Here is a 144179-nt window from a genome sequence, read left to right on the forward strand (position 1 = left end):
TTAAAGAGAGAGTGAGAGAGGAGAGAGAGAATTTTTAATATTTATTTTTTAGTTCTCGGCGGACACAACATCATTGTTGGTATGTGGTGCTGAGGATTGAACCTGGGCCGCACGCATGGCAGGCGAGCGCGCTACTGCTTGAGCCACATCCCCAGCCCCTCAAACCTATCTTATGTTGGTCATGAGTTTGAACCCTGAGTCAACACCAGCATTCTGTAAAAAGGAATTCAGGACATAAAAAGGAATTCACATTTAAGTTTCATCAGCTTTGCCAGTAGAGACTAAAAGGTTAATTAGGGCTAATTAATCAACCCTATATACCCATAGATAGGCATGTTAAAATTTAATTTCTTCCTTGATGCATTTTATAAAATATAAGTGTGACCTATTACAGGGAAATTAAATCATCAAAAGTGATGAAGCCATCGAGTTTCATTAAATCCTCCCAGGAGATTTGTGGGGTAGAACACCTGAGGCTGTCTCTGCAGCTCAACCAGTGACCTCTGGAAATGGTTACCAAACCCGTGTCCTCCCCATTCTCCATCCCCACCTGCAGGAGCCTTCTCAGCCAGGACTAGAGCTGGCTGTGCTCTGCTGCTCCAGAGCATGCAGGACTTTTCCCTGCCCACTGCAGGCTCTGTCAGGATCCAGCGAGTTGCAACCACTTTGGGATTCACAACCAAGGAAGCCTCATAGAGAGACGGTTGATTACAATGAGAAGGGCTGAAAAGCCAACAGGGAATGGTGAGGAAAATCAGAGAGCAGCGACACAGGAAACAGCTGCCACCCAAGTGCTAGAGCATGGATCTGGAGTGTCCCCCAGAGACCCATGTGTTAAATATTTTGTCCCCAGGGTGATGCTACTGAAACACGGAAGAGCCTTTGAGAGAGGGGCCTAGCTCATTGCAGGCATGCTCTTAAGGGGACCGTGAGACCTCAGCACCTCTCTCTTTCAGGTGAGTGGCTCTGTTCCCCCATGCATTTCAGCCATGATGGGCTGCATGCATCGCTACAGGCCCAAAGCCACAGGGCCAACCGATCCAAGACTGAAACCTCTAAAATGGTGAGTCAAAATGAACCTTTTCTTTTACAAGTCGATTGTTTCGTTTCTTGTTGCAGTAATGGAAAGCTGACTAGCACTCCCAGTTGACAGCATAGAGGATGCATTACTGAACCCCAAGGGCCAGGCTCATATTGAATCTGTTCCAGACTAACAGAGAGTGACATAGCATCACTCGAGGTCCAGGTCTACACCAAAGGTACAAGTAGCCCAGGCAGCCAATCCATTCTAAATTACCTGTGAAGAAATAGCAAAGAACCGTGTTTGATTTGTAGAACTTTTCTTCATAGGTCATTCTATGGTGGGGGGGTGGGGGCATGTACTAGGGATTGAACTCAGGAGCACTTGACCACTGAGCCACATCCCCAGCCCTATTTTTTGTATTTTATTTAGAGACAGGGTCTCACTTGAGTTGCTTAGTACCTAACTTTTGCTGAACCCAGGGGCTGGCTTTGAACTCATGATCCTCCTGCCTCAGCCTCCCAAGCCGCTGGGATTACAGGCGTGTGCCATGGCGCCCAGCTTCATAGGTCATTTTTTAGTAATTGTTCTATAAAAGGCACTATTTTAAAGAACCATACTTTTCTTAATGTCTATGAAGAAAGTGATTAACTATCACACTGTATGCTAATTACAGTAAACTATTATCCCACATAATTTATGCCAAGACATTTTGAATATGCATAAATTGACTAGGGTAGGATATCCTGCTTAATAACTCCATTAACTTGCACATATTGTGTGTGTGCTAATTATTTGTTGAATGAACTAACCATCAAAGGAAGATTAATGTTCAGATTGATATTATTGTGATTTTTATTGTATTTTAATTCTTTGAAAATTGATAATCTACTATGATACATATAATGAACTGTTAATGAGAAACAAACATCTTAATATGATCTTCTTTAAATGACTGAGAAGGCATCCGAAGATTCTGTACAGCCCCTGGGTAAATACCATGAACACCAATTATCATGTTAAAGAGAAGCCCGATTGGCAAAATGCCAGATGAGAGAATTCAGCTGAGCCTGAAGTAGCTAGAAAAATAGTCAACTGCTTTGAAAGAACCACCTGTAATAACACTTTTCATTAGGTGTTTAATCATACAATGTATTTTATTAAGAAATTAATAAGCATCCTAGGGAATAACAAGACAAGATGAGCCCCTTGCCTTAGAGCACCTTATAATCTAATGGCAAAAATGAGGTAATCACACAGTCAAGCCCTTATTGGGAATCGTAGGTGTGAATTCTAATGTTCAGTGAGGTCTGAGGTTCACCAGGCCAGAGCACGTGAGAAGGGAAATTTGAAAGCAAATGCCAATCAACAGCAGGGAGCAAGCTCCATCACTTACAGGATGTCTGGAGATGGAGATGACCTCATCAAGATGGTGCTTGATGTGTGGAAAGGACACAAGCCAGAAAACCAGTTAGGGATTATTGAAAAGTCTAAGCAAATGCTCCAAAGAGGACAGTTACTTCAAGTATACAAACGAAGGGAGTGTGCTAGAAATATTAAAATGAAAACAATTCCTAGAATTTCATGCCTGTGTATCTCAAGGGTTGATTGGGAAAATCAGGAGAAAAGAAGTTCCTTGGAAGGAAAAGATTGGCTCTTCCCCTTCAGGCAAACCTGGTTGAAGGCTGAATAAAACATCCCAGAAGAGACACCCAGCAAGAATGCACCAAACATCTTGACAGTGTTTGCAAAGTAGTTTTATGATGATATCGTCATTGTGTTACCTGTATCCAGAACTAAAACACTCACTCATCACTCATATTCCAAACTATTTTGAATAAAAATAGAAATTCTTTGGTTAACATATTCTTAAAGGTTTTTAAACATAGCTGTACAAGTCATTTTTTTGTGCATCAAACAGGTACAATTTTCCACTTTAACAGAATCATGATGTGGATGACAATATCATCCAGACTTTCATGATTACGTTGAAGAAAACTGGATACGGCATTCATCCCGTGAGCAGAGATGAAGAGTGATGATCCTCTTGGCACACCGTGTGGATTTGTGCTTTCCTGGCAAGAGCTGGAACCAATTGAAACAAGAGAGACTGAACTTTAAAACTGCATGGCTATTGGGCTGGTAAGAACCCTGCACTTCACTTATAAGAACAGCATTTCATTGACTCCTTTTTTTTTTAATCCCTTTAGAGGTGATAGAAGTGAATTCAGCATGAGAGAGCCAGATAAGATCTTCCACCTGAACGATGCTTTGACATTTACAAACTACTTTCTCGTATGACATTAATACACTCAGTTTCACAATAACCCTGGGAAGTGGGTGTCATTAACCACTTGCAGATGGATGCATCAAGCACTGAACAGAAGTGACAAATAATAAAATCCCAGTCTCCTAGATCTTAGAAAGGACAGGTCTATGGTATACACAAGTGTTTGTTCTAGAATTGTGCTATTTTTCAGACTTGGAGCTGCCCAAATCAGCCTTGCTTTTTATGGTCTTCATTCAATGTGAATGTTTTTTTTTTGATGTTGTTTGTTTGTTTTTGCTACCAGGTATTGAACCCAGGGGTACTTAACCACTGAGCTATTTCCCTAGCCCTTACAATCTTTTATTGGAGACAGGGTCTCACTAAGTTGCTTAGGGCCTCACTCAGTTACTGAGGCTGGCTTTAAATTTGCAATCTCCTGCCTCAGCCTCCTGAGCTGCTGGAATTACGGGCATGTGCCCCCACACTCAGTTCAATGTGGAAAAAAGTTCCAATGAATTTGAAGCTCTGATAAAGTGTGTATTTCATAATACACACTTTATCCGTTAGTAAATATACACAACATCTTATGTCGTTATAATATCTGTCATGTTGAATTCTGTTTTTATCTCATATTGAACACACATCACCAGACGTTAGATCTTAAAGAACATTTGTAACATAAGGCTACAAACACAAGTACTCTTCTAACATGATAAAATAAGAAGAAAAATGCAGATAATTTTGTCCTGGCTTTTCTTTTTTAAGGTTTTAAGATTCAAGTTATGGGCTGGGGATGTGGCTCAAGCGGTAGCGTGCTCGCCTGGCATGCATGCGGCCCGGGTTCGATCCTCAGCACCACATACAAACAAAGATGTTGTGACTGCCGAAAACTAAAAAATAAATATTAAAAATTCTCTCTCCCTCTCTCTTTAAAAAAAAAGATTCAAGTTACTTTTAACTTTAAAACTATAGTCATTTAGACTCCAAAGACTATTAATTTTTGTAAAAGTATAATCACCTGGTCCTAAAAGTTCTGTTTCAAAGATAACTATGCCTTTAAGGTGAGAATTTTCTGTTAGAACACTGTGTCATAGAGTTTTGATTGTGATAGCCTGGAATTGGCGCCTGTTTGCCATCCTGTGGCACCTGCTTCATTCTGGCCCTTTTTACCATTTCAACAAAAACAGACTAGTAATTCTTTTCTCTGTGTCTTATTATCCTCATTAGAACAAATTACATCCCTTACTCAACCACAGAGGGCCCTGAGCCCCTTTCTCCTCAAAGTGTGGTCCTTAGAACAACCAAATCATGGGCACCCTTGGAACACTGTGAGAAATGCAAGACCTCAGGCCACACCAGGCCTGCAGAAACGGAACGGGCCTTTTGCCAAGATCACCGGGTGATGCATCTATACATTAAAGTTGGAGAAGGCGGATTGAGATTATAGGGTTCCCAGCTTTAACTTCCCACTGTAATTGCCTGGGAGCTGGATTCCGCCCCAGAGAAACTGATTTAATTGGCCTGAAGATTTTTTTTTTTTAACTCCCAGGTGATTCGAACGTGTAACCAAAATTAAACCCACTGGTCTTGATTAACTCTCTCTTTATAGACAAGAACAATGCCCGTGGGTTAGATGATTTGTTCCAGGTTACAAAGCAAAAGTTTGCATGAATAAGAAATTGGAAGGTCTCTGTCTGATATGGGACTGGCTCCGCTATATAAAAGCCCATCCCTCCCAAAGTCCCAGGCCTCTGTTCCCACGTGGGGGAGAGGGCCTCATTCTTGCTTCCATTTCCATCAACCTGCTAGTCTTAGGTGTGTTCTGCCTTTCCGGACACACCGCATGCCTCTTACAGTTTTCAGTGATGCTTGCTTTCCTCCGCGAGCCCCACCCTCATAAACCCTGAAACTATCCTCAGCCTTTTCAGCCTCTTTGGAAGGGTCTTTAACAACACTGTGAACTGACTCATCACCTCCAGTGGCATCGCTCCTTCCACACCATCCTCCTGGTGCCAACTGAACATACTTGACCTCTCAGCTTCCCAAGTTTTCAATTCCTGCTTCTGGTTCAATGCCCTGTGCTTTGATCCTCCTCACCTGGCATCCACTGAATCTGCTCTTGACCACATTTCTATACAGCCCGGGGCTTCTCAAAGAGTAGGCCATTGGAATCACAAGGGAGAGCCCCTTGCCTGCCCCCACACAATGCTGCCCTCTCCCCAGGAGCACTTAGGGGGGGGTCAGGTCATCTGCCTGTTGACACACACCCTAGGGCACGGAGATCCAGAGGCGTAGCTCCACTCAGAGACCCCCCCAGACCTTTCACCCATTTTCTGCTTTCCCTCATCTCCCTCCTTCCCTGAGTAAACCACTGTGCCCTGCTTGTCCCCCGCACTGCTGGGCTCTACAGCTCACCGTGAGGACATGAGTAATCCCCACTGTGCTTGTTTTGGTGGATTAGTGGGTCCATTTCAGACAGACAAATAGGGACATTTTAGAATGCTACCAATTTGGAATAAAGTCTGACTCATTATTGATCTTGTCTTTTTTTTTGGTATCAGGGATTGAACCCAGGGGCACTTAACCACTCAGCCACATCCCCAATCCTTTTTTTTTTTTTTTTTTTTTTTTTTGAGACAGGGTCCCGAGTTGTTTAGAGCCTTGCTAAGTTGCCGAAGCTGGCCTTGAACCTGTGATCTTCCTTCCTCAGCCTCCCAAGGTGCTGGGATTACAGGCGTGAGCCACTGCACCCAGCTCATCTTGTCTTTTACTGGTAGAACATTTTCACCTGACCCACCTATCATTCTCTAATTATATCTCTCTTTTGCTTCTCTCCAGTTTACCACTACTGGCCCCTGGGTGAAAAACAACAACAACAAAAAAAACTTTTTAAATTTAAAGGGGGAAAGGAGTTATAAAACCTTAAGTCTTAAATAAAACATCAAAACACTATAGAATTGCCATCTAATAACTTAGAAATAAGTTAACCAACGCTTTGATTCACATAGAGAAAGCAAACCAATCAAATAGCTTAGGCAACATTTATGCTTAAGGCCGTAATTAGACAACAGCTACAATACTGAAAGAAAATGGAATGTTCCAAACTAATCAAGTGAGATTTTTTTTTAAAAAAGATCAGCCTATTCTAACAATTAAAGGGCAATGTTTCAGTTGAAAATAATTTAAACAAAATAAAGTCATTTAATATTAGTTTATGGAAATATATGGAAATCATACTAAAATCAGAAACTCTACAAAGGTTTTTTAATCACATGAAAATTAGTCAATGAGACTTAAATTATTTACCAACTAAATAACAATATACAAATTTTAATGTTTTGTCGGTTATTAAGTTGTATCGAAAGAGCCTATGCTACAACATACTGATGTAAAAACATCTTCTGCCAAATAATCTTCAGGATTCTACCAAGCCAACATTTGTAATATATGAATCAAAAAATAATAATTTAGTAATATTAAGTGAATGTGAGGATTGGTTTTTCTCTTTTAGTGTTACCAAGGGATTCTTTTATCCAAATTCACAAATAAAATAACTAAAGAGCTTCAGAGTGAATCATTTTGACTGTAATAGTCCTTGGTTTTACAAAATTGAACTCTAAAAATCCAATTCATAAGAAATCTCATGCACCTTAGCAGTAGTGGAATTAGTCTAGAAAAATACATCTCGGGCAGGTGCATTGTCTATTGAAAACTTGCTATGTTCCCACTGAGCTGAAACTGACCTGTTTTCCCCATTTCAAAGATGAGGACACTGAGGTTCTACAGGGTGGAATTATCCAAGAGCACACAACTGCAAGGTCATTTTGAACCTGGGTCTTGCTCACTATTTTCCTATGTCTTTCCATCTCAATTGATATGTAAGTTGACTTTTTTTTTTTCATCTCTTAACATCTTGGTCAAAAAAAAAGGGGTGGGGAGGCTTTAATATTATTAGTCGTCAAGTCTTTTTGGTAGACAGAAATCATGTCCTGAAATGGAATTTTGCCACATTTTAGTGCCTTACCATAGTCCTCAGGGGCATTTCCACCCTTCACTCCCAGCTTTCTTGTGGTTTTTCTGGACCTCTTTCTCCTTATGATTTCAAACAATTGCATTTGCCACAAACTCATGAAAATAACATTCCAGGAAATATCTTGAAAACAACAAAAGACTCCAGCAATACTTAGTGTTTATAAAAATGGAGAAATGCAATGGGTGTAAGGAAAAAAAAGCTGCTTGTTCTAGGAAATTATAAGTATTTGGATATGACATGAAATGTTCTCTGTAAGATGACCTCCCTATCTGTATTTATGAACAGAGAACTTAGCTACCTAGTTAAGAGACAGTGTGAATAACGAAGACAGAAAGTTACAATCCTCTCAGTGATAACAGGAGATAACTTAGGATAGCTGAGTTACTACCTAGAAAAGCAAGCTATCAAAGGTCATTGTGTGAAAGATTATTGGTTCTTCCCAATACACAGGATTGAAATGTATGGCATCTAACACATGTCAATTTCCTGTTGACTGCTGGTCCTTATTAATTCAGTCTTTGAATAAAGATAATGGCAGTAAGCTAATTTTTTTATTCATTTATTCTATCATTCATTTCTACATTTCCAGTTAATCATTTTTTTGTTTTTTGTTTTTGTTTTTGTTTGGTAGTAGGGATTGACCCTAGAGGTGCTTTACCAGTGAGCCACATCCCCAGCCCTTTTTATTTTTTATTTTGAGACAGGGTCTTACTAAGTTGCTGAGGCTGGCTGCCAACTTTCAGTCCTTCTGCCTCAGCCTCCCCAATCACGGAGATTACAGGTATGCATCACCATACCCAGCCAATCAAAATTTTTGAACAATATTATGTATAGGACACTGCATTGAACATGGAAAAAAATAAAACAAAGATGACTTGACCTCTGAGACCCTCATGTCGAGGATGATCAAAATCATCCAAATGAACATTTTCTTTCCCAGGTAGAATTGCCAGCAGCATTGCATAATATGAAATAATAAATGGGGATGCTATAGAACAATGAACTTACTCTATTAATTCAGAAAAGGACAATTTGAAGAAAAGACTGAATTTTTTGTATATGTAAATTACAAAGCAGTTTAACTCTCCCTAAGAATTCTTCTAATTTGTTAAATATTTTGGAAATATTAATTCTATTTAAAAGTCTTGTGCTATTATTTAATACCATAGCCATTAGCCTCATATGGCCATTGAGTTTACTATGTATCTGGTCCAAATTGAGCACACAACTATGCCCTGTGTGTTAAACACACAGATTTCTAAGATTCAGTACAAAAACAGTAAGTAAAATATCTCAATAATTTTAAACTAACTATATATTGAGATTCTAATATTTTGGATATATTGGTGAAAATTGAATCAGTAAAATACATAAGATTAATTTTTAATTTGATAAATATGTGGTTTATTATATCTCTGCTGGACAGCACTGCTCTACATAATATAAAGAAAAGCCTCCAAGGTTTTAGGCATTCTAATAATTATCCATGGAAGACAAAAATAAAATGATCTGAAACCCTGTTCTCCAAATCAGAGCAAAATGAAGTGCGGGTATGTGCAAAGGGCCCATGTGGGATCTAGGGAATATGCAGTAAATACAGAGTAGTTGCAAATAGCTGCAAGCCCTCAGGGACCCATGAGTTTTCCACTCATTGTTGACTATAGAGTTGGCCCCACAACACAGGAGAGTGGTAGGGACTCCAAGAGAATATATATGGCTCATGTATGGAAAACCTAGAACCTATAAGAATAGAGAATCAAAGAAAAGGTCAGGAGTGCAAAGAATGCAGGGCTCTGAGAATCCAGTGAAAATGTGAGCATGGGACTCAGGGTACAGCTCTGTGATAGAGTACCTGCCTGGTGTGCAAGAGGCCCTGGATTCCATCCTCAGCACTGTATTCAAAGAAAAGAAAAGAAAAAGAAATGAACATGCATCACCTCACCATGATTTAGACATGTCTCCAGGAATTCCTGTGTTGAAGACTTAATCCCCAGTGTCATATATTAATCGTATCGGGAGGTAATCAGAGTTAGATGAGGTCAGGAGGGTAGGGCTCCCATGATGGGGGAGCAGCTTTATAAGAAGAGAGACCTATGCTAGCTAGCATGCTCGCTCTGACCCACCATGTGATGCCCTCTGTCATGTTGAGATGCAAGAAAGGGCCCTCGGCACAACCGGGCACCTAGATACTGGACTTTCCAGCTTCCAGTGCCATTCGCCAAAGAAACTTCCATGCTTTATCAATTACCCAGACTATGGGATTCAGTTATAGCAACAGAAGACAATTAAGACAATCCCATTGGACCAGAAAGACTCTCCTCCCAGACCCTCCTGGAAGCACCAAGCCTAATCTGAGAGGGGCCCTCGCTCCTTTGACCTAGCCAGAGCGCCAGTTCTGAAGGTCAGCCAGGACTCTAACATGATGCTCGAGTTACAGTTGAGTTGAATGGTTTTGAGATTCATTCCTCTTGGGTACTCTGGCTTCTCTATTTTACCCCTTTCAGCTTTTCCTTTATTTCACTCTCTCTGTGTCTGAAATTCTCTTTCAGCTCAACCACATGGGCTCCCTGGGACACCTTCCCTGCCTCCGCCATCGGCCATCATTGGTAAGTCACATTCTCCTGCAGTCACAACATTTCTTCATTGTTCCAGTCGCATCTTAAGTGGCTTAGTTCAACTCAAAAAAATTTTAATTAAAAAATAAATAGCTAGTAATCAGACACATGATTACAAAAAAAGATAAAGTTGCAGGCAGATTTATTGCAATACTTCATCAAAGGGCAGAGCTACTTCTCTGTACACTCAAGAAAATGAATGTGAATGTTGTAGCAAGGAAATTGTTTTAAACAACATTCATTATTTAACATGAGAAAGAAACTAGCCTAACAAATAGAATGGTCAAATAACTTGTGATATAGTCATATAGTAGAAATCTCTACAACTATTAAAATCATACATTTGAAGACCAATGATAAAAGTTACACAATAAAAATTAAGAAAGGTACATAACTATATGTGATATGATCTGACTATATAACATAAAATACATAGGAAAGGTTAATAGTGGCTAGCTCTGGGTTGTGACATTATAGGTAATTTTTATTTTTCTTTACATATAGTCTCTGTATTTAATTTTTTTTACAACTAACATATATTACTTTTACAATCTGAAAAATATATACATAAAATAAACTATTGATTCTCTAGTGTCCGATTTTAATAAAGTGTCCAATTTTATAAAGAATTCCCACCAAAAGCTTATCTTTCATGGAAAAATTATACCACCTCTCAAGATGATATATAATACAGTACAGTATTTTATTATACACTATGACCCTGTGTCAGCAAGGTTAGTTATGCCTGTTATGACTGCTTTATGTCACCTGATACAATATTGACTATCTATAAAACAACTCCGGTGTAAGAAAGAGACATGCCCGTCTAAAAATCAACAAGACTTATTTAAAGGGTGTTAAAGAAGAAGACCTAATTAGTCCTTTCTCCAGGAATCAGTAGCATGTTTCAGTAGAAAAGTTCAAAGCAAAATTAGTTCAAAGCTACTTCCACAGATGCAAAACCAAAAAAATCCAGTGTTATCAGACCTGATTGCTTTTGAACATATTAAGAAATTTTAAATGTATTAAGAATTTTTTTTTTCAAAACATTCACAGCACATTCTGAAGAACAGAAAGTGGAGTCAGTCTTCACAGAATGAGTTACGGTTTCATCCTTATTCTCTCAAGAAAAATCATTTCGCTCATTCCAAGGTCTGCTCAAAAACAAAAGGATGTAAAATCAATTAATCATGTTGCTCACAATAAGCATGTTTTTGTCCACCTAGAGCCACTGCAGGAGATTGTAGCAATTTCACAATTGCTTTCTGCTTCCCCAAGAACCCAGCATCTCATGATTCATCTTTATGTTTTTGCAAACATTTATCAAAAGTCTCCTAGGTGTGGGCCCTCAACAAGGCACCAGTGAAACTAAACCCTTAAGGACCAGGGGCTCAGAGAGTGCCTCTAAAAATTCACATGAAATATAAATTTCCATAATCTGATAAATATATCATTAATCAAATACATAAATTGGTATTAGCAGCATTGGATAAAACACTATTTTTAAAGGGAATAATAGGGCCCCTTTGTCATCTCTCCAGTATGTATTCTGCTACCTTCTTTATAGGAAACTTGGTGAGTTAGAGGCTTGGCCATTAGGTATTATCATGGTAGTTGGAGAGACCTGGGACTTAACTTTTTTAATCTAATGCTTACAGTTGTCCCTTCAAGAAAACCATAAAATTTAAAATGGGCACAGATAAAAATATTCCTAATCTTGTCATTCAAATTTCTGTACAAAGGTTTCTCTGCTGTGATTCCCATTTTTCATGCTTCCCATGCAGTGTTAAAGAAATCATGGTGCCTAACAGTCTCTTAATTGCCCCAAAAAAAAGAACAAATTCAGACACTCTTTTCCTTATTCATTATTTTAGTCACCTATGCCCATTTTAGAACCTCTATCGTATGCCACAGAAACGTTTCCTAAAAGCCAAATGGATGAAATTTCACAACACTGAGAGGTAAAAACGGTTAACAGTTCATGTGTGTGCATAATTATTTCAAGACAAATGAACAGGAAAAGCCTAGCTCAGACTACTTGTAACTTCTTCTGCCTTTCTTAGAGTAGTAAAAAATAAGGGAAAGAGAAATAATAAAAGCAAAAAGCAAAAAAGCGATGAAAGCCAGTAAAGACTTCCGTGTGTGAAAAAAACTGCATTCAGTACACATGGTGTATTCTTCCGGGCAGAACCTTTCCAGCGCTTCGGGACCCAGGAAACCATTGTTGTCGATAATCTTCCTGTAATGCTTCATGGATGGTTTGGGCTCAAACTGATTGGCGGCATATCGATAGAGGCCAAACTTCGGAGCCGAGCGATCGTTAAATGAATAAGCAAAGTATCCACAAAGATTGATACCATCCAACACGTAGGCTGGAAAAACACAAGGACAGGAGGAATCATTGAAATATTTTGCCCACAGGACCTCCCTTTGACATAGCATTGGTCCACCAGGGAAAAGAGCACTTAATAAAACTTTGGAATCCATTAGATTTAATTAGAAAAATCTTTTTATAAGGAGACAAATAGGTAAATATCAAGACAAATACTGAACTACACGGAACAGTGGTTTGATGTAACTAAACCTACTATGATGCATTTGGCTTAAATTTTACACTCATCAGCACTTCAGATGTCTGTGGGACCATGTGTGATTGAAGATGAGAAAGTCTATCCCCTAGTAGAGCTAGGGGTTTCTGTCTGGTCTTCCACTTTTCCCTAAACTCTTACTCCTAGAAGAAAATACTATTTCTTGGATTGTTTCAGTGTAACCAGGTCCTTTGTTGTGAGTGGCAGTGTGTGTTTCTGTTGGAGAGTTTCTTTTCTTTTAAAGAGAGAGAGGAGATAATTTTTTATATATATTTATTGTTTAGTTTTCGGTGGACACAACATCTTTATTTTAAGTGGTGCTAAGGATCGAACCCAGAGCCCCCGCGCATGCCAGGAGAGCGCGCTCCCGCTCACATCCCCAGCCCTGTTGGAGAGTTTCTATCAGCTACCCTTTGGCGGCCTTTCTGTTTCAGGGGCTCCTTACCTTTCAGAGCTTCATTTACATAATTCTGTATGTAATACATCCTCAACTTGTCTTGTTCGGCCTGGGGATCATCATCAATGCCATTGGCCATTATATACATGGGGAGATCTCCGTACTTGAACTTCAGCCAGTTCAGCACTTTGCGCAAGCCCCAGGGCACCACGGCCACCTGGCTGGGGGAGTTGAGCCAGGTGATGTCCGTCATTTCTTGCACCTCAAGGTAATCGTTGTATTTTAGGGGATCTTCTTTCTCCCAGTCTACAAGTATAGTGGTGTAATGGCTTAAAGCCAGAAAGTCAAAGGAACCCTGGATCAGCTTCTTCTCCTCTTCGGTGAAATAAGGTAGAAGAAAATTGTTCCTTTGGTTCAGCCATTCCCTCATCACGCGTGGGTAATCTCCAGAGCCGAAAATGGGTTCGGCCAGCCAGCCAATGTCAAATTCCAAAACTCTCTCGGCCACTTCTTTGTCCTTTGGGGACAGAGGGCACGCGGGTTCTATCCAATCCGCCTGCAAGGCTATGGAGATTTTGCCCTTTTGAGCAGGTCTGAACTTTTCATCATACACGTGCCAAGCCAACGCGTGGGCCTTCAGAAGGTGATGCCCCGCCCGGTAGGTCATATTGCGCGTGTCGGGCTCATTCATCGTGATCCAAAACTGGACGTGGTGACCGAGCTCTTGAAAGCACAGTCTGGCATACTCTGCAAAAGCCAGGGTGGTGCGCGGGTTCTCCCAGGCGCCCTGCTTGGCCAGCGGACGCGGCAGGCCTTGGTGGGGGGCCGCGGGGTGCCACAGGGACACCACTGGCGTGATGTTGGCGCGGACCAGTTCACTGACCACGCAGCGATAGAAGTGCAGGACCGTGTGGTTCACGTGGGACTGGTTGCCCAGAGGGAGGATCAGGGCCCAGTCCAGGGAGAAGTGAAAATGCGAAACGTGCATTTCCTGGAGTAAGGCGATCTGGGGCCGGATGGCAGCAAAATCTACGCAGTAGGATTTCCTCTTCTTGGCCATCACTCCGTCCACTTTAATAAGCCTCTTACTGTGATGGACGTCCCACAGGTAGACATTCGGGTCAGTAAACTGAGAGAGAGTGGTGTCCACCTACAAAAAAAATAGAGTAAAGGTTTGCTTCACCTGGAAAATCCTGAAAGGTCCATGCAAGTATTTCAACAAAATTAGCAAGTAAGATGAGCAAAATTAAACTCCTTTCTAGCTGGGAATTTAAACCACTTTTTGTAAATTGTAGTTTCTTGAGGAAGAAAAGATTCCACTTTTTTTAAAAAATATTTTTTAGTTGTCAATGGAACCTTATTTTATTTATTTATTTGCAGTGCTGAGAACCGAACCCAGTGCCTCACACATGCTAGGCAAGCGCTCTGCCACTGAGCCACAACCCCAGCAAAGATTCCACTCTAAAAAAAAAAAAAAAAAGTACTTTACATTACTCACAGTTCTTGCTAAACTTTACACTTAAGATTAGTGTTTTTTAAAAACTATCTGATTTTGGTCACTTCAGTTAACAAAAACAAATAATTTTTGCAGGCAGGCAGTCTGTAGTTGTGCAAGAAGGGTATTGTTGGATGTTTTAGTGTAAGAAATCACTAATGGCATGAGGTATTCAAATTTAAAAATAAATAGGCAAAATGTAAAAGCTTAAAAGCTGCATGAGTTAAAGCTAGAAAATGAAATCGTATTTATAATTAAATTGTGCTTCTTAAAATTATGTCCTACATTTAGGTTTGCCCTGGGGTGCTAAATAAGCATAACTGTTGTCTTTCCTGGAGTTTAGGGTCAGTGATAGAATTTAACAAATTCAATCTATTGGTATAAAGCCCGAGAGAGAATGTGGAAATAAGGAACAATAATGTTATCCACCCAGAGAGGGATTTCTTTTAAATGAAGTTTTTCTTTAGTTTTCTAAAATATTTTTTTTCTGTATTAATATTAATTATAGGGTTCTCAAACATATGACATATAAGCTTCCAAAATAGAAACAGGTGCTTAGGAAAAGTGGACAAATTGTGAAAGCAAAAAAATCATGAAATCCTCCCTCCACAGCTTACACAAAAACTGAAAAGTCCATCTGAGAGACCTGCAACCTAAGCCAGTTTCTCCTCTGAAATAATCCTTTTAGAACAGGTGTCTTGGCCTGACCCTGCCATAAAAGCAAAGATCAGATAAACCCTGGTTTTGAAGCTCTAGCAGAGGTGTTGTGAATTTTACAGTCCTGTCATAAACGCACAATTCGTTGCTGGTTCTCTGGAGGGGTGAGTGCTGTGTTTGTAAGGGAAAGTAATAAAAAGCAGGGTGTCAGAGGAAATTGATTTTCTGGAGAATTGTCCCTTGTGGATCACCCACGCATGCACTTCCCCTAGTGCTGTGGGAATGCTGTAAGAAGTCATTTTCCACATCCGTATACCCACAAATTGTGTTTCCTTAGCTTCACAAGAGAAAATATTTGCATGCTATTTTGAAGAAAAAGTGTTCAGAACTTGAAGGAATTTTTTGCATTATTTTTATAGAGCTTTGAGATGACTAAATTCATAACTTTTCTGCCAGAATCATCCAAAGCAACAACTTTGATTCACTCCATCTGAAAACAAACATGAAAGACCAAGATATGATTATTTGGCATGGGTGGGGGGTTGGGATCATATTTTTTTAAATATGCAGCATTTAGAAATGAGTGTTTAGGTAAAATTTCATCTAACTGCTGTTAATTTGTTGACTTTGTTTTTGCTTAAAAATGAAATAGTAAAATTAGACCTTTGAGAAGGAATTGGTATAAAGTATGTATCTAGTATGTTATGGAAGAAACTTTCTCCTAACAGGGACTGAAGTCAAAGAAGCTCCATGTCTTCAGTATGTAGCACATTCTTTATTTCTGTTACCTAGGAGCATTTGTGGTTATGGGAAAACAAGCCTGCCAGCTAGAAGTTGGGTCCAAGTGAAATGACAATGCCTATGAATGAGCCAACATCAGACTTCAGACAGGTCACGGTCAATGGGATATTATTTTTCAACTTATTAGAGTGAAACACAAGCCCCAAATATTAAGTGTTTGAAACACCAGCCAGGAAGGGAAAGATGAATTTGGATGGTTTAGACATCAACTTCTCAGGACATCAACGTGTTAAGTTAGAACACTGCTTGTCAATGAAAATGCTCTCACACCTTGGAACAGATGGGTCAGAGGACCTCCTTTTACTATGCCAATCAGGCATTGGCCTGGAGTTGCTAATATGAGGCCAAGCCCAAACTGCAAACCAGAAAGAAGAAAACGCAGCTGCAGCCTGTTCCCACAGAGAGCTTCCAGGGAGTTGGCATCCACCATGGCTTTGAGAGTCAATTATGGGTTTGGGGCCTGATAAGCTAAAAGTGCATCCTCAAAGAGGTTGAGACTAGTGAGTGGCTCACCCAGGATTAACCCATTTTGTCCCATCATCCTAGGTGTAGAACATCTATATAACTTATATTATGTAATATATAATACTTATAATAAATATTAATATCATATACATATATAAAATATGTCATATATATGGGCTCCATATATATGACATATTTTTTTTTGGTACCAGGGATTGAACCTAGGGGGGGCTTAACTATTGAGCCACATCCCCAGCCCATATGGTATTTTATTTAGAAATAGGGTCTCCCTAAATTGTTGATGCTGGTTTGAACTTGCAATCCTCCTGCCTCAGCCTCCCAAGCTGCTGGGATTACAGGCATGCGCCATGGCACCCAGCGGTTTCCAACCTATTTCAACCTATTTTAATGTACCTGTGTTGATTTCTTTGAAATATTCACAGAATTGAAAACTTGGGACTTAGTAAGATTAAGATTCTATTAAAAAGGAACTTCTCTCCCCATTTTCCTATTTGCTGCCATACTTTTTTGCTTCTGATCAGAGTTTCTCTTCTCTCTCAAGGAAATAAGATGCAGGCTTTGCATGGAAATTGGGAAGGAGTAAAATGGTTTTCAACAGCCTCCACTTCCCTACGTTCCCACCGCCTGCACAGAGATGCTGGCTATGAGACTTCTCCACACACAAAGGACCAAATTGGGAGTTACCTGCCAGACTTGGGCTGCTATCAGAAATCAGGGAGGACATGAGCCCTTCAGTGACAGTGCTCAATGCCTTCAGAGAGTGAGTGAGAAGTCAAGATACAGAATAAAGACCAAGCACCATCTAATTCACCCCATCCCCAATAAAGGGCAGGAGGAAGGAGGGACTGAAGGACCTATCTTCTTCCCTTTCTCTGTCCCTGTCCCTCCTCTTTCCTTATCAGCCCCAACTCTGCCACCTCAGAGACTGCTTAAGCTCCATTTTGTGTCCCACATGGAGAGAGAAAGAAGGTTCCAAATAGCTCTGGACTGGGGAAGAAGGGAGACAAGCAAGAAGGAAAGCCCACACTGAGCAAATTGAAGCTAAGAAGCCTTCTTCCTATTGCACTCAGACATCCTTACCATCACCATGACAGGGACCTGGGATAATCAACTTATGGAGAGGAAACATTTCCTTTTGGCTCACAGTTTTGGTGGTTATAGTCCTTGATTGATTGACAGCTTTGCTTTTGGGTCTATGGTGAGACAGGACATCGTGGTGGGGAGCATGTGGTAAAGCCAACTGCTTATCTCATGGTCAGGATACAAAAAAGAGAAAGAGGAAAGGGCTGGAGACCTACTATTCTCCTCCAGGGCACATCCCCAATTACCTAAAGGCCTCCTACCAGGCCCCACCTCTTAAACATTTCCCCACCCCCCAGCAGTGCCAAGTTGGAAACCAAGCCTTTAACCCATGGGCCTTTGGGGACATTCCAAATCCACACTAAAGCACCAAACCAACATTCCTTAGTAAATGTGAAGAAAGGAATTGAGTCTGAGACCACGTCTGAACCATACTACATGTTCTGAAAAAAAAAAATGTAAGAAAAATCTAAACCAACAAAAACATATGAAGGCTAGTGTTGATTTATTTACTTAAAAATATTTCAATTTAATATTTACAAAGAAACAACAATGCATTGCAACCAGAACACCTTTCCTCAGATCCAAGCATTCTTCCAAATACTTCTTTTGAAGCTATAGCAGCTACAAAGTGACTAGAAGAATCCAACATGCTAAATCTCACTGCTTAACAATAGAGACTGAACTGTGTCTCTGTCTTGATCAGTTTTCATTCTCAGGCTATGTGGCAGTACTCCACCATCCCACCCTGCTCACTTACCCTCAAGTTCTGTTCACTCCTTTACCTTGTTTGTGTACCCATCTCTTAATTTCAATAGTCTCCTTTACTCCTTTGAAAGCAGGGTGGTGATTTTACTCATTTCAGTGACTAAACTGACAATCCCCCCTAATCAAGTGACCCCATCACCACACAAGGATCTGAACACACTGAATGAAGTATTCAATCAAACCCAAGAAAATAAGTCCCTTTTAAATTAGGGAAATTAAAAAAGAACATTGAGGATTAACTAACTGCAAAGTAGATATTCAATAAATATTGATTGATCATTTCAAAGCATTTCCATATCATTTCAGTGACTGTATCTAAAAAGGGCATTTCTATCATTGAGTCATTGGAGAAGGGTTTGCATTCATGAGGGGTTTCTGCAGGTCTGGGGGTGAGGGTGGTCCATGTTTATGCCTCAGGAGAGCTGTACCCTCATTCTCGGCTGGTCCACTGAGATCTCAGAGACTCTGGAGTTCCATGTCATATCTTATTTATGAAAAAGCTCAACTGTTTTAAAAAGGATTAGAACCCCATAATACTAAAAGACAGTGTTTTTTTTTATTGTCTTATCAAATCTTAAATACTCAGGTGTTTAAATTCTTTTCCTTTGGATCTAATTTAAATCATACGATGAAGATTGGAAGATCTTTGGGGAGAAGAGTGCAGCATTCCAAATGGTGATCTCCAGGTGCTCACTGGGAACTGTTTGGCTCCAAGAGCGGAGAGTGCACCATGTCAAGAGCCTGAGAAGGAAGCACTACTTACTAGTGACAGGGCTTGGTGAGACTGCTGATTGGTTTTGTCAGCTGACTTACTTGAACGTAGTTGTCAACAACTCCCCAAGCAAAGTCACAGGGAAATGTCCCTTCTAGGGGTTGATTTTCAGGTAAAGGAGGGAAGCCATTTTTCTCTATCAGCTTTTGGTAGAACAAGGCTGAAGACTTCGGCAACAGCTTCTTATCCTGGCTCAGAAAGTCGACATAGAAGAGTCCACGTCTGATGCTGTAGCCTCTGTGCCACTCGAAACCATCCATGAGGGACCACGCCGTGTACCCGATGACATTGACCCCATCCAGCCTGATGGCTGCAAAAGGCAGAGAGGACAAGAGCAGCATGACCCTTCCCTGGGCACTCACCTCATGGCTCGAGAGAATCTGAGGGTTTCACTATTTAAGGAAACGCCAAGTAGAATGCTCCCAGTTTGGCAAACCAATGATTTTTTTTTCTTATTGACAAAAGGTTCTCATTGATTCTAGATAACTCTACAAATAAATGGCTTCACAAATAGGCTTATCGCCAATGTGTTTTTATTTGGATTTCTGAGACAGGATAGTTTCTTACTCCCAGTGGGTGCACTACAGGGCTAATATCTGTTTTCTGCCTAAGCACCTAGCACTGAACCTCAGATCATAAATGAAAAAGATCTTTAAAATCATGAACTACTACTTTTTCCAGATAATATGTATACACCCCTTTTTTTAAAAAAAAAAAGTGTTTAATCAGTCAAAGTAATAAAAACTCAAGAACACGCACAGAGAGCTACATGTCCTAAGATTTCTATTATACTTAAAGTCTTAATCAATAACTGCAAATCAAGTAATTTCAAACATTAACCCAGTTTCTCCCTTATGAGAGAAGATAAAAATTAAGTTCTTCAAGGCCTCAAACAAAAAAGGCACCACCTAAATGCATTTCCACTATTGCCAAAATGAATTCCTACATTATGATTAAAAACAGAACACAGCATATGGCAGATAATCTTAAGGATTGTTTCCCCCATGGATTTTGACAAGAGATGAATATTTTTACCCCAAATCTTACCTTTTAAGGTTTCCATGATGAACTTTTTGAGGTAATACATGTATTTGGCGTCATCTCTCTTGGTGGTCCCTGAGACAAACCAGCCATTTTCCACAATAAATATTTGAGGGTGGTTATATTCAAGGTCAATCCAAGAAAGGAGTTGCCTCAGGTTGGGAGATTCTAATTGGTGGAACTTCATGTGCGGGTCCAATAGTTGAAAACTCAAGGTTGGTCCAAAGGAAAGAGCAAAAAAGTCAGCGGTTCCCTTGACGAACCTTTTCTCAGATTCAGTAAAACCAGGCAGAAGAGATGAAAGGTTATTCTTCATGCTCTCAGGATAGTCACCATCAATAAATATGGGTTTGGCAAACCAGCCTAGTACGAAGTCAAGGGATTTTTGACATTCTTTGATGTTATGGTCTGTCATTCTTCGAGGATTGATCCAGTGAGAGCTGAGGGCGATGGACACTTGGCCTCCCTGAGTTGGACGGAAAGAAGTGTTGTAGAGATGCCAGATTTTGGCATGAGCCTGTGAAGAGAAAAATCATGGTGAATTTCTCTGATGGTGAGAGATGCAGGACATAGTCATTTCCCCAATTCTAGTTGTATCTGTTTCTCATCAAGCCTATCCTAATGACTAACCCCACACTAGAAAAATTAGCTGGAACCAGGTCTGGGGTTGTGGCTCAGTGGTAGAGCGCTTGCCTAGCAGGTGTGAGGCACTGGGTTCGATTCTCAGCACCATGTAAAAATAAATAAATAAGGGGATTATATCCATCCACAACCCAAAAATATTTTTTTAAAAAATTAGCTGGAACCAATAAATTATTTCAGAGGTAGCTCACCCCACCATGAGCTGCTACCATGATTAAAGTTGTTTCCATTGTTTTTCAGCAGCCAGTGGAAATTTATTATGAAATTTATTATGAATTTATTAGAGTAAGTTGGTAGTTATTATTCATATTTTGAAAAGCTAATGAAATAAGAATTTGTTATACTGTCTTACTACTTACTTGACTTTGGATTATGGGCTTTTTAATTAATGGGTTCCATGAAAAGAACCAATGTCGCATCTGTGATCACACTAGGAATTTCTAAATAGGATTATATACTTTATCCTAAGAGACTGGGAGTTTCCAAACTGACTCAAGTTGTTGGAGTCAATTTAATATTTCTTACTCATCTCCCATAGCTAAATTCCAATGTGTGTCCTCAGAATCTTTGTTCTTCCCTACGAATGAGCATAATATATTAAAAGACAATCCAGATTCTAATCTTGGCCCACCCTCCACGACTCTGGGACAGTGCTGGCTTCCCGCAGATCCAGGCTACAAGGTATAAGCCAAGAGGAAAAACACAGCTAAATACAGCTGGCAGGAGATGGGCACTCTACCGTTAAGTCAGCTCTCAGTAACTGTTTCCTACCAGTGAAAGGGCTTTGCTTCCATGAAACCAACTTTATATTCCCATTAAATCTTGATGACTTCTGATATCTTTTCATTTGTTTTCTTTTATTTACAAATATTGAGACTTAAATGGTATTTTTCCCTTTCTACTTGAAGTTTCGCTTCACCTTTGGATTCCTTGACTTACTCCCACTATTTTCCTACAAATATAAATACTATTAGCCTTTTATTCCCCTAACATATATTCTTTGAAAATTCTTTTTTAATTCTCCATTTAATTCTGTATCTTCTACAACATGATCATGCCAATTTTCATTCCAATCCCTGAGCCGGAAGAAGATCTGTTGCTCAGTATGCCAAATATCCTCTTCATTTTTCTTAAATATTCTTCTCCTGGTTCATTTCAGGGCAGGAATCCAAAAATGGTCTCATCACCATTCTTAGGAGCTCAGCTAACCATTTCAATGAAATAAGATTGTTTATGTCTGATTTTTATTTTTAGTTTCTTAGTGACATCTGTTATTTCATTTCACTGAGTGTATTATTTCCATATAACAGCTATCTATAAGCTAAGAAAGAAACAGAGGATAAAATGTGAATGGAAGCAATAGTGACTTTTGTCTGTTAGCTCTATGATTTCACCTGCCCTTCTTTATTTTCCTTGCCACCCCCAAAATATCCCTCCCTTCTCTGTTGATAGGAAACCATGATGTCACTTGATAGGTAAATAGAAAAGCAGGAGAATAGTCAAACTGGTACTCAGGAATCCACCCTTTGGGACCTAGGACCAAGGGACATTCCTAATTTGGCCCAATTTGAGGCCTATGAACTGTCATGTCCTAAATTCTAACAGGCAGTCATCTTCAGAGCAAGCACTGAATAGGTAGGAACTTCACAGTCTGGCTCAGTTGTACAGGTAGCTGGAATCATGCAACAGAATTGTTCATGATAACGGACCACACTTCTAACCTGGAAGACTTTGACATGGATCAGAGGAAATGTGGATGAAATGATAAATGACCTGGGCCACTGACAAAGGCGCAGGTGATCGCCGGTGTCAGTTAAAGTTCCTGCTCCATCAAGTTTTAGTTATGTGCCTTTGACCACATTATTTAACCTGGACAGGGAAGCCCAGCTTTCCGTGCCTCTCATTGAATGTTTCAAGCGCTAAATTAGATAATTTATGTAAAAGCTCCCGACACAGAGATTCTATAGTAGAGTCTCCATGAATGTTTATTTCATGAACATTGTTGGAAAAGGAAACCCCACCTGCTCTGCAATCCAGACTATAACAGTGATATGATGCAGTGATAAAATGTGGAGTTTAGATCACAACTCCTTTATCTGTTACCAATGTGAACCTCTGTTGCTTATCCTATCTCAGAGGTAGCTTACTGCACTGCCCGGAGAGCTGCTTCCATGATTGAAGTTGTCTCCATTGTTTTTTCATCAACCAGTGGAAATGCAAATACCATCTATTTTCCCATAAGGATTATGAGGATTCATTGATCTGATGCAAGTCAAAGTGCCTATTAAGGGGCTGGGGATGTGGCTCAAGCAGTAGCGCGCTCGCCTGGCATGCGTGCGGCCTGGGTTCGATCCTCAGCACCACGTACAAACAAAGATGTTGTATCTGCCAATAAATATTAAAAAAAAATTCTCTCTCTCTCTCTCTCTCTCTCTCTCTCTCTCTCTCTCTCTCTCTCCCCTCTCTTAAAAAAAAAGTGCCTATTAAGTAGTTGATTATTTTAGAGGATACATTTACAGCATAGAAAACATCTTAGGTACTATTTGGCTTAACTCTACTCCAAATCTCTATTGCATCTGTTATTTGTCTGTTCTCTAGAGCGGCCCAGCTAGGTGGTCCTCCTGTGCCTGGCATCTTCTCCAGGAAATCCCAACCCCATCTGACCTGCCACACTGAACTGCACATCCAAGTCTCCAACATGCTGTGCTCCCATCATTTAATGAGGGTAATGATGCATCCTTCTCCAGACTGAGCTTCCTGAGGAATCCCTCATGGCCTCCCTGGCCCTCAGAGGCCCGAGTCTGTTAAACAGAATTAACTCTGCTCCATCACCTCCTCATGAGGTTGTTCATTCCATCTGCAGATGGTAGGTTTGAGAAAATCAGATGCAGTACTGAGGCAGAATATAGGAAAAGTCATCACTAAGGGTCTTGCAACAATCAAGGATGATTCACAGGAAAAAGGTCATGCACCATCTTCCATTGCTTTCTAATTTTTCCAGGTATGTTCATTTTATAAGCCTGTCACCTTAAGATTGAGACTCAATAAACCTAGTGACGAGGACTCAGAGAAATAATTAACTCTATGGGCAAGAAATAATGCTCATCTACAACCTATTTCTAAATAGCAAAACATTGAAAACAATTGAAGTGTCCAATATTCAAATATGTTTACAACCATATAAACATATAGGAATGTTTTAATAATGATGGTATAACTGAAAAAAATAAGTCATTCTTTTAAAACATTACAAATCTTTCAAAAGAATATCTATAAACAGGTAACAATGTTTCGTAAAATCATAACTGAGCCAAAAACAAATTATAAAATAGTAAGTAACGTGCAATTTTTTTTATTAAAGAAAAATATGTACATAAAGATCTGGAAGGATTTACAACTTCTTAAAAGAAGTTTTGTAGCAAGATTGTGGGTGGTATAATTCTCTTCACTTTTTCTTTTCCGACCATAAATATGTATTGCTTTAGAGATTTGAAAAAATTAAAATTCAAAAAGGAAAATGTTTCATAGCAATTGGATGGCAGGCTCTCCTGGTATAACTAACCCCTACCAACCTGTTCTCTACATTTCCCTATAGTTTCTGCCTCAAATCCCAAATCCCAAGCACAATGAGCCCTGCTTGAGGTTCTGAGATCCCCTAGGTGCCCACATTTTGATAAGTAAAGCCCCCTAAAGTATTTTTTTTTAGCTATTCCAGGTCCTTTGACTCAACCTCCACTTCAAAACTCTGCCCCCCATCACCACTTCCATAAAGCCTCCCTGACATCTTCCCTTTCCCCAATCTTGCTGAGCTACAGATCCTTTCTATCTGTTTCCACAGCTAAACTCAATCCAAGACGTTAACCATATTTTATTGCATTTATTTAAGTATCTGGATTGCGGGTGCTTCAAATGCTTTTTATCTCTCTCTCCTTAGATTCCAGTAAAGTATCTGCAATAGACTCAGTAATAAATAGATATGGAGGAAGGAAGGCTGGCAGGAAGATCAAACAGTCTGAGACAGATGCAAATGATTTTCTGGACCAACACAGGGAAACACTCTCATAAGATACCCTGGTTCTGGGAGGGGAGGGGAGGGGGGGATAGTAGAGGATAGGAAAGATGGCAGAATACAACAATCACTAGTATGGCAATATGTAAAAACGTGGATGTGTAACCGATGTGATTCTGCAATCTGTATACGGGGTAAAAATGGGAGTTCATAACCCACTTGAATCAAATGTATGAAATATGATATGTCAAGAGCTTTGTAATGTTTTGAACAACCAATAAAAAATAATATTAGACTGTAAAAAAATATTCTCATTAAAGTGTTTTTCTTGTTTTCTAAAAAAAAAAAAAGATACCCTGGTTCTATTTTATTTCTAAGACCTTGGAAGACAGAGAATTTTTATGCACATAAAATTTAAAAAAATAATAATTAGAAGGAATTTGACAAAGTAGTCTCTAAGAGTGATACTATATTTTCTTACCACGTACAAATGATCCAACTGGGGATGAAAATCATTCTGGCATGTGATTCCTCACTTCCTTCTTAGCCTCAGTTTAGACTTAAAATATAAGATCTAAAAAATGTAGGAAAAAATGGATCTGGTATTCCTTCCTACCAATCGGTTAGTATTCCCGAATTTTGGAAGTCAAGGATAATACTCCAAATTTTATAGCACAGACAGACATTTCCTCTTGGGATAAACTATAAGCTCCTTATCATTTACCTATGTGTATCCTTCACAGTGTCCAACACAAAATATGGTGATGAAAGGTACCTTAAGTGGTGAGACTTGTGTCTACTCCAGCCTCCTGGTTATGTTCTAGACATGGGCAAGGGAGATACAGGCCACCAAAAGGTTACAGTCTCACTGAGCTAAGAAGGCAGAAGTCGGAGGCAAGGACTGCTAAAGCAGGTCAACCTCTTGAAGAGAAGGAAGTGCCGCTAGCTTCTTGTTCCCTGGCTGACTTCTGGTTTCTTGAGGCTCCATGCCTGCATCTGCACAGAGCAGAATTCTGTGGTACTTAGCAAAGAGAAACTGTCACGTCTTGGATCTGAACACCAAAGGCTGTGCCAGGCTGGGAAACATGATCATCCAGAGTAGCCACAGTAGAGAAGTTCATCCCAGCACTTCAGACATTCAATGGAAGAGTCACACCACAGGAATAAGGAACCAGCAGAAGTAGACCAGCCCTGACGAAGATTAAACCTAAGCCAGGCAGGACCAAGAAAATCCTCTGGCAATTTCAACCACTTAGAAGAATAAAACATACCATTTAAAAGCAGACAACACTAGCTAGATCCCCTATAATGTGTCATTCATAGCGTGCTAGACATATGGAAAATCAAGACAATGAAACTCTTAATTAAGAAAAAAGATTCAAAATAAACAGAAGTCAATATGTCCCAGATTTTGAAATCAGCAGAGGATTTTAAAATGACTATTATAAATATGTCTGAGGATTTTGAGGAAAAGATATAATAAGCAAATGGGGAATAACAGAAGCGAAACAAAAACTGAAAAAAAAAATTTAAATCTAGAATTGAAAAATAAAACAAAGTGAAAATTTCTTGAATGGAATTAATATTAATTCTAAATGGACTAGATGATAATGATAAATAATGTAATCCCTAAAACCCCACCAAAATATAGTAAAAGGAATACCTAAAAAGTCAATAGAATGAGAAAAATAATTACTAAAAATATAGAATTCATTTACAATGATAGAAGGGGTAAATGGAAAACAAGCAGAAAGAAGGTAAACATAAACCCACTCCTATCAATAAATTCCCAAAGAAATATGGACTAAAGCTCCAAGTACAGGAAAAATACTGTCAAGTACATTTTTGAAAGAGCTCCAACATTATCTGTGTGCAATAAATAAATATAAGGTGTCAGTTTGAAAGAAATAGAATGAAAAAAGATAGTGCAAAGGATAAGCATTAAAAAGCTGGTGGCTCAAATTATATTGTTATATTGTATGCATGTACTAATATGTAACAAGTCCCACCACTGGAAAACTATGTGGCACAAGTTTTAAAAATGTGGAGAAATGGAAAAAAAAAAAAAAAGCTGAACGCTATAGTAGCTATAGAAGAAAATAGACTTCAAGACAAGCACTGATACCAAAGACAGAGACATAAAAAGAAGGTTGATTCATCAAGAAGACAAAATTCTAAATGTAATGATATCTGAACTTTAAAATATATAAAGCAGACACAGAATTTTTAAAAAACCCAATAGAAAAATGGACAATTATCTTTAGAGGTTTTAATTCCACTCTCAGTAATTGATTAAAGAAAACGCAAAAAAAAAAAAAATACATTAACCATGTAGATGTTGTCTAAACACTACTATCAATCAACTTGACAATATCAACACTACATTAAACAATATCTTCAAGTGTTTGTGAAATATTCATGAATATAAATAATACGTTGAACCATAAAATAAATTCCAAGAAATATCAATACAATAGAATCTTACAGAGACTGTGCTGTGATCAGAATGGAATTAAATTAGAATTTAGTAACACATCTAGAAAATCCACCAAATATTTGGAAATTAAACACACATTTATAAATAATCTATGTGTCAAGGAAGAAATAAAAGGGGTATTAGAAAACATTTTTAACTTAATAATAATTAAAATATTAAATCCAAATGTATGAGATGTAGTGAAAATAAAACTTGAAGGAAAAGATGATAGCTTTAAATGGTAATATTAGAAGAGAGACCTACAAACCGACAACTTAAAATTTCATCTTGAGAAGTTAGAAAATAGAAAAGGAAATTAAAACTAAAACAAATGAAAGGATGGAAATAATGAAGATAAAAGCTAAAATCAATGAAATAGAAAATAAACAATAGAAAAAATTAACAGAGGCAAAAATAGTCTCTGAGTATAGTGATAAACTAACACATTCCTATTAACACTTAAGTAAAAAAAAAATCTAGAAACTATAAGTAAAAGTAGAAACGGGATAGGTCATTGTTGCAAATACTCAGATACTAACAGGGGAACAAAGAAAATATTACAAAGCACTTTATGTCAAAAATTTGACAACTTAAACAGAATTCACAAATTCCTTGAAAAAAATAATAGAATCAACAAAATCCTATTTTCCATGGAGCATTTAGTAATCTAAAATTCATAAATCAAATTGAAAGATCGACAAAATTGACAAACCTTTAGCTAGACCAAGGGAAAAAAAAGAGAAAACTCAAATTAATGAAACCAGAAATGAAAGTGGGAACATTACTACTGAGACTACTGACACTTTTCTGTGTCCATTTCTGTAACAAAAAGCATTATATGGGAATGCTAGCAATAATTGGATGCCAACAACCAGATAACTTAGACGAAATGAGCAAATTCCTGTCAGTACACAAATTACCGAATGTGGCTCAAGAAAACAGAATATCTGAATGGATGTATAATGAAAGGTTGAATTCAGTAATCAAGAATCTCTCAACTTAGGAAAGCCCAGGACCAGTGGTTTTTTATAGTGAAGAGGTAATTAAGAAAACAATTTCATTTATAATAATCAAAACAGAATGAAATACTTAGGAATACATTTAGCCACCCCATGATTCTATTTACATTGCAGTGGAGGTCTCAGCCAGTGCAGTAAGCAAACTGAAGAAATAAAATGCATGTTTCTTGGAAAGAAAGAAAACAAAACCTCTGCTGTTCATAGAAAACATGATTGTCCTTGTAGACATCTGAAGTGGTCTAAGAAAGAAAATGATTACAACTAACAAGTAAATTTCCTAAGTGGGACAGAATGCAAGATCAATGTACAAAAATCAATTGTATTTCTACATGAGCAGCAAACAATTGTAAAACAGAATTTAAATACAAAACTATGTACAACAGCTCCAAACCATAAAATAATTGGGAATAATTTAACAAAAGATGTGCAAGACTGTTACAATGATATCTACAAAATATTTCTAACAGAAATTAAAGAAAAACTGAAAGAAAGAGACACCATTTTCACAAATTCAAAAACTCAATATTAAATTTTGGGTCCAAATATAAAAGCTAGTGCTATAAAGCTTGAAAAGCAAAACACAAGATAATAGCCTCTGATCTTGGGATAGGAAAAACTTAAAACAGAAAACTTTAACAAAAAATCAACAAATTGAACATCATCAAAATTAAAATATGTTCAAAAGTTTTCAGAATGAAAAGGCAAATCAATTAATGGGGGTAAATAGGAGATATACATATATATAGCATGTGTGATATGTATATTATATATATTAAAATAATTCTATACAAAATAAAAATAATTATCCTATCAATCAGTAGGAAAAACAAAATACTCCCTTCCCCACCCTGAACAAAAGATCTGAACAGACACTTCACATGAGAATCTTCACCCATGCCCATAAGCACATAGAGAGTGCTCAACATCAACAGAGAAATAAAAATTAAAACTACAATGAGCAACCACCCTCACTAAGAGGCGTGCGATTAGAAAGACTGAGGACCAATTCTAGCAAGGACGCAAAGCAACTGGAATTTGTGAACTCATGTGATGGGCTGCAGTCAAAACACAGATGCACACAAAATAGTATATAAAATTACCTTCAGCCTATGTGTATAAGATGTATGTGGAACGTAAATGAATCTCATTTTTAGACTTGGATCCCACCTTCAAGACATCTCATTATGTGTATGCAAATATTCCAAAATTCAAAATCAGAAATTCTTCGGGTCTGGAGCATTTTGAATAAAAGATGTGTATGGAATGCCCTTGGAATTGTGACGGACACATAATAAGTAGCATACCAATGTTTATTATTCACGTGTGGTGATGATATAATTTGATTTATGAATTTTAGATTACTGAATGCTCCGTGGAGAATAGGATCCAGGAGGGCAAGAGTGGAGAGAGAGCTGGGCGGCTATGACAGTGGTCCAGGAAAAAGATGACAGTGGTTTGGACCAACAATCCAAGTAAAAGATGATGTTGGTAAAGGAGGTAGCAAGAAGTGGCCAAATTTAAGCTCCTACTGAAGGCAAAATCAATAGTCCTTGCTGATGATTTGTATGTATTTACATGTGTACTGGGGAGAGGGCCATTAAAGACAACAAAGAAAGCCAAAAATAAAAGGTTGGGGAAGCAAAGGGGTCAAGTTCAGTATAGGTCATGGGTTTTCCATCTCAGAGAAGCTACTTGGAAGACCACTGGGCCTATGAATCTGTAGTTGGAAAATACATTGTTAGTATTAATGATCTTTTGAATATATTTCAGGAGTAATACCAATGGGGATACTTTTTGTTACCATTCCTTAGATTTTTTTAAAAAAAATGAAATGGAATGATTCTTAAAAGATTAATTTAATCCTATAAATAATCTTAATTAAATTGACTGAGACCAACAGTGAAAGAAATGAAATGCAGCCCACAAACAGAAAACGGTTCCAACAGCTCATGGGTGTCTACTCCTTCCTGGCGCCCTCCAGATGTTACTTCAGGTCTCAATCACAGGTTGGGGCTCAGCGGTAGAGCACTCGCCTAGCATGTGCAAGGCGCTGGGTTGGATCCTTAGCACCACACAAAAGTAAATAAATAAAATAAGGGTATTGTGTCCAACTACAACTAAAAAAAAAAAAAATTTAAAAAAATATTTCAGAGCTTCTTTCCTTTTGGGACATTCATTTACCTTGACTTCAACAACAGTATCAGGATGCCCTGTCTGAGGACTTTCTTCAAAGTCCCTGCTTTATCGCATGCTGTTACACAAGCATGCCAACGGGCCTAATGTTGGTGTTTGTAGAGCAAATTACTCCTCTTGTTTCTATCAGCATGGTTCCATGGATCATAAACTGCAGCTGCTTGAGAGAGCATTTCAAATGGCCTTCTACAAAACAATCGTCTAGTAGAATGCATAAATGATTCCTCCAAAATAGCCATCTACAGCTTTTATCACAAAAATAGCCAGGAGTCTCTTTGAATTCCTTATAAGTTGCTCAGACCATAACCTGAGCCCAGGACCTCACATCTGCCTTCCCTGGCACTCTGGTACATGGGTATATGTGACTAGGCAGCAGCTGGGATTGCTTGCTTTTACTTTGGACTTCTTAGCAAATCTAATGAGTGAAATTTCTAACTCTGGGCACCAAGCCCTACAACCTCCCACAAATTACTAGGAAAAATCAGTACAGTGTCCTGTAAATGTATAGCTCATCACCTTCCGACCCAATTCTTCTACTATAGTTAGGCTAATTTCTTATTATGCCTCACCTACGGCTGTACCTACCTTGAACGACCCCCTGACAACCCTAAAGCAACCGTCTGCCTTTCCTCTATAATCAATATCCCTCTTCACCTTCTGTTTCAGACTTGCCTCATCTAGGAAGACGCCCCTAATTAACTCCACTCTTAATTTCTGTTTTCCCCAGCTATTCGCTGAAAAATGCTCATTCTTTCTAAATTGGGTTCAATTCTCATCTCTACTGTGAAGTTTTGTTTGGCTCTACAGATTCATATACATATTTCTTTACCAATGCACTCTACACACATGCATTTGGAATAGATACCATATGTCATTATAGTTCCCCATAAGTTAGTGGCTCTTCAGTAAGATTATATGCATGCTCTCCAGCAATAGTGGAGTTGAATAGAAAAACATGAACTCCCAACAACTGGGGATTATTCATGTATTTATTCTTTCTCTCAAATATTTATTGAGTAGCTATTAAGCACCAGCCATTAATTCCTAGAACATTTGAAACAAGCTAAAGGAACAACAACAACAAAAAAAGGACAAATAGTAAGAACTCATTGAAATAACCCAGGAATAAGGGATCAACTGGAACAAACTAATTTTTAGCAACAAAGTATTATCATTTACTTTAATAAATTATATTTAGCTGTAGATAAGCCATGTTCAGTATTAACTAATTTATGGAATCATTTTACAGATATCAAATAAAAATACATAGAACAGGAATTTAAAAATATTTTTAATTGTAGTTGAACACAATACCTTTATTTTATTTTTTTTAATTCTTATGTGGTGCTGAGGATGGAACCCAGTTTCTCACATGTGCTAGATAAGTGTTCCACCACTGAGTCACAATCTCAGCCCTAGGACAGGATTTTTAAGGATTTGTACTAATGGGATAACAATTGTCCCTACGTGGCTCTCAGCACCTACTGAGTAGGATATGGGCAACTTTTTACATCCTTCTGTTTCTCTGACTCTCTGACTTTTATATCATAAACGTGTATTGCTTATCTAATAAGAAAAAATAAACAAGAAAAGAAACCAAATGTTCAAGTTTAGATTAGAGACTTTTCCTCTGCAAACTGTTGACTACACAGTTTTTCTAAACTGATGGTGTCTGCTCTACTTGTTTAACTGTGTTTCCCCTTTTCATAGATTGGATGGCAGGGATTGTTCCAACTAATTCAATTCCTCACCACTCAGCAATTATTTATTGATTTATAAATATCCTATTACTCTCCCTTTCAGTTGTTCCAGAATCAAAATGTTAAAGCAACACTTTAACCTTATAATTTTTTTTAAAAAAAAGAATAGTTAGAAATGCTTTAAAAATTCTTGGAATACCAAAATTATTAACACTGGGAAGTCTAGTAATTGGGATTCATTTTCAAACAAATGGTCTAGCTGATTATTCTCCACTGCAAATGTTTTTTACCAAGTTGCATTTCATCAAATCATCTGGAACTCTCCAAAACAACTTTAAATTTCAGATAATGAAGCCAAACAATTGCCCTTTCTTTCCTAGCCTGTGCCACCTCTGGGGCAGATGGGTTGGGAGCAAAGAATCTTTATAATATCCCCCATCGTGGGATTTGTCTCATGCTTAGGGGAGAGCAATGGGGCATTTAGGAATGGAAATTATGATTAAAGGCATGGATATAAGAATTTAACCAATGTGTTGGGAAAATAATAATGCCAGCCTAATTAGAGGAAAGGATTAATAGTTTGTGGCTTTTGGAAACTGAGTTTACAATAGAGAGTAGGGAACTGGAACAAGACAAAATGTGAGCATGAAGTTATTTGGACTTGATGTAATAGGTCACAAGGGAAGAGCAAAAGTTTCTGAGACAAGTGATGATCTATGGTTTATGCTCGAAATCATCCATGCAGAATGGATTCAAATGTGAACAGCTGGATGCTGAAAGGTAGAACGACTGTGCCAAAATCTAGATATTTCCAAGGTCCTGAACAGAGGTGACGACTACTGGAAAGTAAAAAGGGAAAATCTGAGAAACATTTGGAAGCAGAGAATGGAAAGAGCAGAATGCAATAGTTACAGCATCACTCACGCCCATGAATAAGCATCACTTCTGAGCTGGGTTAGGCTTTATCGAGCATTTCTTCTTGTCTCCTGTGGCTGATCCAGGAGGCTGTTGGCTGGGACAAATAGGACAGCGTGACTGTGCTCCACATGTCTCATCTCCCAGTGGATCAACCCAGGCTTTTTCTCCCAGCAATTGCCAAAGATCATCTCCCAGCTTTGCAACAGCTAACACTCCATTGGCTAAAACAAGTCATGTGACTAAGGCCAGTGTCAAAGGTGGAGCTGAATGTTTGCCAGTGTGGAGAACACTGCAAGGTTACTTAGTAAAGGGCAGGAATACAATGAAGAGATGACTAACCCGAGGCTTGAATTTAATCAGCCTACTGTAGATGGTGAGACTAAATTGAGGCAATAAAAAAGAAACTGTGGAAGATGACAGCTTAGGTATGATTCAAAGCTAAACTAATACATGAGTTAGCCTGAAAAGTGAAGTTTCTGTCACTCTCTGGCTGGATCTACAGGCTCAAAAATCTTTGTTGACTTTTAAAGGTGACTAATTTGATAGATGGTTTAGCTCCCATGCCAAGGAATTTAATCATTTATTCAACAAGCATTATTCAACCCTTACTATATGTCAGACACATAGTGCTGGGAATACAGAAATGAACAACAATCCCAGGTTTAGCTGTGTGCCATTAGTTACAGCATTCTAACACCAATAGAAAAACTGACTTCCAGTGTTCCTCAATACACATCCAAAAGATGTGTGCTCTCAATATTCAGATACTTCCACCTAGCCCCCAGAACATGGTTATGTTCCATACTGTAACATTTTTATTTCCAATCTTTGTTAAGATCTGCAAGGTGAAATCTGCTACATATGACTGCTAAAACCGCTTATTATTCTGTCCTCAAAGAAATAACTTTGGGATTAGATCTCTAGAAATCACAAGACATTATGGCATATGCTAGTTTTGAGAAATGGACAGTAAGATGGATATTAGATTTTTTAAACTGTGGTAAAATATCCCCAATGTAAAATTTATCCCTTTAACCCATTTTTAAAGTCTGTAATTCAAAAACTGGTTTATTAAGCATCTACTATGTACTACTCTCATATTAGGTTCTAGAGACCCACTGAACATGAATAAAGTATGTTATCTATTCTCCAGAAATGTTTACTGTGATTCCTTGGCTTCACAGAAAAGCTGTGAAAATAATAATAATAATAATAATTAAAAATCCACTTGTTTCTCTTCTCCTACTTCAAGTTGAAGGACTCTAGCCAGACCAACAACGTAGCTTCCCTGAGATTTTTCTGCTAGAAAAAAAGGCCAGCAGCTCTCCTGCATCTGGAGAGGAGGTAAATCCAGAGTGCTGACATGGAAAAAGACCCTCTGTGGTGGGGTGCAAGAAGCCCAACTAACCCAGGCACAAATGTGTGGGTGTGCTTGTGTGTGTTTGGGGCAAAGTCCTTAATGAAGCCCAGCTCCTAAAGCCTAGGTTTCCTGGGGCTCTTTCTGAATTCCATATCCTTCTTATAAAGTCACTTTTCTTCCTGGGACTAGAATGAGTTTGAGTTGGTCAAATGCAAATGCAGGGTTTCTTAATACACTTATCCCCAACCTTGAGCTTCTACAGGCATCTCAGGGAAAGCTGTGCTCTAACAACCAGGCATGATAAAGGCCAAGGTCTAGTTCTTCAAATCATGTTGTGATTTTGGAGTTTTGTTATTTAAGATATTTTGTCTGGGTTTTTTTTTCAAAGTAGATTACATAAAAGGCCTTATTCATTTGTTTTTAAATAAAAGCTTCCTTCAAAGGAAATAAAAATAATTTCATAACTCATATTAGGAAACTACACTAATAAATCTGAGCTTAGGTTTTTGCCTCATTAATTTATATGTACAGAACTAATCAACATCAGTGAAATCATTCTATTTAATACTAAGTCATGCTGCTACAAAAATCCTTCCAAATCACTGACGTTAGGTTGTTAAAATATCCCAGCTTGTGGCCATAATCCATCTAGCCCACTAATAACAATATTATTATTTGAGACATAAGGCGTTCCAGTTCCTGGGTTCCTGTCTCTGTTTTTCTAATAACAGAACAGTGAAGGAAGCGGTAGGGAGGCACAAGGCTAGATGAGGAAAAGAGACAAGAAGATAAAGAACTGAGATAAGTGATGTATTTACAAGTCAGCAAAAGCATCCTGGAGTTCATCTTTCAAATCAGATCTTTCTGGTAAACATCTATTACTATAATCGCCCACGTAATTCTATAATACCCTCATGAAACAGCTACTCTCCAATTTCAACAAAACTGGTTCAAGTGTTTTCCTTCCATAATAGTCACCTTTCCCTTCAAATGCTCTCCCTCTGCCTCCTCACCTAATTCTCTTGCTTTGAATTATCAACAGCAGATGTCAACCCACTCTCCCCGAGACTTTACGATGATCATTTATCAGTGCGCAGGATCATTTAGAGTGCTTTGCTTTTGGAATAACTCAATTCCCCTGGCAGCAGAGATCACTTTTAACCCAAGGGGAAAAAAAATGACATGTGAATGCATTTCTACATCAACGGGTGGAGAATGCAACGTGCTCTCTGGATTAGTGGTCAATAAAAAGTAATCTGCCTGCCCTTCCCCTGACACACACTTCCATTTCCCATTTGCTTATTTGTGGTAGCAGAATATTCAGGGTCTTACATCAAAGTTTTTCGTTCTACAGGTGGTGCAGTCAATCCATGGGTAGCCTCAATAATTTTGAAAACTGAAATAGAAGACATCAGAAAGTATCAGAAGGCATGGCTTCTAAATAAGGTAAGTATTGTTTCGTGAACCTTTAGTTTCAATTATGTTTCAAGATGTCATTTACCAGCCGGGCTCAGTGGCACACACCTGTAAACCCAGGGGCTCAGGAGGCTGACGCAGGAGGATCATGAGTTCAAAGCTAGCCTCAGCAATGGTGAGGCACTAAGCAACTCAATGAGAAGGTGTCTCTAAATAAAATACAAAATAGGGCTGAGGATGTGGCTCAGTGGTTGGATGCCCCTGAGTTCAATCCCCAGTACCCACCCCATCCCACCCCACCCCTGGAAAAAAAATATGTCATTTACCCTTCTGACTGTGGATCAAGGTCACTGTCCTATATGCCTAGGTATATTTCCATTCCAGAAGGATTTATGAAGCACATACTATGGGCTGGGCACATTTTAGTGCTTTGAGATACAACATGACAAATCAGATCAAAAACCTCTGCCCCTATGGAGCTTCCATTTTAGCAAGACTGAAAGCCAACAGGCATTATAATGTAATTTGTAAAGAATGCTAGGAGGCAACAGGTGGTTTTTCTTAAAAAAAAAAAAATAGAGAGAGAGAATGAGATAAAAGTGGGCCATAGGGAGGAGGTGCAATTTTATTTTTTCCCAGTGACACTCACCAGAGTCTTTATTTTTCCCTTTCATTAAATACACTGTGGTTTTAATCTTTTCAAAAATCCATGTAGATTCCTATTGGGCAAGCATCCTTATCATCGCTCTTTTCCATAAGCAAATTGTACAAAGGTGCACTCCCTTCTGCAGCCCCAGAGAATCAGTATCAGGGACTGGGATTGACCAGGCAGACCTGCTCCGAGGCCTCAGCTCTGACACCAATAATCCTTCTGCCCCATTTCCAAAAAAAAAAAGCTAGGCTTTGACCAGATCCGTTTGTAAGTGTTCCTCCAGAGGTGTTAATGAACACTAGATAAACCTCTTGGCCCTACAGTTATTTAACCCAAAGAATTCGCTTCTGTCTGGGGATTTCATAAGCAATCTCACATTACCTTTTCGGTAGTCACTATTCTGCCAGATGGGTTTTGATTGTTTTTGTTTTTTTATAAAACATTTCTTTTATTGGTACTTCCATTCAGAAGCTTAAAAAAAAATCAAAGTGGAGAAAATCTGCTTCATACATTTCATGGGCCAGACCTGTACTGTGGAGCCTTTGTGTCTCCCAGAGGCAGGGTTGCCTGTTTTGAGAAAGTGGCTTGGGAGCATAGACTTGAGGATTCTGTGCCAGGTGAAGTGGGAGAACATTCTAGCAGAAAGAAGTCAAAAAAATAAAGACCCCAAGGCACAACAGCAAGACCCTTGGTGTGGCTGGAAGGATAATCGAGGAACTACATTGATAACAGCTGCTTGATCCATCTTCCCCTCTGACAAAAGGGAGATATCAAAATTGCAGGGCTTAGACATAAAAGGAAAAAGGAGAAGGTTTTTAATCAAATTGTAAATGACACGGTGTTTCCCTCCTGCTCTGTGCCTTTTCTTTCTCACAGAGTAGCAGTAAACACAGGAGACAGCCGCATTGTCTATACTGTGACTCCTCATAAGGCAGCCCTTGGTTTCTTTCCTTTTTTAAACATGAGAATTGGGAAGGAAAAGGAAAAGGGATCAGAGTGGACATGCATTTTTGTGTCAGGATTGCTATTTGAGTTATCATGGAATCATTGTTTTGTTCAGCAAATATTTATTCAATGGTTATTATTATGCAGCACATCGTGGGGGCCCAGAGCCCAGGTACACAAGACAATTATGGAGCAAGATTGAAAACGATGGTGCCATAAGATGGATTTTTAGGAACTGCGACGGTGATTCGATTCAGAGGAAGGAAAGACTCCTTGCTGAGTCTTTGGCCAATTCTTCCTGTGGGAAGTAGTTTCTAAACCATATAATAAAAGATCCCATTTCCTGGGCATTCCAGATGACCTCTCCCACTGACAACACCATGTTAATGAAGCCAACAAAGGTGCTGTGGTCAACAGCCAGCATCAAGTGCCGATCAGTGGCTGACGGGTCCTGGATGCCCAATGTGGTAGAAGCTTCAGATGACTGCAGACCACAGGAAAACTGCCCAGCTGAGCCCTTCCACAATCCTGACCCACAACTGAAAGCTACATAAAATGGTTATTTAAAACCCCTCATCCTGAGGGTACTATATAGCAGTTAGGAACTGAAACAGGTGTATCTTGGTCAGTGGATTTTTAAAAACGGGTCATGGTGAGCCTCTCAGATGTTAGTGAAGGTTAGGGACAAGTCAGGATTCACATTCTCCTCCATTTCAGGTGCTGATGTGCACAAGGAGGGTGTAGATATTGGGGAGTGCACCCCTTAAGAAGCTGGTGCTGGACTGGGGCAGTACGGAGTCCTGGACTGAACCCTGGGACTAGTGGCTCAGAAAACCTGGGTTCTGTCCCAGCTCTACCACTTGGCAGCCCTAACAGAGCTATATTCTCTGAGCCTCTCAATAAACTTACCTGCCCTATAAAAACACACAAAAACACTTCAGATCCTCTAAAGCTTATTCAGTGGTATTTTTAATTACTTTTAATTAAGTTCATTCATGCAGCTTAAAATCAAGTAATACCAAAGGCTTATCACGAGAAACAGTGAACCTCTTCCCTACCTCCCAGACCCCCACTCCTGCTCCCAACAGTCACATTTAGCTGTTTCTTCTAGTAATCACCATCACGATCCTAAATACTATGATTATTCTGAAATTTAATAATTCATCAGGAAGATGAGGTGCTACATCTCTGCCATTCCCTTTGAAAATCAGGAAATTTTACCTAAGATCTTGAATTTCTAGCTTCTTTTGAAAGCTCAGAGAATCTAGCAGGACCACATCTGATAATGGTCTGCTGTGGTGACTAGTTGGGACCCAGGTTCATCAAAGGCCAGTTTTTCCTACCCCTGGCCAATTTCACTAAAGCAGAAGACCTATTTGCCCTGCTCAGCATCATTATCCTAGGTAGCAGCCCTCCTGAAAGATCATGAATTGGTCAACATGAGCTTCCTCAGTAGAACTGTATCTGTATGAAATAAAATCCATGATTATAAGTCACGTACAATATGTTAGTTGCATAATAGGTACAACAATTGATAATATTTGATCAATAATTGATAACATTTATATGAAAGATGAAAATCTCAGTTTTAAAGGGAAGGAAATATAGTTTGCAGAAACAATAGTCCCATGAATAAAGTATCATGTAATGTTTAATAAAACTACCTAAGTATGAAAGAAGAGAAGATAACTAGGAGACAATATAGACTCGTAGACTCAGTCTACCAAACTAGCCTCAAATAATTTTTACAGTATTCTATAGCTTATCTGGAACACAATAATCATATCTCTGTGAGGAATTATTTTCAAAACCAATAAAGCCTCCCAGTGAAATTCTTCGAGCCCAAAAGAAGAAAATGGAGCATACGTAAGATAGTACTGGTGCTATCTGAAAAACTGTATTTTAAGAGTATTCACTGGTTAAACAAAAATTTGTTGTTGCTTTCTAAGTGCCAAACACTGACACATAGTGAAACACTGATTAATGAGACAGATCCACTTCAAAGAAAGTAACTAACAATATGCGTTTACTCATAATCCTATTTCTTTATAACTTTTTATAATCAAAGAGACAGGGACAGAGCCAGGTACAATGGCGCATGCCTGAAATCCCAGTGACTTGAGAGGCTGAAACAGAAGAATTTCAAGTTCAAAGCCAGCCACAGCAACTCAGTGAGGCCCTGAGCAATTTGATAAGGCCTTATCCCTAAATAAAATACAAAAAATAGAAGAAGAAGAAAAGGGCTGTGGATGTATCTCAGTGGTTAAGCACCCCTGGGTTCTATTCCCAGTACCAAATAGAGAGAGAGAGAGAGAGAGAGAGAGAGAGAAACTCAGAAGGCATTACTCTGAAAATATGGAAATTCTCCAAAGCTGGACTCAAAAAGATCTCTATAGTCTGGAATGCTATAAATGTGTTATAACTAGCAAAAATAATTTTTAAAGTGATGCTAAAATGCCTATTTTTTATTTTATGAAAGCAACACATATTAGTGTTTTAAAAGGTTGAATACAACTTACAAGAATAATCATAGTTCTCTGTCCTCCCTTCTCATCTCTCTCCAGTTACCCTCCCTATGGGTAAAATCATTTGTGATTCAAGACCTTTACTATGGAATTTACACACCTAATAACTCCCATACTGAAATAACTCCATTGACTTCCTGTTACAGCACAGGAGGATTTAGCTCTCTTGTGCAGCCACGTTAGCTATACAACAGTTTTTAGTTTAACTAACATTCAGTGCTGACATTATTCTGCCAATGTGATTATTATTCACAGATGGGTGTAATAATACAGCAACAAATACTCTATTTTCTTAATGTTCTTCCTTAATGATAATAGTTCCATTGCTTTTTCATTTGCTTGGTTTTCTTTGTCTGCAGATCATTCTTCCCACAATTTCCAGTAGACTCTCTGCACAGACTGCAGAGAGGTCACATCAGCCTCAATAGTTTTCCTGGAGGCCACATTCTGGAATCTTCTCCTCTGCACTAGTCGCTGTTACGTGTATTGCTCTGCCAACCTCCTGGGTCCATACTTCATCGTTCCTGAGTTAGACCTCTGTTTTGTTTTTTCCTATGTACTCTTTCTTCTTGTCTTCATAGCTCATGTGGGAGTTATTCTCCCATGGCTTCCTGAGCATGGATTCGTGGAAAATTTTTTTTTCTTACGAGACTTTGAATATCTGGAAATTTCCTTATTCTACAGTCATAAATGGTTGATGTTTTGGACAACTATTAAGTTCTAGATGGAAATAATTTTCATTCCCTTCTGTACGACATTCCTCACTGTTCTTCACAATAGCCATAAAAATAGCTATAATAATGGCTATTAGGAGCACAGTCCACTGATGGCACCAGGTGCTACCCCTTTGGAACCCTACCACAGTTGGTCCTGAGGCCGTGTTTCTCATAGGCTGTTCCCATATGAGAACATGGCAGGGATACTAATGGAGACCCACTGCGGCAAGATGTGGACTCCTCCTGTGGACAGTGTTGGCTCAAGGACTCCTCACTGACCTGGCCAGATCTTTCTTAGACCTGTGCTACCACCTGAGATCCTCCTACCCAGTCCTCCCTCCGTCCTGCCCTTCTCCTTCACAGAGGCCAGATACACAGAATTCTAAAGGCTCCCTTACCTTCTCTGGCTCCTTCCCTTTTATCATTTATAGTTGGTTCCCCAGTAAATTTCTTGCACATCTAATCCTGTCTTGACATTTACTTCTTAGAAGACCCAAACTAATACAACTGGGCTTTGAGAACCAACTCACTCATTTCCTAGAAGACAAAGAGTATGCCATTCTGTTGAGAGCCACAGCCAAAGGGGCCCCAGCAAACTTCCAGCTGCCAGCAAGCTTCAGACTGCCCCAGCAACATCTAGCTGATTGGCTCCTCTGCGGTGATGTTCATTGGGCTGTTTCCCTGCCCTTCAGACTGCCAGCTGATGATTGGCTCACAGCTGCCCCAGCAACATCTAGCTGATTGGCTCCTCCACGGAGCTGCTCATTGGGTGACTTCTTTGGCTCTGCCCACGCAACCCAGCCAATCGGCCTCAAGAGGAGGAGGATTGTGGGAGGTTGAGAGGCTGGTGTGGGGGAGAGAGGCTTGTGGAAGCCGGTGGTGGCAGTTGGGCTCTGAGGGTTTTTCCCTGGAGCTGTTTTGTTTGGCGTTTGTAGTTCTAAAAATAAAGTTAGTTTCTTTTTGACAAGTGGCTCCTGATTTGTGCCAAGCCAGACTTCGGCATTTGGTGGCTCGCACGGGGAGCAACTGAGGGTAAGTAAACTGCTCGCCCCTGAGGGCAGGGCGAGAGGATGGGGAGCCATTCTAAGATTCCTCTTTTGTTTTGCTTCATTTTTGTTTTAACTTGCCTGTCCCTGGAGATGAGTGAGAGGGAAGAAAAACCACTCACATCTGAGGAAAAACTATTTGCGTTTGAGGAACAGATAGGGAGAAAGGACGGATGCATATGTCAGGAGGATAGAAAGGCTGTTATAATGATTTTGTGTGGTTCCCTTTTTATTGGATTCTGTCTCGGTTTTGTTTGGCGTCATCTTGTTGGGTTGTATTATAGTAGAAATACGGGATCAGCAATTAGTAAAAAACAAACCGAAAGAGTGTTAAGTAAATTGTTAGAGGAAGGAAGCTTCCCAGTAAAACCAAGAGCAGTCAGGGCATACGTTGATGTAATACAAGAATATAGCCCATGGCTTTTTAAGGAGGAGTTGTTAGATATATCACAATGGAACCATCATGGTGAAGATTTAAAAAGAATAGAAAAGAACAACCCAGGGACTCTGCCAGTTGGCACATTGTCATTGTGGACGTTGGTATCTAGTTTGCTTAGTCCAAAGCCTTCAGTTCAGACAGAGGTAGAGGAAGAAGAAGACATATTGATTCAAGTAGAAGAGGAAGTCTCTCAAGTTAGTCAGACAGAGGAAAAGATTCAAGTAAAAGCTCGAGCTAGTCAGAAAGAGGAAAAGATTCAAGTAAAAGAGAAGGTCTTTCGAGATAGTGAGACAGAGGAAGGAAGTTTAGAGCAGAAAAATCTATCAGGGGAAAAGTTAAAACAGGTGACTGCTAATAAGACCCTTTTATTAGAGAGCGTAAGTGTCCAACCAACAGCACCGCCTCTACAGGAGACTGCTACTAACAGCACTCTATCACCAGAGGGCATAAGTGTCCAATCAACAGCACCACCTCCATATGCTAAGAGACTCCCAACCCCCGCAGTTGATAGTTTGGATCCTGAGACAGGATCTCAAGTATGCCCTGTATTTGAGGTAGGAGGGCAGCGAACTTACCAGGGTTTAAATTTCAAATCAGTGAAGGAGCTAAAAGAGGCTGTAACAACCTATGGTCCTCAAGCACCCTTCACTGTAAGCTTGGTCGAATCCATTACCAACTTAAGCATGACGCCAGCAGATTGGGCTAGTTTGTGTAAAGCTGTGCTAAATGGAGGACAATACCTGTTATGGAAGGTTGCCAATGAGGAATTTTGCAAGGAGACGGCTAGTCGAAATGCAGCAGCTGGTTATCCTCAGAGAAATTTAGATATGTTGTTAGGAAAGGGACCTTATGAGGATCGGCAGCAACAACTTGCATATGATCCTGGTGTATATTTACAAATTGCTGTAGATGCAGTTAGGGCATGGAAGTCTTTACAAGAACCTGGAGGTTTACAAGGTCAATTATCTAAGATAATACAAGGAGCTAATGAACCTTACGCTGAATTTGTAGATAGGCTTATTCAAACAGCTACCAGAGTTTTTGGGAATACAGAACAAGCAATGCCATTTATAAAACAACTGGCTTATGACCAAGCGAATCGTTGGTGTAGAGATATCATTAGACCATGGAAACATGAAGATTTAAACACATATATTAAATTATGTAGAGACATTAATGAACAAGGGCAAATTATGGCAGCTGCAGTAAAACAAGCTTTAGATGCCAGAGACATTAATGAACAAGGGCAAATTGTGGCAGCTGCAGTAAAACAGGCTTTAGATGCCAGAGACATTAATGAACAAGGGCAAATTGTGGCAGCTGCAGTAAAACAGGTTTTAGATGCCAGAGACATTAATGAACAAGGGCAAATTGTGGCAGCTGCAGTAAAACAGGCTTTAGATGCCAGGCCAAGAACATGCTACAATTGTCAACAAACAGGACATTTTAAAAGGAATTGCCCCATAGGAGGAGGGTTTAACAAAACTAGGTATCAAACAAGTAGAATACCGGGTATTTGCCCACGATGCCGTAGAGGGAGACATTGGGCTAATGAATGCCGTTCTCAAACCACCATAGAGGGTACTCCATTATATTGGGCTAATGAATACCGTCCTCAAACCACCATAGAGGGTACTCCATTATCAAAAAACGAACAAGGACAAGGTGTTTATCCACAATATCGTGGACAAAGGCATCGGGCTCCGTTGCCAAAAAATGGACAGGGGGCCCCAATGCTCCGGGGCCCCAAACCACAAATATACGGAGCACTGGAGGAACCCAGCAACCCCAGCAACCCCATCAGGGTAGTGCCCAGCACATCAGATCCCTCATCAGACAAACCAGAGGGAGCGCAGGGTTGGACATCTGCGCCTCCACCAAATCAGTACTAACTCCAGAGATGGGAGTTCAAATCATTCCCACAGGGGTAAAAGGACCTCTTCCCAAAGGAACAGTAGGCTTATTATTGGGACGCAGCTCTTCTACTCTAAAAGGACTTTTGATAAGTCCTGGGGTAATTGATTCCAATTATGAAGGTGAAATAAAAATTATAGCCAGTTCTCCAAAGGGTATATCAGTAATTTCACCAGGAGATAGAATAGCACAGTTACTAATAATACCAAGCCTACATGATAAATTTTCCAGTCATGTTGTAGAAAGAGGTTCCAAGGGATTAGGCTCCACAGGTGTAGATTGGGCTATGCTTTCTTTAAATTTAGATTCTCGCCCCATGCTAAAACTAAATATTCAAGGACATGAATTTAATGGGCTACTGGATACAGGTGCAGATCTTAGCATCATCTCTCGTCAAGAATGGCCAAAACATTGGCCATTACAACAAGCCACTCAATCGCTTCGAGGCCTAGGAGTGGCGACTAATCCCGATAGAAGTGCAATGCTATTAGATTGGAAGGATCCTGAAGGATGTGAAGGAACTATACAGCCATATGTATTGGATCATCTTCCCGTAAATTTATGGGGACGAGATGTCTTAGATCAATTAGGTTTGACATTAACAAATAATATCAATCAAAATGCACCCACTATTATGGCTAGACAAGGTTTTAGGAAAGGAAAAAGATTAGAAAGACAAGAACAATGTATAGCAGCACCAATACAAATAGATCAAGGAACAGACAGACATGGGTTGGATTTTCACAAAGGGCCACTGAGACAATAAAAATTACATGGAAATCAGAAAGACCAGTATGGGTTCCTCAGTGGCCCTTGACTAAAGAAAAGACACAAGTAGCCCATGATCTGGTCAAACAACAATTAGCGGAAGGACATATACAACCTTCTGTATCTCCCCATAATACTCCCATTTTTGTCATCAAAAAGAAATCTGGTAAATGGAGATTACTGCAAGATTTAAGAGCCATTAACAATGAAATGGTCATTATGGGACCTGCTCAATCGGGGATTCCTCAATTGTCTGCTTTGCCAAAAACTTGGTATGTTTTAGTTATAGATATTAAAGATTGTTTTTTTTCAATTCCAATTCATCCTGAGGATAGTCCACGTTTTGCATTTACTATCCCTGCACTAAATCATGAAGGTCCTGATCAGAGATATGAATGGAAAGTACTCCCTCAAGGGATGGCTAACAGCCCAACTATGTGTCAAATTTATGTTAACAAAGTAATCCAGCCACTTAGAAATCAAAATCCTGAACTACAAATATTTCACTATATGGATGATGTGTTATTGGCACACAAAGCTAAAAACACATTGCTAGAATGTTATGCCACACTTACAAACTTATTAAAAAATTATAATCTAGAGATAGCAATAGATAAAGTACAATTAAATTTTCCAATTAATTATTTAGGAGTTCTATTATCCTCAACCATGGTCCGTCCACCAAAAATTCAAATACGAGTAGATCAACTCAAATCACTTAATGACTTTCAAAAGTTATTAGGAGACATAAATTGGATAAGGCCTTATCTAGGTATTCCAACAGGAGAATTGGGACCTTTATTTGATATCCTAAAAGGTCCATCAGATCCAAATTCACCCCGAATGTTAACACCTGAAGCAAGAAAGGCATTAAAAATCATTGAAACATATATGGAAAATATGCATTTGGATAGAATTGATATAAGTTTGCCTTTATTATTTATTGTACTACCAACAAAAAATATTCCTACAGGAGTATTTTGGCAAGAAGGTCCATTATTATGGATACATTTATCTTATTCTCCTAACACTATTCTTACTAGGTATCCTGAGGCTGTAGGACAATTAATACTCAAAGGAATAAAAACAGCAAAGGCAGTGTTTGGAATTTCTCCCCATAAAATTATTACTCCATATACTATGAATCAAATTGATGAATTAGCTAATGAGTTAAATACTTGGGCAATAATAATGTGCAAATCTAATGTTTCATTTGATAACCACTTACCATCTAATCCTTTATTGTCTTTTTGGTCATTGCATCCTGTAATTTTTCCAAAAATGACAAGAAAAACACCTATCATGAATGCTCCAAATATATTCACTGATGGGTCAAATAATGGTACAGCAGCAATAGTTACACCTGATCAAGCTTTTACATTTTTAGTACCCAAACAATCAGCTCAAAAGGTAGAGCTTAATGCAGTATTACAAACTTTTGTGATGTTTAAAGATTCTGTATTTAATTTATTTTCTGATAGCCAGTATATAGTTAATGCTATAGTATCCCTTGAAGATGCTGGTAGAATTTCCCCTTCTTCTACTGTTTTCTCTTTGTTTTCCACTATACAAAGTTTAATCTGGGACAGAAAAGATCCATTCTTTATAGGACATATCAGGGCACATACAGGATTGCCTGGAGCCCTTAGTTTGGGCAATGATTTAGCAGATAAAACTACACGTGACATACATATTTTCTCTATACTAGAAGAAGCTATAAATTTTCATGAAAGATTCCATGTCAATGCTAATACTTTACAAAAGCGTTTTAAAATAACTAAGGAACAAGCTAGACAAATAATAAAACAATGTCAAAATTGTGTGACCTTTTTACCACAAGTTAATCTTGGAGTCAATCCTAGAGGATTGATGCCTAACCATATTTGGCAGATGGACGTCACACACTTGCCAGAATTTGGAAAATTAAAATATTTGCATGTTACAGTTGATACTTCTTCTGGATTTTTGATGGGCTCCCTTCATGCCGGCGAAAAAACTAAAGATGTTATAGCTCATTGCTTACAAAATTTTGCCACTGTGGGCATTCCAAAACAGTTAAAAACAGATAATGCCCCTGGTTATACGTCTACTTCTTTTAAACAATTTTGCTCATCATTTGGCATTACTCATATAACAGGAATCCCATACAATCCACAGGGTCAAGGCATAGTTGAAAGAGCTCATCAAACTATTAAAATGTACTTATTAAAGCAAAAAGACGGAATTGGGAAGGGGTATATATTCCCCAAAGATAAACTTAAAATAACTCTTTTTACTCTAAACTTTTTAAATTTGGATTCATCAGGACTTAGTGCTGCAGAAAGGCATATGTGTCCAAAAAATGTACATAAGCCCAAGGTACTTTGGAAAGATATTCTAACAGGACAATGGAAAGGTCCTGACCCAGTAATTGTCTGGAATCGGGGGTCTGTTTGTGTGTTTCCACAGGAAGAACAGCAGCCGATTTGGATTCCAGAGAGATTAACCAAGGTTCTGACCCAGAACAGCAGCCGATTTGGATTTCAGAGAGATTAACTAAAATCCTGACCCAGTGATTGTCTGGAGTCGGGGGTCTGTTTTTGTGTTTCCACAGGGAGAACAGCAGCTGATTTGGATTCCAGAGAGATTAACTAAAGCGATTTCTACAGACCAAAAAGAAGATGATTTAGCTCAAATCCATAATAGCTGATATCCAAAACTCCAATTTGGCTATCCTTACATCTGCGACAGAACCAGGATGCTTTTTTCAATATCTATTTTATTATTGCCCTTTCCCATATCATGAAGTTCTATTTTATTTTTTTGAGCTCATACAGACCTAGGTTAATGTTTTGCTGATCAGTTCTATTTTTTTTTTTTGACTATAGAGTTTTTAAACATTGCAATAGAGATTTTACCTGTAAAAAGTTATAAGGCCTTTACTATTATGTTATGTGTTGTATGTATTATATTATGTGTGCACACTTGTGTTTTGTGTTATATGTTTGAATGTACGTATGTCCAATGTACGTATTTCCATATATCATATATGATGAGCGCTCATGAAAAGATGGATCCAAATATTTTTTTTTTATTCACGTGATTTAAATGGTTTAATTTAAATTGGGTAAATAACTGTTAAGAATTGTTTTAATATGTAAACAAAAAAGGAGGTTAACAGATCTGTTTGTTTACTCTCACCTTTCGTTTTCATTATATTTAATAATTCTCTTCACTATAATGTAAATTGTTAAGAAAATTGTTTTCTTTTAAGAAAATTGTTTTCTTTTAGTGCCTTCTGGAATGTTACCTAATTTTTTCTTTAGTCATTATTGCCAGAATTCCTATCTTCATCCCTGTGCCGGTGAAGACAAAGATAAAACTAATCTACAGTTTCTGCAATAGCCATCACTGAACTGCTTACAGAACTTACACTGAACTGCTTACAGAACCGTCAATTGACTTGGTATATCTTCCTCCCTTCTGCTTGTCATGATCATTCAGCTAAAATTTGGGGGTCAACAGAGGTGAGGCAAAGAACCTCACCCCCCCCCCCCCCCCGCTGAGACCTCTCCACAGGTGTGGCTGTACTGGACCGGTAGTCAATGACGGGTAAGATCCAATTACAATGGTACCAACCTAAGACAGGAGGCTGACGCCCTGAGGTCAGCTCATCCGAAGACGGGTAAGGACCATATGTATTGGACAACCTAAGGCAGGCACGGTCCATAAGCCACATGCTTGTTGTTTAAACAGAGAGGGGGAGATGTTGAGAGCCACAGCCAAAGGGGCCCCAGCAAACTTCCAGCTGCCAGCAAGCTTCAGACTGCCCCAGCAACATCTAGCTGATTGGCTCCTCTGCGGTGATGTTCATTGGGCTGTTTCCCTGCCCTTCAGACTGCCAGCTGATGATTGGCTCACAGCTGCCCCAGCAACATCTAGCTGATTGGCTCCTCCACGGAGCTGCTCATTGGGTGACTTCTTTGGCTCTGCCCACGCAACCCAGCCAATCGGCCTCAAGAGGAGGAGGATTGTGGGAGGTTGAGAGGCTGGTGTGGGGGAGAGAGGCTTGTGGAAGCCGGTGGTGGCAGTTGGGCTCTGAGGGTTTTTCCCTGGAGCTGTTTTGTTTGGCGTTTGTAGTTCTAAAAATAAAGTTAGTTTCTTTTTGACAAGTGGCTCCTGATTTGTGCCAAGCCAGACTTCGGCATTTCTGAGTGACATGTAAGGGACAGAGAGTCTCCCGGCATAAACGGTGTCCCAGTTACTGATTATCTCACCCGGGGTAACCCGGGGAAGTGTTCTGGTGGAGAGGCATGTCATTACTTGGGTACGATGATTCAGGCTCCAGTGCCTAGAAGGAAAGGGGCACTGACTGCTTTTTATATTATATTGCAATCCTATGGAGAGGGAATGAGAAACTGAGGGCCATTATCAAGTAGTTAAAGGATCAATATGAGAGCAAGAATAACCCACTGGTAGCTCACAGAGAAGTCCTTATCTACTGCAATGGAGAAGTAGACAGAGGTTAGCAGCAGACTTAAGACCCAATCGAGTTGCAGCAAACCAGGGATACCTAGATGTTCAGCCACAGCAGGACTTTCATGCTGAGGCCAGAAGGCTGACCAGGAAAATCTGGGATTCTGAAACTTGAGATGTGGTCACACCTGGCTCTTCAGATTCCTTGGCATCCTTAGAGCTTACAGAAGTAGTCCATACTTCCCTGGTAAGAGATTACACTTTCCTATACTAAAGAGGTCTCGCTCCTAAAGCACAACAGGTACCGCTTCTAGGAGCTGACAGATCACTAAGATGGAATTCCAGTATAACCTACTTGGAGAGAGCCATGTCTGAACAAGGAGGAAAGAAATTATATACCCAAGTAACTTCATGATGTAGCAAGTTTTACAAGAACCAGACCACTGGGATCAAATTTTGAAGGTCCTTTATCAAGGAGCTAGAATATAAGACAGGACAAGAAATAATCCATTGACTAGGGGCACTTTTTCCAAAAGTACGTTCAAAGCTCTGACCAAGGACCCCAAGGGATGGGGTAAACTTGTTGCTAGGATGGCTCCGATATGCCCGGAGAAAGTAATGACCAATGTTGAGTAGATGGAAGTATCTGAAAATCTGGCCCTGAACACTGGTACAGGAAGGACTAAACTAAGAAATATAGATCTTCTGGAGCCCATATAGTATGTGAGCCAAATAACTCTCCAGAGGGTAGTCCCAAGTAAGGCCACACACCATTCACCAAAGCCATCAGGAACACACCTGTCAGGGACACCAGCTCTTCTAAGAAATTCAGTGGTGGTGCTCTTCTCCAGGCCAGGCTGGTGGCGGGAGAGGGAGTCAGGGCTGGGCTGGGCTGGGCATGCATAGAGATGCTAAGACCCTGAAGTAATAGAGAGCAGGTCGGGAGTCACGCTGAAGCTCTAGAAGCCAGGGAGTTGTAAAGATGCTTAATAAAGAATGGCTCAATAAAGAGTCATGACCCAGGGCCAGAGTTGTGGCTCAGTGGTAGAGCTCTTGCCTAGCATGTGTGAGGTACTGGGTTCGATCCCTGGCACCACACAAAAATAAACGAATAAAAGTGAAGGTATTGTGTCCATCTACAACTAAAAAGTAAAAATTTAAAAATTTTTAAGAAGTCATGATCCCTTGCTCATTTCCCCAGACTTGGCCAATTTTCTCATCTCATAACACTGATGAAAGAGGTGACCAGGTCCCTGGGCAAAAGAACCTTGCTTACCACAGAAATTGCCTCAGTTCTTCACATTTGATGTGAAATTTCACATCCTCTGGGTCTAAGAAATTTTTTTTTATTACTTTCGCCATTTCCTTTATTTTTATTTCAGTTACTTATTGCTGTGAAATACTGAAACCTCTTCCCCAGTTTAGTGTTTATTTTTTCTCTTCATTCTGAGGGCTAACTGGGCCTTTTGGGGTAGTTCTGCTCTGGGCTGTATAGCAGAAGTCCTTCTTGTGGTCAATTCGGTTAGGATTCAGTTAGCCTGACCAAGATGCACTTTCATTCCCCAGTGTCTCCGTCCACATCAGCTCTCCTCTTTCAGTAAGAGTGCCTGCCATAAATTTGTTTAATACGGATAAGTTTTGGCTTTGACATCCACTTTCAGGTCTGATGTCGCTGTTTGAGACCGCGTCATGCCCTGTCACCTTTGGCCTCATGAAAACTTCTCTGTATGATTGATGGTGATTTATCTTGTTTGTTCCTCACCCCACTGACCCAAATTCCAAAACATCCCCCTAACAGACCACTTAATGATCAACACTTAGAATCAGGTAAATCATGTCCTCCTTTGCATTTATTTTCTTTAAACCAGCCTAGCCACAACCCCCCAGGTAGGCCAAGGGAAGGACACCAGTGAACCTTCAGGAAAGCACGGTCCCACAGGTCCTTTCCTTTCCCCTTTCCCATCTTCCCTCTTCCTCTCCTACCCATCCACTGGTTGAGCTCCCCATCACCGGGAGATTTTTCATCGACCTTCAGTTGGTGCCCTCACCTCTCTGGGACCTGTGAATAATACATTTTTTCAGTTACATGTATTCTGATCTCACCTCCTCACTGTGTCTTGATGGACATATACACCTGACCCTAACTCCCCCCCAACTCCTCCACTCATCAGGATTCTCCTAAAGAGCGACTATCTTGGCTTACGGCCACTCTCGAGTAAATTAAAAGTAAACTATAACAATGGAAACCACAACATAGCCCAAGTATCAAAGCTGGCTTTTAAGAGGGAGTGACCCAACAGGAAAAATTCCAATGTGCACAGACTTATCCACTTTTTACTTGCCTACTATCCCCTTGGCCAAAGCAAGTCACATAGTCAAGCCCTCAGTTCACATGGGAGGCAAGTGTACAAAGGTGTGGACACTGAGCGACATTTTCAGTAGGGGACACTGGTACAACACTGCTTGCTCCCTTTTTTGTAACTCCTGTTATTTGAATTCTACACCTCTGACTGCTCCATTGATTATCTTACATTTTTCTACTATTTTCCATCTCTTTGCCTTCTTGTTCTACTCTAAGGGAGATTCATAAACTTCATTTTCCAAACTTTCTACTAAAACTTTCATTTCTGCTATAATGTATTTAATTTCAAAATATTCCTTTTTCATCCCTTGAATATTTGATATATTACCCTGTTCCCATTTTCTAGATCTTCTCTGATCTCTTCAAGAAGATTAGTGTAAGTTGGGGCTTACTGTTGTTACTGTTGTCTTTTTCCCCCCTCCCTGCCTAATCCATTTTCTCTAAGTGGCTTTCTTCCCTCCTGTTTATTTGAGTGGGTCTCAGTCTTTCATGTGAAAGGCTTTCTTCAGATGTCTGTTTATTCTTGATTGCCTACTCATGTTTAAGAGATGAGAAACAAAATCCTAATTGGGAGGTGTGAGCACATGGATGTGGTTTGTTGACTTGAGCTGTGCTGTACAGTGCACTACCTTGACCATTTATTGTGGAACTTCTAAGACTGGCATCTGTGGTCTTTCCTCATGAGCTCATCAGACTTCCTGGGAAAGGGTCTTCCAGTCATCCCTGCCTCAGAGTAGAAGCAAACTCAGCATTCTAAGAACCTGGAGAGGAAAGTTCTGGGATGAACCCAGCTCTCAGTTGCGTGTGTTTTCTGAATCTTTATCAGTGTGGTGCTCACTCATGCCCCAAGGGTGCTTGATGTTCCATAGTCCACACACCTTTCATGTGATACTCTGCAAATATTAACTCCCCGTTTCCCTCTTTGAACAAGGAGGGGCAAATGTCCAACAATGAAGACTGGTTTTATAGACCTAGAAATGTATTGTTTCTTAAACAGCTTTCAACCATTTCTCCTCATTTTAGCCAATCATTCCCTTTACCCCCAATTCCAGAAGTAACTGGATTTGCTTCTTTCAGCCCTTTGAAGGTTCTGCAATCATCAGGTTGGCTGTTGGCTTCTCCTACTGCCAATTTAGTGGTCAGCTTTCCAGGTCTGCTAAATCAACTCCATAAACATTTGTCCATCTGCCCTTCAAATTCCAAAGTACAGTTATTCTGCTTACTCCAGATCTCTGTGTGTGTGTGTGTGTGTGTGTGTGTGTGTGTGTGTGTGTGTGTCTTTCTTCAGTTGAATTTAACGAGGCTTCAACAGGGAACAAAGTTGATGGGTGAGTTAGTTCAATCTGCTGTCTTTCCTCAGAAATAGTACTTGGTGTTTCTCTGTTACATCAGTGACACGTATCACCTACAGAAAATTGAAAATCTAGATAATCAGAAAGGAAAAAATAACCTGTAATCCCACCATCCCAAAATAACCCAAATTCTCCTTTCACACTGTATGGGTGTAGGCAGAAGCAGGGCGTGCTTTCCCTCACATAGCAAATATGTGCACAGCTCCTCTCTCCAGGCCCTGTGAGGTTCTGGGTATATTGGAAAGTAAGATAAACATGGCTCCTTCCTCCCAGCTTGAGATCTCTGGGGGGAAACTAATAAACCACTTCAATAAAATGTGTGAAGTACTATTAAAGGGTAGTACAGTATTTGGGAGGAGAAGAAGGAAGAACTATAAAAGCCATACTTGGACCTGCATGCCAGGCAGAGTTCCTGGGAGACAAGATAAAAAGGACTGCAAAGTGTACGTTACTTACTTATACAGCAGAGATACGGAAAAGGCATAACACAACTGATTTGTTTTTCTCTTAACAATATACCTCATGCAACTTGTAGAAAACCAAATGTCCACCTTTCAATAATCATTTAGTTTTGCACTGGACAAGTGTAACACTGTTCTTTAAACTGATCATTTTACAACATATAGATTATTTCCAATTCTTACTAATAACCCATCACCTGTGGTAAACTTTCTCTGAATGAAATTTAATAAGACTAAAAGTTCAAAACTAAGCTACGAAAGATGACAGGAGGTGGCTGGCCTAACAGTAATGTGCACGAGAGGGGAAAGCCTGAGAGGTTTTAGCTGATGACAAACTCATCTGAGCCAGCCATGAGGTGACAGCCAAAACTGTTTAATGCAATCTTGGACAGCGTGAAAACGACTCGGTGTCTACAGCAAGCAATGTAATCACTCAAGTCGACTGTACATCTGGGGCACCTTTTTGCTCTACACAGCAAATATTAAAAGAGGCATTGGAAATTCCCAGACCTCCTTTTTCATCTTTTTGTCCTTTTCTACCAGGGCTTCCGAAGTCCTGCATCCTGTTTTGTGATTTGTCAAATTGTTTCACCTGCCCTGACTTCAGACAGGCTATTTCGTAGAACTACACTATGTGCTTCCTACTTTGTGTGTCTGACACGTCTAGCCCAGCAGAAAGGCCCACTCCCTAGTTTTATAAATAAAACTTTATTGTAACCCAGCATGTGTTCATTCATTAACATATTGCTTATGGATGTTCTCTTGGTGCAACAGACTGAGAAGCTGCAACAGACGCTACATGACCCATAAAACCTGAAACTTAGTCTTCTGCAGAAAAAGCTTGTCAGCCTCTGATCTCATCTGAACAGTTTTCCCCAACATTCTTCCTGTCCCTCAAAACTGAGGCACTTCTACATTCTATTGCAGTTATTTGATGGTTATCTCTCCCTCACTAATCTGTGACATGGTGACAGAGGTCTTACCTTAATTCCCCATTTTTTTTGGCAGCAACGTAAGTGAGATTTGCCACCCTAAAATCCCAGCCACAGTCAATACCCACTCCCCTTCTAGAGGGAGAGGCAAAGCAGCAGAATCAGAGTGAAGGCTGTTCTTCTCTCTCAGTCCACAGAGACCTGGAAATGCAAGCCCAGGCAAGAAGGATCGAAAAGGCCGCCCACATTAGGGCTTCCTCAGCAGCTGGCGTTAGGAACAGGGGAGGAAGCTGTCTCTCTCCTGCAGACCAGTGTCCTTTTAGTAAGAAATACAAATGCAGTAACTGGTGTTTGACTTAATTTCAGGGAGAAGGTACCTGACACCAGAGTGAAAGACCCTTACCACCATCCCCCCACCTCTACAAAATCTGTCAGGAAGGCCAGGGGTGGCAAATGGACACCATGAAGGAATTTGGGACACTTGAAGAGAGGAAGGGGTTGAAAGGAGAGGATCATGGGATGAGGAGTCCAAAGAGAAGAAGGGCTAAGGGAGGGAAGGAGGACCCCCCAATGGCTCTGCAAGGGCCTTGATGCAGTGGGCACTGCCTCCACCAGCCCTTCCCCCACTGGGACTTTAAAGCCGTCCCCTTAAAACAAAGAGCCTGTAACTACAGCTCAGGAGCCAGGAAGCTGTGTTCTCTCTCTGCAGGGTCCAGAGTTGGAGGCCTGCCTCCAGCACCTCGTCCTTAGTCATCTATACCCATCACCTTCCCTCATGAAGGACAGTGGCACAGAGGCAGACTCCACAGACAACCCAAGGCCCGTCCCTCTGGGGAGACAGGTCCACGTTTCCATCCCGTCTCCTCCACCTCATCCTGAAGGGTCAGATGATTGAGGGGCCTAGTCAAAGGTTTCACTGTGTTCCACAGCTTCCTGCCCCACAGGAAGCTCTCAAGAAATATCCCTGACTCAATGTCCAGCTGTCTTGTGGGAGCATGTTTTGGAATTTCACTCTAATGAAAGGGAAACTATTTAGGAAGAACATAGTGGCTTTTTCAAATATTAGAAAAGTTGTTGTCTTGGACTATTTTCCGCTTCTAGAACAGAATATCATAGACTAGATGGCTTAAAAGGAAATGTATTTCTCACAGTTCTGGGGTCTGGGAAGTCCAAGGATTCCATCTGGTGAGGGCCTTCATGTTGCATAATCACACGGTGGAAGGACACACAGCAAGAGAGCGTGTACAGGGGCTGGGGATGTGGCTCAAGCGGTAGCACGCTCGCCTGGCATGCGTGCGGCCCCGGGTTCGATCCTCAGCACCACATACAAACAAAGATGTTGTGTCCACCGAAAACTAAAAAATAAATACTAAAAAATTCTTTCTCTCTCTCTCTCTCTCTCTCTCTCTCTCTCTCTCTCTCTCTCTCTCTCTCTCTCTCTCTCTCTTAGGCTCCGCTTCTCACTACCATGGCACCAGCAATTAAATCTCAACACAAGTTTTGGAGGGGACAAGCATTCACAGCACAGCAGTTGTCTTGTCAAAGGGTGATTGGCTTTATTCTTTGAGATTTAGGAAAGCAAAGAGACAACCAGGAGTCGAGTCCTGTACAGCAGCAGATTTCAGTGCATTACAAAAGATAAAATCAAGCTGGAAACTTGAGAGGAGCTGAGTTTGCCCTTACTGAAGAGAGTAGAGCAGAAGGTAGATGACCCCACCAGGGTTTGTCCCAGGGAGAAATGTGGCCTGGAATTTCCCAGGTCCCTCTGACTCTAATATTTTAATCATCCACTAAAAAGGTGCACATATAGACATGGAAATAATATTTGCATAACCACTATATTCAACATACCTCAGTGCTTTCAGTTTATTTTGTGAATAACTATAATGACAGTGGGTCATGGCTGATATTCTAACATCTCTACTCTAACCAATAACATCTATTTAGACTGTGACCACAAATTTCACTAAATATTTATTTTCTTTAGCTCATGTATTATATTACATCAATCATAAACTTGAGTCTTTCCAACACCAAACTGGGTCCCAAAAAGGTACTTGGTAGTACATATTACAAAAATTAGGTTATTTTAAACATGGTTTGATAATTTTGGGCAAATGCTATTAAAGTAATTTCAAAGAAGAGTCTGTCCTATTGAATGCCATAGGTGCCAAACTGAGAAGTTAGAAGACGTTACACATTCTAAAGCATTTGTTTGATTCTCTTCTAACTGGAGAGGATCATTTCTTAAATATTTATTGCTATGATTATCATTATCGATGGTAAATTCATATCTCACTGCCATGGCATGGATGAGTACCCCCGAGAGGTCCATGTCTTAAAGGATTGTTCCCCATGATGGTGCTGTTGGGACATTCTGCTGACTTTTTAGGAGGTGGAACCTTGTGGGAGGTCCTAGGTCATGGGAGTGTGCCCTCAAAGGGGACTGTGGGACCTGAGTCCCTTTCTCATGCCCATTTGCTTCCTGGCTGATGAGGTAACTGGTTTGTTCTCCACACACCTCTGCCATGATGTGCTGCCCTCCCGAGGTCCCAAACGATAGGGTCAGAGGTCATGGACTGGAACCTCTAAAACTGTAAGGCAAAGTAACCCTTTCTCTTTTTAAGTTATTTATCGTAGATACTTTGTTATAGAAATGGGAAGCTAACTAATATACTTACCTTTATAGGACTTTTTGCATTTTTCAAAACATATTGGCATGTATGATGTGGTTTTAATTCTCACAATACCTGGAAGGGAAGCAACAGGGTAGAGATTGTTGTCTGTCCTGAGTGATTTGTTCCCACCTGCTTTCAGCATAATAGGATTATACTCCGAGTTCATGGCTCAGCAGTAGACAGTAATTCCCAGACTCCTTTGCATACATGACTGGGTTCTGCCAAGGGGAACTGAGTGGAAGTGAAGAAACAACTTCCAGGTCAGGAAGTTGATAGAGGCCCTGTTCTCCCTCTTACTCTCTTCCTCTGCCCACTGAATGAAAATGGGATATTACTTGCTCTGGAAACTCACAGAGGTCGTTTGTACATAGAGTTAGGAACGTTTTCACTGTTTTTCTTCACTGAAAAATTTCTCCCAAGATAAAGCAGGAAAAAGCAAACTATAAGCATTTAACTTACAAGAAAATGGACATATTGAAATAAGCAGAAAATATTTTGCATATACATTTATTTATTCATTAGAAGTAGATGAAATAGTTCCTCTGTGTCAAATACTGACATAAACACTAAAAATTTGAAAATAAATATGATATGTAATCTGTGCCCTCAAATAGCCACAAATGAGTAAATGATCCACTCTGCCAGTTGTTGTCCCCAAATTGGACAATAAACTGGTTTATCCAAGATGGAGGTGAGAAAAGATATATATTTCCTTCAGATTAACTTTGTACCCACTGTGTATCAAAATAGAGCATATAAAATGTATATTATGGTTCTATTTAAATATAGGTTACAAGTACAATGTTTCTTGTAACATTTCTGGAGAAGATGTGCATTTTGGAGGATTTAATAACAATAGGTATTTTTAGTCATCCCCTCTTTATCTGCTACCCTCCCAATAGACATATGTTCTATGTCCTCCTACACCTAAAATTCCTTTATATCTAAAAAATATAACCTTCACTGAAAGAAAGTCACCTTTTGCACAAATCGATTATAATAAAATTATGGTTTAGAGCAATGATCTTTTTGAAAAACTAAGATAACTCAGAAGGTTCCTGTGTGCAAAGCTGTGACTGACTACATATGCAGGTGTCACGGTTCACTCATTTTACACTTGAGAAATGCACACTGACCTTATTTAGATGCTTATCAGTTTACATTTTCCATCTTCAACTCAAAATAATTGATGTTATTAAAGTAGTGCTATGATTTTTAACATTATTTTATTAATTCTTTTCCTATTTTAAATTTTTTCTTGGATTTGTCTGTAATCTTCAGAAAATATTGTCTTCAATCAGCTATTCAAAAAGGAGTGAGTCAAGCTCTTTGAAAAACATTTAAACTAGTTCTGATTGAGTGGGGATTGCATTCAGTCATGTTCTACAAAATACATTACCTTTCAACCCAGCCATGTGCCACATACATTTTAATGAGAGGTAAATTTGTAAAGTGCTTCCTAAAAGTACATAGTATATATAATTTGAACATACATGTAGTAGATGATTTGCTTACACTTATTACTTGGGGAATGAAAATTCAACCAGATAGCAAATACATATATGCCTAAAGCTAACCACGAGACTTTACCACTCACCTCATTTTGAAAACATCTCATAATGCTCTCTATAGTGAATACAGATAGTTTTAGATTGGAAGTTTTTACAATGGAGTCATAAATTTGGTGATGAACCTTAAATATTCACTGTAAATGTCAGATGCTACATCATTATGTTCACTGGTTTTTCTATCTGGATAGGATTTGGTATTTCCTGTTCCAAATGGCTAGAAAGACTGGCAAGGAGAGAAAATCCCAGAAGCACAAATTTATAAAGGCAAAACAAGGTTATTCAGTAGCCAGAAGCCACTCCCCGAGCACCTACCAAGGGCATGATACCATTTTAAGAGAAGCAGGTAAAGGGAACAAGGCTCCCTCATTTAAGAAACTGTCCAGCTAGTGGTTAAATAGAAGGGGAAATGGGGTAAGAGGGACCAGAGTGAAGCAATGTATTGTGGGATTCCAGAGAAGGGAAAGGTAGCATTCAGGTATGGGGCCGAAAGAGTGAGCTTGCTGGTTCTTGAAGAATAGGTGGGATTTTTATAAGCAGACTCCTGACTTGTTCACACAGTGACAAACGGGGACTGCCAGGGGGCAAGGACAGGAGCTCCAGGTAGGAGGCTCTTCCTCTCACCCAGGCAGAATCCCATAGTGGCTTGGACCTCAGCCACAGCCACAAAGAAAGGTGGAAGGGGTTTGATTCTGGATACATGATGGTAGGTAGAGCTCTAAGACTTGTCAAAAATTAGAAATAAGATGTGAGAGAAAGGGGAGAGTTGAGATTTGGGGCCCAACAAACAGGAAAGGCTGAGGGCCATAACAGAGACGGCAGGCATTGGGTTTTAAACGTGTGACTTGTGACTCACCGATGAGACAGCTAAGAGGACAAGACAGTTATCTCTCCAGGTTTGGAGCTTAGGGGAGAAGTCCCAGCTGGAGACACAAAATTTGAAATTATCAGGTTACAGAGACTGTTCAATGGGATCCCTAGAGTAAATCTAGAAAGGACGCCCTGGACACAGCCCTGGCCCCTGCACTCTTTCCAGATGAAGTGATAAGGAAGAAACAACCGAGAAGGAAAAGGAATCACTAAGGAGCTAAGAAGAGAAACAAGAGAGAGCAGGGGTCTGGAAGCCAAGTTGAGGAAGTGTGGCAAGAATGGGGGGCTTTAGATGTGCGGAGGCTTAGATGCATGCCGCACAGGACAGATCAGCCAAGACACCAGCTTCCACGCTGCACTGAACACCAGTCAGTCGTGACAAGCATCTCCTGCGGGCAGGCAGGGCTGGAGATACTTGGATCTTCAACTTGGTGTTGATCCTCTCGGAAACCCAGGGGCAAAATAAAATCTCAAAAGTGCTCCTGGGGCTAGACTCCAAAACTTAATGCTGGTTTTTCAAGGACATCAAGAACCCTATTTCAAGAGCCATGAAAGCTGAGCAGACCATTTTTAAGCCAGAGAAGCAGAGAAATTCCTCTTGAAGGTATCGCTCCCACGCCACCCCACCCTCCCCAACACACAGTTTTGTCAAGGCTCATGCCTATACCAGGAACGCTGGAGAGGATCATGGAGACCTCCACTGTGAACAGAGTCCCCCATTATTTGTCCTGCTATTTATTTGCCCTGCCTCCTAGCCTCCAGGCCATCAGACAAGGATTCTGGAATCTCTATGAGGTTCAAGTGTCCATTCTCCCCAGTATTCCTAAGCCACTTGAAAATTAGTGGAAACAGAGAGGTGTGGGGTGGGGTGGGCCAGCAGTTGTCCTTCACCAGCATTAGATCCCCAGATGGTAATTAATATGATAAGGGCTGGTCTCTAACTCTGCACAAAAGCAACATCTAGCCTCAGCAGAAATATTCTATTACCAAAATCTGCAGAATAAGTTTTCTCTTTTTCAGATAAGGTAAAAAATAAACTATCCAACCCTCTACCCCCTGCACACATCTAGAAAGAACATTGAAAACAGAATTAAAGAATTTCACACAACAAAGCAAATTTAAGATACCCTCCTAAATAATGGCAACTTCTAAATGAGATACAAAAATGACTAAATTCCAAGCCTGAACAAATTTGAAAGGAAACTTAATATTTTACAACAACTAACATTGTGTTTGCAGCATCAGCAAAACCAAGCCTAGTGTCTATCAGTCACTAATTTCTTATGAATACAAAGTCCACTGCACTTCTAGGACGGATGGTTAGTGTTGGCAATTTTTTTGTGTAATTCCTCAAAAATGTAACTGAAAAGTTAACCACAGGTCAAGAGGGGACACAAGAACCTAAAATGTGTTAATCATTTGAAATACCAGAGCACCAGAGAGTTCTTGCAATTCCTTATCTTATACATGCAATTTGGTCAATATAATAACAACCAACTACTTTTGTGTACATATAGTTTGTTGTATGCACTCTAAAAAATAGATCTTGTATCATTTAAATATTAAATAGTGATTTTACAAGACAGGTGTATCAGATCCCCCCAAGCTAGTCCACTAATCTCCTATTTGTTTGTGACATGAACTGACCATTTGCTTAAGTTTTCTTCAAAATATGAGGCAGTTCTACCCATAGTTTTTCTACTACCTACCATCAACTGGTGATGGTTAGAGCTTATTGGTTCCTTAAAAGGACTTACAGAAGAAAAAAATTAAAGAAGTAACCCTATGAGAAGATATATATATATATATATATATATATATATATATATATGATCAGCAAAATCACAACTTGTCAAATAAATTTGACATTCTTGCATGACCGATGGTAACAAACAGGGTTGTGAAGCAGACATGCAATCTAATTTCACCATTATTACATTACCAGCAGCTCAGAGCCACTAAAGCAACTCAATAACCCAGTACTGTTCTGCCTCAATTATCTATGGCTTTCATTAAAAGTGTTTAGAAAGTCTTCATCTTGAATTTGTTCATAATATGTGGCTTTATTCTAAATTGAAAAATCTATCTTCCAGTAGATCCACAAGTCACCCAAAAGGGGTACCCAAAGGACTGGCATGAGCCCTCAAACCAATAGGGATTTGAACATTAAGCAGAAAAGGAGGAAGCAATAATTGAGAGACAGTTTTATCATGGCATATCAATATTTCCTGCTGTCAAAATATATGAGATCTTTTGCACAAGGGTATTAAAATTAGTTTTGTCAGGCTAATAATCGCATCAGTTAGGAATCCTTTCAACTAGAGACAGCATTGGGGAAATACAGATGTTGCAGACACAATCTATACCATCCTGCAGTTGGTTCTGTATTGTTTGTGCCCAGCTTTGTTTAAGACTGTGTAAAGGGGTCCTCAGATCCTTGAGTAAAGTTGGTGTAAATGTTGTCCTCTGCCCTAGGGCAGAAGGAATCTCAAAATACGGGTTAAACCCGACCCTCCCTGAGGTGCGGATTTGATACCTTCGCATTTGAAGCAGTGTACCCTCGAGCCTCAAGTAAAAAAGGTTTTAACGGATTAGCACTGATCTCTGGCTGATTGCAATGCCCGCCCTTCTGTGTGGCTTGTGAACGCACTTGTTTCTTTCATCCATCCTCCTCATTCTCTCCCTACTGCTGCCACAAGGAAATCCCTGCCACTCTTCCCTCTAGAATTCCTCAACACCAGAGAAAGTTCTCTTTCCTTACAGGAGAAACTGATTCCTATTTCCTTTGGATAAATGTGCTCCACGGGGCACTCACTCGCGCGCTCTCTGAAGGACTTCCCTGCAGGTCCTAACTCCACGCCTTCAAGGACAGCCCAAGCTGCTCACTTGCCTCGCGAGGTGCGAATCCTGAGTGACCCCACAAAGCAGTTCAAGCGAGGCCTCGTGTGAGAGCTGGAGTCTCTGGCGCCCCTCGTGCCTCTGGCACCTCTCAGACCCTCTCTCTCCCCCTCGCACTCACCAGAAGAAGGTTGTGCGCCACCAGGTACCCAAGGCTCGGGCTGCCCCGGACGCCTGGGGCCAGGCGTCCGGTGGCGTAGCCGTGCCAGGCCACCACGTAGGGGTTGTCGATGGTGATCCAGTATTTGACCTGGCCACCGAAGTGGCGGAAGCAGAGCTCGGCATAATCCCTGAAGTGTTCCGCCAGGGCGCGGTTGGCCCAGCCGCCGTAGGCGTCCTGCAGGCGCTGGGGCAGGTCCCAGTGGTACAGGGTGACCACGGGCTCCACGCCCAGCTCCCGCAGCCGCTCCAGCAGGCGCCGGTAGTACCGTAGCCCCTCGCGATTGGGGGCTCCCGCGCTGCCATTGGGGAGCACCCGCGCCCACGAGATAGAGAAGCGGTAATGGGTGACTCCAAGATCGCGCAGCCCCTCTGTGTCTCGGAAGACGTTGTTGTAGCCGTCGCTGGCCACGTCCCCTGTGGCGGGCGGGGGAGGTGATGGAGCGCCCGACGGCAAATCAGCTGTCGGGGAATCGCCCAGGGTCCCCGGAGGGTGATGAGTGAACGTGTCCCAGATGGATGCGCCCTTGCCGTGCTGCCTCCAGCCACCCTCGGTCTGGTAGGCGGCGCTGCCCACCGCCCAGAGGAAGCCGTCGGGGAAAGTGTCGTGGAGCAGGTCTGCAGCCTCCGGAGCCGCAGGGCGCGCGAAGCGGGCCCAGGTCTGCGCGCCGTCGCCGGGCTCGGCGCGCAGGCAGCGGCCGCTCAGGGCCAGCAGCAGCAGCAGCAACCGCTGAGGCCGCGGGGTGCGCAGAGGGGCGCGGGCCGGCATGCTGCGCGGGAACCTGGTGCTGGGGCCCCGCGTCGTGCCCCTTTATGCCTGCGTCGCTCAGTCCCGCCCGCCCCAGCCGGCGCCCACCCCCGCTCCCCATGGGCCCCGCTGGCAATAATTACCTATGAGCAGGCGCCTCCCTCCGCCCTGGCATGGGAGGGGGGACCAGGGCGCAAAGGGCGAGGGGCGCCCCGGGACGCAGCGCGACAGCCGGTCAAGTGCGGCCAGTGTTGATTGCGGACGTCGGAGGAAGGGCACCTGTTCCTCGCAGATCATGGGAGCCCCACAGGATATTTCCGCGACGCTCAAGTTCGGAGCGCCACCTTCTCTTTGCCATCAGCTAGCCCTCCTGGGAGAAACAGTGGCGCCCAACTTTCCCCCATTTGGCGCGGGGTTTTCGCGGGGCCGTCGCTGAGCCCACCGGCGGGCAAGCACCTGCTTTCTCTTTTCTCCGACATGGAGGACGAGGGAAGCTTGGGATTGACTTTGACATTGCTAGGAATCGTCTTGACATTGTAGAGGGAGGGCCACGTTGGAACTTTGCCTTGTGCTTAGAGAAAGGTTATATGGCAGATTTTCCCTTAGGTAAGATGCTTTCAGAGAGATGCACCCCACCTTGGCATCAGGAGAGGGATGGCCCTTCCTTGCCCGCCCCGCCCCCGCCGTCTAAGAAGCCTTAGAAAGACGATGCAAAATAGATTTATGGGTTGCGCTAGGTTTTTGCTTCTTCCCCCACTCCCACTCACCTTTTAACCATTTTAAACAAGCACTAGATCTTTAAATGGATCTCGGAATTTCCTAGTGAACTTCAAATCACAAATGTTGATTGTTCTTCTGGGAGGTGGGGGGAAGGAGCAAAAGTACAGAAACAAAACCACCAAGATTTGACTTTGAATACATCTCATCAACTGTTTTTACCCTTTCGCATTCATTTTATATACAATCACTTTTCAGCTTTCAGTTCTGACTTAGCAAGAAACTTACCTAGGCAAAGTTGTGCACTGACACAGCTGTACTGGAGCCTAAGGCTCCCAGGGTCCCACATTTGCTCCCTTTTCTATAGAGGGAAAGGGAAAGGAGATTTAGCACAACCATTCCCAACCCCTACAACAAAATAGTGCTATAACAATTTTCCAGTTGCTATAAAGCCTTTCGGACAAAAGTAAGGTGCCAGGACAGCCATACTCATGTGTGTGTATATATACATGTACCTACATATAAATACAGGAATGGTGAATAATTGATATACATTTGCTGACGTAGAAGCCCTGGATGCCACTTTTGTGATTTGGAACAGAGCAATCTCTCAAAGCTCAAGTTTTCTCTTCTATAAAAGGAGGATGGACTGTCTGACCTGTCACTTCAGAGGATTCTGGTGCTCGAATGAAAATAAATGTACAGTATGAAATATGATATGTCAAGAGCTTTGTAATGTTTTGAACAACCGATAAAAAAAAAGAAAATAAATGTACATAAAGGTGACTCAAAAATGGAAAGCCCAGACAAAGGAAAAATCTTGCTAACAGCTAATGTTTTTACCTTCCTATTCAGTGTGTTATAACTCACTCCCTGCCCACCCACACATGTGTTGCATGACTAATCTCTTCACAGAGTTACCTGCATTCTCACTGGTGATCTCCCCTGCACTGTCTCACACAAATTTAAAGGCAATGAAGTTTTAAGTGTTGCAGACAAGCTACTTTTATTAATTCCCTTGAAATGAAAGCACAACAAATTTATTGCAGTATTTTATTAAATATTCCCAACTCCAGCTAGCATACATTATCATGATTAGTAAGATTAAGTCATCAGACTGGAAAAAAGGCTTATTGCTATTCTGTTAAATGTGCTATTTACATTTTTCAATAAATGTAAAATAACAAACAATGATACCTCAGCAATTAAAAAAATTATACCACACAACTGCACAGTTACCCTCCCTTCCAGCTACATCAAAAAGCTTCTACATCTTGCATCACCTTTCCCTTTCGGAACTGAAGAGCTAAAGATTAGAGTGTTTGCTGGGTGGGAGCTTGTTAATTTTCAATTAGAAGTGCTTGATGAGTCTTGTGGAGAATAGCTTAGGCGAAGTATTCACTTATTGATGTAAGGTCTGTTTTTTGGGGGCAGATTGTATCTATTGCTGTTTTTATTTAATCGATAGCTTTTTTAAGTTTCTTTTAGAGCAGTGATTAAAAAGTGGGATCAAGTTGATTAAATGCTTCACATCTCAAATTCACCTAAAGGGAACATAAGTCACATGCATCTCTTAGGATGGACATCAACCCTTCAGCATTTGCAGTTTTCCCGGGTGATGGCTAATTTAACCCAACAGAAAAAAAATCATGTGATTGCTAAACTTTATTTTTTGTTTATCAAAGTTCCATTCATGATTAATAAGTTCTGGATTCCCAAAGTGTGAATAAGTACTAATGCTGCTTTTCATGTGTTTGGTTTTATTTTTGTTTTTTGTTTTTTACCACCTTCAAACATTTACCAAGTTGGTTTCACATGCTTTGTTTCCTTGTCTATGAGAGATTAATTACTTGCTGTGCTTTGAATATGAAGGTGGAATTATCCGTACATGGAAGGAAAGGACGTTTTAAAATTTCCTTTTCCTTGGGTCCTACAGCCTAAAAGTGGCCAAAATTCTGATTATTTTTCCTCCATTATCCACATTCTTTCATCTAGTCCCTTCGCAACTATTCTCCTGCATGCTTCTGGGATCACAGGATCCTCCACCACCAAAGGAACAGAAAGAGGTTCACTGATTCTCATGAACCCAAACACATACCAATCTCACCAGTCAATTCACCAGCAGCAGACACTCAGCCTCCCTGGAAGGTGTTTCTATGGGCACCACCATTTCATTAAGCAACAACCATGAACCAACCACACAACTGTGAAGTGCTTAGACTTGGAAACATAAGTGACAGCCCTGGCCCTCAAAAGCAATGTGTAATTGGAAAGAAAGGATAAAGCTGACAATAAATAAGTGGTTTCGTTTGTTTTATTTAGTGTCGATAAATGACACTTTAAAGAGCTGTTAGCAAAATTCAGAAAGAGGAGAAATTACTCTACTTTGAGTTAGTAGGAAAAGTTTCTCAGAGAATATAGGGCAATATCCGGGGCTTAAAGAGCAAAATTCGCAAAGAGACTTGGAGGCAGGGAACCCAGGACAGCAATGTGTTGAAGACGAAAAAGGTTCACAGTGTATTTATGGTGGAAATAAGTTCATATGTGCAAGGAAATAGAGGACTGAAAAGTCAGACGAGGGGCAGATTATTAGGAGTCTTTAATAGGTTTCATTTTATTCTACTTCCCTGGTTCAACTCTGACAAGCCAAACAAAATTGAAAAGGAAGGGACACTGGAGTTTGGAGCTGCTCTGACCTAGCAAATTCTTCATTCAGGGAGGTTTTCAGAACCACCAAATATCAGGCACACCTCCATACAGAGCTGGAGAGGCAACAGGGGCCATTCACACCCAGCAGCAGCCTCTGTCTGCTTATCTGTAAGTGAAACAAAAGTAAAAGTGATTTACATTTTCCAAGATCCCAATTTCAAACTCAGGAGTCACCTAGAGTTTTTGAGTAGAAGAATGTCAGGGCAAACTGTAAGTCGCCTCAAGTTATTGTAATAAAGGGGCAGTATTAATTAGCGAGTCGATTGACTTGGCGGTAACATTCAATATTAATTAAGAGGAGATCCTGGGATCTAGAAAACACTTTGAAAGCAACTGTAGTAACCTGGATAATGGACTAAGGAAGGCTTATGCCCAGGCATGGTTTAAAATGCAAAGAAGAGAGGGAAAGGTGCAAGAAAATACAAAAGAAGACAAATGAAATCTGGAAGGTAGGAGAGGAGAAATTAGAGGTGATTTACACAGTTTGAGATGAGTTGAAATTAAAAATGACAGGAACATAAGTATTGCATAAGTACATCAGGAGGTATCATTAATTTGGGCAAAAGATGTGTTCAATGTCAAACAGGTTGAATTTGTAGTATCTGTCAAAGATATAAATGAAGATACCAAGCATATAAGTGGAGATATAGAATCAAAACTCCAGAGGCAGTTACCAATGAAAGAGTTAAGACCAGAAACTTTGATACCTGAATACAGGACAAAATGAGGGCAGTAAAAGACATACAACTAAAAAGAAAGAACTGACTGAAGCCTGGTGTATTTCTCCATCTGGGGAGATGGGTAGGATGGAGTAAGAAAGGAAGCCAAAACAATTCTAAAAAAAAAAAAAAAAAAAAATACTGAGGAATATCAGAAACTCCAGGGTCCCTGTCAAGGTTAGATAAATATTTCAAAACAGAGATTGTTACTAAAAGCTCAGTCCTTGTCCCCAGTGCCAATCCAGTAATGAGGACACTGTTTTGAGAAAAAAGAAGAAAGGTTTATTGCTTTGTCAGCAAAGGAGAAACTTGGGGGGGGGGGGGGACTCCTGTCCCAGAAGCTGTGATTCTGACTATCAGCAAGAACAGGAAGCTTTTAAAGAGGGATTCAAAGGCTACATTCCCCATGTTCTCTGTTGGAGTGGCCATTCCTTGTTAATTTGGGAGATAGTGATTTCTGAGATCTTCTGATGCCATCCCAGAGTCTGTAGGACTTCCTTCCTGTGGTGGGTGTGTGCTCAAGGACAGACAACTCTGTCTAGGATGGGGAAGAAAGGTAACCCTGTTCCCCTGAGATTAGGGAGGGGGAGAGATTAAGGAGGAGCAGGGAGAGAGGAAGAGAAAGATGCCAGCAGCCAGCGAGGGCTATATTCAAAGCATAAAGTGGGCCACTGTTACAAGATGATCCTAGAAAAGAGAACTGATCTAGAGGTTAATTCATGGTGATTAAATTTTACTTTTGCTTTGCTTTTCTCAGTTGTAATGGGAACTAGACCAGATTCGAATGTAAAGCATTAATGAGAGTCTGTGGGAGGCAAAAAACATAAAGAACACACTCTTCTGAAAAGTTTCCCAGTAAAAGGAGTGAGAAGAGATGTCAGTTGTGGGGTTAGCAGAGTTCACAGAACAATTTTCTCAAGATGATCAACTCTGTCAACAGTTGTGCTCAGAATCTTGAAGGAGAAGGGAATTTGAGCATTTGGTGGGAAAGATGAAACAAAATAGCACACATAGCATCACCTGTGATCTAAATTTGCTGATTGTAGACTTTTAAGATCCCAAGGCATTAAACGCGGAGCCAGAGGACAAGAAAAACAAGAGCATGCAGCTGGGATAACAGAGAAAGGAGCAGAAGCAAGCACATCAGCCAGGTGGATGAAGGGCTTCAAAGCGCTACTAAAAAAAAAGACAACAGAAAGGAGCCCCTAAAGGCTTCAAGCCAACTGCAAACGGGTTCTCAGGAAGGTCCAGCTCTGCAGAGCTCCTTGAAGCAAGCACAGATCCTGAAGTCACTAGGTGGGCTTTGGTTATTTTTGCATTCTATGCAGGCTGATGGTTCCTGGATGGCTTCTCTCTTCTGAGTGGATCAGGGAGCCCAAAGGCTTGGATCTTGCACTCCTCAACTCTGCCAAGGAAAACTGCTGCTGCTGCCACAACCTGAACCGATTTGGACACCAACGAAATGTGTCTTGACACAAGACTTAACATCTAGAAGCTGGGAGCTTACACATCAGGGACCTGAAGCATTAAGTTACTAGAGGCAAGTGTTGTTTGTTTTAGAAATGGGGATTGAACCCAGGGACACTCTACCACTGAGCCACACCCCCAGCTATTTTTTTTTTAAATGTTTAATTTTGAGAAAGGGTCTTGCTAAATTGTCTTTAGCTTTGAACTTAAAATCTTCCTGCCTCAAGTGTTTCTACTTGCCCTGTCTCTCAAATATACTACCGATGAGAATAAGAGACATCTATTTCTCAAAGAAAATTAGACAGGTTATTATATGGAAAGGAAATGGAGATGGAGTCGTACCTGAGGGAGATATGAATAAAAAGCAAGATGATTTTCCTGGCATTGCTCCAGAAAGGATCAAGAGCTAATATACTATGACAGAAAAGGCTGGACTGAGATCTGAGACACTATGACAGGAAAGGAGAGACTGAGTCCTGAAAATAGGAGCTATTACATCTCAGTTTTCCACCCAGGCGCAGCAAAAGTCAGCACTACTCATCCATATCCCCCAGCACCTCCCCTGGGGGAAGAGAAATCCACTACAATCGCTTCTAGACTTCAAAATGGAGGAGAAATACCCAGTCCAGACTCACTAAAGGACTGAGATCTGCTCATGGACTACAGAATGATTCCCCTTTCTGCACCTTACCACCACCCCAACAGGGCTCCTGTAGTCCCAGGTTAAGAGGGAATCCTCATACCACATTAAGAAGGAGACTCTAGGGAAGCCCAAAGACAACAGGGGACACAAAAACAAGGACACCACAACTACAGTAAAGTGCAAGCACAGCATTACTTCTAGACAAATGTAAAACTTTACACTGTCCTATCTGCCTCAGTTCCTTTTTATCTGGTGCATCATGTCTAGTTTTCAAAAAAAAAATTTTTTTTCAAGGCATGTTAAAAGACAAAATTATAATAATAGGAAAATAATAATAACAATAATATAAAAAGACAACACAAGCATCAGAACCAGGCACAAAATATTTTTTTTTAAAAAAGGAAATAAGCACCTCTCCATGGCAGGGGGAGTTGTAAAATAAGGAAATGTCTTATAGGACATGACATGGCTTGGCTGTGAATGAAATTCACATATTTATATTTCATATGAAGGTAATAAAGAATTATAACTACCTTAGGCAGTTGCACAAATTATTCAAAAGAAAGCAATGTATGCATATTCTTTCAATATGTGGAGGTGAAATACCAAGAAAAAAAAAAACAGATAAAAGGATTGAAAGTGGGGGAAACCAGTGGGTTGATGATTTTTGAACAAACCTTTTAACATTATTTGACATTTCACCTTATGCATAAGTTAAAGGAAGGACACATCAATGAGTCTTGGTCCAAATACAAAAGGATTATATCTTCCTAAGAGAAGAAGGGAAAAGAGGGACAGAGAGCCACAGAAAATGGGCAGCAGAGAGGAAGGTACTGATAGATATATTTTGAAGTGTAAGGCTGCTTCAGGTTGAGAGGAATGACAGGAATCTCAAATCTCATGGTTTGTATTTTGTAGAATAAAAGTTAATTGCTGAAGGTGAGCAAGCTGGGTGAGTATGATAAAAGAAAAAGAGCCAATACAGTGGATTTCCCAAGGAGTCAACAAAAGATGCCTGAACCTTCCTGAACAGTAGGATTGAAGGACTGCATTTTTAAAGTAACTGTTTTTATAAACCAATTTATCTCAAACACCCTCTGTAGTATTTCAAGTCAGCTAGATGCTTAAAATCAACAAATTTGTGATCTCTTTTTCACTGAGATAATGAAACACCTCTACTTTCACACAATAGAAAAATCAAATTTGCTCTTTCCTTGAATATGGTCAGTCTCTTGTTGAATTGGACTGAGGTCAGCAGGCTAGAATTTAGATGGCCCAATTAGCATCTTTTGGGTCTGTTCTCATAGATCCACATCCTGTTGCTGGCCATAGGCTTGATCCTGAGTCATCAGGTCATGGGTTAGAAGAAAAAGTGAATTAATTAGTTGGAATGTATCACTAGCATAGAAAAATAGCTCCAAATGCATCACTCTCCAGTGTGACTAATAAAACTTGGTGTCACCCTTGACCAAGTGACCACACAGAGAACTATGAGTCCTCACTCTTTGGCATGGATGTTGTGCCTGTGACATTTTGATCATCTCTAAAGACAGAGCCTGAAGACCTAATTTTTTTTTTTTCATCAAAAGTCTCCTAGTCCCAGATGGCCTCAGCACTCTGATCTTGATAGCTTACTTTCTGTGGCACAAGTCTTGTGATTCTAGCTTCAAGGTTCTAGTTTGGTTCCTCTTCCTCTTGTTTACTGCCCCCGTCTCCTAGTCTGTGGCTGACTTTCACCTCTCTCCTGATGCCCATCTTGCTGAGAGTTCAACTACTCCTTGGTTTCAACTGTGAAAGCAATTCACAAAATTAAATCTCTCCAGCCATGACCTTGTCCTCCCCACTTTTATCTGCAGGACATACTCAGCATTTCCATTGGGACATGTCAAGTGTCCATCTAAAGTGAGAAATTTTAATTGGCAAAGTACACAGAGAATTAGCCGGAGAACAATCAGAAAAAAAAAAAAAAAGAACAAACCTGAAAAACATTCAACATCATTAGGAATAAAAAAGAAATTGTGCAAAAGTAGCCCAGAAAGCTATAGAAAGAAAAGGAAGAGGGCTCAGGCTGGGGCTCAGTGGTAGAGCACTTGCCTAGCATGTGTGAGGCACTGGGTTCAATTCTCAGCACCACATAAAAATAAACAAAATAAAGTCATTCTTTCTATCTACAATTACAAAAAAATTAAATAAAAAAAGGGAAGAGAAAAATTTTACACTAGTGTAATCAAAGCAATGTATAACTGGAATAGAGATAGTTTTTTTAAAAAATCAATGAAACATAGTAGAATGTACAAACAGCTCTGGAAGAGAGATGGTAAATTTGTATAAGCCAAAATGTGGGGAAAGAATTTTTTTCTTTTTAAGATGGAGGAGGATGGCCATTCGTTTGGAGAAAAAATTCCTAATTCACAGAACACTAACAAAATATTCCTGATTGACAAAATAACAACAAAAAAATAAATGCATAAAAGAACTAGAGAGATGTAGCAGATTTTTTTTTTATCTTGTGACAAAGAAAGTCTTTCCCAGAATGCAGCAAAACCCAAAAACATAAAGGAAAGGACTTGACAAAGTTAATTATACTAAAGGACACTAGTAGTAAAATTAGAGACAAGTAACAGAACAAGAAGAAATTATTTGCAGAAGGCTAATATCCATAACCTATGAAGGGCCCTGGTAAGTTAATTAATTAGTTAATTAAAATCAATCTATCAGTGTGAAAACTATCACAAGATATGAACAGGCAAATCACTAAAGGAAAAAATGAAAATGACCAACAAATACACCCCCCCAAAAAATCCTATCAAACTAAGAGAAAACAAAAGAAAATTGTTGAAAAAGGGAGATGCAATGTTTTATCTCCAAATGGAAAAAGACTAACATTTAATGTTAGAACATAGGAAAATGTAAATTTATGCACTATTGGTGGAAACATAAATCTGACACCTTTGGAGAGTAATCTGTCATTTTCTAGAAAAAATATACATGCCTATGTCTTAACATTTAGAAATTTCACTTCAAGTCCTCTCCAATGGCAATACAAAAACATAATACATATACATAAATGTTTGGGCATCATTTTTTTAGTAATAACAAATGATAGAAACATTGTCACTAACCATCAATAAGTTAAAATGAAATAAATCATGGCATAAATTCAGATTTTTTCTAAAAAGCTCCCAGGTAAAGATATAACAAATTCTTACCTCTAAGACATGGAATAGGGAGAGGAATCTTCCTCTTTTTAAAATGTTTACTTTACAAATGCTGAGTCCCCATCCCTTGTTCTTAATGAGAGAGAACGAGAGAGAGAGAGAGAGAGAGAGAGAGAGAGAGAGAGAGAGAGAGAGAGAGAGAGAGAGAGAAAGAAAGGGGGAAAGTAAGCCAAATAATCACATTGGAATTAACTCTGTTTTGTAGTGCCAGAGGGTATAGGCATTAACAAAGATTGATGCTCTACACATGGGAACAATCTCTGGTCTCATTAGTTCTTTTCTTTCCAACTCTGTTTACCTCCCAGAGAAAAGATTTGGTGCAATTATCTAGAAATTCCAAACATGGAACCTACATTCTTACAAAGACAATGTCAAAAAAAAAAAAAAAAAGGACTGCATAAAGAGTTGGGAAGTTGACACAAGACACAGAGCCAAGGAAGGAAGGGAAAGAGAGAGACGGGGCCTCGGCAAACATTTCCAGGACACACCCAGCCCCTCTTGGGGATGGTGGCGACCTGCACCTGGCAGGTACAGGAGTGGGGGTGGTTTCCTGTTCCTGGAAGCTTGGGCTCCATTGTGTTTTGAAAAGCCACCTGATACCCATTAATAAACAAATCCCTCTTCTGTGAAGGCCAGCCAGAGTGGGTTCTGTCATTTGTAGCTGACACCAGCCAATATACCAACCACATGGCTTTATCCAGCTGGGTGCCCCAAATGTATAAGAAACAGAATCTTTGACTCAGAAAGAAGCTTAGGAGTCATGTGATCTAAACTCCCACTCACGTAAGAGTTTATCCAACTACTTCTCTAACCTCATTTGTCTCTGCTTAAACATTTCCTATGACAGAGAAGTCACTACCTGGTAAAGAGTCCACACCTTTACTAGACAGTTCTAATAAATCAAATATCATTCTTTCTGTAGGACATGGCTTCCTTGAATCTTCTATTGGAGAGTCTTTGTTCTGTCCCAGGAGCAATACAGAGCCTCTAGCTTTCAAACCTTGTGGTTTGAAAAACCACAATGTCAATCTCTCACCTTGGAAAGTGCTCAGTGAATATTGGGGGAATGAAAAGAAGAATGAGTAGCACCTGTGTTTAAGGACTGTAGCGACTGCAACGAGATGGAGCTTGGGATTACATGTTCTTACAAAACCCACTCTTCCAGTTCCCCCTCCTCCAGTTGACTACCAGTGGAAGACTGCTACAGTCTAGTCTCCACAGTGGGAGGAGGCACAAGTCCCACAGAGCACCCTTGGGGGAACCGAGCCCCTGGGCATGGTGTTAGAGGAGGTCAATGGTGAGATGACAATATTGAGGCACAGGCTACAGGGTGTTCTGGAATTTGAGAAGACTGAAAAGCAGAAACACAGAAGAAATTGGGAGGCTAAAATTAATACAGAAGAAATTGGAGAGCTATAACTAGCTCACTATATATAGTGAGCTGACTGAAGCCCCATGAAGTTTAGGGCAGCTGACCTGGAGCTGTGCCCCGGTTTGGTGTGGGGAGTCATCCACAATCACAGTCCTTTGGGTATGATTTCCCCACTGTATGCCAAAAAGAGGTGAGGATAGTCTGACCTAAACTAGAGTTAAACCTACAGCAAGCAGGCAAAAACTCAAAATTTATTTAATATTGCAGTGTGTAGAAAAAATTATTTATTATTCATTTATTCAAATAGTTACTGATCACTTTTCCACTCTGGTGGTAATTTCAATATCCATGAAGACTCTCTCCAACACTCTGGCCTCTACGTTCATCTCAGGGATCCTGGCTTTCAACCACTTTTGCCACAGTCTCCCGCAGCATGCCATGGACTTTATCATTATCAATAATTGCATCAGCTCCAAAATCTCAGTCTCAACCATTCTAGTCTCTAACCACCACCGGCCATCTTGCCATCTTATTCCCAGTAGGACTGATAACCACTTGACCCAACACCTTGCCACTGCCCATCACCCCAACTCCATTTTGGCCTTCCTTCCTTCCTTACAAAACTTAAATTCCTTTACTGGCTATTATAATCACTTCCTGGCGTTCATTCTCAATGGCCATACTCCTCACCCTTCAAAATACTAGCCTGGAGAATCCCCAATCCCATTTAAGTTCGACTTTCTACTCAACTCCTCTTCCACCCCTGAGCAGCTAGATGGGGCTGGAGAAAAACATCACCATGTTGATGGTCTCATGGTCTCATTTAAATGCATGGCCACAAGTCACATATGGGCCTTCAGCCCTGCTTAGCCATCCTGCACAACTCCTATATCTTTTTCTCTCTCCCACTCCCTAACTCACTACTTTTCCCTTTCTTCTCACCCCAACACCTCTCCTCCTCCTCCTCCATTTCTCCTCTTAGATGTGGACTTTGCTGCTTATTTCATTGAGAAGACAATATTAGTTGGGATAATACATCATTCCACAGCCTCCCTCCACTAATCCACCTGCAGGCATCTGTGCTTTTATGCTCTGCCTGCTCTTCTGTAACGATGGTGAAACCGCCACACTCCTATCCAGAGCCAATCTTCTTCTTGTTCTCCATCCCACCCCACCTTCATAACCAAGAACTCTACTCCTGAAATCTCTCCCTGTTTTACTCCTTCATCATCATTCTTTCCCTCCCTGCAGGAGGGCTATTTCCATCACATGTGAACATATAAACTGTGCTACACAGAATGGAGGTACATCCCTCCAGTTACCATGCTCTTGACAGAATAGCCCCTTGAAAGAATGATCTATGTGCACTCCCGTTCCTTTCTTTCCATTCTCTTTTCCCTATGAATTTTAAATACAGTTAAATGTAATATGTGATTCATAGAAAAGAACATGAATCATTTATTTAAGATGTGATGCCTACCAATCTAATAAGTCCACGTGAACCTATCTTGCAATCTAAGAACTGAAAGGTTACCAATGACCAGCTCACATCATGAGTTCCTCCTGTACTCAATCAGGTTATCAAAGAGACAACTCTAATTCCTCTTGAAACCATCCCATTCATACTCAAGTCAGCTCCCTAAAATAAAACTAAAGTGGAGGTCACACAGAAGCTCAGTGTGGCTAAATCCAATAGTTGATTCTCAGTCCTCAATTTAATTAAGGCTGAGAGAGCCACATTTAACATAGCTGACTGTCCACTCCTCCTTAAAACAATATTTAATGCCCCAAATCTTAAAATCACAGTTGATTTTCTCCCTCATGAAATCCTTTTCCATCAGCAAACCCCACTGGTTTTACTTTAATATAATGTAAATCCTGGTACCATCATATCTCGCTCATCATATCACCTTTTTCCCAGCCACCGTTATCTATGTCCTAGTCTACAGCAATCTATCTCCTCACTGCTCTCTCCATTTCCATTCCAGCTTATTTCCTCAAGCAGCCGTCAAAGTGACCTTTTCAAAATGTCAAATTAATCATTTTCCTATTCAGTACCCTCCAATGGCTTCCCATGATACTCAGAAAAATTCTGAATTCTTCATATGACCTGCAAAGCCCTGTAAGATCCTGACTCTGCCACCTTCTTCTTCTCCATCTTTTACCATTCCCACTCTACACCATAAGGGCCTTCCAGCCCTTCCTTCCTTGAACAGATCAGGCACAGCTTTGACTTGAGTTATTTATACTTGTTGATCCTTCTACCTGGAATGTTTATCCCTAAATACTGTAGATGGTTTCCTCGCTGCATTCAAGTCTTTCCTTACATGTCTTCTCAAACATCATCCTTCTCTGACCATACAGTCCCAGATAGCATCCCTCATCTTGGTACTCTCTACCCCTTATGGTGCCTTGCTTCCCTTTATCTCATATTACATCTGACTTTACGCTTTATTCTCATTGTTTCTCTGTGCATTTTCCTCTCTCATTCTGCTAGACTATAACAGGGATTTTGAAATGCTCAGTGCTGATGTGTGTTCCTTTGCTGGTGCCTGCGCACATAATAGGTACCTAAATATTCATGGAATGAATGACCTGGAAAACCAGAAAAAAAAATCTCTATTTCCATAAAATCAAAGAAAACTGAATGTTACCCAAGTCCATATCTCTAAATGTCTACCATATTTCTGCAAATAGACCATCACTATTTGTAAAATGCCAGTGTTCAAGGAATAACATACAGCATGATGATAATTGTCACTGAGTGGTAAGAAATTATGCAGTAAAAGTCCCAAGAGAGTTAAGAGGATAGCATATAATAAGATAACAACATAGTCTTGTGAGTTGACAATAAAACAATGGCCTTTCATCTTTGGTATGGTTTGAGTGTTTGTCCACCAAAATTTATGTGTTGGAAACTTAATCTCCAAAGTCATGTGATGTTACTTGTATTTGGAAATTAATTGTATTTGGGATCTTTGGTCATGAGAGCTCTGCCCTCAAAAAATGGATTAATCCATTAATGAATTAACGAATTATTTCAGGAATGATTTTATTAATAAAAATAATATCTCTCTAGAATATTTGTTCTGTCTTTTCTTGTGATGCCCTGCACTGCCTTGGGACTCTGCTGAGAATTCCCATCAGCAAGAAGTCCCTCTTCAGATGTGGCCCCCAACTTTGGACTATAAGAAATAAGATCTATAAGAAATAAGTATCTTTTCCTTATAGATTATCCAGTATCAGATATTCTGTCAGAGCAATGGAAAAAAAAACCTAAGACATTCCTATTTTCAGAGTTTTGTCTCTCCAGCACTTCAAAACTTTCTTGTAGGAAGTTAGGGCAGTGGTTGAGAAAAGTTGTAAGGCAACATATGGACCATTGAGCATCACCACACCCTAGGTCTGGCCAGAGGTGCCATTGGTATTCACACTGGGGCCAGGGTTTGGAGTCCAGGCTGTTGGGCAGTTCAGTGCTCCTGAATAGTCCCCAGAACCACAGAGCAGCCTCAGAACACATGGTATCTGCTCATGATCTGCCCCAGGCCCAAGTCAACCCACAGCTCTGAGAGGATCCTACAGAGAAAGGTATTCTAAGCCCTTTCTTCCTTGAAAGTTCTGGTCATTTCCAAAAGTATAAAATGGAAAAAAAATGATTTCAATGGATTCTTCAATTTATTTTCCTGAATTTGACAAAAATAAGGAATAGCTCAAGAAATCCCATGCTGTGTTCCCTTTCACGATGGGATATTGAAGGGAATTATGAGTAGGGCAGAGCATCAAACACGTCCTCCCTGCCCCTGTGGTGATAGCAGCTACTGGGTCATATTCTGGATCCTGTTGTCAATAACAGCTTTTCCTGGGTCACATGTACAACATGCGGGAGTAGAACTGCTTCTATAAGCCGATTTCCTACTGTAGCTACAAAAGTGCCCTCAGTAAAGGCTTGGCCCTTGAAGGGTGGACTTCTCCTTCCTCTGCATTTACCACTGGAAACTTCCCACACTTGTCTGGTCAGGGAGCCCTTTATTGTTCTCCTATGTATCTTCTGAGGACTAGAAAAGAAGTCCCCAAATAAGATGAAACATGCACAGCTTATTGTTCAGTCAAGGAAGCAAGATAGGTTCTAACAAAGCACTTAGAAAACATGGCCACGAAACACTAATACCATGCACTTCAGGAGAGGAGAGAGGAACAGGGACATGTAGGGGCCGTGAAAAAACAGGATGACTTTGTTCCTGAAACTTATTATTAGAAGCCTGCCATGAAAACATAATGTGAAGACCAAGAGCAGGCGGGAATTCGGATGTAGAATGTCCCCATAAGAAGGTGGCAGGAAAAGGAAACAGAGACATAAAAAGTAAGAGAGGGCTGTGTTGGGGTTTACAAGCCAGAAGGTCTGCCTGTGTCAGCAGAATGACACAGTGACCACCTGTACTAGTCACTCATCCTGCCTGTTTATGAAGGAATAAAATCCGAATAGAAAGAACAAGGTGAATTCATTAAGACATTGAGTCCATACATTTTTTAAAAAAACGAAGTTATTTATTTTAAGATGCATTCAACAATTATTAAAGGTCCTCAAAATTATATACTTGGTTACTTAATTGCCTGGATTTTGAAGATTAAGGTTTTTCTATGAACAGCTTCACTTAGATTTGTCATTCCTGTTTCACAATTAGATTCCAGATGGTCCACAGAGTCTTTTAATTAATTTTATCTACCTTGTATTAAAACTGATCATGTGGAAAATTTTTATGTTTGACTCAGCTTTTCTTCCAGATGTTTGCAACTATATGGCTACAACTTCCGTGTTTGACAATTTTATTTTAAAAGAAACTACACGACATACCCATTTTCAAACATGACTTGTCTGTGTAACTACATTTTCTCCACCAAGTCAAACCCACATGACTCACATTTATTTGCCAGATTGTTTTTAGCATAGATTTTATAGTCTCTCATATATGTTCCACCTACATCAAATGATTAAATTAATAGGCTTTTGAAAGTTGCCTTAAATATTTCAATGAGTATAACAGATATAATACACACAAGAAAGGAAACTAATTAGTCTCAATAAATATTTGCCAAATTGAACCAGTATAAGTTATGACCAACGTGAAAAAAGCATATGATGATTTAAAATTATGAAATTTGCTAATATTAATGCAAGTATGTGAAAAGTTCTAAATGCAGTCAAAGCTGTGATATATATATGTGTGTGTGTACATATTGTAGTTTTCCTTCTATAAAGTCCATCATTTATCCTTTTATTTATTCAGCAAATACTTAGCCCAGTCCCCTTGGGTGATGTCCACTCCCAGAGCTGAACTTCCTTGCTGAGTGCAGGTGAGGCCCACCTGCCTCGAACTGCGTGTGATGCCAGTTCCACACCCCCATAACTCAAGGCTAAGGGGGTGTGCTCAGCTCCTGTTCAGGGTGGCCCCCAACAACTTCCTATTTATCTTTCCTGCTATAGTTTTATCCAGAGTGCTGATTCCTACCTATGTACACTCATCTCCTCAGCATCTTTAAGGACAGGTTTCCCAATAAGACAAGTTCCATATAAGAAGGAATTTTTATATTTAATTCCCTGCCACACCTCCAGGACCTAGTAGGGTACCAGACATATAGAAGGTACTAGTAAATTTTCCTCAAATGAATGGATGAATGTCTATTATGAAGACGAGCTCATACTGAAGTCATAGAGACCATAATCCAATAGGACTGTGGACCATAATCCAATAGGTGTCCTTACAAGAAGAGGCATACAGGGAAGAAGACCATGTGATGATGGACATATGGATTAGATTAATGCAGCTGTAAGCCAAAGATTGTCAAGAACATCAGAAGCCAGAAAAGAATGAAAAGGAAAAAAAAAAGGTTTTCACCCAGAATCCCAAATGAGGCCAGGCATGGTGACACATGCCTGTAATCCCAACAACTTGGGAGGCTGAGGCAGGAGATTGCAAGTTTAAACCCAGCCTCAGCAACCTAGCAAGGCTCTGTCTCAAAATAATAAAAATTAAAAGGCTGGGGATGTGGCTTGGTGCTTAAGAACTCCTGGTTCTTAAGAACTTCCTGGTTCAGTCCCTGGTACCAAATAAATAACATAAAATAAAAATTAGAATCCCAACTGACCTTGACCCTTCTGACACCTTACTTTTGGTCTTCTGGCCTCCACGACTGTGAGAGAGTACATTTCTATTATTTTAAGCCACACTCTTTTGGTCATTTGTTATGGCGGCCCTAAGAAACTAATACAGGTGCCAGTCACCATCTTCTTCCAAGACCAGTTCATCCTTCTGACATCCCTAGTTCCATTTTTGTGACCTCTCTTCTTATGGTCACCTGAACTCAAAACATTTTCAAAGTATCACAGAACTTTCCTGAGGACAGTAGTTGAATTGAGAACTAAATAATGAACTCATATTTTATGGTCGATATTGTTTTCACAAACTTATATTGAGGGCTTAAAATGAAGAATCCCTATCCTATGGCAACGTCAAGGCCAAGTTCTTACTCTCAGGGGCTGCAGGGATGATGGTCATGGATAGGGGAGGAGACAGACAAATAATTACCAAGTATATTGTGTGTGCCAGCTCAGAGGTACATATGAGACGTTTGGGCAACATGATTTTAAAAGTTCTTTCCCGCAATGATTATTTCATGACTCCTCGGCGGTACCATTCATTAGCGTTCACTTTGTGCTGAATACTTCATGTTACCATGAAGTATGATTTAACTCCTACATTATTTAATTTTCCATAAGTTCAAATCATGTAACGCAAACCAGATTGGGAGTTTAAGATAAAAATCTCTTCTTACCTTTTTTGCTTGTCTTGCACCAAGGCCTGTGGGGTGGCATTCATTCAATGGCCATTCATTATGAATGTCAACGGGTTTCAAATAAACAACTGTCCACATCCTCTTCTAATTTTATCTTCCCGATATACTAAAATTCGCTGATGTAGAGTTACTTGTGTCTAGAGAGGTTACTGGCAGGGTTGGTCTCCATTTTTTTAATTCTCACTTTATAACTTAAGCTCTTTTTAATAAGATACTTAATGGTATGAGAGAATTATACTATGCAGAAAAAAAGCAGCAGAATGCAAAATAGTACATATAGACTATATCCCAAATGGAATATAGAACCTGTGATTGAGAGAGACCAAGACGTATATAATTGGAACACTGCAGATGTTATCAACTTCCAAATGCAAAACTATCGTGCTACTATATTTATGCCAAAGTTCCTGTTCTCACTCTGCCTGTATATGCGGAAACTGAGGCTCCCTTTAAAGCTCTGTCCTGTATTCACATGTGCTCACACCTGACTCAGGTGCAGACACTTGCTGGCTTCTAGCATGTGGGCCTGTTACCAGATCTTGTTCACCAATAATGAGGCCATCTGAAGGCTAATGAACCCCGAGAGGGAAATGCTAGTGTCTGCCCTAGGTGGGTGCAGTCCCCCGAAACCACCACAATGTTTCCGGGACCCACAGCAATGGGGAGATCAGCCCCTTTCCAGCTCCACCACAGTGTCCCCAGCTCCAAAGGCACACTTTTTATGTTCCTAAACTCAAAAATCCACAAAAGCAAATCACTTGTCTTCTGTTCCAATTCCTCTCCTTCCCTAAAGCTTGAAACCTTATCTGAGGCCCAGGTTAGTTAAGAGACTTGCTTTTGTTTTCCTCTGTACCTCCACCTGGGCTCTCAGAAATGCAACAAAGAGCCAACATCCCCCTCCCAGCAAACACAACCTCCAGAGAACCAGGGACCCCAGAGCATCAAACACACACTTAGCCCCTCTGCGGATCAGCAGCCCAATCCATTGTCCAAATGCTCAAACTCAGAACACAATCTGAATTCAACTAGGACACCCTATGGTATATATGAGTGCAATCAAATGTATGAGTAAAGCTAAATGAAAATACATCAAAACATTAACAGTAGTTCCCCTCTGGGTAGTCAAACTCCAAGTCATTTTAATTTTTTCTTTTATTTTTGTCTGTTCTTTTTATATTTTCAAAATTATTAGTTTTATAATCAAGGGAGGAAAAGGGTAATTAAAAACATCTGATCAAGTTTGTAAGCTATCCAGGAAGCTCCTCTTGTGAACACCCCTAGCAGAAGTCAGAAAGCAGAATGAGAAAACCCTAGGGTGGAAGTAGCGGTGTTCACACTGCAAGGATGATAGACACAAAATCCTGCAAGACATCTCAGATGTGTTCTAGAAGGTGCCAGAATCTGCTAGGGTGCCACCATTAAAATTAGAGACACACGGCAAAACTGACTCTTTGGTTGGTATGTTGCCTGATGACATTCAAGATTGACAAAGGCAAGGAAGTGCATTTTAGGGGGAAAAAAACCTGCAAGCCATTCATTTGTACTAGTAGCTATAGAATTAACTGAACTTACACAGGGAAAGCTTGAGGAGTCCTCGGATAGGCAGCCCAATGAAGACATCTGCTGAATAGAGAAAGTTGGCCAAGAACATAATAAGACATCAGACTGTGTGACAAAGAGAATACAGAGCAGCACTATGGAAAAATTTAATAGTGTTGTGTGCACTAATGAGCAATTTATTCTCACTGCATTTGATGGAACCATTCTGTGTCAATAGGGGCCAGCAGAAGCATCCAAGGCACATCGATTTTTAGAAAATAATAGAGTTCATGAGAAATGGCAAAACTAACTTTAGAGATAACTTTAAATTAGAGATAATTCACAAGAGCTGTTCAAATAAGGTGAATATAGGTCACGATTTCTTTGTGTCTCCCTAGAAAATAAGCACCAGGAAAGCGAGTTTGTGACATACAAGTACATACATATATACAATATAAAATGAAAATAATGCATCTATAAAATAATGACGCAGCAAGGATAAATGAGCTTGCTTTTAAAAGTATAGAGTGAAAGTTTAAGAAATGCATGTACATAAAATTTTATGTGGTAGAGAGAATCATCCTATAATATAAGAATGAACATAGACACAATAGTATAAGACAATAGAGATATTTTTTAGCTGTGATAAGACATTGGTTATTTTTTACATTATACAATTTGTTAAATTTACTATTCAAGTTGTTGTACAGAAAGCCACTTTCTGAAATAAAAATATAAGGAAATTTAAAACCCATTTCAATAAAAGTAGTTTTCTGCAGATACACAAAGAAAAATAAAAGCTATGAAGATGATTGCTCTTCTGTATGCACAAGATTCCTAGTACATATTCTTAACTTGTGTTATAGAAGCAGTCCTCATTTTATTGTGCTTTGCTTTATTGTACTTGCAGATAGATACTGAAACTTGCAGATATAAACTGATACTGCCTCAAACATACTGAAGTTTGTGGCAACCCTATGGCAATCAATCTTTCACTGACATTTTTTCCAACAGCTCAGATGATTGTTAGCTTTTTTTAACAACAAAGTATCTTTAATTAAGGTATGTAGATTATGTTTTTTAGGCAAAATTCTATGCCGCAGTCTGGCTGGGCATAAAATAACCAAGCCACCACAAAAGCCTTGTAGATTCAAACAGCAACTCTTTATTCCCAAACTCTCACCGGCACTCTACACCCACGTTCTGGGGAAAATACACACCCTCCACCGGGCTCTGCATACCAAATACTCTCAGAACCCCATGAGAACTCCATGGGAACTCAAGGAGTGGGCGCCTGAGGCAGCAGGATACGCCCTATTCCCAGCAGGATCCATCCTAAACCTGGAGCCACCCTAATCCAGCAGGATCCACCCTAAACCCAGAGCCGCCCTAATCCCTGAGCAAGGTCACCTTTCATGCAATGTCACTGTAAATGACCTGGGTCCAAGGCAAGCCCATTTCCACAATGGAGAGTCCTCTCTCTAAGCAACATTGGGTAGGCTGACAAGGAAATTGCCATGCGCCATTCCTACTTGGCTATGGCTCTCAGCATCTCCCCCCTTCTGATTAATTAAACAACAAGCAATGTGGCTTAGGGACCGTGCTTGTTAGGTTGTCCAATTCAACATATGGTTCTTACCCGTCATTGGATGAACTGACCTCTAGGCGTCAGCCTCCTGTCTTAGGTTGATACCACTGCAATTGGATCATACCCGTCACTGACTACCAGTCCAGCATATAGCCATACTTGTGGATAGGCCTATGCACCAGTGGAGGGGTGAGGTTCTTTGCCTCACCTCTGTTGGCCCCTAAATTTAGACCATCACTAGTAGAAGGGAGGAGGATACAGAAATGCCACGACACCAAGCCAATTGATGGCTCTTTTGGAAAAATTGTATCACTGGTGACACCATCAGCAAAGATATGCCAGCACTACCACAATTCGCTGCACCAACAGATAGTTCACAATGCATACAAGTGATACATAGTCCAGGCAAGTTCTGCAAGCAGTTCAAAGTGAAGGAATCTATCAATATGTCCATTTCCTCCCAAAGTAAATCGACTCCTTAAGTGAGCATTACTTGTTGAGTTATTATTCATTGATGCATCAGTTTATACAGTTTACTGTGAAAGCTATCATAGAAGCTGTAGTTTGGTTTTATCTTTGTCTTCACCAGCACTGGGATGAAGATAGGAATTCTGGCAATGATGCTAAAAAGAAATTATGTAACATTCCAACAGGTACTAAGAAAACAATTTTCTGAACAATTTATATTATCCTGATATATTATTAAATATAATGAAAAGGAAAGGTGAAAGTAAACAAACAGATCTATTAACCTCCTTTAAAAACAATCCTTAACAGCTGTTTACCTAATTTGAATTAAACCATTTAAATCACGTGAATAAAAAAATTCAGATACATTTTTTCATGAGCGCTCCTCATATATGAAATATGGACATATGCACATACAGACATACAACACAAAACACGAGAGTGCACACAAACGTACAACACATAAGACAATAGTAAAGGCCTTGTAGCTTTACACAGGTGAAATTTCCATTGCAATGTTTAAAAACTCCACAGTCAAAAAATAAAACTGATCAGAAAAACATTAACCTAGGTTTGTATGAGCTCAAAAAATAAAATAGAACTTTATGATGTGGGAAAATGCAATAATAAAATAGATATTGAAAAAAGCATCCTGGTTAATCACTGTCACAGATGTAAGAATAGCCAAGCTGGAGCTCTGGATATCAGCTGTTATGGATTTAAGTCAAATCATCTTCTTTTTGGTCTGTAGAAATTGCTTTGGTTAGTCTCTCTGGAATCCAAATCAGTTGCTGTTCTCCCTGTGGAAACACACAAACAGAACCCCGACTCCAGACAATCACTGGGTCAGGACCTTTCCATTGTCCTGTTAGAATATCTTTCCAAAGTACCTTAGGCTTATGTACATTTTTTGGATACATACGTCTTTCCACAGCACAAAGTCCTGATGAATCCAAATTTAAAAAGTTTAGAGTAAAAAGGGTTATTTTAAGTTTATCTTCGGGGGATATATACCCCTTACCAATTCCCTCTTTTTGCTTTAATAAGTACGTTTTAATAGTTTGATGTGCTCTTTCAACTATGCCTTATCCCTGTGGATTGTATGGGATTCCTGTTATGTGAGTAATACCAAATGATGAGCAAAATTGTTTAAAGGAGGTAGAGGTATAGCCAGGACCATTATCTGTTTTTAACTGTTTTGGAACACCCACAGTGGCAAAATTTTGTAAGCAAAATTGTAAGCAATGAGCTATAACATGTTTAGTTTTTTCTCCGGCATGAAGGGAGCCCATCAAAAATCCAAAAGAAGTATCGACTGTAGCATGCAAATATTTTAATTTTCCAAATTCTGGCAAGTGTGTGACGTCCATCTGCCAAATATGGTTAGGTATCAGTCCTCTAGGATTGACTCCAAGATTAACTTGTGGTAAAAAGGTCACAAAATTTTGACATTGTTTTATTATATGTCTGGCTTGTTCCTTAGTTATTTTTAAACGCTTTTGTAAAGTATTAGCATTGACATGAAACCTTTTATGAAAATTTATAGCTTCTTCTAGTGTAGAGAAAATATGTATGTCATGTGTAGTTTTATCTGCTAAATCATTGCCCAAACTAAGGGCTCCAGGCAATCCTGTATGTGCCCTGATATGTCCTATAAAGAATGGATCTTTTCTGTCCCAGATTAGACTTTGTATAGTGGAAAACAAAGAGAAAACGGTAGAGGAAGGAGAAATACTAACAGCATCATCAAGGGATATTATAGCATTAATTATATACTGACTATCAGAAAATAAATTAAATACAGAATCTTTAAACATCACAAAAGCTTGTAATACTGAATTAAGCTCTACCTTTTGAGCTGATTGTTTGGGTACTAAAAATGTAAAAGTTTGATCGGGGTAACTACTGCTGCTGTACCATTATTTGACCCATCAGTGAATATATTCGGAGCATTCATGATAGGGGTTTTTCTTGTCATTTTTGGAAAAACTACAGGATGCTTAGACCAAAAAGACAACAAAGGATTAGATGGTAAGTGATTATCAAATGAAACATTAGATTTACACATGATTATTGCCCAAGTATTTAACTCATTAGCTAACTTATCAATTTGATCCATAGTATGTGGAGTAATCATTTTATTGGGAGAAATTCCAAACACTCCCTTCGCTGCTTTTATTCCTTTGAGTATTAATTGTCCTACAGCTTCAGGATACCTAGTAAGAATAGTGTTAGGAGAATAAGATAAATGTATCCACAATAATGGACCTTCTTGCCAAAATACTCCTGAAGAAATATTTTTTGTTGGTACTACAACAAATAATAAAGGCAAACTTATACCAATTCTATCCAAATGCATATTTTCCATATATGTTTCAATAATTTTTAATGCCTTTCTTGCTTTAGGAGTTAACATGTGAGGTGAATTTGGATCTGATGGACCTTTTAGAATATCAAATAAAGGTCCCAACTCTCCTGTTGGTATGCCTAGATAAGGCCTTATCCAATTTATGTCTCCCAATAATTTTTGAAAGTCGTTAAGTGATTTGAGTTGATCTACTGGTATTTGAATTTTTGGTGGACGGACCATGGTTGAGGATAATAGAACTCCTAAATAATTAATTGGAAAATTTAATTGTACTTTATCTATTGCTATCTCTAGATTATAATTTTTTAATAAGTTTGTAAGTGTGGCATAACATTCCAGCAATGTGTTTTTATCTTTATGTGCTAATAATACATCATCCATATAGTGTAATATTTGTAGTTCAGGATTTTGATTGCTAAGTGGCTGGATTGCTTTGTTAACATAGATTTGACACATAGTTGGACTGTTAGCCATCCCTTGAGGGAGTACTTTCCATTCATATCTCTGATCAGGACCTTCACGATTTAGTGCAGGGATAGTAAATGCAAAACATGGACTATCCTCGGGATGAATTGGAATTGAAAAAAAACAATCTTTAATATCTATAGCTAAAACATGCCAGGTTTTTGGCAAAGCGGACAATTGAGGAATCCCTGATTGAGCAGATCCCATAATAACCATCTCATTATTAATGGCTCTTAAATCTTGCAATAATCTCCATTTACCAGATTTCCTTTTGATGACAAAAATGGGAGTATTATGGGGAGACACGGAAGGTTGTATATGTCTTTCCGATAATGGTTGTTTGACCAGGTCATGGGCTGCTTGTATCTTGTCTTTAGTCAGGGGCCACTGAGGAATCCATACTGGTCTTTCTGATTCCCAAGTAATTTTGATTGTCTCAGTGGCCCTTTCTGAAAACCCAATCCATGTCTATTTATTCCTTGATCTATTTGAATTGGTGCTGCTATACCTTGTTCTTGTTCTCCTAATCTTTTTTCTTTCCTAAAACCTTGTCTAGCCCTAGTAGTGGGCACATTAGGATTAATGTTATTTGTTAACATCAAACCTAATTGATCTAGGACATCTCGTCCCCATAAATTTATAGGAAGATGATCCAATACATATGGCTGTATAGTTCTTTCACATCCTTCAGGATCCTTCCAATCTAATACCATTGCACTTCTATGGGGATTAATCGCCATTCCTAGGCCTCAAAGCGTTTGAGTGGCTTGTTGTAATGGCCAATGTTTTGGCCATTCTTGACGAGATATGATGCTAAGGTCAGCACCTGTGTCCAGTAGCCCATTAAATTCATGTCCTTGAATATTTAGTTTTAGCATTGGGCGAGAATCTAAATTTAAAGACAGCATAGCCCAATCTACACCTGTGGAGCCTAATCCTCTGGAACCTCTTTCTACACTACAACTAGAAAATGTATCATGTAGGCTGGGTATTATTAACAACTGTGCTATTCTATCTCCTGGTGAAATTACTGATATACCTCTTGGAGAATTAGCTATAATTAAAACACTATAGTATAATGTAAACATAACTTTTAAAATTAGACATCAAAACCAGGCACAGTGGCACACACCTGTAATTCCAGTGGCTCCAGAGGCTGAGGCAGGAGGATTGCGAGTTCAAAGCCAGCCTCAGCAATGGCGAGGCACTAAGCAACTTAGTGACACCCTGTCTCTAAATAAAATACAAAATAGGACTGCAGATGTGACTCAGTGGCCAAGTTTCAATCCTAGTACTGAAAAAAGAAAAAAATAATAAATTAGACTTTAGAAAACCGAAAACTTTGTGTGACTCTCTTTGCTGTGATATTTGCTTTACTGCAGTGTCCTGGAACTGAACCTGCAGCACCTTTGAGGTGTGACTGTATTGCAAACCAAAAAGGGCAGGAAGTATGGACGAATAGATGTGTACAAGAGAAAGAATAACCTGGAGAAATGGAAAGTATGTGTCCATCTGTATTTTAAAGTAGCCACCTAAAGAACAGATAACTTAATGTTTTCATTTTCTTTTCTGCTCATCAAACCCATGATACATGCCATCTCCTGTATGCATTAATCTCACGTTTGTAGATGAAGCCTCCTGCGACACTGATGGAGAATCAAGAGTTAAATGTGAGTGAGACTCTAGTTTCACTCATGCATTCATCTCTTCCAGATCACCTAGTGGCTGATAATGAAAATAGTATCTTCAGGACACTTGAAATGTCACCTAATCAGGGTTATCACACTCCAGGGAAAGGGGTGGTTATCTTAGCTCAACTCCACCGGCATCTCCAGCTCCCCACCCTCTCGGGAGTCCCTCCCTCCTTACCCTCCTCACTTTTCTTTTATAGCCCCTGGGGCAATGCCCTTCAAACTTGGTTTGAGCTGCAGATTCCCTCTTTATAAGGGGAACATTGCATATCAAACAATTATCAACCACCTTCAAACTACACCTGAGGGACAAGATCAGCACACAGGGGCCCACAGACCCAGCCCCTTATCACTGCTGGAGGAGTCCAAGAAGATTGTGGGAGTGACAGGAAAGGACCTCCTCCCAGGGCCATGATCAGACTCACAGTCAGTTATTAATCTTTCCTAATTGACTCAAGATTTAGATGATAATTTGTAGGATAAGAAAAATACTTTTCCCTGGCTTACTTCATTCTATAACTTTGTTCTGAGGCTCTGCCAATTCAGCTAGAACCCTAGCAGACAACTGGTTTGGGGATGGAAACTTGTCTATGTAAATAATACGATTTTTAATGTAGATTCATGAACCATGTGAGTTATCGTGATTAACTGATAAGAACTTAGAACAATAGATAGAGAATAAGTACATGTTTATTATACTTGCTTCTTGTCCAGATAATGCATATGAAGAGTCTTAGACTTGGCTCTGAACAAGAATCATCCCAAATGAAGGTGTCAACATCATTCTAGTGGCCTAATCCCATCAGATCCAAGAAAAAATACATGCCAGGCAGCAGAAGGGTTCACCAAGGGGCTGCTCTTTTAAAGTACCTAAGGAGACCCCCAAGGGCGCAAGTCCCAGAGCTCCTGGGTCACCTGGTCAATGCCATATGTAGGGAATAAGATCAAGGTTTGGAGAGCACACCAAAGGGACAAACCAGAAGGCACTGGGGACATAGGGTCTAATTAGGGTTCACAGGCTCACTCAGGGTGAGTTATGTCTATTGTAGTTATGTCCATCCCAGGCACCAGAGGGGTCTTAGAATTTTTTGAGAAATGTACTTCAAAGGACAATGAAGTTTGTGAGGTCCTGAGCTGGGTCCCCTTGCACAGTTCTAAGGGTGGAACTGCCCTCAGCCTTACCTCAAGACTTCCTGATCCATTCTAGATGCCCTCTCTTGATGATGATCTAACCTAGTGCTACCCAATAGAAAGATGATGTGAGCCACCTGTGTGACTTTAAATGTACTGGTAAGCATGTTTTTTAAAGGTAAAGAAAGTAGAAGTGATTTCATTCATGTATTTTATTTAATATATTAAATTTGATACAACCAAGATACAGTTAATCCTCATTATCCATTTATTTTCAAATCCCATCTACCACCAAAAATTTATTTTATCTCCCGCATCAACTTTTGTAGCATTTTCATGATTATTTGTTGACAGACACAGTGGTGAAAAAATCGAGCTGCCCAACACAGACACTCTCAGCTGAGGTTGAATTAGGCCACTCTCTGCTTCCTTTTTCAGCTTTCATAAACACGTGTCCTTTTTTCAGTCTGTTTGGTGCCACATTTTCCCTTTTTTTAAAATTTAAAAAAATTTTTTTGCTTTTTTTTTGTTGCTGATTTTGCTGTTTACGGTGGCTCCTGAGCATCATGTTTTAGTGCTACTTGGGGTTCCTAAACCCTGAAGGTGATAAAGGACATTACGTGTCCCTCCAGGTTTTATATACGGTCGGAGTTAGCATTATCCTTCTGACATATCACCTGTCCATTCACCAGCCTTATTCCTCTGGACTAGCTTTAGGGCAGCAACTGCTTCCCATCCACATTTTATTTCATCAACAAGTATTTACTGTATCAAGCATCTTCTATGCACACAGCCCTGTGACAAGCCCTGAGTTTGCTATAATAAGCAAAAGTTAACATGTGCCTCCCCTAAGGACCTTACAGACTGATAGGTGAGATGGATGTTATTCAGACAAACCCTCAAATAAATGAATATGCACAAGCTGTGATAAGTACTTTGAAGGTGCACAGGTGTTTTGAGAACTTGTAACAAGGAGGCCTGATCTACCTTGGGGAAGCAGACTCCCTGAAGAAGTTATACTGAGCTAAGTCAGAGATAATGCACCAGGGTCATGTTCAAGCCCCCAAAAGGAAGCCTACGAGGGGCAGGGAGTTTATTGCATCACTGAGTCTCCAGCACCTAAATCAGTGCCTGGCACGTAGTAGGTCCTCAATTCATTTTTGTGAGTAAATGAATGGACTATATTTAAAAAAAGAAAAAGGAAAAGACAGGATATTTTGATGCAATGGGAAGAGCATGTAGGAAACAAGGTCCTTTTGCAGGACGGGGCTCAGTACTTAGAAGGGACTTATATGTCAGTGTGGATGGGCAAAGGGAGAGAAAGGGATGGAATGAGGACAGGAAGATGCATAGGAGCAAACCGTGAATGTGTCACTGATCATCTTCAACTTAAGAGACTTGTGGTTGTTACTTCAACTCATGACCAGATTTGGCTTCAATGTAGAGGAGGTGGAGAACTGGGCAGGTTTAAGGCTGAAAGTTCTGTTATGAAATGAGAGATAGTGACAGGGTCTTGGACAGGGATGGTGGCTGAGGATGAAGGAAAGTGATGGATCTGAGAAATATTTCAAAGACAAAAATCAAAAGAAGCTGGCGAAAAGACTGGATGAAAGAAGTGACAGAGAGAGAGATGGCAAAGATGACCACTGATTATCTGGTTTCTCCCAATTAGATGATGGAATGATTCTGAGAAAACCTGAAAGAAGAATAATAGTTGTGGAAAGTGAGTCAGAGTTTGTTCTTGGACAGTGGGCTTCAGGGACCTCTTAAACAGTCAGTAGTAACGTGAAGATGGTGTCATGGAATTCAGAGAAGTCTGGGACAGAGATAAAAATGTAGACTTATGACATACAATAGTTTAAGCCCCAGTATCTGGCATGTGGTTGGTGTTTCTTAAATATTTGCTGAACTAATGTGCATTTGAGAGTGGGGGAGTTTTATTAGGACATGCTGAGTTTGTGGTAACTAGGGACTACTAAATAGAACTAAGTGTACCTCTAAAATTTTATTTTTCATAGGAGATTAACTATATGAGTTAATAACATTTAATCTTCTTCACAATATTTTATTGTGATAGTTTATTTTTAATTATATTTCTTGGCTTTTCATGTTTTCCAGCACTTGAGATAAAAGCGACATTGAAGATAGAATCTCATTTATTCTCCATCAGTTTATCCTACCATCTAAGCACTTAGAAGATACTTTTCTCCAGTAATTAATTTTTATTTTTCTCCCTGTTCTTGTGGCACATGTACTTTTCTGTCTAAAATTATAAAGACTCATTATCTTGTGTCCATAAATCATATTCAGATTCACATACCATCAGAAAGCACAAATTCAAATGCAGTGTCTGAAAAAAGTAGAATCTTAATAAATGTTCATTAAATGGAATTGAATTGAGAAATCACAGGTATTTTTTCTTTTGTTCCATTCCCTTTTATCTCTGTGATTGGCCCCTTTCCCATCAACCTCACTTGAAAAATTCAATTTTTCAAACCCTTGAAAAATTTCTTAGCATGAGTTCTTTTGGAATGCATACTTGCTATTGTGTGTGATCGTGTTTTTAATTTATATAAATGGAAATAGGATTTATGTCTCATTGTCTTATTCATGTGTGTGTGTGTGTGTGCACACGTGCACTACTGTAACAGAATACCTAAGAATAAGTAATCTATAAAAAAAAGAAACTTGGGCTGGGGATGTGGCTCAAGCGGTAGCGTGCTCGCCTGGCATGCATGCGGCCTGGGTTGGATCCTCAGCACCACATACAAACAAAGATGTTGTGTCTGCCGAGAACTAAAAATAAATATTAAAAAAAAATTCTCTCTCTCACTCTCTCTCTCTCACTCTTTCTTTAAAAAAAAAAAAAAGAAACTTATTTCTTACAGTTTGGGGAAGCTTAGAAGTCCAAGATCAAGAGGCATGCATCTGTGAGGGCCTTGTTGCTGCATTATCCTGTGATGGAAGGAGGAAGGGCAAGTGAGCATACATGCATGCCCAAGAGCAAGAGATTGAACTTGCAGCCCCAAGCCCTCTCCTAACTGTCATTAATGCATTTGTTGGGGTAGACTTCTAACAACCTACACACCTCCCATTAAGCCTCACCTCCCAACACTGCTGCATTAGGGATTAATATTCCAACACATGAAACACATTCAAACCACAGCCTTCATCTTTTCTTACCTTATTTACACAGCACTATAGCTTAAGGTCTATTTGCGTTACTCAATGAAAATGACACATATTGCTTTTAACTGTGTCATCGTCTTCCATGGTTGATCATCCCTTGATGAACATCAGATTACCTCCTCGACTTGCCCCCTCCGACAACCTGCAATCAACATACAGTATGTATTCCCCATGGGTCTGTAATGAGAATATCCTAAGAGGCACCCCAAGGAGGAACAGCCAGGGCAAAGGGTATGTGTCCACTTTATTGATCTGAGTAGCAGCACTGCCTCCCAAGTGGCTGTCCCAGTCTCTTGTCCACCAACAGGGCAAGAGGTTGCCTGACTTCACCCCCACACCCTCACTGAGAGAGGCATCATCCACTTCTCTTATCACCAAGTATATGGGTAGAAAGTGACATTTCATCATTCAGTTTGCATTTCTCTTGTTAATAATGACTTTGAGGGCTGGGGTTGTAGCTCAGTGGTAGAGCACTTGCCTCGCATGCGTGAGGCCCTGGGTTCGGTCCCCAGCACCATATAAAAATAAACAAATAAAAATAAAGATTTTGTGTCCATCTACAACCAAAAAAGATATATATTTAAAAAAAAAACAATGACTTTGAGCATCTTTCTATACTTTCATTAGCCCATAGAGAACTCTTTCTTATGAACTGTCCTTTATTTTATCCATTTTTCTTTTGGGGTATTTTGCTGTTGCTCATATGTTGAAGTTCCTTGTGTATTCTAGATATTAATCCCTTGCCAGATTTAAACATTACAAATATCTGACCCCTTTATGTCACATGATCCATGGTATTCCAAAGTTTCATTTTTATCTTGTTATATTTAGTAGTTCCAGATTTTTTTAATGAATTGACTTTTCCAACAACAAAAATCACATTTTCTGTGATGCTTGTTCCCTCTCTTTAATTAAATTAGCTAATATAATGATGCACTTAGGAAGTCTGGCATATATTAAGCACCCTTTGCATGTTGTTGGTATCACCGCTGTATTTAATTCAAACATATGTTTCTCATGAAGTTGTCTCATGAAACAGTATAATTGCCTTAGGATACATATAAATGATTGACATTTAGGGTCTGTATGCTAATCAGCAAAGATGATTCAGAGCCTTTTAGTAATATTATTAGAAGAAAAGAAAAAGAAAAAAGAAACACACAGACACAGTCTATTGACTCATGTATGGTCTGTAAGGACCCAAGGGCTGTATATGCCATAAGAATTATCACTTCTGTCAACTTTTAGAAAAACTATAAACCCTTTGGCATATTTACAGCCTATTGGATAATGTTTCATTGCTCTTGTCTTCCTGATTCTCATTCTTGTATGCAGGTCACTTTATAGTGACCCATTATTTTTTTACTCCTGGTATTGAGAGTCACTTTCATGTTAAAGAAGTGATGTGCTCCCTTTAAATTCCCCAGGTAAATGCTCTTGGAGTGCAGAGAACACTCTCTTTCCTCCTTATGAAGACCAACCAGCAGCCTTCCCCAGGCTTCGCTCTGCATCTTCTCTACAGTGATCAAAACACTCATCATCATGGCAGGGGCGGGAGAGATGTCCCACAGACAAAATACAAGACACACGCATGGCCTCTGTGGCTGGAGATCGGAACTTCTGACTTGGTGATGTAGAAACAAGACTGAGTCAAGTTTTGGGAATACACCCAGGCAAGGGCTTCAGCCAAAGTGGATAATTGGGGATTCATCTAAAAGGAGACAGACTAACCAAGGGACCCGTCTGCTCTCCAAACTAAAGGAAATGCAAGCTCTTCATGGTTTGCTGGGGTGGGCTAAAGCCCAGTAATTTCCCACTGGCCAGGGCCACCCTTCCAAAAGAGGTTTATTCTTGCACAAGAGCTCTACCATTGAGAAGTCATGGTAGCTTGTCCCAGGAACTGGTAAGTTACTCTTGCAGTTGGTGCCATCATCCTGAGCAAACATCCTGGCCTTGTGGCTCAATCTGGACTTCAGGGCTGAAGGACTTCGGGCCTGAGCTGCTACAACACCAAGGTGGGTAGAAGAAAACACCCACCAGCTCCAACGAGCAATCAACAGGTCTACACAGGGAGCAGCAGAAGGGAAAGACGTAATCCGAAGACAGAGACATCAAGTCTTCTGATGCCATTCCAGTCACTCATCAGACATTTGCAGGCCCAAGGGAAGGGTTAGCACCTTCAGCACAAGTGGCCTTCACGTCCCTAAAAAGTAATCTAGGCAACTGTTATCATCAGGGTGTTACCTACAGCAAAAAGTGGTGTGTGACCCCCCCCCAAATTAGTGACTTTTAATTTGACTAAAAATAAGTAAAACTAGACGGATCGTTTTGTTTTCCCACAATAACAATTTCATCGTGTGGTTTTATCAGGGTCTCAGGACAGGTCTTGTTGAGAAGAGCACAGAGGAAAGACAACAGACCCGCTGTGAAGGGTGACAGTTTATTGTGCTCAAGGGGTTATTTCCTTGTCCCAGCCTATTGTCCAACAGTGATGGCTCTGACTGTCTCATTTCTGTTATGGTACAGCAGACTTATCCCACCCAGGCCTTCCCATCAACCCATTGCAAAACAAAGTGGCTGGGTTCCTAAGAAACATCTTTTCAAAGACTTACTTCAATTAATTGAATATAAATAAGCAATGTATTGATTGTGATGACAGAAAGGCATTTTCCATCTAGATTTTCTATTTCTATAATTCCTGAGGGCTTTTTGTTTGTTTGTTCTACTGTGCTGGGGTTCTATCCCAGTAGTCAAGTGCTCTACCACTGAGCTACATTCCCAGCTCCTGAGATATTTTAATGGCATCCAAGATCATATATATATAAATAAATGTTAGTGCACATCCAAATGTAAACTTTCTCATCACATTTAGAGAATGAGGTCACATTGAATCTGAGAGATTTACTTGCATAAATTGTGGGATAGTTTTAATGTAAACAATAATTACTTCCCAATTCTTTTCTAGATTTTTTTTTTATAAATATATGGTCTAAAAAAAATTTGACCACGAAATGTGATGATCATTATTAGGGTATCCTTATTAGTGTTATCACAGGGAAAATGGTGGGATGCCACTTGCTTGTGCATGTTACCATTGCCTTGGTACATTTTACAGGAAGAGTATCCTTTATCTAAAATATTGGGACCAAAAGTGCTTCAGATTTGAGATTTGTTTGTTTACCTTTAGAATATTTGTACATACATAATGAGATATGTTGGGGTTAGGACGGAATTCTGAATACAAAATTAATTATGTTCCATATACAACTTAAACACATAGAAGGCAGCTCTGCAATGTTTGGTGGGTGAATTTAGACTCTGGTGGATTAATTCTGACCTAGCAAAGTTTCATGGCACTTGTGGTGTCGGGTAAGAGCTCAAAACATTTCAGATTTTGGAGAATTTTAGGTTTTAGATTTTCAGATGGATGCTCAATCTGTACTTTGTTCCCCAAATAAAATAAACAAACTATTCTGAACAGTTAAATGTGATATTGGTATAATTTTAAATGATTTTCAGTGTTTTCCTTTTCCAAATTAGGGAACAGTTACGTTACAGATCAAAACAATGAAAGAAAAGGCTCAGTGTCAGCCATGGACTTTGTTTTAACGCATTGAGTATGTTTTCTTAGTGGTTTTGTAAACTTTAGCCATCTGTTGCTGAGCTATGAGGACCAAGTATTTCTTTTCAAGTGAAACCAGAAGCAATATATTTAACTACTCTATGTGTAAGACCAACTATCTAAAAATACAGAAGAATAAAACAAAGTCACACGGCAGTCATAAAGCTAACATTTTAGCAAGTCTCCAAGAGATGTCCTTGTAAACATCTTCACAGTGTCATTTGTATTGTAGATTAGGGCTGACTATTGAGACTGAACAGATACCTTTGGCATTTGTTTAATGCAGATTTTCTTCGTGGTTTGCTGCCTGTCATACTCTACATGGAGAGTGCTACCTTGAAAAGTAAACCAGGCCAAAACATTCTCATCCTCGGCTCACCATCTGACAACTGGAGCCCCTGGAATCCAGTGTTGTCCTTGGGGGAAAAACATCATGAAGAACGGAAACGTATCCCCATCCTTTGCAATCTCTTCCTTTGCAGGAAATGATCTCAAGGATGACTTCAAAAGATAAAGTAGGCACCTTTTAAATACCTTTCCACAACTTAAGCAGAATCATCTGCTTTTGAAAATTAGATACTTTTACCCAAAGAAATGGAGTCGTGGAAGAATTTCAAATATTGGAGCATCTTTTCAAGTAGGCAGCATTTTACTACTGGGTTCATCAGCTTTTCATCTCAGGGACCAAATTATGTGACAAGAATGACGCAAAGGAGGAAATGTCTATTTGGCCTCATAATTTCAGAGTTTCAGTCCCTAGTTGGTCAACTCCATTGCTCTGGACCCAAGATCAGGCAGAAAATCATGGTGGAAGGGCATGGAGAGGGAAGCTGCTCAGAACACAGCAGCCAGGATGGGGAGCCCCAGGGAAGATGGACCCCCCAGAGTGTGCCTCCAGGGACCCAGCCTCCTCCAGCCACACCCGACCTCTTAGTCCATCCGAACTAGGATGGACTGATTCCGTTTCAGCTCTCACAATCTAATCATTTCATCTCCAAATATTCCTGCATTAACACAGGAGTTGGAAGGACTCCTCAAATCCAAAACTAACAACTATTTTGCATTTTTTAATACTCTCTGCTTTTGCTTTGTTTGCAGCTCAATGATGAGTGCTTCAGGACTAGTATCCATTGACTCCTCCAGCTCCTCCCCTGTGCTCTGCCAACAGGTCCTGTATCTATTCTATACAGTCCTATCCCCCGCATCCCCTGCCCAGGGCTGTTCTAGAAAGTTCCCTTAGTTGTTCATAATTTTTTTTTCTTAAAACCACTGAGTGAAATCATATTGAGGCCTTTATAAAGGGACAAGCTTCCAGTGTTGATAAAGGGTAAGCTAATGCAAAGTGCTGGGGGTTCTTTCTCCAGAAGTGGCAGCCCAGCTGGGTGGGCAGTACCAGATTGAGGCAGGGGAGGCGCTAAAGGACTTAAATTTAAGGAGGCTCCCATCCTCAGTGCCAACTCTGTGTTTGTACAGCCAGGGAAGTAAGTGCCTCCTTAAATTTTGTGCAGATGAGGCCTCAGTGTGTGGTGGGGAGCTGGGGCCATGGTGTCTCACTCCTCTTGCCCCTAGCCCTACAAACTTCACTTCTCCTGGACCCTTGTATTTGCTTTGTTCTCTTAAAATTAGTTTTCCAGTTGGCCCCATTGTAGACCCAGTGTGCAATTCTGATATAAATCATTTTAACACACAATATTGCTGACCTGAGAGAGACTTTTCCCCCCAATGCAGTAAGATTTATTATTTGAACTAGAAGCCTGAGGATTTTGCATGTATGCATTCCCCCCGCTCACCCCTCCCCCCATTTTTTTTAAGGAAAAGATGATTGTTTTATTTTTTATAATTTTTCCATCCTTCAGAATCACGTCAGAGAGGTTTTCCTTTCCACAAGGCTTGATATGTCACCAACTTTAAAATGACAGCTAAAAAGAGTCCAAGTGGCCATGTCATCTGGGATGGCTGAAAGGAGTGTCACTCAGTGGCTCCAGGCCAGCTGGGAGCTGGCTGGGGCAGGTCAGCCTCTGGGAGGAAGAATGGGGACAGTTTCCTGGGATGCCCAGAGCCACCTACAGGGTGAGAAGGCAGGAGGAAACCCACCTGAGAGCAGGTGGTGGACTTTCCCTGCAGGTGAGTGCAGCAAGCGGAAGACAGATCCAGTCCAAGCAGGCAGGTGGGTGAGAGCGCACCCAGGTGTCAAAGCCAAGGAGGTCCACTGCAGGTGAGGGATGATTATCCGCTAGAGCTTAGCAAAGTCTTACAGACTGGACTCTTCTACTGACCACTCTGTTTGCCTCCCCAGATCCCTCTGCCCTACTGAGAGCCCAGGTGGCTGGTGGCCCTGAACTGCACCTCCCAGCTCCTGGCCCTTGGGTTCAGGGGATCAGAGGGCAGTGTAAGAAAACAACTGGGTCCTTCTTCCACTGTTCCTTGCTTCAGTCAGGGCCTGGCCATGGCTGCTGCTTGGCTTGATGTCAGCCCTGAGAGGTGATCCTTCGGGGACCCCGTTCTCATGGGTTCTGGAAACAGATTTCTTCTCCTGGACTCTTCAGGACATCAGATGGTTATGGCTTCTCCTGATGCCAGTTTCCTGAGGGCCACTGTGCCTGGTGAGTTCCCTCCATTCTGCTGACAGTTCTGCACATTGCCACCTTTTAGTTGAATTCTTTCAAGTGGAATTCTCTTTCTTGCTAGAAGCCTGACAATGTATCCAATACCTAGGATAACACCAATTTTTTTATATAGTTTATAGAATAAATTGTCTTAATTTCCCACTAAGTAAAAAAATAAAACAAAGTGATCTGAGTTCACCTTATTAAATATAGGAATATAGGAACTCAGCGAGAGAAAGGAAATATAAATCCAAGAATGGAATTGTATTAGGGTTCTCCAGGGAAACAGAACATGTATATATAATATATATATAATGTGTGTGTGTGTGTGTGTGTGTACACATGTATGTATATATGATCTGTATGTATCTATGTACTTAATCTTTTGGAGAATTCACTCTTGCTTGGGAAGGCAGATCTTTTTGTTCTCTTCAACTGATTGGATGAGGCCCACCCACATTGTGGAAAGAGGACAGTCTGTTTCACCCAAGGCTCACTGATTTAAATGTTCATCTCATCCAAAAACACCCTCCAAAGTAATACACAAACTTAACCATCCCAGTCACCAAGAAAATTTATAAACTAGACAGGGTTCCTTAATGATCAGGAGGTAACTGGACCAATTAAAAATTATTTTTTTCTGTTATCGCCCTGAATAACATCTTAGATTTAGCTAGTAGTTTCCTCTGCTTTTGAACACAAATGGGACATATTTTGTTCTTGATCTTTTCATTTACTCAGACATGTGGAAAAGAAGTATTTTCTAATTCATCTGACTAAAATGAAACACAAATAAACACACACACACACACACACACACACACAAAACACATTTCATGTTTTATAACTGTTCCACTTACACAGCTGAAGACAAGGGCCTCTTGACATTTGCAAGTCCCTGCTTCTGGAGTTAAGTGTCATTGTCCTTCCCCACACACTTCACAGCTCACAGTGTACAGCAGGGGATGTTGGCCAGCACACAGAGGCTCCGTTCCGGGAGGGCTGCTTGACTTGGTGTGGGCTCTCAAGCTCACGAAGCATCAGGACAAACACACATTTTGTTCTCCAAGTGCATTATTCAGATGAGGCCTGGTGCTCTCAATCGTTTTAATTATAGTGGACCAGAAGGTGTTTTTAATCTGAATCAAAATTTCTTTGGGGTCACAGGCAGAAAATGAGAATTTCCAAAGCATCCATATAGAGAAAGAAACTGATCACTCATGTAGGAAAACTCTATTCTGAGGCTCTGGAGTAGATGTGTGTGGGTGTGGGTGGGTGATGAGACTCCCCAGAGTTAGTTCCCATTCAGCCAAAGGCCTTGTTGTCCTTTACTGTAACAGTGCTCAATGCAGAATTGAGTCCCATAGCCAAAGCACTATCCAGTGAGTGGCAAAGGATTTTCTCCATTGAAATAGAACTTAATGTTGTCATATTTTTTAAACAAGAAAATACGTTAATTATGTAGCTTACCAACTCTTTTCTACCAGAGTTCACAAGATGGTAGACTGAGAAATATATTACTCTTTGAGATTTTACATCCAGGTGGCATTCGGTGGTATAGCACGGGTGTGTCCTGGTGTTCCTTTTTGTCTCCAATAGAGAAACTAATTACGAAAACAGAAGTGGATGACACAAATGATAAGGGACCAATGGGTTACCCACCTGAAACTGAGATAAAGCCTCCTTCTATACCAACAAGACCCGGACTGCCCATGATATTTAGTCCACCTCTCACATACACTGAAAACCAAGAGGAGAGACACTGCTGAGTCCAACTGAATTCAATGGACAAACTTCCCCCAGGGCTGAGGGCATGTTTGTGTTGCATTTTCATAACAAACAAAGGTTGCATCAAAAAAGATAGACTCCAGTATGAAATACTGCAGCCACTAAACAGCATGACAGCTTTCCTAAAAATTAAGCATGGAACTACCATCTGGTCCAGTGATTTTACTTCTGAGGTTATACCCAAAGGGATTGAAATCAGAGTCTCAAAGGGATGTTTGCATCCACATGCTCTTAGCAGCATTATTCACAATAGCCAAAAGGTAGAAGGAACACAAATGTCCATTCGCAGATGAATGGAAAAGATTAAAAGATAAATGGCATATCCATACAAGGCGATATTATACAGCCTTAAAGAGAGCAAGATTTTGACATATGCTACAACATGGATGAACCTTGAAGACTTCATGCTAAATGAAATAAACCAGACGAAAAAAGACAAATACTGTATGACTCCATGACATGAGGTTTCTAGAGTAGTCAAATTCCTAGACAGAAGTAAGAATCCTGGTTACTGGGGTGGAGGAGGAAAGATTGCGGAGTATTGACTGAGTTCAGAATTTGTGTCTGGGGTGATGAGAAAGTTCTGGATGGATGATGGCGATGGTTGTACAACATTGTGCATGTGCTTAAAGCTGCTGAACTGTACACTCAAAAATGGTTAAGGTGGTAATTTTTATGTTACATATATTTTACCACCTTTAAAAATATAAATGCTCCAGGGAAGCCTCAGTTCCTCCATACAGAGAAACTACTAGCAGCATGATGAAAAAATAATTATTGAAAATTTAAAACTTGGGTTCTTTAAAGTCCCCCATTGAGGAACCTTACTTATGAAACTGTATTAGTTATTGGTAAACTGCTTATTGTTTTCATTCTTATCTGTCATCTTATTTTAATTATCCTCATTATAACTCATTGTTGTTTTCACAAAAATCTTTAGTAAGCACCCTCCCAGTTTAGTAAGGAAAGAAGGTAACCCTGATGATCCTGTGATCCAAGCTTGTTATCTAGAGTCATACCCTTTGGAGAAAGTTGCATCGTCAGCTTCTCGTTCCTACCTGAGGCAACTAACTTCTAAAGTAAAAATATTTATTTAACTGACAGTTCTGGAGGTTGCAGTCCAAGATGACAACCCATTGCTTTGGATATCAGATGAAGGTACTGGATGGCAAGAGTGGGGAGCACAGGGAACAGCAAACCATTCATATTATGAACCAAGACACAGAGAGATGGTGAGACTGGTGTCCCCTAATGCCTTCAAGGACACACCCCATGACCTAAGGACTTCCACTAGGCATCATCTAAAGGCTCCACCACCTCGCAAGATCACTACCCTAGGGACCAAGCCTTTAGCACATAGGTCTTTAGGGTACATTCAATATCCACTGTAGCAAAGCCCTAGACACATGTATTTCTGCTTGTGAGTACTATACATTCCAATAGCAATGAGCAAGTCACAAAATGCTAGCAATTGACTGAATAAAAGACACAAAATGCTAGCAATTGACTGAATAAAATTTGTATGGTCCCTAGAATGTGACCAAGTCTTAGGTAGATGAGATACTTAAATCAAAGCAAAGTTATCGTACATAGTCGTATTTTGTCAGTAGTTCCATTAAGGATATTGGCAAGATGCAGAAATAATACTCTAGTGTTTGGGATCTATAACAACAGAGATAATAGCCATTTGCACATGTGCATGCATAAATAGATGCAAGGAAAATATTAGTTATTTTATTTCTCTGTGGCTTCTTTATAACTTTTCAAGCACCAAGAGCCAAGAAATAATTGTCTCTGGGCTTCAAATACCATTTTAATGAATCATAGTAAATTCAAGAACCAAATCTTTTAATTGTGTCCAATTCAGCTATCTACTTATAGATACTCTTTCAGTTCCCTAGAACAAACTCCCCTGCTTCATGGGGTGTCCTTAGCACAGGAAGGAACTATTGGTTAGTTTTGCTTAGAACCCTCTATTAACTACATAATATCATGAAAAATTCTTTCTTGTAGGACAAAGTGCTAGTGAGCTCTTATTACTAGTTTATCAACATAATCCAATGAAGCATAGAAAGATAAAATTCTCAAAATTTTATTGTGCATTTTTGTTTATATTTTTCCATATCTTTATTTCTTTTACTTTTATAGGCTTAATTAAAAATTTGTATGGTCCCTAGAATGTGACCAAGTCTTAGGTAGATGAGATACTTAAATCAACTTCTTTTTTCATTCATGCATAATTTAATGTGATTTGAAACCAATTGTCACCTAATTAATCAGACCAAATAATGATTTAAGACAGTCAGTAAGCTAATCCTGCTGAGAACATCTATTTGGGTTCCATATATACAGACAGGGATTATCCAAAGGGCTTGCATATGCTAATTTAGCTGATGCTAAACCCAGAAAAGTATTCTCAGTAAGATGAAGTCAGCATTTGCTTTATTTTACTTGGCTTTCTGCATGTCTCGCTTATCAATTATTCTCTTCACCTAGTTGAAAGATTGAACCTACTTATGTGGTCTAGACCAATATAGTAACAGCCAGCCATGGGCCCCTCCATGAATTTTCCTGTGGAAATATGGGCGTCACCCTCTCAATTCTGAGTTCCTCAAGCAATTATTAACTAAAACCAGAATGTGTTATTGAAACTCATACCAATGCTTTAAAAATCCCATAATTCCATATTCTGGTTTGCTATCTATATTCTCTTAGACTTTTTGCCTTGTCACTTGGTTAAAAACCCTACATACAGATGGGCATGGTGACACACGTTTGTAATCCCAGGTACTTGGGAGACTGACACAGGAGGATCACAAATTTGAGGCTAGCCTCAGAAACTCAGCAAGACCCTGTCTCAAAGTAAAAAATCAAAAGGGCTACAGATGTAGCTCAGTGGTAAAGCATCCCTGGGTTCCATCCTCAGTATCAAAAAAAAAAAAGAAAGAAAGAAAGAAAGAAAAGAAAAAAGAAAAGAAAAAAGAAATCCCTGTGTAGAGAATTTGGGTTTCAAAATACAGTATTTCAAAATAGCTTGTACATATTTAATTATTTTACATTAATAAATATGTATTGAGCATTTTTAGGGCACCGGGCTTTATAGAAAGCAACAGCAGATTCAGTCTAGTTCTCAAGGAATTTACAGAACCCTCTATCAATTTATTATTATCAATTAATTTGAGAGATGCGGCCCTCAAGCTGAGGGCTAAAGGTGTGCTTTGGAATTGACTTTTTGGAGTCAATAACAAGTCCCTTTCATTGCCAATAATTTTTTTAAAACTATAGAAATACATAATTTCCTTGACCTACAATCCTATATACTTAAACTATCTAAGTGAGTGCCAGGGAAATCACAGATGAACTCTGAAGGTTATATTTTTCTTCCAAGAATCACTAGCACCTCACTCTTGTCACTTCAAATATTCCAGTCACTCATGCCAGGTACTGGAGTTCCTTCAGAGAAAACAGCATTTTGGCCCCATAATTCCGAATATCAAAACCTTTCTTAGATAAGTTATATGTGGATACATACAGATTTCTTTTTTCTTTGCGTATTTTAAGCTATAATATCATTCTTCCATCCTCAGACTGGCCCAACCTGAGGTCCTGAGACTGGCTTCCTGCCCTGATTCAGTCAGGACAGTGACTTGGGGGCTCCTGGGGTGGGGTCCTGGATGTCTGTTTTATATCATCTCAAATAAACTCGGTGGAAGAAAATATTTTTAAAATTCTATGACCATCGTACACACAGAACAAATATGAAAGGAAAAGAGAAGAGGGAGGTGAGGAAGGAAAGAAGAAAGCAAGGGAGTTACAAAATGTTTAAAACCCAAGAAGAAGCACGAATACGAGCAGGTAGACCAGAAGGTCAAAAAGCGTAACTGCTGGAGAGAAGCAGAAAGATTCCCTCCAGAAGCTGGTGAAAACCTGGATCCTCCTCACCATCTCCTCCCACTGAGACAGGATCACTATCTCCTCCCATGAGTTTTTCTCTGGCCACTGAATCATTCATCAGACATCTGTTCAATACCTTCCAGGCTCCAGATGCAGTGCCGTGCCCATCACCTACATCACCCCCACTTAATCCTAACTGTGCTGGGATGGAACACACTCAGGACTCATGGAGGCTGATAGAAGAGTTTTAGAGGAGGGTGTGAATTCTCTCACCTCTCTTTCCCCACTGTCTAGCACAGATGGCAGGAGCCGGTGTTTGTTGAATGAATGAACGAGTGTATGAATAAATTAAAACCAAGAAAATCCACCCACTGGCAAATCAGACTGTTTCAAGGCTTTATTTAGGAGTTTATAATTACAAAACGTCTTCCCTTGAGGCAGGCTTCCATCCTGATATTACCATTGCTGTGCCTGAATAAAACATTACAAGTTCTTTCTTTTTAAAAATACATTTGAATTTAATCTGTTAAACAAAGCCAGTTTTTAAGTAGTTTTTTCTCATCTCCTCCCCCTGCTGCTATATATCCCATGTCCACAAACAACAGATGAAAAGTAGGGGGAAATTCAGTTTAAAATATTTTCTTTATGGAAGGGAAAAAAAAGCCGTCTTAAGGGTTTTTTTGTGGGTTGTTTTTTTTTAACCCAACTAACTCATTTTCAGGATTGCTGATGGAACTGGTTAGTTTTGCATTTGTTTAAACACAGCCTTATGTTTCCCTATAGTTTTTATCTCCCTCCAATCAGAAGTATCACAAAGTTCTTTACCAATTACGTAGCAAAGAAATTGTGTCATTATATAATGTCACAGATTGTGACAATTCTAAGCCAAATAGCAGCCTAACATACTGAAAAGTACAACAGGAAGGAAAAACATTAACAAATGTGCTTGTCTAGCTTATTATAGACACCAGGGCTTCAAAGTTCCCATTCTATAGCAACAGCCGCATCAATCATCAGCTAAGACGCTGGGGCTCACCTCGGCCAGCAAGCGCATAGCAAGCTGCACTGAGGCAGACAGACGGGTTTCATTTTCCTTACAGCTGACTCAGTTCAGCATGAACTTGGCCTCCTCCCCAAATGTCCTCTGAGGTCATCAGACCCTGTTAATTTTCTTCTAATATTTCATTAATGAATCAGAGGCAGGCAAGTCGTCAAATTTCCAAAACACATTACAAAACTGTTTACTGCCGTTGGTAATGGTGCGGGCCTCGCTCCCTGCTCGCTTGGTTTTTTGGCAGTTGGAAGCAGGAAAATGTGTTCCTCGGAGTGGAATTTTTGATTTCCATACATGGCTAGTTTGTTGTGGAGGAAATCCATTTTATCACTGACCTCTATTATTCTTCAAAATGCATCTGATGCGTTCCACAGACTCTTTTTCTGACTCTTTAATATTCATGGTCAACTTGTAGATTGATTCCTGCCAACTTTGAATGTGTTCTAGAGAGTTTGTTTTCTCATCTCTGACGCTGGCGTCTATGACTGCATGGAAGAGTTGGAGAGATAGCTACAAAGAAGGGAGAGGATGCTTCTGGGCACCTACAGTAAGCCAGCCACAAAATGGGCATCATAGCCCTGTTGTATCAGGAGAAAAGTGAGACTTCAAGGATTTCCAGCAACATTTCACAAAATATGGTCCATAGAGAACACAAATCAGACTCACCTGGGGCTTCTAAAATTCAGATTCCATGGGCCCCAGTGTTATGGGAGAGAGACCTAAATAAACCCTCTAGCTTCAATTCTGATTTTGGAGTCCCTCAGTTGGACAATACATTATTATCTGTTGTGGCTCACCAACACCTCCAACCACGGGTTAAGATGACAGGCGGTTCACGAGGTTACTGTTCAGGCACCTGAAGGCCACTTTTGCTGAAAACACTGCCTCTTCACTGGGGCCAACAGATGTCCAGTGGGGGACTACAGTGGGATGAAACTGCGCAGCATCTCTGTCTCCATACTGCTTCAGTCTCCCGTGTTGCTGTAACCTTTGGGTCTTTGTGTCGGATTCTACTCTGTACCACATGTAGACATGTTGATCCTTTGAGAAATGTTTTGTCCAAACCTGCCAGACTTTCACACCACACTTTATGGCTAAAGATACCTACCAGCCCCAGGACTGCAAATACTAGATCATGAAAGGTGGGGTGGGGGTGGTGTCTTGCCGCAGTCTGTCTGGGCACAATTCAGGAGCCACTTGTCAAAAGAAACTAACTTTATTTTTAGAACTACAAAGGCCAAACAAAACAGCTCCTCAGGAAAAAACCCTCAGAGCCCAACTGCCACCACCGGCTTCCACAAGCCTCTCTCCACACCAACCTCTCCACCTCCCACAATCCTCCTGCTCTTGAGGCCGATTGGCTGGGTTGTGTGGGCGGAGCCAAAGAAGTCCCCCAATGAGCAGCTCCGTGGAGGAGCCAATCAGCTAGATGTTGCTGGGGCTGCTGTGAGCCAATCATCAGCCGGCAGCTGGAAGTTTGCTGGGGCCCCTTTGGCTGTGGCTCTCAACAGTGCCTGATTTCCTTGAAGATCTCCACCTATTTCCAGAAAAGGCACAACTGTTCTTCCCTTCATTAGCCAGTCTTTCTCTTGCATTATTCCTAACCTGTATCTGTAACCCCTCAACCCTTAGGGCTGAGAAGCTGATTTGTGAGCAAAATTCCATTCTCTCCATTTTTTGGTCACTGAATAAAGCAGATCTTTCTCCCCAGGGCTGGTCTCTCAGACACTGGTTTTTCCACAAGACAATCTTCCAAACCTGAATTTGGTAACACCTCCATAAAACATCTTCATCAGAATTTCTGGAGTGGGGCACTGGAATCTGAATTTTAACAAGTCTAGGTCATATATACAGATGAGTAACCTACCCAAGGTCTTCCTGCCAGGAAGGAACAGAGCCAGGTTCTCACTCAGGTCAATGGATGCCGCAGCCTACATCTTTGCCTTTTCTGAGCTCCCTCAGGCTCTAACATTCTGACGTTTTAAGAAAATAACCAACTCAATGGGGCTGAGCATGTGTGAGGCACTGGGTTTGGTCCTCGGTATCACATAAAAATAAAATAATGGTATTGTGTCCAACTACAATTAAATATACATAAAAGAAAGAGAAAATATATGTTTAAAAGAAAGAGAAAAACAATGTTCTTGGATAGGCAGAATTAATATTCAAGATGACCATACCACCAATTTATATATATATATATGAAGAATATAACCAACTTAAGACATCTGAGTAATAATAACATTTTTAATTGAATGCCTACTATAAGATAGATGTATAATTAACAACACGTCTCAGTAATTCTCCTATCATCCTGATGGCATCAGTGTCATTTTATAGTTATTCCTATTTTACATATGTGGAAATTGAGGCTTGGAGAAATTATTTTAATTCTTAGCTATCTGTAGCAAAGGTGGTGCCAAGAATTGGCTTCGGGGACTATTCAATTAAGTAAAACAAGGTTATTTATATGCAAATAAATCTGTAGGACATTGTCTTCCTTCCCAGACAGTCACTCCCAAACCCATCCAACGTGGAAATTATGGAGCTTTTGCTGGCCCTACTAGAAAGCCTGTGATTAAGGAATCATCTTCCTGTGCAGCTTCTTTTTGACATAACTAATTAGTTTCCATTCAGTTCAGTTCACCCAATGCTTATAGAGCCCCCAATACCTAACAGGTAGGTGCTGAGCCCTGGAAGGGACAGAAAGGTAAATTAGAACAGAAGTTGGTGCTTCTAAACCTCACCACCCAATGAGAGAAGGAAATACAGATAGCGAGTTTTGTAATTAAGATTACAAAAAGCAATAAAAGAACAAAGAAGGCATGGGTAATCTCAACCAGGAGTGAAGGAGCTCACACTTGCATCCACTGCCCAGGGCCTTCCATCCAACTCTCTCACTATAGTTCTTATTCTCCCTCCTGCTAAAGTGCCTGGGAAGATAGGCCAAAACCCAGCTATAACGAAAGCTAGCAGGCGACAGTGACAGTGGGAAAGAGGATCAGACCCTGAAGATGCACTGAGAAGGGTCCTGGGGAGCAGCTATACCCCAAAGTGCTGCCCAGCGTGGAGGACGGTCCCTGATCCCTCCCCTCAAGGATTCTGACTTCCATTCGAGAAACACTGTTTCATGTGATGCAGTTTTTAAATTCTCATCAAGGATCAAAACTATTACATTGTCTGAAGCTTAAATTATCATTCCTACACCCAAATATCCCAAATATGCCAAATGGTTATATCCATATTTGCAATATAAAGATAAACTCTACACACTTAGAACAAATTAGAATAAAAAATAAAATTTTTTTAAAAAGCAATTAATCTAGACACAGACCTCACACTCTTCACCATATTTAACTCTAAAAACCACAAAACTCCCAAAGATATTATTGGAGAAAATCTAGATGAGTTTAGGTTTGGTTATAGCCATTAAATATAATACCAAAGGCAAGTGCCATAAAAGAACTAATTCATAAGCTGGATTTCACTAAAATTAAAAAAAAAAATTCTGTTCTGTGAAAGAGGTTGCCAAGAGAATGAGAAATTACAGGCTTGGAGAAAAAAAAATTGAAAAAGGACTATTATCCAAACTCTAACCCTTAAATGATCCAGCTAAAAAATGACTGAACAGACACCTCACCAAAGCAAATATACAGAGAGCAAATATGCATATGAAGAGATGCTCAAGAATTGCAAACTGAAGCAACAATAAGATTCCACTGCAAAAATCCAAACACTGACAACCCCAAATGTCGGTGAGAACGCAGGACAACAGGAATCCTAATTCACTGTTGGTGGCAATGCAAAAGAGCACAGCCACTTTGGGAGTCAGTTTGGTAGTTTCTTATTGCTAAGCATATTCTTACCATGTGATCTAACAATCGCTCTCCTTGGTATGTAAATGAGTTGAAAATCTATATCCACACTAATACCTGTACATAGAATGTCATGTGCATTTCCACTTCCGATATTCACCCCCAAAGAACTGAAAGCAGAGTCTCAAAGAGATATTTGTACACCCATGTTCATAGCAGTCTTATTATACACAATAACTAAAACATGGAAGCAACCCATGCATCCAATTACGGAAATAACATATGTATATGTATATCATATCATATCTATTTAGTTATCTATCTATCCATCCACTAAGGGAAATAAGCCAGTCACAAAACAACAAATACTGTATGACTCCTCTTATAAAAGGTACTGAGAATACTCCAAATTATGGAAACAGGAGGTAGAATGGTAGCTGCCAGGCACTGAAGATAGAGGGAATGAGGTGTCTACTTTTTAATGGGTACAGAGTTTCAATTTTGCAAGATGAAAAGACTTCTGAAGATGACTGATGGTGATAGTTACATAACAATATCAATGTACTTAATACCATTGAAATATATACTTAAAAATGGATAAGATGGCAAATTTGTTTTTAAAACTTTAAATCTGCACATGGATGTTTATAGTAGCATTCATAATTGTCTTGGAAGCCAACCAAGGTATCTTTCAGTCAGTGAATGGATAAATAAACTGTGGTACATCTTGACATTGAAACGTTATTTGTACTAAAAAAGAAATGAGCTATCAAGCCATGAAAAGACAAGGGGGAATGTTAAATGCATATTATTCAGTGAAAAAAATAAGTCAGTCTTTAAAGACAGCTCGCTTCATGATTCTGAAAAATGCAAAACTATGATAGACATAAAGAAGATCAGTGGTAGTCAGAGATTTGTGGGAATGAAGGGATGAGCAAGTGACGCCCAGGGGATTTTCAGGACATAACGATTCTGTATGGAACCATAATGGTGGATACGTGTCACTATACACATACAAATGCCAAAGAATATGCAATGCGAGAGTGAACTGAAATGTAAACTATGTGATGATGTGTCGATGTAGATTCACAATCTGTGAACAGATGTGCCACTTTGAAGAATGTTGACAGTGGGGAATGCTCTGCATGGGGAGGGGGAGGGTATACATAGAAACTCTGTACCTTCCCGTCAATCTTGCTGAGAACCTAAAAAGTGCTCCAATATATATTTTTAAAAGTAATGAAAAATATGATTGCCATTCTGACTGGACTGAGATGAAATCCTACAATAATTTTGATTTTCAATTCTCAAATTGCTAGAGATGTTGAACATTTTTTCACATATATGTTGATCCATCGTATTTCTTCTGTGAGATACAGGAAGGATAGTAGAATCAAACAGACATTATGACCTTATGTACATATGTGGATGTTTCACAAGGTATACAATCAAAAAATGAGAAATTATACCCCATTTATGTATGGTATATCAAAGTGCCTAAATGCATTCTACTGTCTTATATAACTAATTAAAACAAATAAAAAAATATTAAAAAAAAATAAAACCACCTTACTACCTTACTGTTTATGGCTTCCAAAAAAAAAAAAATGAACAAAAAAGGGCAGGACACCATACACTTGTCCTTGAGAACCAGCTGAATTCTACCTGTACAATGGGAGACCCATAGCCAAATAAACTCAGATATGACTGCTAAAAGAAAAGTAAGGAAAAATAGAACACATTCTTTATGTATAACTGGAATGTTCAAAGTACTTTGCTCTTGTTCTCATGAACTTCTTTGTAGCCACTCAGTGTGTCCATCCCTTCCTCTTGGAAACTGTCCTACCTGAGCTTTTTGTAACAGGCTACCCCATGCCCTTAGTGCACCTTCTTTGTCTTTATTCTTCGTTTTGTAAATTTGCCATAAACACACCTCTCAGATGGTCTCCGTAGTCATCTTTCTCTCCAACCTTCCTCCCTCAGGAGCACATTCACTCCATTATCCCATTACAGTGGCCTCTGTTCAGACGACTCTCGAGTCAACCAAACAGCCTGAGTGGTTGAGAATCCACCTCCCAAAGCCTGCCAGACATTCTTCATGGACTGTCATCATCACTTGCCACATCTCAAGCTCCTGATTTTCTTTTCAAAATTATTCCTCTATTCTTGCCAAGAAAAAAAAAAATAGTTCTCTTTCTGTCTCCGACACTGGGAGCCACCTTTGATTTTTCCTTCTCAATGGACCTCCCCCATCCAATCAGCCACCAAGTCCTGTGGATTCTTCGGTTCGTTTCTCACTTTCCCACTGCGCTGTCACCTCTGGAAAGTGGGCCTTCCATCTGGCCCTGGCTAGCACCCTCCTGCCTCAATCTCTCCTCCTTTCATCCATCCTTCGATCTGCAACCAAATTCTTAAAATATCTTTTGCACGTTTTCCCTCTGGATCTGGAAGCCGACCCGTTGGGATCCCTGTGCTGAGCAGCATCGCACACAGAGATCTCTTCCTAACACCAAACCCCTTAGAACCCATCACTCAGTCCTCATATTTGGCATCCACCATCTACAGCTTTCCATTTCTAGCTCTCTTCTTACCTGTGCCTGCGCTCCTTTAACCAGATTTTAATGGCAGAATAAGTGTGCGGGGGTTCTCTGAAAATGCCCACAAATAGAATAAGACACCAACCCACAACATCCCCAGGGGCTCTGACAGCTTCCTTCTGCATCCCAGTGACTGTAAATAACTGTGTGCAGACAGTACTATAACAAGCACTAATGAGGATGGATCACACGTGGAATCACAGAAGGCGAACCAGGCAAGAGCAAGCCGTCAGCCATATCGATTATCGTCTCTGTCGCCTCTTCCTATTCATTCGTTTCTTCATTGCCCATAACGATCCTATTTAGGTTTCTTAAGTCATTTCCCTCTCCACACACTGATGCTTATTCAATCCTAGCATTTTAAATAAATGCATGCCTTACAAACTCAATTCTGTTTTTTGTTTAGTCAGTGTCTCCTCCCCCAGCCGTCACCGTGCCAGTCCCTGCCAGCAGCTTCCATCTCAAATCTTTCTGTCATTGGCTTCCATCTCCCCAACCCCTGAACATGTTAGCTATTACATCGGTTCTGCAGATTATAAGCCTTTATTGCCTTTAAAAACTCTGTGTGTGTGTGTGTGTGTGTGTGTGTGCACTCATAGAAAGTTGTCCACCTATCATTCTAAAGAAAAAGGGTTTTTTTTTCCCTACACAGATAACTTAAGAATATACAGTAAATATTTCGAATCTAAATTCCAGTTCTAAGCCCTTGTCTTTCAAGCAGTTATCCTTCCAATAGAGGCATGGCATCTCAGAGAGCTTTCTTTTTACAAACCTGTATATTCATGTGTATCATCTCCAGGGGAAACATTTGTTCTTTAAGGCCAGATCAAGGTGAGAAACCCCAGCTTTGTCTCACGGCACACTCATTTCCAAGCCCTGGTCCTCCCTGGATTGGGAAGCCACACAGAACAAAGAGAGCCACGTCCTCAGCGTGGCTCAGGACGGCCCCTGCTCCCCTTCTGCTCCCTCTTGGCTTCAGCTGTAATCTGAACCATCCCTACACGTTAAAGGACTTGGTCCATCTTTTCTGAGCAGTGTAGTTCCTTGTAGCATTTCACACCTTGTTGGGCTTCGGTAAATCTGCCAGCAATACCCAATTTCACACATTTCAATCTTAGGCATTTGGAAGCTGGGAAGTCACTGGAGCTTCTCTCCCAGAAGGAAGGGAAATCTGTGCACACGTCACGCGGGGCTTGCTGAGTTCCAACAGCAGCACCAGTGAGCCAGGGAGCACCTGGCACAGGATCTGGGATGTGAGCAGCAACCTCCTTTCAACCTTCTTGGCCCAGAATAATGCTCTGACTCCCTTCAGCAGTCTCTCTGCTCTGGGCACCCACAGTGAAGTTATCTGTTAAAAGCATTTCTGTCACTCTCCACCACCGCCACCCTTGTAGCTATTTGGCATCCATCCAGTTCTGCAGAGTTCTATTAGTTGTTCTCTTTTCCGAGTCCCTCTAAATTCATCCTTAAGTGGGCATCTCTCATGCTCAATATGTGGACACCATCGCCTATTCACTTCCCAAAGGCAATTGCTCCTAAATGCATCACTGTAGCTCACTGTTCTGTGGAATGGCCATGTCTTTTTCAAATATTATATTCAACTTTGTCTTTTACCTGTGAATTCATGGACCCTGTGGGTACCTAGGAACTTCAGAGCTAAACTTCCCAAATTCTTCTTACCAGCCTTTGGGATTTCTGATTGATTACCCCTATACCCTGCTAGGTCAGGGGCCAAGCTGGTAGGGAACAAGCTGCTACCACTGCCATTACTGCCCCCAACATCCAACTTGTTGTAGGTACCTGGTTAGCTCCTGATTTGACCCTTTGTGCCCCTTTGACCATGTGGGCTTCAAAAGTACTACCTCCCTAGTCACAGTCACCTTACACACACATACACACACACACACACACACACACACACACACACACACACACACACACGGACTTCAGAATATTGTTCCATGAGAGATGTATAAAATCCTGGGATTAAAAGGACCTTAAGCAGTTATCAGGATTATTTCCCAGCTATTGTTGATTCTTTCACTCATTCACTCATGAATTCATGGATTTTTCATTTACTAATTGAACAAAATTGCTCCCAAATGTTCAAAAAGCAATGAAACCAAGATCCTTATTGTGGTATACCCATTATTGGATTTTATGGGTTCTTTGATTTGGGACACTGTATACATCCTCCTTTTTGCTGTCAATAGCTCCTAGATTTTCTTTTGGTGGGCCACTTGTCCCCCATTCATAGTCCACAGGGTTTTGAGGGACACCCGTGGATGGAGGATGGACACTTGAGCCAGGAGTTCTGGCTGATCAGAGTCACAGTGATTGATCTAGGGAAGTGCTTCTGAAACAGGGGTCTCAGGACCCCTCTCCACTCCTAAGAACTACTGAGGACATCAAAATATTTTGATAATGTGAATTATATTATAAATATTTACTGTACTTGAAAGTTTAAATTGAAGACATTTAATAATATTGATCGTGTTAACCCATCTGGCACATGAATGGGGTAACCCAAAGGCAGATGTAGATGTCACACATGGGCCTAACAGCATGACCCTCTCACTCAAGCTGATCTGGGTAGTTCTAGGTTGACTAAAGCTCTACCAGGAACACAAATCAGCACTGGACCCCAATAGGGCACCCTCCTTCAGGAAACCAGCTCCTTATTGGCAAAATGACTACATAGTCTCTCTTCCATATTGGAAGTAATGGCAATTCATTTTGACAGAATGATATAGATTTGCCTTTCTTGCTTGAGAACCTCAACCAGCACTACTATCTAAATTCTCCAAATACTTTCATGTCCCACACAACCTCACAATCCCACATAACATCAAAACCCCCATTTTATAGCACAATAGTTATAGCAGCAGGCCCATGACCATAACACCCAATTTGCATGCCACCCCCACTACTCCTTCCTCCCAAAACTGCTGGCCCAACAGAGAGATAGAATTATCTGCTGGAAGGTTAGCTGAGGAGCCAACGAGGATAGAATCCTCCGCACAAATAGGGTACACTTGGCAGGGCACAGTTTCCATGCTGAAACAATAATCAGTCTACAGTGCTCTGTCCCCAATAGGGAAAATGCATGGTCCAGGAACCACAGGTGGAAGCAGAGATGGTCCAATTTATCATCTTGTAGAAATTTTTACCTCTGCTCCCTGTACCTCTGAGCTTTCTGTCTTCTGGTGGTCACAGCAAAAGACCTAGTAGAATTTCAGCTCTATCCGGTAGTTTTGGTTCCTTATGCCAAGAGACAAGCCAGCAAGAAGAGCTTTACATTTCTGACCAAGGCAACCTGCCTCGATCATCAGAAAGAGGTCAAATAGGGTCAAACTTGCTGTTATAAATAGGAGAAAGATAGAATACATTTGGCATCCAAGTGAACCTCTTGAGAATCTCCATTTGCCAAGGCTGGCAAACTGGATAGTAAGGGGACAAGTGAAACACGCACAGCCTAAGAAGCCAATGCAAACAACAGCTTGCACCCTTCAGGAATGAGGGTCTGGGTCTCACCACCAGGTAAGCCCACTAGAGGGGCTGAGGGGCTGAGGCTGAGGGAGGGGGATGCAGGAAGGATACAGCGGAACAGAGGAAGGAGAAAATGAGGCAATGGTGGCCTGGAGCCCATCTGCAGCAGCAGGGACCATGATTCACTCTACTTAGGAGGCTCACCAGAGCCCTGAAGGATCCTCTTCCCAGAACCCATGTGAAGAAAAGGGCCCCAAGAGAGTCAAGGTGAACACTGTCACAGAGGCACTATTGCCTACCCAACCCCCACTTCCACCAAGGATTGAAAGATATGTTCACCCCCCCACCCCCGTTAGGAAGGTGGTCAGATAATAGCACTTAGCTGTCACCATCTTCAAGAATGACTTTGGTGACAGAGCACTGCCTTGCCCAAGATCATGCCCCCTTTTCAGGGAAGCCCATTTCCAGTGGAGGGTCAACATGGGAAACAATCCCAAGGAGCCGTTCCAGCTGCAGAACTCCACATGGGGTTGGCTGAGACCTTGTGACTTCATTGCTGCAAACAGTTTCTCCCCCTTCTCTGACTTGCTTCCTCCCTTCCACCACGGATGTCCATCCTGAAGAACTTCCTAATGAACTTCCTGCCATCTTATCGCCATCTCAGAATCTGCTTCCCCAGGGGAAACCCAATTTGCAACCGCAGCCCAGCCCCGAGTGGGCCAGCTGCAAACCGAGTCAAACTGCACCCTCCCTGCATGCTCTGCATAGCCCAGGTGTCTGAGGGTGGCACCTGGGCTCCTGTGATCCTGGACACAGACTCTAAGAGCCTTTCATACCCACTGCACACTTCCCTCAATAGATAGTTCTATCATAAGTTTAAAAGGGTGTGTGAGGTTGAATAAGATGTCAACAGAAAGGAAGGGGTCCAAGATGATTCCAGAGCTTCTAGTTTGGGCAGCGCAATCGATGAGCAATGCTTTAAACCCAGTTGGTGTAATTAAAATGGGAAAAGAAAAACGGCTTGGAGGACAGATGAATTGACTTTAGACAAGTGGAGTTTGAAATCCTGGAGGATGTCCAGGTGGAGATGTCTACAAGGAAGCCAGAAATAAAAAGAACCACACGGGGAATTTTTTCCTCCGGTCTCCAGCTCTTCTGAGGTCAGTAGATTAACAAGTTCTGGCTCACACAGCAGGAGTCCCGCAGAATTTTAAATTACAGCTGTCACCCAGGTACTCTGGGCTCCTACAACAAGGGAGCAGCAGGCAAGGGGAGGAGTGCCCTCATGGCAGGGCTGAGGATTAGAATTTTTGAGGACTATAGAATAGAGGGCCTGGTTGAAGCCGTGACCTTGGGTGAGAGAACCCAAGGAATCAGCAAGAGAGCTAACAGTCCATTTGCTTTCAAAAGTCATTGAACATGGAGATGGCAATATTTTCCCCTTGGTGGGAGCTTCTAACGTTTCACAACTCTCAGCATCTAGAAATCGTCTCCAATCCCTTCATTTTCTTTTTTCCTCGGGCAGATGAAGTTTTCATGTTGAGAAGCATACCTAGGTAAGTTAAAAATTAATTCCAGGAGACTGCTCCAGAATTCCAGGAATCAGCGAAGCTCGACGGGCCACATGCACAGCCTGAGTGACCTTTATTTTATTTTTTTTCCAGCTGATATTCTAGTCAACAAACAGCACAGATGGTGAGCTTTTCCCAGGATCATGCTTTGCAGAATGCCTGCATGATTTTGTTATTTCAAACTTGGAAAAGAGTGAGGATCATGTGTCCCTTAAAAAAAAACAAAAAACAGCATCTTCGGTAGAAAGCTAATCCAGGCCTCCCGGTAAGCACTGCTCACTGTGTATCATCCCGAATGTATCTGAGGTGATGCGAGGGTAGAGGTCCCTGTGCCACCATAGAGAGGTCCAAATGCTGCACTAGACCTCTGGGTGCAAACCCCACCACTCCCCCTAATCCTGTCACCTGAGTTGGTCAGCCTTTTCAGTGTGGGTCGTTCATCTGTAAATGGGAAGGACTGGACTAAGGACAGCAGTGGTCTCTTGAAGTGGAGACTTCTGCACCATGGCATATTTCCTTATGATTTCAGATTTCCACGGCGTCTTCCCAGGTCAATAATGAGTCCTTCTGGGCAGACACGTGGAATTGACTTTCCCCTTCTCTCCACATAACACAGAATATATTTGCCCATGACAGGGGTCCTCAGATCTTCCTGGGCTTAAAAAAACATCACTTGTGGTGATCTGTGATGGGTTAGAGCTGCTGATTCCCGGGACACTTGCCCACATGTCTGGATGTGGTCTGGGATGAGGCCCACAAATTTGCCTGCGTCACGTGTTTTCCTGATGGTTCTCATGCAGGTGTTCTACAGTCCTTATTTGAGAAACACTATTAAGCATGGTCAGTACAAAATCGACATTATGGAATGATCAACAATTCTAATGCCCCTTCTCTCCTCCGTTCTAAGCCATGGTTTATTTTCTGAATGTGAAATTACCAACTTTTAAAGCTTTATAGCCCATTTCCCCATGAGGTAATGAATATGATGATAATGATGATGATTTGAATCGGCAGATGATTGTGGCTTGTTCTGAAGTGCTGTTTCAATTTTTTCTTATTCTATCAACGACTGGAAAAATAAAATAAATTTTCAATAGCGAAACAATTTTCTCTCATCTTGTTCTCTGGAATATCCTGGAAGCCAGGAACCAACAGCTAATATGTGCTTGTTTATTTCAAGTGATATTTCAGCAAAAAAAAAAAATGTAATGAAATAAAATCTTTTATTTATCTGGTGGTTTTATAATTCAGTTACAAAAATGATTCCTTGTCCGCTTTTAGGGAGTTGGTTTTTATTTGTTTGTTTTGTTTGAAAACTCAAATTTGGAAGTATTGTTCCAATGCAAAATTTTCTAGTGCCTATTTGACTAATTTTTTTTTAACAAATATACTTGTAAAGCCGTGTTTATATTTTCATAGAATTTGAAGGTTCTGTATGTAAATGAAATAAAGCTGTAATAGGAAACAGAGTGGAGGACTGAGACACTGCTTGGGATAAGGCACTAAGTGGTGTGAACTACCTCAGGCTACGGAGGACTTCAGACAACCTCATGCTGTCACTCGGATCTCTCTCATTCATTCTCCACTCCAGATGCCGAAGAAGACTTTTAAGACATACATTTTCTTACACTTCAGTTACAGGCTGAATTGTGCCCCACCAGAAAAAGAGATTCTTATGTGGAAGCCTGCTACCTCCAAATGTGACTGACTGTATTTAAAGATAATCACCTTGAGGAGGTGATTAAGTTAAAACGAGAACTGTTGGGATGGACAGCAATCCAAAGAAATCCAAAGAAAGAGACACTGGGAATGCTTGCACAGAGGGACAACCTTGTGAAGATACGGAGAGAAGATGACCATCCGCAAACCAAAGAGAGGGGCCTCAGGAAAGCCAGACCTGGTGATCCCTGATCTTGGAATTCCCGCCCCCAGGACTGTGAGAAAATAGATTTCCATGTTTAAGCCCCCAGGTCTGTGAAACTTTGCTGACAGCCTGAGCAAACTAGTACAGCCTCTCTCTTCTCTCCCCCCTTTTTCCCCCTCCCCACTCCCCACACACATATACCCTTGCTTAAGAACTTCCAGGGGCTCCCATTTCACTTAGATCAGAAGTCTTGACCCTGAGCCCAGCATGCAGGGCCCTGCCAGGCTTCTGCCCTCTGGCCATCTGTCTTCAGGTGACAGTGCCCTCACTCCCGAGCACTTTGGAGCAATTTCCTCCTTCACCAAGTCACCCCTTCCCCTTTTTCTCCTGACATAGTCCACTTCCTCCGGCCCTTGGGTACTGTCCCAGGCTCCCCTCCTGCAGGAGCACTGACAATTTCCCTGAAGCAGGACTTTGTATGAACTCTCACAGTCCCCAGACATTTCCTTCATAGCTTGTACAGAGTTCTAAGAATCACGTTTGCCTTTATTTGATCATTTCATTCATACGTGTCTCCACCGCTGTATTATGATCTCTCAGAGGGCAAAGGCCATGTCTGTTTTGCCCCCTGTGGTATTTTCGGGCCTCAGGAGGGCCTGGCAAACAGCAGGTGCTCAAGCAATAAGTGCTGAATCAAGTGTCTGAAACTGACACCCACTTCTGGTCATGGAGAGGCAGCTGTGTCAGGGCACACAAGAAAAGGGGACTGATGTAACTCTGAGGGAAGGAGGAAGTGCTGTCGGGGGCAGGAAAGTCCTAGGAACATCTCGCCTTGGTTTACAAGACAATCTTCAATTACCAGAACTAGAAAGTACCAACTCTGCTTCTTTTCCCAGGACAGACACTGAACACTCCAGACTCAGCTGGCAATCGAAGTATCTCCATTGCCCATGATAAGCTCAGTCTCTGACTTTGACATTCACACCGTTTCCTATGATCTCCTCTCTACCCAAAGCTAAAGTTACCTTTCACATCCTTTGGCCACTTACTTCTGGCCATTTGTTCTTCCAGCCCTAATCCTTTCTACTACCCACCTTGGGAAGAAATTTTTCTCTTCAATTTGTCATTATTCCCAAACCTGGTGAAACAACCTCATGGAGGCCTTTTTTTTTTTTTTTTTTTAATATCAACATTCCTGGGCTCGTCCCCTAAGTTCACCCTGCAAAGAAACTGTAGCCTGTGGCCATCTGCTCTTTAGTGATGAGCCACACTATCTGGGACTAGCTTAAATGAATTTGTAGGAGAGGTTAAGCCAACTTAATTGTTCCTCAAACGTTGGTCTGGGGATATCACCAAAGTGATAAACACAGAGTAATGTTCTAACTGATAATAACAAACATTTCCAGTAGTAGCTTATAGCTGACAGCGTGTCTTCTCAACCCTCCTCCCATTTGATTTTCCCAAACTGAGTGTGAGAGAGGGCACAACCATGATCCCTCCTTCTGTGCAGGGAAACCTTGATCGAGTTCCTTTAGAATGGCAGGAGGGCCACTGCTTGGAGCTCTAAGTACATGAAGCAGATCCATCATCTCCTAACATCCACAACCTTGTTTCTGCCACTAAGACCATTACTTAATATTAGTGCAGCCACTAGGGAGTTTGGAGGCTCTTCAGAAACCTAGAAACAGAATCCACATAAGATCCAGAAATCCCCCTTCTGAGTATATATCTAAAGGAAATCAAATTAGAATGTCAAGGAGGTATCTATACTCCCATATCCGCTGGAGCATTATCCCCAATACCCAAGATATGGAATCAAACTCAATATTCATCAACAGTGAATGGAGGAAGAAAATATGGTGTATATACACAACGGAATACTCTTCGCCTTTTTTTTTTTAAGGAAATTCTGTCATTTTCAACAATATGGATGAACTTAGAAGACATCATACTGAATGAGAAAAATCAGGTACAGATATATAAATACCACGTTATCTCACTACATGTGGAATCAAAAAAAAGTCAAACTCAAAGAAATAAAAAATAGGTTACCAAAGGCTGGGGGAGGTACGTGGGGCAGGAAATGATGTTAATCAAAGGGCTCAAATTTCAGTTAGACAAGAGAAATAAGTTTTAGATCTTTAAAAATAAGTTTTAGAGGTCTATTGTGCAGAATGATGACTATAATAAATAATAATGCATTGCATATTTTTTTAAAGTGAAGGAAAAAGGAAAGGGCCTTGACATGTTATTGTCACTAAATGCTCTTCAAAATTATCCTTTAAAACTTATTCTAAAGTCTTATGAACATCTCTGAAAATGAAACAAAAAAAAACAACACTTCCTAGTGCTTTCTGTTTTCCAAATTAAAGCTGATGTTAAGTCAACGTGGGCTAATTGAAATGCGTTCTTGAAGGTCTGCTGCATGCCAAGCACTCCTCTAGAAGCATGCAGAGGGAGAAAAGAGACCAGGCTCCTTCCTACCTGCAGAGAGTGCTTTCTCATAGACAAAGCTCCTTCCAGAGGATGGCTGCCTGGATGCCCAAATCCATGCCATCATGAAATGGATACTATGGACATCTTTATTGGAAAAGAGTTCCTTGAAAAAAGTTACCCTTGGACGATTACACAAAAAATACACATTTCCACTAAAACTTGATAACTAGAAACGTGTGTGTATGTGTGTGTGTGTGTGTGTGTGTGTGTGTGTGTGTGTTTGTACTGGGGTTTGAACTCAGGGGCACTCAATCACTGAGCCACATCCCCAACTCTATTTTGTATTATATTTAGAGACAGGGTCTCACTGAGTTGCTTAATGCCTTGCTTTTGCTGAGGCTCGCTTTGAACTCACGATCCTCCTGCCCCGACCTCCCTAGCCACCGGGATTACAGGCATGCACCGCCATGCCCAGCTAGAAACATTTTTATTATATTTATTACCAGAAACTAATTGTACACATTAATGGATTTCCGAGTGTGATTTCCATACACACACATACTGTGTTTTGACCATGTCCACCCTCCCTTCTACCTTCTCTTGCCCCCAGCCACATCATTCTTCTTCCCCCTGTTCTATTTTCAGGTCATCTGGAGGTTTTGTTGTTGTTGTTGTTGTTGTTGTTGTTTTATTTTTTTTTATGTCTTTTTTTATTGGTTGTTCACAACATTACAAAGCTCTTGACATATCATATTTCATACATTAGATTGAAGTGGGTTATGAACTCCCAATTTTACCCCAAATGCAGATTGCAGAATCACGTCGGTTACACATCCACAATTTTACATAATGCCCTATTAGTAATTGTTGTATTCTGCTACCTTTCCTATCCCCTACTATCCCCGCTCCCCTTCCCTCACATCTTCTCTCTTTACCCCATCTACTATAATTCATTTCTGTTGTTGTTGTTGTTTTGTTTTGTTTTTAAGAAACATTTTAAAAGCATAGTTTTACTGCAATGTTGTAACTCTAGAGGAAAACACCCACAAGAAAGAAAGACAGCAGGGATTCTTTAATTTCAAGACCATTTGCCATCTCAGTACCTGATACATGCCACGTTATTCTCTGCCTCAGTCTCCTCATCTTCAAGTTGAGATTTATAACTGTACCTACTTCATCATGTTATTGGAAAGAACAAATGAGTTTCCATCTCCAAAGCACCCAGCACTGCCTGACACAGTCTCCAAAACCCTTATTATTTTCATGCAAGTCATGTTTCGCAGGTATTTCTCTTCACCTATTAATGTTCAATTCTATTTTATCTGCTACTCACCACGTACCCTTAGGTTCCTTTCTGCCTTCCCTGAGACTCACAACTGCTTCCAATTTAATATCCACCGTGAATTTAATTAAAGTTCTGTTAGCGTCTACCTCTTCTAGACCATTAATGAGGCTGTTAGATAAAATGTAATAAAGATCCCTTGAGCAGCCCAGCAGACATTGCTATTAATCATTGTTTACTTCTCTTCAGCTTGTGCTCATACTTCAAGGCCATTCCTATCCATTTCCTCACTCTGAAAATAAAAGCAACAATTGGTGCCTCAGAGAGCTGGGGCAAGGATTCCAGGGGATTCTTTACCATGTTGTCCAGCCTCACTTCAAACCTCATGGCTGCTGGGCGGGGGGGCGGGAAGAATAGTTTATGTCAACAGGAGTTTTCCAAAGAATGATCTCCCATGCCAAAACCAGTGCACTTGCCAATTTTTGTGGCCTTTGATGGTTTGAGTCTCAATAACAATCTGGTCACAAATATCATCTTCAAGTAAGGAAGGACCTTTGGGGGTCCTTTAGCCCAACTTCTGACTTCAATAAGGAAGCCCTTCAGTCTTACTACTCAAAATCTGATTAACTTGGAGTTTGTTAGAAGGACAGAATCTTGAGCCCCAGTTATATGATATTCAGATATCATATAACTTCTTCCCCAAAGAAACATACTCTAAAGGGGATTATTCTAAAAATAAAGAGATAGCTGATCTGCTTCTAAGTTCTCACCTTACTCACTTTGAACTTGAACCAATCCTCTAGATTCTTTTTTTTTTTTTTTTTTTTTTGTATCCCCTTTCTAGTCTCTGGGCCACTTGATTTCCCATTGGTTTTCTAGTTCTTACCTGGAAATTGAGTGCCACGAGGCCAGGAAGAATAAATATTGATATCATTTTCAACCCAGTTTCTGTATCGATTGTGTTTGTACAACAGCCAAGACCTGCATGTGGAGGTGGGGGTCCATGTAGACCTATGCATTCCAGAGCTTTTGAACCCGAGTCTCAAGTTCAACTGCCACTGAGAGTCAGAGTACAGTCTGGGTTCACCTTGGCCCCCAGTTTATGTCTGCCATCTGAAAGTTAAACAGCAGCCTGCAAAACCAAAAGATGCCACTCCTTTTTCATGGTCTCCCGAGAAGATTCAGGAGAGCACGGAATCTTTTCAATTCTGCAAATCTTTTTCTAGACTCATCCCCTGCAAGATGCCAGAACACAGACTTCCCTTTTCCATCTTAATTAGATTGTCTAGGAGTTTAAAAACAAAAACAAAAAAACCACGAATTCAAAATTGTTACAGGTTTTCTAACTAGATTTGAGTCTTTCCAATGAGCAGAGGCTGTGTCTCGTACATTTTGCGGGAGGCACCAGGTAACAATTAGGAGTCACGAAGTCTTAGAGACATTCAGATTTCCTGAGCCGTTGATTCCTCAACTGTGAAATGGAAATAATAATAGGGTTATCACAAGAATTGAAAAGCAAAGTGAAAGATGAATTCAATAAGCCCGGTAAAGACTATTGATTGCTTGACCACAGAAATCAAATGAGACTGCATCACCACGTGCTCATTTTTCCTTCCACTGGAGAAGAAAGAAGGCAGTAGAATGACGGCTCTCCTAATAAAACAGGGGTCCTGGTTCCCTTGTCGTTCATCAGTTAATTTCTCTTTGTGCCTCTTAACCATTTGTGTGTGTGTGGAAGCCTTGAAAATGACCACAGAGAGCTGGGTTAATGAAAAGTGGGAAATGCCTAATATAACCAAAGCACAGGTTTCATCTTCCTGTTTCCTGAAATGGAGGCAATTTCCCTCCAAGCCTTAGGACCCCTCCTATGAGAGGAGAGCATTTGGACCTCAAAGGTCGGGGGAGTTGAGGAGGGGGAGCACCAGAGAAAGGCTACCTTATGCAGACAGTGAATTGAATGAAATTGAAGATAATTAGATGCTTCTGAAATACCTACATGTCTTCTAAAAACCAGGAGAAACACCGATCGGATGCAGCTGACAGATTGCATCTTGTTGCCTAGCACTGGTCTGAAGTGACTGGGAGTTGCTAGGCAACCCATCCTCCTGGGCTTGGTGATCCAGCAAACACTAGACAGATGCTTTTCCTCCACTACCCTGCAGCCTCTCACAATTTTCTCATCTGTAAGATTCACACCTGATTAATGTTTCCTCGGGACTTTTTTTCCATTCAGATAGGGCGCTGGGACGTGCAGGATTGCCTGTGCTCAATTGAGCCTGGCTGCTTACCTAAAGAATGCCTCACGGCAAAAAAACAAATGGTCCTCTGAAGATTAAACTGTGTTGAGATGGAAGCCCAGACTCCAGAGTATAGGGCAAGAATCTAAACCATTTCTCCCAGAAATTATCAAATTACCATCTGCATCAAAGGCGGATTGGTCTAGTACTGATTGGAATGCCCTGGGCCAAACTGCAAAATCAGTCCAGTTTATTCTCATCACCCCAAATTATTTGGGGGAGGGAGAAGGTGCTTTTCCCTAGCAGGGAGCTTTTCTTCTAACAGCTTGCAAGGCTTACTGCACTTTCTAGCAAACCTATTCAGTTGTTTTGAAAGCACCAAGTGTAAACAGAAATGACTGATAATCATTTCCTCTTCCCTAGCCCGTCTTCCCAGGAGTGTTTACATTGTTAGGATACAAGGTAGAATTTCAGGAAGCAGGTAAAGCAAGCAATTTTCCTTCTCTCACTTCCTGTTTATTATAAATTGTAACATAAATGTGGTGGTGACCCATTTAGCTGGGCTCTGCACTAGTTCCAGCTCTGCCAGAAGTTCCGATGATAAAAGAAATGAACGTATTCAAGCTAATATTGTTGATCATACACTATTAAAAAGAATTATTTGCTCTAGTTTTACCAGGTCTGTTGGGGCTTTCTGGGTTAATGGGATGGTGATTTTCATTCTGAGCAGGGCATTGCTATTTCTCCTCTTCCATTTATTCGGTGTTTATAACCTTCAAAATGTTTTCACATCTATTATCCCACTGTTCCGTGAACCCCTATGCTATGAGGCATGTAAGTTAATTACAATGCTTTAGAAGAAAACTGCAGAGCATGGTGGGAATGGATTTCATTCCACAAACTCAGGTGCAAAAGAAAATAATATTCTATTTGGATCAACTTAATGCTGAACTGAGGTCCCATCCAGATGAATTGGAAGAAAATTCAGTATCAGTCACTATTTCTTTAAAAATCCAGAGGGGGTAGGAGGAAACTGCAAAATGGACAATGAGTCCTTGTGTTGGCGTTTCATCTCTGTGACATATGCACCTGAGATAATAAAAAGAGGAAATCTATTTTGGCTCAGTTTGAGTTCATGGTCGCTGGGTCCTGTTGCTTTGCAGCCTGTGGAAGCACCGTGTGTCCTGGTAGGAGGCAGGAGGAAGGCTTGCCATCTCATGGTGGCCAGGAAGCAAAAAGAGAGGAAGAGGCCAGAGTCCCAATATCCCCTCCAGGTCACATTTCCAGTGACATAACTTCCTTCCACTGGGCCTCTACCTTTCAAAGGCACACAGCACCACAGACTGGTGACCAAACCTTCAACACATGGGCCTTTGGGGACGTTCATGATCCAAAGTACACCAATCCTTTACTTCCGGTCTATACTGACTGCCATTAGCATTCTCCAATCCTTGAATCCCAGACCTTCCATCACACAGAAGAAGTGTGGGATCTTTGCTGGTCTGGGAGCCCTTTGAACTTCTAATCCCCACTAGCCATTTCCTCTGAGGACCCTGCTACTCTTTCACCCTCTGATCTCTGTCCCTTTCTCTAAGAGTCTCCTGCCCTTTCCGCCACTGCACCCCACTGCACCCCACTCCAACCCAACCTTAAATTATGTCTTCAATTCCTGTATGATTCCACTCCTCTGAGGTACCTAGAGGAGTCCAATTGCTAGGAACAGAAAGTAGCATGGTGGTGGCCAGGAGTTGAGGGGTGGGGAGTTATTTGATGCAGACAGAGTTTCAGTTTTACACATTAAACACTCTTGGGTGAGGACGAGGGGAGGTCTTCATGGAAGCAAAGGACTTTCTTTTCATCCTGCTCCAGTTATGCTTTTGTCATTTCCAACGAACTCCTGTGTGTGGTTGTCTATGTGGTCCATCCTTGACTGACACGTCGTTGTGCAGACGTGGTTGTGACGGCAGTAAGAGGCAGAATGTGGTATCTGCTCAAATAGAGGCACAGACGAACAAACAGAACAACTGTGGGGAATCCAGAGGAAACCACAGTGAAGAAGACTGGGGAGGCTTTCAAAGATTGGTGGCACCCGAGCTCCACCTTGGCATATGGGTAAGATTTCCACATGTAGAAGCTGGAGGGAGGAATCAATTTCAGATGATTTCAGCAGGGAAAATATAGAGTGTTAGCTTTGGCTGAAACAGGAAAACCAAGAGACAAAATGTCCTCTTCCAGCACCTCCAACATTTTCTCAGAGGCTGGGGGCTTGGCGTGTTGGTCATGGGTAGAGCACTCGCCTAGAATGCCTATAGCCCGGGATTTGATCCACGGCACAGCAAACATCAAATCAGAAAACATTTGCTCAGGTTTTCAAATTCAGTGGAGACCGACCAGAACATACAGTATGGGAAAGAGCTGAGGAGCTGGGTGTCTCCGGCCTCTCTGGGAGTGGCCTGGAATGGCTTCTGTGTCCCCGCAGCTGCCTACAGAGCCATGTCTCAGACTCAGGACCAAAGTCTTATCTTTAAATTTCCCACTTCCTCAGCATCCCCAGCAGCAGGGGAAGGAAGATCTGGTCCCAAACTCCAGCCCACTCACTGGTAAAGTTCCCTTGAGCCCCAAATGTTGACACTAGCCCAGGTCCCTGAGAGCGCAGAGTACAGACAGCTGGACCTGGGGGTCAAACAGCTCCTAGTTGTCATCTGGGTGGTCTGGCCTGAAGCCAGCAAGCAAGCCAGAGGCCAGTCCTCTCCCAGGGCTCAGAGGCCTCCGTGCCAAACACAGGAAACGGTTAACAAAGAATGAATGAAGAGACCTCACATTACTGAGTCCTCCCAGAGTCAGGAAAGTTTGAAAAAGGATGAGTTCCTAGGCTGGGCCATTTTGCCTGGGGCTTGGTTATTAGTGAGGAAAGAAATGGGGACGGGGACAGCATTTAGCCCCTGTGAAAGGGTGGCACATGTGCATGGATTCTCAGAGAAACAACTGGGCCCTTCAGTCCAGGACGGCGTTTTTCCAACATTAATGGCCACAACCCACAGTAAGAAATACATTTTACTTCATGTCCCAGAAGATATATACACATACATACTTGAAATAAATTTTCATAAAACAATGCCTTATGCTTAGTATTCAGGATGCACCCTGATATTTCTCTTCCGTTCTAGTCTGATTATTTAAAATTCTGGTTGCAACTCCCTAAATTAATATTAAAACCCATCAGTGAGTCACAACGCACAGTTTAAAAAACACCAACTTATCATGTGCATGAACACATGTGTAACTATGAATCTCACCATTATGTACAATTATAATGCCTAGATTAAAAATATGGAAGGATGGGAGAAAAACGCCAATCTAAACCCACCTACAGGCAATGTCTGGTTTTCTAGAATAAGGAATACAAAGAATATTTAACCTTTCAGAAGACTTCAGCGATTAGTATCACCCAGATCTTAAATGGATATGTGTGGAAGTGGGATTAAACATTAAAAAGCACTCAAATCCAGACACCAAAAACCTCAGGGCTTTCCCTATTAATTCAGGGTCTATGGATCAAGCTATTAACAATATACTTGGCCTCATGAGGTCTCCATTCATTCATCAAACATGCAGGGAGCACTCACAATATGCTAGGTTTTATAACTGGTGCTGGGAATGCTCCTAGATTCTCCTAGATTAGCAAATAGGGCACTTGAGCCCACATCTCAGAAGGGATGCTTTTGGCTACAAGTAACAGAAGGCTTAGATCAAAATGGCTTAAATGATAAGGCGATTTATTAATCAACTCACACAGTAAAATGAGGTTGGGCAGCTCCAGGATTGTTTAGTTCAAAAATTTAACAGTGTCAGCTCTCTGCTTTCTCCCTCTTTCCATTCTGCCACCCTCAGCATGTTGGCTGCTTCCTTGGTGGTCGCAGGGACTGCAGCAGCTCTAGGCAACGCACTTCACAGACTGCTTTTGGAGACATTGAAGTCTGACCCTTTATTAAAAGGGATACTTAATATCAAAGTTCCCTAGTTTTCTACTCAAAATATGGACCTCAGACAGGCAGCCTGTGGACCTGTCTCTATTGGCCAAAATATAGACCCCCCCCAGACCTCACCATCAGACTTACAGAAGCCAAATCTGTCTTTAACAAATTTCAAGTGGCAAATTCAGACACAAGATCAAATTTGAGAAACACCTCCACAGAGCACTTTCCTTCATCAGCCACAGCTGCACACACTCTCAACTTGAATCGGCTACTGACAGGTGCACTACCACTGCCATGATTGGCTTCAGCTAATTAAGATCCCTCACCCAGGAGCTGAAGAGAAGATGAGGCCTTTGTTATAGGCAACATCCTGAGCAACATCAAGGTTTTATCAGTAAGAAAGACTGGGGCTGGGCGCAGTGGCACATCCCTGTAATCCCAGGGACTCAGGAGGCTGAGGCAGGAGGACTGAAAGTTCAAGACCAGCCTCAGCAACTTAGCAAGGCTCTAAGCAATGTAGTAAGGTCCTGTCTCAAAATTTAAAAAGGTCTGGGGATGTGGCTCAGTGGTAAAGTGTCTCTGGGTCCAATCACCAGTACTGATGAAGAGGAAGAAAAATGAGGAGAATGAGGAGGAGGAGGAGGAGGAAGAAGAAGACAAGGAAGGAGGCTAAGGGGTTTTGAAGGATGGATAGAAACTTTCTGGAAGACAATGGGATAAAGGATATTACAAGTAAAAGATACTAGTACAAAGTCAAAATGTGCTTGGAGCATATTTCCTTTAGCAGTTCTCTGAATTCTGCTTTACCTTCATTACCAGCTCAATATGACCACAGCAGAGGGCATTTTGGGAAAGAAAGGATGTCCCATGGGCCAGGAGATGCATCTGGGGAGGTGGACATGGCTGGAGCTCCTTCTTCAGAGGAATAAGAGCCTCAGTCCCACAGGACTCTCTCACCTTCCCCCACACCTTACTTAAGAAGTTTTGCCCTTGAATGCTACCTCTCTCACAGGGATCAAGCCACTTTGCTCCTCTGTCCTCCTTGGCATTGTCCTCAGAGGGGACAAGAAAAGAGGGAGGCCCCCAAAACACTCCTCCAGCCAATGGTCAAATTTGACGTTCACTCTTCATTTCTGCCAAACCAGGGGAGAAAGTGGGGAAATGTGTCCATGAAAGACAGCAGGCTCTCCTGAGCCTCAGCTTCCCTCTTCATCCAAGGCCACCTAAGATGGGGGGGCCCTGATACGGATTAATTATTCCCACTCTCAAACACTCAAGCACTTTCCTTCATCAGCCACAGCTGCACACACTCTCAACTTGAATCAGCTACTGACAGGTGCACTACCACTGCTATGGGGCTTCAGCTAATTAAGATCCCTCACCCAGGAGCTGAAGAGAAGATGAGGCCTTTGTTGAAGGCAACATCCTGAACAACATCAAGGTTTTATCAGCAAGAAAAAAAAAAAAAAGACTGGGGCTGGGCGTGGTGGCACATACCTGTAATCCCAGGCACTCAGGAGGCTGAGGCAGGAGGACTGCAAGTTCAAGACCAGCCTCAGCAACTTAGCTGGGTGGGAATGGGGCCCTCTCTATCCTGCAATATTATCCAAGTGCCTAAACCAAGTCTTCTGCTATTCTGCCGGAAACTATTCCTCAAAATGGCCCATCTTCCTCAAGGCTGGGTCTGTAATTGGAAAAACACCACTTTAAGACATGTTTAAAATGACTTAGAAACCAGTTTACTTTGAAACTGTCTAATCGAACAGACCAGAGACTCTCAAACTCTGCTGCTGAGGAACATAGGTATCCTATGACACCCCAAATTCCTGCCTATATCCCTGAACCAAGGAATGGCCAGCTCTTCCTGATTCACTGAGATCATGAAAAGAATATTTAGCTTTTCCCTAGTATTATTTCATCAAGCAATTCATACATTCATCTGTAATGATTCTGCATTGAAATATTTATTCGGTGTTTGTTTTTTTTTCAAATTTAACATTACAAATGTTCATAGCGTCCTGCTTTTTTCCTCCTGAATTTCCAAATGTTGTTTAGAAAACACATCTGGGACTCATGCATAACCATCAGCCAGCAAAAGCACCCATCCCCAAGGGAGATTATCTAAATATTAATTTACTTGCAATATGTAGCTATATAACCATGATAAGAAGCTTTAAGTGGAGTTATATTTTGCATTAGCAAAACTTTTGTTTTTTTGGTATCTATATTCCAGGTACTTACGTTTTTCTTCCAAGAAAGGTAACATAAATTCCAAGTTCTTTTCAGGCAGATGTGTTATGAGTGGATATGACAACTCAGTATGAAATAAGATACCAGTAATCACACCAGTCACATTATACACATCATTTCATTCAGTCTTCAAAACAACATATGAGGAACATATTGTTTTTCTCAGATTTCTAATAAGGAAAATTTTCAGGGACAGTATCTTGCTCAAAGTTGTACAAACCAGTGAAAGGTGAGTCAGGGTTTGAACCAGTCTTGGATAACGAGTCTGTGGATAACGAGTAGCGCATGTTCTGCATATGCCACTCAACATTAAGAATTCTATTCAGAAAGCTTACGGATGCAACTTTAGGCCACTGAATGAAAATTGTATTTTCCCAACGGCAACATGCCAGATGGTGGGATCCAAAACGATTAAGACATAGCCTCCTCGGGCCTGGAGGCGCCCACGATCTGGTTGGGGAACTGAAGTAGGAAGAGAGAAAGCCAGAAGGAAGAATAAGATAAATGATATTCAGAGCCACAAGGTGAACTCTCTGCTCTTTTAAAACCCAAGGCAGACTCCTCTCAAAAGCCAAGCAGAAACCCCTCACAAAGACACTCCTCTGTTTCTATAACACCGACACGACTCCATCATCATCGTGCACCATGTTGACTTTTTCATTCCACATCTGTCTTCCCTGCTAGACTTTATTTTGCTTTGTTTTAAAACATGAGGGCTATCTGAGAGTTAACATCGGTCATTTTGTTGGAGACCAGAGTTAGTCAGGGGACCTGAATTGCATGATCCCATCCAGATATCAAATTCATTGAGAAAAGATATGAGGAAGAAAGAGGGTTCCCAGGTCAAGGGCACACTGAAAACTTAGCTGTCCTACTGGGCAAGATCTCAAGGTCCATTTATAGAAGCAGGTGAAGTGAGCTTCCCAACGAGATTGTTTCTTTCTCTCTCAATACACTCCTATGCCTAGAAGGCTGCATGGTACACAGCAGGTGCTCAATGTGTGTTTAAATGAAGAATAAATTAATGACCAAATGAATGAAAAAGCAATCACAATTTTCCATTTTGAATATGTAGCTGAAAACTGAATCATGAGAGAGAGGATTTTTTCATTTGTAAGGGACATTATGTTAGCTTCATTTCCTGTAACATCACATAAGCTCAAGTTAAAATTTTAAAAAAATGAAACGAATTAATTCACACTGGAACTTGGAACATAGATCTGAAATTGTGCTACAGCAGCAGATTTCTTCACTGCTTTAAAGGCTTGCTTCTGGTTCTCCTAATGCTGCCTTTGTTTGGGGTGCCCTAGGGGAGCACATGCAGGACTGCTGAGGATTCCTAGCAAGGGGTCCCACATCCACTGAGTACCCCAAGTCCTGCTTAGGATTCAGTTCTTGGCTTCCTGCAAGGGTGTTGCCTTTCTAGCTCATCTAGCATTACGCTGACGTTCCCACTATCTGGCATGACATTGACCTCTCTTCCATAGCCTTTAATGGGCCATGAAACTTGTCTTCTTAAGTATCTAGAACATCCTTAAGAGCAAAACCTGTCTTTTACCTGTTTTTAATTCACTATAGCAAAAACCATGCCAACATTATCCAGAACAAACAGTAGATACTCAGTATGTTTGTCGAATGACAGTGTCTCACATTTTGGGGGGCGGGGGGAAGAAGGATACCAGGGATTGAACCCAGAGGTCCTTTACCACCGAGCTACATCCCCAGCCCTATTTATTTTTTGAGACAGGGTCTTGCTAATTTGCTTAGAGCCTATCTAAGTTGCTGAGCTGTCTTTAAACTTGTAATCCTCCTATCTCAGCCTCCCAAGTCACTGGGATGACAGGCAAGTTTCACGGCACCCAGCCTGTCTCACATTTTTGTTGCAAATTCTTATCAAAAGAACATAAAGGTACCCAATGCTGTTCCAGCTTTAGATTAATAAGGTACATGAGGCTGGTTCCCCAATTCATATGTGAAGAAGTAGAAACAGAAAAGAGTTTGTTCAGAAAAGAGAGAGAGAGAGAAAATATAGAACATATAGGTATTTTAAATAAGCAAATTTTTAATATAAGGTTGGCACTATCACTATTTTCATTGTCAAAATGCATGGGGAATATGTATACTAAAAATTATGCATTACTTACCAGAAATTCAAAATTACCTGGTTGTTCTCTCTGGTGACCCTAAACCAAGGTCATATAGTTTGTTAGTGGCAAGGTAAGGGACCTTGGTGTTTGTCCTATGGACTATTCAGGAGCACCTTTGTGGACTGCGCCCAAGGAAGAGCGAGTGCTGAAGGCCATTGCCAAGTAGGAATGATGCATCGAAATTTCCTTGCCAGCGTACCCCATGTTAAATGGAAATTTGCTGTTACTTTGCATGTGTCTTTGAGAAAGGTGACCCTGCTCAAGGACCAGGGTGGATCCAGGATTAGGGTGTATCCTGCAGGTTTTAGGAAGTATCCGGGTTTAAGATAATTTTGGTTTAGGGTGTTCCCGGTTTAAGACAAATTTAAGGCATTCCAGTTTAAGACAATGTGGTTTTAGGGAAGTTCCAGGTTTAAGATTATTGCTGCGGGGGAATAGGGCGTTCCTGCTGCCTGAGTTCCCGCTGAGAAAGTATTTTGGGATGTGGATTGTGCGGCAGAACTGGGATTTCCCCAGAACGTGTGTAGAGGCCGGTGTGAGTTCGGGAATAAAGAATTGCTGTTTGAATCTACAAGGTGTGTGGTGGCTCATGATTCTGTGCCCAGCCAAGACATTGGCAAGCGAGGGCTCTGAAGAACATGGAGCTGCTTCCCCATGGTCTCTATAGAGCCATGAGAGCTCAGCGTCCTCTCATTCACTGTGGCTCATCGTGAAATCCAAGTTTAGAGGGAAGATTTCCCCTCCTCCCCACTCCTCCTCTCAGGCTTTGGTGTAGAAGACAAGGGAGATGTGGCAATGCTATCAAGGGAAGGATCATCCAGAAAACACACACGAAACCCCAAGAAACACTTAGACATACTCCCTGAGGACTTTGCAAGGGCAGGACCTCCTCTGCCAGTAGGTGAGGGCAAGGGACAATGAAATGGAAGCTACTGGGCTTGCTCTGACCCCCACCAGTGCCACCAGCACTAGGAGTCCCAAGCACTACAAGGCAGCTAATTACTCTCAGTTGTCAACCATTCCATTTTAGCATGTCACCACGTCCAGTGCCAACCATGATAATGCCACGCAGCAGCGTCCCTGGGCTTCTTTATTAACCTTATCTTCCTGAATCTACTTCAGATGGTTGAAAGAAATTAAACCATTCTTCATCACCCTAACACAAATAATTTTGACTCAACTCTTTAAATACCTTGGCAGGCACATGAAAGGACCAGACAAAATATTAAAACTTGCCAAGATAAGACAACCTCCCCGTTCACAAGAACTACACAGCAGCAAGCCCTTTCGAGAGAAATATAATGAGAGGACCTTGGGAGTCAGATGCAACCACCCTGTCTTAGGGCCCATCTAATGAGCTGCTCAGGACTTCACGTCTCCGTCTCCCTCGCCACTGACACATCTGCCTGGCGATTAGAGGTGCTTTTTAAGTCGCAGAACAGGTGCAATAGTTTCCTCAGGAACAAACATTTAAAAACCAGAATAGTGCACACTTCACTTGTAGTGTGTAACAGAGAGAAAAAAATTATAACAGTGAGGATTTGTTAATTCATCTTAAATTTACAGACTATGCCAAGAACATTTTTCTCTCATCTGTAGACAGAAGCTTGTAACTAGACCCCCCCCCCTTTTTTTTTCCAAGGGCTAGGGTTCTGATCCAGGGCCATGCATACGAGTCAGTCACACACCTGCCTTATAACTAGACTTCTTAATCAGGGCAACACTCCAGCTCCAATGGTTCTTTTTTTTTTCTTTTCTTTTTTGGGGGTACATTTATTTTATTTCATTCTATTCCTTTCTATAAATGTCTCCAAGAATTTTTGCTGTTAGCCCAGCTTTCCCTCAGGTGTAAAATCATCAATGTCTCAATGAAATACACTTTTTCGTATTAGCACATTTTTTAATTTACTGATAATTAAAAAGGACCTTAACTGAGTTTCCAAATTCTTCCCATCTATCCACTGCACCTTTCCTTGACTTTCAGAAGCACATGTCTCTCATGAGCCACAGCCTTGAACCTCAGGACCCACGTACCTTTTTGCAACCGCACCCCACCCTCATTCTCCAGCATGACAACCTCTCTGAACCTCCTCTGCCTTCTGTGAGTCTACTTGAATGATATCGCATCACAGGCTCCTGCCCTCTTCCAACTAAGCCCTCAGAATTTCTCTTGGTAAATGCCTCAGCATTTAGCAGAAAGTTCACGTACAAAAGAGGCCAATCATTCCATTATAATAACATATATCAACATAATTACCAGCATTTCACCAAGCAAAATCAAAAAAGAATATTAAAATATAAGTGTGTTTTTTTCTATATCAGCTTTCATTAAATTTTTAATGAGTAAAAGATGCATGTTATAATCCCTAGAGCAAACACTAAATAATAATCCAAAGACATACCTGAAGAGGCAATGAATTAATTCAAATGGTACTACAAATATTTCATTAGCAAAACATAAAAATAAAAAGATATAAGAGGAGAAACAAAGAAACATAAAGAAATTATACTCACTAAAACAAATAAAAAGGTAGACCTAAATAAAATAATATCATTAATCACATTAAATTCAATAGACTAAATACTCTGATAAAAAGATAAAGATTTTCAGACTGGGTAAAAAGTAGCACCCAGATGTATGCCCTCTATCATAGGAGTAATTCAAATTCAAAGACACACTTATGTTGAAAGTAAAATTGTGCAGAAGATATGTCATGCAAGTAATAAACACAAGAAATATGGAAAAGCTAAATTACTCTCTGACAAAATAAACATTAACACAAAGAAACTTGCCAGAGACTTGAAATTTTTAAGATAAAACAGTTGTAAATGTATAAACACCTACTAATAGACGTCCACAATACATAAAGCAAAAGCTGACTAATTGAGATAGACAACAATTCAAGTTCAAGATTTTCACACTCCTTTTTCACTAATTCATGGAAGATGTAGGCAGAAAATCAGTAAGACAATTGTAAATGAATAAAATTATCAACCAACTTGATTGAATTGACACTCAGCCCACCAACAACAATTCCAAGTGCATTCACCAAGATAAACCACATGCCAGTCCAAAATCTCAAAACATTCAAAGAATTGAACTCATATAGTACATGTTCTCTGACCTACTTCAGAATAAAACTAAAGCTCATTAACATAAATATGTCTGGAAAGTTCCCATAAATTGGGAAAATAAACACTATATTTCTAACTAACCCATGGATCAGAGAAAGAAATCTCAAAGCAAATTGAAAGATAATATGAACTAAATGAAGCTGAAAACACAAAATATTAAAACTTCTTTGATTTAGCAAAAACAATGCCTAGAGGAAAATTTATAGTTTCAAATGTTTATATTAGAAACTAAGAAAGACATAAAATCAATTATTTATGATGCTCCTTTTAGAAGTTAAAAAAGAACCAATTACTCCCAAGATAAGTAAAAGAAATATCAAAAATAAAGTAAAAATTAGACAAACAATAAGAGAATTCAATAAAACTAAAAGCTGTTTTTTTTAAAAGATCAATAAAATTGATCCACATTTAGTTATATTAATCAAGAAAGAGACATGAATTAGCAATATAAGAAATTAGAGAGAGGACATGACCACATATTCTACAGATATTAAAAAGACAATGTATGCAAATAAATTCAACTACATATAATATGAAATAGACAAAGTCTTTGAAAGACATAAATAACTAACCCTGACTTAGGATAAAACAGAAAACCTGAATAATCTTACAAGGTTTTGTTGTTGTTATTGTTGTTGCTGTTGTTGTTGCTTTGATTCCTTGGTTTGGAGATGAAACTCAGGGCCTCATGCATGCTACACCTGAGCTACACCCCCAGCCCATTAATTTTAAAACTTGAAATTGTCATTTTAAAACCTTTGCATTCATCAATCTATTGCTTTCCTAAACTCTAATAACAAATCTGCTGAAAAAGAAATCAGAAAATCTATCCCATTCACAAAGGCCTCAAAAAATAAAATACTTCAGAATAAATCTAACCAAAAAGATGAATGACCCTTACAATGAAAGCTGTCTAACACTAAAGAAGAAAATTGAAGACAACCTTAGAAGATGGGAAGATCTCTCATGTTCTTGATAGGCAGGATTAATACTGTCAAAATGGTCATATCACCAAAACTGCTATACAGATTCAATGAAATCCCCATCAAAATATGAATGACATTCTTGAAAGAACTAGAAACACAGTACTAAAATTCATATGGAAGAATTAAAGACCCAGAATGGCCAAATGAGCAAGAAGAGTAACACCTGATCCCTAATTACACTATAGGGCTACAATAACAAAAACATGGTATTGGCATCAAACCAGACATTAAGACTAATGGAATAGAAAATCCAGAAACAAATTCACACAGATATAGTCATCTGATACTTGACAAAGATGCCAATAACATATGTTGGAGAAAAGTTACCTGGAGAAAACAAGTTAACTCAAAGTATATCAAATACTTAGGAATTGGACCAGAAACTTTGCATTTGCTAGAGGAAATTATAGGGTCAACACTCCCACATATGGGTGCAGGCACTGACTTCCTTAACAAGACCCATAAAGATAAAGAAATAAAGCCAAGAATCAACAAGTGGGAGGGCATCAAATTTTTTTAAAATTCTGCACAGCAAAGGAAACAATTAAGAGAGTAAAGAGAAAGTTTATAGAATGACAGAAATCTTGGCCACCTGCTCCTCCAATGGGAATTTAATATCCAGAATATACAAAGAACTCCGAAACTTATTACCAAAAAAAAAAACTCAATAAATAAATGGGTAAAGGAACCAAACACACATTTCTCAAAAAAAAAAAAAAAGAAATATAAATGGGCAATAAATATATGAAAAAAATGTTCAACATCTCTAGGGAAATGCAAATCAAAACTACATTGAGATTCCAGTGAGAATGGCAACACAAGAGTACAAATAATAGTAAATGTTGGTGAGGATGTGGGGGAAAGTTACACTCACTCACACATTATTTAGTGGGACTGCAAATTAGTACAACCACTCTGGAAAGCAGTATGGAGATTCCTCAAAAAAACTAAGAATGCAACCACTATATGAACAAGCTATCCCACTCCTTGGTATCTTAAAGAAGAAGAATCAGCATATTATAGTGATACAGGCATAGCAATGACTTTTTAGCAGTTCAATTCACAATAGCCAAGTTATGGAATGAACCCAGAAGCCTGTCAATAGATAAATGGACAAAGAAAATGGGGCATATATACACAATGGAGTTTTACTCAGCCATAAAGGAGAATGAAATTTTGACATTTGCTGGTACATGGATGAAACTAGAGAACATCATGATGAATGAAATAAGTCAGACTTAGAAAGTCAAAGGTCAAGTATTTTCTTCCATCTGCAGAAGTTAGACCAACACTGGGAGGAGACAATCCCACAAAAATAGAAGGGAAATTAGTGGAGTAGAGGAAGGAAGAGTAGGGAAGGGAGGAGGAACAGAAAAAGGGAGGAATGGTGGAATGAAATTGACAAAATTATTCTATGTCAGATGTGAGTATACCACAGTGAATTTCACCTTCATGTAAATTATAAAGCACAATTTTAAAAAAAAAAACTATAAATGAATAAAAGATCAGTTGAGTAGAGGAAGAGAAATAAGAAAAGGGAGGAGAGAAAGGGAGGAGGAAGTACTGGGGACTAAAATGGAGCAAATTATATGAATATATGATTTTGTCATAATGAACCCCATTATTATATATAACTATAATGCATCAATTTAAATACTTTTAAAAACTTTTCAACACAAAATATAAATCCAGAGAGTTTCATAGGTGAATTCTAACACATATATTAAAAAGAAATACTATCTGTTTTACACAAATCTTTCCAAATACACCAGAGAAGAGAACAGATCTTCTACTCATTTTCTGAGGCTGTTATAAACTGGCTGGCTTACAAACAAAAACCTACTCCCTCCCACTCCGGGAGACCAGAAGTCAATAATCAATATTACTGACCCAAATCAAGATATCAGCAAAGCCAGGCCCCCCCAGAGGATCTAGAGTAGAATCCTTCCCTTACATCTCCTGGATTCTGGTGGCTGCTGGCGTTCCTCAGCTTCGGGTCCCATCACTCAGTCACTGTTTCCTTGATCCCATTGCCTTCTTCTGTGTGACTTCTCCTTACTGTCTGTGTGAAAACTCCCTCTGCTCCCATTTATTAGGACACTTGCGATAATATTTAGGAATAATTTTGAAAGTTCAGGATCATCTCAAGAAACTTCATTGCATCTTCAAATCTTTGTTTCCATAAAAGTGACGTTATTCTGGGGACTGAGGGCATATCTTGGATATGGATATATCTTTGGGGGGCCCTTTATGTAGCTTACCACACTTCCCAACTTCTTTTATGAACCCAGTATAACCAATATACCAAAATCATTCAAAGATACCAGACAAAAACAATATCACTCATGAATTTAGGTAATCCTTAAAATATACTATCAAATTGAATTCTCCAATGCATGTAAACAATACACATTAAAATCAAGTAAGTTTTGTGTCAGGAATGCAAGATTGATTTAAAAACCTAAGAATCAGTAATACAATGCATCCTGTTAATATTAACGCTATGGTCATCTCAATAGATATAGCAAATGTATGTGACAAAATTAAATATCATTCGTGAATTAAAAAAACAAACAAACTCTGGCCAAACTAGAAATAGAGGGAAAGTTTAAAAGATAATAGAAGGTTGATAGAAATAATTTATGAAAACCCTACAATTGAGATCATACCCAGCAACAAAAGACAGCAAATTTTCTACCTAAGAGCAGTAAGAACAAGGATTTTGCTCCCCTCCTATTTAGCACTTTACTGAAGATCCTACTCAATGCAGTAGGCAAGAAAGGGGGTAAAGACATGCAGTTTGGAAAGGAAGAAATTAAACTGCCTATATTCTCAGAGAACTTAATCATGTTCCCCCAGGAATTAAAAAATGCCACTAGAACTAATAAGTGAATTTAGTAAGGTTGCAGGAATTGGGTCAACACATAAAAATCAGGTGCATTTCTATATAGCAGCAACAATTAGAAAATGAATTTTTTTTCAAAGTTCCATTTATAATAACACCAATAAATATCTAGGAATACATTTGATCAAACATATGCAATAGCTTCATATTGAAAACTATCAAATATTACTGAGATAAATTAAAGAAGGCCTAAATAAGTGTATAAAAACATAGCAGGTTTGTAGATTGAAAGATTCAATTCTAAGATGCCAATTCTCTTCAAAAATTGATCTATGAATTCAGTGGAACCCCAATCAAAATACTAGCACACTTTTAGAAAAATCACAAACTGGTTCTAAAATTTATTTACAAGTGAAAAAGATCTAGAATAACCAAAATATTTTTTAAAAGGACTGTTTGGAAAATTACATTGTCTGATCTTGAAAGTCACTATAAAATGTTGGCATATGGATCATAAAAAAGAATAGAGCCCAGAAATAGACCCATACTGTTTTTTTGTTTTTGTTTTTGTTTTTGTTTTTTACAAAGATGCCAGCATAACTCAATGGAGAAAGGGAATTCTTCTTAACATATGGTGCTGGAGAAAGTGAATATCCATGCGGGGAAAAAAACGAACATTGACTCTTACCTCACACCCTGCCTAAAAATGAATTTTAACTGTATCATAAACCCAAATGTAAAAGCTAAAGTAGGAGATGATCATTGTTACCTGGAGATTGCTAAAGGTTATTAAACAGAACATGCACATAAAAATGCAAACCATGGAATAAAAATTTGATATGCTGGACTTTGATGAAATTTTTAAAATAGGCTTTTTAGATGGTAGCATTAATGAAACGAAAATGACAATTTTAAAAAGAGAGCAATTTTTTGTAAAGCATGTATCTGACAAAGGACTGGAATCCAGAAGATTTCAAGAAATGTGCAGCACCCAGTAAGTAGATAAACAATTGAATTAAAAATATGGGCAAAAGCTCAGAGAAGTCACAAAAGAAAACATACTAATGGCCAATGAGTACATGAAAAGATGTTTGGCATCACTAGTCAACAGAGGAAAAAAATTAAAACACTGATATTCCTCCATCCACACATGGGAATATCTAAATTAAAAGAAATGACAGTAGTAATTACTGGTGAGGATTTGAAACAATTGTAAACCTCATGCATTTTTTTTGTGTGTGTGTGGAAAATCAAAATGGTACCAGCCTCTTGGGAAGAGAGCTGATGGTTTCCTACAATATTAAATATACCTTGTGACCCAGCTATTCCATTTTGAGGTATTTATCCAAGAGAAATTAAAATATATGTATACATGTTGTGATGTTTAAAGCATCACTAGTAATCCTACCTCCAAACTGGAACAACTCAGATATGTGTGCCTGGTTTGGATAAATCTCAAAAACATCATTCAAGGGAAAATAAGCCAGACACAAAAGACTATCTGTTGTATGATTCCATTTTTATGTAATTCTGGAAAAGGCAAAAACTTAAAATGACAGAAGGCAAATTAATGATTGCCTGAAGTCAAGGATGGAGATCCAAATTGACTACAAAGAAGCACAAAAAAAGGTGGAGGAGACTGAAGGAAATGTTCTATATCATGCCTGTGGCAGTTACATGGATATTCATTTGCCAAAACTCCTCAAGTTATAAACTTGAAGAAATTTTATCATGTATATCAGGGACAATCCCACATAAATACAGTTATCTGCTTCTAGACAAAGGTGCCAAGATCATATAATTGGAGAAAAGATAGTCTTTTTAAAAAATGGTGCTGGAGAAAATGAATAACCATATTCAGAAGAATGAAGCTGTAACCCTCTCTCTTACCCTGCACAAAAGTCAACTCAAAGTGGATCAAAGACCTATGAATTATGGGCTGGGGATATAGCTCAGTTGGTAGAATGCTTGCCTCAAATGCACAAGGCCCTGGGTTCAATCCCCAGGACCACAAGAAAGAAAAAAAAAAAGACCTATGATTTAGACCAGAAATTCTGCAACTACTAGAAGAAAATGTAGGCCCAACACTCCATCATATGAGCACAGAAACCAACTTCTTTAACAAGACCCCGAAAGTTCAAGGAATAAAGCTAAAAATCTATAATAGGTGGGATACCATCAAACTAAAAAGCTTCTGCACAGAAAGGAAACAAGAAGATGAAGAGAGCCTGCAGAATGGGAGGAGATCTAGCCACCTGCTCCTCAGATAGGGCATTAATATTCAGACTATATAAAGAACTCAAAAAACTAAACACTGAAAAAACAAATAACCTAATTAATAAATATGCAAAATAACTAAACAGACACTTCACAGAAGAAGAAATACAAATGGGCAACAGATATATGAAAAAATGTTCAACATCTCTAGCAATTAGGGAAATGCAAATCAAAACCACACTGAGATTTCACCTCATTCCAGTCAGAATGGCAATTATCAAGAATACAAATGACATAATTGCTCATGAGGATGTGGGGAAAAGGGTACACAAACATATTGTTGGTGGGACTGCAAATTAGTGCAACCACTCTGGAAGGTAGTATGGAGATTCTTCAAAAACCTATGAATGGAACCACCATAGGACCCAGTTATCCCACTCTTCAGTTTAAATGCAAAAGATCTAAAAATCAGCATACCCTTAGGACACAGACACATCAATGTTTATGGCAGCAAAATTCACAATAACTATGATATGGAATCAACCTAGGTGTCCTCCAACAGATGAATGGATATAGAAAATATGAGACACACACACACACACACACACACACACACATATAAAGGAGTATTATAGCCTTGAAAGAGAATAAAATTATGTTGTTTGCTGGTAAATGGATGCAATTCAAGACTATAATGCTAAGTGAAATAAGCCAGACTCAGAACGTCAATGATCAAATATTTTCTCTGATATGCAGAAAATTGCGGATCGAGAGGGTGAGAGAAAAGAAATGGGAGCAATTTCATCAACATAAAAGAAAGATCAAAGGACTAGAATAAGGGGATTGAGGGTGAGGGAGGAGGGAGAGTTCATAGGAAAGCAGTGGACTGAAGCTGACCGAACTTTCCAATGCACATTTATGAATCTGCTACAGTGAATCTCACCATCACGTATGTCCACAGACACTAATTTTTTAAAAATGTAAATA

At 40.3% G+C, this 144179-nt stretch overlaps 1 protein-coding gene across 2 annotated transcripts; it reads right to left on the minus strand.

Annotated features, from left to right (window-relative positions):
• Window positions 1-2760: 2760 nt before the first annotated feature.
• On the minus strand, window positions 2761-63302 carry Kl (klotho). Of its 2 annotated transcripts, none has more exons than XM_040281613.2 (5): window positions 62459-63302; window positions 20030-20540; window positions 19024-19292; window positions 12972-14073; window positions 2761-3106 (listed from the first exon to the last, which is right to left on the minus strand). In XM_040281613.2, the coding sequence occupies exons 1-5, from the start codon at window positions 63263-63265 to the stop codon at window positions 3033-3035; spliced, it is 2763 nt and encodes a 920-aa protein (XP_040137547.2). In that variant the 5' UTR covers window positions 63266-63302; the 3' UTR covers window positions 2761-3032. The 2 variants fall into 2 exon arrangements, with proteins under 2 accessions (XP_040137547.2, XP_005317142.2); XM_005317085.5 differs by lacking the exon at window positions 2761-3106 and adding an exon at window positions 10064-12310 and having other exon boundaries at window positions 62459-63301.
• Window positions 63303-144179: the final 80877 nt, after the last annotated feature.

Source organism: Ictidomys tridecemlineatus, chromosome 6, assembly GCF_052094955.1.
Source record: "Ictidomys tridecemlineatus isolate mIctTri1 chromosome 6, mIctTri1.hap1, whole genome shotgun sequence".
Classification (NCBI taxonomy): domain Eukaryota; kingdom Metazoa; phylum Chordata; class Mammalia; order Rodentia; family Sciuridae; genus Ictidomys; species Ictidomys tridecemlineatus.

Bases quoted from the DNA above. Each gene is read 5' to 3' on its own strand.
- Kl (XM_005317085.5), bottom strand. From the start codon at position 63,265: ATGCCGGCCCGCGCCCCTCTGCGCACCCCGCGGCCTCAGCGGTTGCTG. The intron at 19,293-20,029 runs GTAAGATTTGGG...TGCCTTTTGCAG, and splicing joins CATCATGGAAACCTTAAAAG to CCATCAGGCTGGATGGGGTC. The intron at 12,311-12,971 runs GTAAGGAGCCCC...GTGTTTTTCCAG, and splicing joins TGTAAATGAAGCTCTGAAAG to CCTACGTGTTGGATGGTATC.